Source organism: Telopea speciosissima, chromosome 5, assembly GCF_018873765.1.
Source record: "Telopea speciosissima isolate NSW1024214 ecotype Mountain lineage chromosome 5, Tspe_v1, whole genome shotgun sequence".
NCBI lineage: Eukaryota > Viridiplantae > Streptophyta > Magnoliopsida > Proteales > Proteaceae > Telopea > Telopea speciosissima.
In genome coordinates this window covers 33,780,729-33,924,907 of record NC_057920.1, presented here as the reverse complement: position 1 = coordinate 33,924,907, position 144,179 = coordinate 33,780,729, and the positions used below count along the sequence as shown (strand labels likewise).

The 144,179-nt window shown below is 41.4% G+C and overlaps 2 protein-coding genes across 2 annotated transcripts; both read right to left on the bottom strand.

The window, feature by feature from the left end:
• Positions 1-54,628: 54,628 nt before the first annotated feature.
• Positions 54,629-100,166, bottom strand: LOC122662193 (30S ribosomal protein S9, mitochondrial). The gene is made up of 6 exons (XM_043857766.1): positions 100,124-100,166; positions 99,925-100,034; positions 88,197-88,715; positions 57,952-58,392; positions 56,824-56,904; positions 54,629-55,053 (listed from the first exon to the last, which is right to left on the bottom strand). The coding sequence occupies exons 2-6, from the start codon at positions 99,998-100,000 to the stop codon at positions 54,962-54,964; spliced, it is 1,209 nt and encodes a 402-aa protein (XP_043713701.1). The 5' UTR covers positions 100,001-100,034; positions 100,124-100,166; the 3' UTR covers positions 54,629-54,961.
• A 1,181-nt stretch (positions 100,167-101,347) lies between these two features.
• On the bottom strand, positions 101,348-101,836 carry LOC122662948 (floricaula/leafy homolog 1-like). Its single transcript, XM_043858653.1, has one exon. It carries the CDS (start codon positions 101,834-101,836, stop codon positions 101,348-101,350), a length of 489 nt encoding a protein of 162 aa, XP_043714588.1.
• Between the last annotated feature and the right edge of the window lie 42,343 nt (positions 101,837-144,179).

The following is a 144,179-nucleotide window of genomic DNA, read 5'->3' as shown; positions in this document are numbered from 1 at the left end:
AATTGGTTCTAAAACACAGTTGAGGTCCTCTATTTATAGGCCAGCCCTCTACTAAGGCCTGTTTGGTTGCTTAGGTCCATTTCAAGAATGTATTTTTAGACTAATTCTTAGTCATTCTGGGCACTCAAGTTGGGTTCACAGGGGTCCAAGGGTATGAGGTGGTTCCCTAGACTCCCTTCAACCTATGGGGGTGTTCATGGCCAATATGAATGGTCCCCACACATCTGCAGATTAAAATACTGCATTTTCTCACTCTGGGCGATGTCTCTGGGTGATGTGTGCATCGCCCAGTGCTATCACCAAGAGAATTCATTTGCAGAATTGTTTGGATTGAAATGAAATTTCAATTCATTTAGAGACAATTTGTCACACCCCCATCCCAATAAAGGATAAAATACTGTAAATGGGGTATGATAGGATGCTTACCAACATCCTAACCACTACCAGGATCTCGATGCAGTGGCCAACGCACAGTCTTACACTAATATTAAATTACAATAATATTAGAACGCGAAAAGTAAAGGAATATTTCATTCTAAAAGATCAGAATTGAGCGGAAGCGTTACAAATACAAATGGTTCAAGTCTACGTGATAGATAATTTAATGTTTTACATTTCGACCCAAAAGATTTACTAAGGACTGAAACTGTAGAAATACAACCAAATATATATACAATACCCATGATAAACAAAATAACAAAAGATGTAAATAGTGCCCCAATGGCACAGACCATGAATATACGCCATGATCAAGGTCCAAAATCATGGCTCCGATCAGCCCACATCAAAAGAGAGAGGATCACCATCATTCATCACCCACATAGAGCTAAAAAGGGTTGTGCAGCGGGGGTAAGCTCCACTGAGCCCAGTGAGGGGATGGGGAGTGCACATACACACATTCACATATAGTCCATGATACATGAAATGTTAAATATATTTTCCACCTAACAAACAGTCTAAGTCATGATATATGCTACTGTGATAACTCGGGAGACACTGAGGGTCACTTATCCTATCGCCCTAGTGAAACGTGAATTATCACAAGGGACCTACGCCGGTGGAAGCCATCATGACCACCCAGTGGATCACCCCATATAGCCGTTACTACCCCTGACCTGGCCTCTCCCACCTCCACAGACATCAGGTGCTCCGACTATCCAACACCTAAACCCCTGTTGGCAAGGGTCATAGCATAAGGGACCATAAATCTTAGCCACAGATATACTACATGCAAATCCTATCATCTCTGGGTGCATCAACATCCCATTCCATCTAGTACCTGGGTACCAGCATGGTACGGTGCATACAGACTAGGATGGCAAACAATGATTTCAATAATAATAATTTTGGGATTTCGGCACCAGCATACCCGGCACCGTAACCCAATATAATAAAGTAAAACAACATATCCACAATTCATCAATTCATATCCAACATAATTTATATGCAAGAATGCAACATGTTAAGAATGAATGCAAGCATACACAATTATATGATCTATATAATTCTATATATATATATATATATAACAAGCCCAAACATCACCCAAAACCCACTCACAATTCATTTGCTCGTTGTTCGGTGTGTTTGGTAAGGTTTGATTTGGTGCACGTACTCCCATATAGATTTTAAAGTCTGAGGATGCATGAGAACAATGTTAGAAGTGTATAGGTGGGTCCCATGAAGGATCCCAATGGTTTATTTGAAGTCTGGGTCAAGACAGCAAGGGTTGGTCAAGGAACGGAGTCAATCAAGTGAGTCCGATCGTTCCCTCCTCACTATTCTTTTGAAATCTGATAAGATTTCCACCTTTAGCCTTTCGTTCATGGAACCACAAGGGTCCTAGGGTTAGAGAGGTGAGTCCACTCCCTCATTGGAGGTCCAAAATACATAGTCCTTTATAGGACTTAGAAGATTCAAGGGATTGGATCCAACTCCAAGGTTTTCTCCAAGTGTTACTATTGTTAAGTTTAACAAAATACAACACAAACTTCCTAAGTCAATCACTTTCAATCTTCACCCCTATAGGTGGTATAGCTTTTAGGACCCTAAAAGGATCACTTCAAGGTACAACAAGACCACCAAGGCCTAGTCTAAGCATTAGTCTTGGGATTCACAGGTTTGAAATCACTTTAGGATTTTTGCAATTCTAGGGTGAGGTCACAAGTACCTTAGGACAGCAAGGGATTTTTTAGGGCTTCAAGAGTCAAACTTGGCACCTCGATAGGTCAATTAATTAATATGTTTGGAGAAAATTTATGTGGTAATTAATTCCCATTAATATTTATTAAGTCTTACACAAGCAGCCACAATGCGGGTGAGGTCCTCGGATTAGAGTTATGTTCTAAAGTTGCTGTCAAAACACATCATCTAGGTTTGGATCAACTTTTGAGGGTCTTTTATTTGGATTGGGTCCATGTTTCCTTCATAATAAATGTATCCCTTCAAGTTTATTTTACAACGCAACTTGAATCGCATCGATATGATATGTATAGACAAAGTTATGGTCAAAATACTGAACAGTGGTCATGCTGTAAAATTGTGGGCGGATCCACGAACGGATTCTATTGTGTGAGTCTGCCCGTGCATCCGTTCGAACCCTGAGACACACCCGAGACACAAATAAGGGGACAGATCCACGGTAGGATGCACGATGGTGAGTTCGGTCCTTAGCCCAATCGCAGCAGGAATGGGTTTTTCAAGTCCGAACTTCATCCAAATTGATCCCCAATGGCTTCAAGGGCTTGTAGGGATGACTTCCAAGGTTCATTAGGGTCCAAATAATCCTAATGGCACAATGCATTAAGCCATCTATGGTCTATATCCAATTCCTCAACCCAAACTTGGGTTTTTTTGAGAAAAATCTAGGTTTTCATGGCTTGGGTTGAATGGCACTTCAAAAAGAGGTGCAAGGGTATGCAAAGGCATCCCAAAGGGACTACAATCATCTCCCCAACAAGAGCATTGGGTCCCAAGTGGAACCCAAGCCAAACCCAAACTCCAAAATCCAAAACCTAAACTAAAAATTAGAGAAATAGAGAGGGAGAGTTGGAAATCACTCACCTCCAATGGAGAACAAAGATCTAGGGCTAGGTGAGCCCCCTTTCTCCTTCTTCTTCTTCTTCTTCTTCTTCCTTTTTTTCTCTTCCTTTCTCCCTTCTATGGTTTCAGAAATTGGGAGAAATAAGGAAAGCTTAAGAGCTTCCTCTATTTACCCTCTTAAAGCTAAAACAAACATTAAAAGGTAAACTGCCTAAACTACCTTTGTCTTTATTCCCTTTTTCCTACAACAAGCCATGGTCCAACTATTGGGCCAAGATTAAATCCATGGTCCTTGAACCAACCCAACATCTCAAACCTAAAAAGAACCTATTGGCTATAAAATGAAATTGGCCTTAGGGCATGTTTGCCTAGGTCCTTAAAACCCAAATCCATTTTAACTTAAGTTAGGCCTTAGGGCTAGTTTGGTTTCTCCTTTCAGACCCCAAGTATTAAGATTCGTTTGGCTTTTCATTAAAACCTCAAGTGTTAGGATCTTAAGTCTTATTTGGTTTCGGTCTTTAACACTAAAACTCATTAAAATCATATTTGGGCCTTGTGGGCCCACATACAAGATCCAAAAATGCAAAAGAAAGTAAGGGTGGGGGTCCATCTGGTCCAAGGGTCTGATTATAGTGTCCATGACACGGGAATGTGGGTCCCATAGGAAAATAAATCAAAAGGACAGGTAACAGCATGGGCAGATTATCGATCGGATTCACCAGTAGTGGATCCGCTCATGACTCCGGTGCTGCTGTCAGGGCCCAAACTTCAAGGAAAGTTACAGGGCTTTGAACCGTATTTCTAGGACTTCGAGGGGACACCTATAATAAAATACTAGGTTCAAGGTCATCAATGTTGACCATTACCACCATAGCATTACCCTTTGGGTAAGGTCTAAATTACCCCAGGATATTAGGGTATATTTCGGGTGCGGGTGTAACATCCCCCCAACCTTATTAAAAATTTCATCCTCGAAATTTGACATGTCTGGGGTTCTAAATAGATGAGAATATTCCGACTGCCTTTCATCTTCACATCACCCCGACGCTCCTTGATCAAAATGTTCACTCCACGGTACCTTCATTATGAGATAGTATGGTTGTGGAGATTAAGCTTGTTGCACCCCAAGTTCTCTTCAGGTCCTCACCATAGGTCAAGATGGCAACAAGTTCAGGTCATTCCCAAATCAAAACATTAGTTGAGCCTAGGATGTACCTCCTCAGTATCAATGTATGGAATACATCATGGACTCCTGCCAATTAAAGGTAGTGCCAAACTTTATGCCTTTGGTTAATGATCTTCTTAACTCTCATTCTTACTGAACCTCATCACCCATTTGGTTGGCAATACCTAAAGTAACACATCATCTCCTATGGCAAACTCCAGGTCCTCCCTTCCCGTAGGGATATAACTCTTCATTGTCAAGTCCGCAATAAGCTAATGCAGCTCGCGAGTCAAGACAAGCATCAGGCTGGGAGTGTACTCTCTCGACATCAATACATGGAACACACCATAATTAGCTGTCAAGGATGGTGACAGTACCAATCCATACACTTTGGCTTCACTCCTACCATTTCTCTTCTCGAATACATTTGTCAACTTTAGTAACGCTGCATTAGCAGGTCAGGATTCTTTGATCCTCTCCATCAATGACGATTGTACCACTAAGGTTGTAAATGACCTAGCGGTACCTTCTGTCAACAGTCCAAAATCCTCTCTTTAATAATATCCATCCTTACACCCTTACATCGGTGGCCTGAAATTCTCCAAGTTTGATTGATCTATGTTCAACATATATAAGGATCTGGGAGGATCGACTCCAAATAATTCTCGAGAATCAACAGATCTAACTATCTCTATGTAACACATCCAATGTCTCTATTCTTAAGGTTTTGGGTTGTAAGGTATAAGTCTATACTACCCTTTTTCTTACAAGGCTTTTGCTCTGAAGACTCTCATTTCTGATTCTCCAATACCTAACTCAACTTTAGAATGAATTGGAATATTGATGGATCCCATGCTGTTCGCTCCAATTAACGGAGTAGACATTCGATGACCCATTACTCCACTCATACCTATTGTTGAGTAAAGGTTTATCAAATCCTTCAGTTCCTATTTTCAAAGCCATTCAACCATGCAAGACTACAAGACCAACTCCCGACAGAACATTCTACACCGACTTCCATCCCAAGTGCTGTTACCGACTTCTTTACCTCTGGTCTAGACTACCTCTTCTATCCATCCTTCGGTTGTGGGTGAACAATCGTATTAACTCTCCACTACATGCCTTACAGTCTTTCATCACCCCTTTAGAATACACACATCTGGGATCCTACAGGACAAGGTCCATGGACTAGGTCCGTATACCAAGTCATTCCCAGCATCTCCGGTAGGGTTATCGATAAGTCCTAGGAATGGCACTCCCAAGTGTCACGGGTGCCATAGGCTCACTCTAGAGCACTCAGAACCACTCCCTGTACTTCCAATACGGTCACTAATGAGTTCTAAGAATAGCACTCCCAAAGGGATGCATGGGGCCGATGCTCAAACTCAATCGACTCACCTAAGTGTTGCTCAAGGTCGGGTAAGATTTGAGAATCAGCTCTCCTGAGGTACACTCAGGACCAATACCAAAATCTCCATCTAACAATCTTAAGCAGTACTCGGGGTCAGGCAAGATTCAAGAATCAGCTCTCATGAGGATGCTCAGGGCCGACTCCAAGATCTCCATCTGATACTCTCGAGTGGTACTCAGGCTCAAGCAAGATCCAAGCTACTCTCCCAAGGATCTCTCAGGGCTGAGACCGAAATCTCCATCTAACACTCTCGAGTGGTACTCAGGCTCAGGCAAGATTTAAGAATCAACTCTCATGAGGTCGCTCAGGGCCGACGCCGAGATCTCCATTTGATACTCCCGAGTGGTACTTAGGCTCAGGTAAGATCCAAGCCACTCTCCCGAGGATCGCTTAGGGTTGAGACCGAAATCTCCATCTGATACTCCTAAGTGGTACTCAGGGTAGAACAAGGCCAAGGATAGGCACACCCAAGGGTATTCGGGGCCAATCTCAGCACTCAGATATCTCCCAAAGAAGCCCGGGCCAATCACTGAGGCCACGAGAAAACAAAAGAAAAGAAAGAACAACCCCCCTTCTAATTGTTAGACTATGTAATAAGTCCTTTGGTGAGTCTCTCACCGAAAGTAGGCTACGAACTAAGGGATTCCTGCAGCAACGATCGGCAACTAAAAATTGAGTTCAAAGTTCTAAACAAAAATAGAGCATATGCATGTAATAGGTATAGATATATGATACCTGACACAACGAACTTCATCTTAAAGTCATGTTAGCAATGTGAAGAAAACAATGCTTCCCAATTCCCCTATGTGTTTTACTCAACCTCATTGGGAAATTTCACCCCTTTGGGTTTAAGAAGGTTAAGTTTGATTAGTGCAAAACTATTTATTATTTTATTAATTTTTTTTATTATTATTATTTTTTTTTTGGTAATAAAAATCTCTATTTTAGTGTTGTCTGAAGTCATTTTGGGTATTCCCCAAGTTTTCATAAGCTAAAACCCAAAATCCAGCAAGAATCCCTCACTAGGCATTGCCACATTGCCCAGAGAATCGGGGCGCAGGGTTTTAAATCCGAGAGGGCCCCATTTGACTCCTATCTCATTCTAAACTTCTCTAAACACTTGGGAGAAGTCCTTGGAGAGTAAGGGGACCACTTCAACACCAAATCTCGGCATTTCCTCGGGTTATTTGCTATCCTACACGTGCTTAGGTAAGTTTTCTTGATTACTTTGTCTTTTCTCGAATTCTTTTATTCTCTTTTGCTTAGGTTAAGGTTTTTTTGTAAATTTTCTAGCCCTGACTATGGTATTTCCTTTCCTTTTTGTAGAAAATGTCTACAAGCCATCGCACCACTAGGAAATCGGTATCCCAAAAGCGGCTACGGGTTGAGCCAGAGGATTCTTCGACATCTTAGGTACCTCCTTCATCATCCACGGACGATTCTTCTTTGGAGGAACCTACTTTCGATCACTTCTTCTTTTCTAGGTACGAATATGCCAAGGAGTGGAAAAACTTGGAATCTGTAAAGATAGTGAACAGCCGGGTGGTACGGGTAGAAGACTTCCACCAATACAACCTTTATGCCCGGTTCAATGCCCTGGGTTGGGCATCGATGTTGTCTCCTACTGAGCCTTTTTAACCCAACTTGGTTCAGTACTTTTACTGTAACCTGGGGCCTTCTAGTGCCCAGGAGTTTGGAGTGCAGAGTTGGGTGAAGGGAGTGGATATCAGGCTGACCACTACCCTATTGGCAGAGATTTTGGGCTTACCAGACACAGGAGAGAGGGTTTACTATCAGCCTTGCATGGATATATCTGAGATGTTTTCTTTGGAGACTAGGAGGACAGTCTCCAAAGCTTTGACAGGTTCTCCGGACACGCCTAAGTCTGAGACCACTTACAGGCCAAGTGCTAGGGTGATTAGTAGGTGTGTGACCTACAATATTTATCCTAAAGGCGGGAATAAGAGTAGTATATCTATGATGAGGGCATATATTACCTATTGTCTTCTAGGAGCTGGGAAAGGGGGTCCAGTCATAAACCTCCCATATCTTCTTCTGCAGGTGATGCTCTACCATGCACGGAACCTAGCTGATGGGAACCTTCCTTATGGGAAGTTCCTCACTTTGGTCCCTCAGTATTTTAGGGTACCATTGGAGGGTGAGTATGTTGATAAGACCAGGTCCAGGCCCATAGACAAGACTTCCATTCTGAAGATTATGGTGCCTGGGGAGGATCCACCAGAGGATGAAGGGCAGTTGGGGATGCAACAGGGAGAGGAGCATAGAGTGGAGCATGGTGATGATGTGCACGAAGAGGAGGTGCAGGAGATGGAGCAAGGAGACATTGGAGTAGCTACCCAGGGCATACATGTAGAGGATCAGGGTATAGGTCTAGGCCACTTCGAGGGTTTTGACACTCAGTTTACTGACTTACCTGCATATGAGATAACCAGTGCCACTAGCTCTAAGGTTCCAGGACCTTCCGATTGGGCACAGATGATGACACACTTTCAGAGTCTTAGCACTCAACTTTTAGACTTGGGGACTAGGATGGACCAGGGCTTCGCTTCCTTGGGGAGCAGAGTAGGATCTGTTGAGCAGCGGTTAGATTTCTGGGATAGATTTTAGAGGGTTGATTCACGTCAGCCTCAGCCTCCTCCAGATGATGTACCTCTGACTGAGTAGCTCCAGTGCAGCTCCGGACATTTTAGGCTTCGTGGTTATGATTACTTCTTATTTTCTATGCTTGGCTTATGTACTTTTTTTTTCTTTAGGATGTTTCCATTTTTTTTTATCAGCTATGTAATTGTTAAACTCTCAGTTTAGCAATGAAACTTATCTAGTGGCTTGGCCACAATTATCTTCTATTTAATGGAAATTGTGTACCTTTTTATTTAATTACAAGTACCTCCCTTGTAGCTTTTATTTATTACATATTTTACTGTTTAAAGCTTATTAGTCCTAGTCTGCACTCCATGAATGTAAGAAAAGCCTCACGCTCTGATACCAAGCTCTGTCACACCCCAAACCACCCCTAGGAGGATTGGGTAGGTGACCCGAATTGCATAACGGCAATCCTTCAAATCCCACAGATCTACAAGCATTACCATAAGTAAGATCAGAGTGCTGCAGAACTACAATTCAAAAATAAAAGGAAGCATAGCGATACGGGAAAATGGTGATAATATATACATAAGATAGTTTGTACATTTCTCTCCACCCACAAACAGAGAAACCAAACTGATAAGAACAGAACTACATATATAGACATATACAGGGTGAGCATACTCAACCCCCAAAAAAAAAGTAAAAAGAAACTACAACTGATCCACAGTCAGACTGGGGAAAACTCCTAGCAAAACAAAAAGGAGTTCCCACAACAAAACATCAGAGCACTCCTCAATGGTCTTCATCAATGACCACCGAGAAAGTATGTAGGATCGGTATGACCTCCGTCGGGGTCCACATAAACATCATCGTAAATCATCTAAGAAAACATTGTATAACAGAGTGTGAGCCCCCACCGAGCTCGTGAACAAATCATATCATCATGCATGCACCTGCAATCACAATCCACAGTTCATATGATCCTACATGATATGCAAGTCCAATTTATTTATTAGCCACCTAGTATTACAACTAAGTCAGGTCTGTGCTACTACAATCCCCAATACATGTATCCTTGAGGCGGGCTTCTAACCCCTTTACGTGATACACCCATTGAGTTGTCAGAGAGGACCAGTCAGCTCCCGCATCAGTCACCAAGGTCAACCCGACCAGCCCTCTGTGATTAACCCGTGGGACTTTTCTCTTTTCTTTTCTTTTCTGGCTTATAACCCATATGCACCGTTCCGGTGTTCTTTCATTCATGCACCATTCCGGTATTCTATTCATTCATTTCCTCTTTTCTCATTTTCTGATGGTCGCCCCCATAGGCATCCAACACCTTAACCCCTATTGGCAAGGGTGCGTAGCACGGGTGATGAAACTTTAGCCCCATGTCTATATGGCATCGTATGAGTCAGGTGGTGTCAATCGCATCCCATACTACAGGCTACCACAAGCCTCATTTCCAAGCCGACTACGGCATCTAGTCTAACAATCACAATCATCATATAAGAATTCATAGTGTTGATCAACAGACAGTCATTATGCAGTGATTTGAGTAGTTTGAACAAAAATAAATAACACCACATATATGATTCAATTCTGATTAGCTGGCATAGTATCATAATTACACTTGCACATATGATAGTATTATTCACTCACCTGAGTTGGGTTCTAGATACTCGTTAGCAAACTCAGTTCCAACAGCATTCTGATTGTTGTCCTCAAGCGCGGGATCAATTCCTAGATGTAAATCAAAAGTTGTTATATTAGGGTTTCAGTCTATCACTAGTACTCCTAGGGTTAACCTAATCTTACTGGGTTGACCCGGTACTTGGTTGGTACTCATTTGGGATCATAGGGTTGCACTGGGCCTTAGGCTCATGTCTCGGTGCATCAATCAGTGTCAATGGCATAAAGGGTAAAATAGTCATTTTAATGGCTGTACCTGACCCTAGGTCAGATCAAGTCCATGGTGCTGTCCACAGCTTGTCTGTGTTGTAGAACTAAGCACAGCAGGGTTTCTTTTTACTTGCGGGGCCCACTTTGGGTTTCAAAGCATTCTCTAATTAAGGACAGATGTGGGGAGGGGCTTTCTAGTCATTTCCCAACCTCCCACAGTGTCACATGGCCAATGGGTGACGTTCCCATAGCCAGATCAGCATTCTAGCAGTTTTCCATTCACTGGGTGATGGCTCTGGCCGATGTCTGCATCGCCCAGAGGCAACAAATTGATGCTGGGCTGAGTTCCCAATCCTGATCCTCTACATGTTTGGGGGATCAGGTAGCCCCTAGGATGGCCTACCTATGGGTCTAGATGGATCATCCATCAGGTCCACCATCAGGCTGCCAGAGGCTGCCCAGACAGCCTAGTGAATTGTTTCACAGGGTTTTCTCTAAACTTGGAATTCGGTTCCAGCCACATGCAGGGCTAGAAATGGGTGTAAACCAGTGGTCTAAGGGTGCAACCACCTAGGGTTTGGTCTGTGCAACCATGGCTTACACTCAGGGTTCCACTAAGTCCAATAGGAGCAAGGCTGGGCAGTGCAGCTATGCACAGCCAGCTTTGGCTCACAAGAACAGCATAATAGAACAATGAAGTTCAATAAAAATTCCAGATCTTCCATGCACAAGGTCTGCATGGCAGATCTGGAGGTGCTCTGGGCAAGTTCTAGCTGTTCTGGGCTGCCCAGAGAGCAAGAACACATCATACATAGAGAAGGGATGGGGACAGCAGGCATAGGGGGGTGCTTTATACCTGAAATGGCCTGAGAGGGGGCTCGGTTTCCAGCTGGAATGGGTGGCAGCAGCTCCCTTTCCTTCTTCCTTCTTCTTTTTCTCCTTTCTTTCCTCTCTTCTCTCCCACGGATTTCAGGTTTACTAAGGGTTCTAAATGAACCCAGAACCTCCCTATTTATAGGCTCAGCCCTCACTGAGGCTTGTTTGCCTGTGAAGGTCTCTTTTAAAAAATCAATTTTTAAACTGATTCTGGGCACACTGGTGGGGTCCACAGTGAATTGAGGGTATGAGGTGGTCCCTCGGATTTCCCTCTATCAGTGGAGGCTGCCCATGTTCTTATTGGGTGGTCCCCATAATTAAAAATCAATCAAATAATACAGAAATAGCCACTGAGCGATGTCACTGGGCCTTCCTGCATCGCCCAGAGAATTTCAGCAAGCTGAAATTCAATGGGGCTTGCACAGGGGTTTGACCCTTGGTCAGGGCTTTGTCCCCACATGCCACATAGGGGATTTTACACACTTCCTCAGTGGTGGGTCCCATTGTTTGGAGAGGAGAGAGATTACTTGGGATCCAAACCATATATCAAGCTATGAGCTGCACAATTGCAGGGGTTGCTATCCATCTTCTAACAGGTGTATAGGGAAACCTGGTCAAAGTATTCTAATTGATCTCATTGAGTGGAGTGGTGCTCCACAGTGATCCTGGTTGCCTAGCCAGGGGTTCCTGCCCTTCAATCAAAAATCCAACCCATCAGGAGCAGGGTTTGACACGTAAAACTGAGATTAGATCAGTACTGTAGATTATGGACATCCGGAACTATGCTCAGATGGTCGACAAGGCGAAGACAATGGAAGATAGATTTAAAGAGAAAGTTGTGACGTCACCCAGGTTAGGCAAGAGGCCAAATAATTTCCAGACTTTCGGTTAGCCCAACAAAGCTTACCGTGGAACCAGCTCGTACCCCAATTTGACTCAATACCGTAGGCCAAACATGGGTCAGAACCCTTTCCACCCCACTTTCAATTGACCTACTCAACCGATTACGAGTCAAGCGACAACGGCAGCTACAGCAGCTCGACCAGCCACAAGTCAAGTAAGCCAAGCCTCTACACCAGCTGTTCCACCCTATAAGTGTTATGTGTGCAACAAGGAAGGACACATGGCCAAGGAATGCAGATTGCGTGGGTACAGCAACAACTCGTCGAATCTGCCCTATGCTAGACCTTTTCAACCACTGGATAATCTAACGCGAGGAAAGGTGTTCGCAATGACAAATGAGGAAGCTGAGGCAAACCCCGATGTATTGACTGGTAAGTTTGCTGAACATTACTAAATTGTAGGGAATAACTGGTTTACTTCATGTAACCTAAATTATGTACAAACCCTAGGTACCCTGAGTGTCTCAATCATACCTGCACGAGTATTATTCGACTCGGGCGCATCCCACTTTTTTGTTTCCACCACCTTTGTGAGTAGGATGAAAGATCAACCGGGAGACATCGGGCATGAATTAGTAGTCAGCACACCGACGGGTAGTGTCGTGAGTTTGAAAGAAGTCTATGACCCCTGTCAGGTAGAAGTTTGTGGGGAGAATTTAACCGCACAGCAAATAAAGCTCGATATGAAGGATTTTAACATAATATTAGGCATGGATTGGTTGTCTACCTATGGAGCAAACATCATGTGTGCGGAAAAGAAGATAGTATTCAAGTTGGAAGATGGGTCAGTTTTCACCTATCAAAGTGAATAGAAAAGGAAACCCAGAAGGACAACCTTGTCCGCCCTTCAGGCGGGAAAGTTACTGGATGAAGGATGTCAAGGCTTTTTGGCCACTGTGATAGACACAGAGGTAAAGATAAAACCCTTGGAGGAACTTAACGTCATCAGAGAATTTCCTGATGTTTTTCCAGAAGATCTGACACAGGTACCGCTTGACCGCTACATAGAGTTCACGATTGATCTAATTCCTAGTGCAGCACCAGTATCTAAGGCACCATATCGAATGGCACCTATTGAATTGAAGGAGTTGTAGGTTCAGTTGTAAGACCTGCGAAAGAAAGGTTTTATACGACCCAGTGTATCACCCTGGGGAGCACCCGTGCTATTCGTTAAGAAGAAGGATGGTAGTATGTGGCTGTGTATCGACTACTGTGAGCTAAATAAGCTGACCATCAAGTTACCGCGCATCGATGACCTATTTGACCAGCTACAAGTAGCAAGAGTTTTCTCCAAGATCAATCTTAGGTTGGGATACCATCAACTGAAAATCAAGAGCGACGACATTCACAAAACGGCGTTTAGAACTCGATATAGACATTATGAATTTCTAGTCTTATCGTTCGGGTTGACCAATGCCCCGACAACGTTCATGGACATGATGAACAGGGTATTCCATGACGTGTTGGATAAGTTTGTCATTGTGTTTATTGACGATATTCTAGTGTACTCCAAGAGTGAGGAAGAGCACGCTCAACACCTTACCTTTGTGTTATAGCGGTTGCGGGAAGACCAACTTTATGCCAAGTACAGCAAGTGTGAATTTTGGCTACATCAATTGGATTCCTAGGACACATCGTTATTGAGGATGGTATCAAATTAGACCCAGGCAAGGTGAAAGCGGTTCTTGAGTGGGAGACTCCGAAGAGTGCCACTGAGATTCGAAGTTTCTTAGGTTTGGCCAGGTATTATCGCCGATTTATTGAAAATTTCTCGCGCATCTTGGCACCCATGACAAAACTTACAAAGAAGGGTGCCAAGTTTGAGTGGAATGGAGCATGTAAGAAAAGCTTTCAGGAATTGAGAAACCGATTGGTAACGGCTCCAGTCTTGACCATCCCGGACGGCACCGGAGGAATGGTAGTATATACTGACGCATCTAGGACAGGATTGGGTGGCATCCTAATGCAGAAAGGTAAAGTGGTCGCCTACGCCTCCAGACAATTGAAGGAACACGAAAAGAACTACCCCACTCATGATTTAGAGTTGGCAGCGGTAGCCTTCGCGTTAAAGATATGGCGGTACTACCTATATGGTGAAAAGAGTGAAATCTTCAGCGATCACAAAAGTCTGAAGTATTTCTTCACCCAAAAGGAGTTAAATATAGGACAGAGGCAGTGGTTAGAACTGGTAAAGGATTATGACTGTAAAAACCAGTACCACCCCTGCAAGGCCAATGTTGTAGCAGATGCGTAAAGCAGAAAATCTCAGACTGCATCTCTCGCTTCCTTGGTTGTAAGCGAACAGTTGTATGAAGAAGCTCAAAAACTTGATCTAGAACTCGTGATCGAAGGAATGGCTATACAACTAGCAGCTATGGATTTATAGCCGTCGATATGAGAAGAAGTAATTGCGAAGCAACCATTGGACCCTGAGTTGGCCAATATCTTGACTGGGCTGCTTTGATTTTCTCTTTTATGACATCCACCTTGTCGCAGGTCGCTTGTATCATCTCAGGTCCGAGATATTTTTGCTCGCCGACTTCATCCCAATATAGCGGGGTTCGGCACTTTTGACCATAGAGTGCTTCGAATGGCGCCATGCCAATGGTAGAGTGGTAACTATTATTTTATGCAAATTCCACCAGTGGTATGTGGGCATCCCAACTATCATTCATTTCCAAAACACAGGCTCGGAGCATGTCCTCCAGAGTCTGAATAGTTCTTTCTGATTGTCCGTCCGTCTACGGATGGAAAGCTGTGCTAAGATTTAGTTGAGATCCCAATGCCTTCTGTAAACTTCTCCAAAACCTTGAGGTGAACCGAGGATCTCTGTCAGACACAATACTGACAGGCACACCATGTAAGCGGACTATGTTTTCAATATATATGCAGGCAAGCTTCTCCATTGGGTAACTTATCTTGATCGGTATGAAGTGTGCCACCTTTGTTAGTCCATCTACAATCACCCAAATTGCATTCATGCCTTTCCTGGTATTGGGCATATTTGTCACGAAATCCATAGTGATTCTTTCCCACTTCCACTCAGGTATGGGAAGTGGCTGCAACAATCCATACAGTCGATGTCTCCCTGCTTTTATCTATTGACAGGTGAGTCACTTGGACACGTATATTGCTATGGTCTCCTTCATTCCCATCCACCAGTAATACTTCTTCAAATCTTTGTACATCTTTGTACTCCCGGGGTGGATTGTGTAGGGTGAGTTGTGCGCCTCTTTAAGAATTTGGTCTTGGACATCAAAATCATCAGGCACGCTTAGTCTATCTCAAAATTTCAATGCACCATTATGGGCCAAGGAAAAATTTGGGTCCTTATGGACACCTTGTTGAACTTCCCAAATTATCTTGGCCAGCTCGGGGTCCAATGGTTGCTTCGTAATTATTTCCTCTCGTATCGACGACTATAGGTCCATAGCTGCTAATTGCATAGCCGTTCCTTCGATCAAGAGCTCCAGATAAAATTGTTAAGCTTCTTCTATTAATTGCTCACTTACAATTAAGGATGCGAGGGTTGCAGTCTGGGATTTTCTACTTAATGCATCCGCAATAGCGTTGGCCTTGTCGGGGTGGTACTGGATTTCACAATCATGGTCTTTCACCAATTCCAACCACCATCTCTGTCTCATGTTCAACTCCTTTTGGGTGAAGAAATACTTCAAACTTTTATGGTCGCTGAAGATTTCACTCTTCTCACCATACAGGTAATGCCTCCATATCTTCAATACGAAAACTACCGCCGCTAATTCTAAGTCATGTGTGGGGTAGTTCTTCTCGTGTTCCTTTAATTGTCTGGAGGCGTAGGCAACTACTTTACCTCTCTTCATCAGGACGCCACCCAATCCCGTTCTGGATGCGTCGGTGTATACCACCACCATTCCTCCGGTGCCATCCGGGATGGTTAGAACTAGAGCTGTTACCAAACAGTTCTTCAATTCTTGAAAACTTTTCTCACACGCTTCATTCCATTCAAACTTGGCTCCCTTCTTTGTGAGTTTTGTCATTGGTGCCGAAATCTATGAGAAATTTTTAATAAATCATCGGTAATATCCGGCCAATCCTAAGAAGCTTCGTATCTCAGTGGCACTCTTCGGAGTTTTGCATTCAAGAACCGCTTTCACCTTGCCTGGGTCTACTTTAATCCCATCCTTGGTGACGATGTATCCCAAGAATCCGATCTGGTGAAGCCAAAATTCACATTTACTGAATTTGGCAAAAAGTTGGTGCTCTCGCAATCGCTGCAACACGAAAGTAAGGTGTCGCGTGTGTTCTTCCTCATTCTTAGAGTACACCAGGATGTCGTCAATGAATACTATGACAAACTTATCTAGCACGTCATGGAATACTCTATTCATCATGTCCATGAATGTTGTCGGGGAGTTGGTTAACCTGAATGACAAAACCAAGAATTCATAATGCCCGTATCGAGTTTGAAACACCGTCTTATGGATATCACCGCTCTTGATCTTCAATTGATGGAATCCCGACCTAAGATCGATTTTGGAGAGAACTCATGCTCCTTGAAACTGATCGAATAGGTCATCAATACGCGGCATCGGATATCGATTCTTGATAGTCAGCTTATTCAACTCGCGGTAGTCGATACATAGCCGCATACTTCCATCTTTCTTTTTAACAAACAGCACAGGTGCTCCCCAGGGTGATACACTGGGTCGTATAAATCCTTTCTTCAGTAGGTCTTGAAGTTGAACCTGCAACTCTTTTAGTTCTATTGGCGCCATCCGGTATGGTGCCTTGGATATCGGTGCTGCACCAGGAATTAGATCGATCACAAATTCTAAGTCGCGGTCAGGCAGTAGTTACGTCAAATCTTCTGGAAAGACATCCGGAAATTCTCTGATGACGTCTAGTTCCTCCAACGATTTTATCTTTGCCTCCGTGTCTATTACTGTGGCTAAAAAGCCTTGGCATCCATCATCAAGTAACTTGCGCGCCTGGAGGGCTGACAAGGTTACTCTCCTGGGTTTCTTCCTTGGTTCACTTTGATAGGTGAGGATTGATCCATCATTCATTTTAAATACAATCTCCTTCTCTGCACACAAGACATATGCACCATAGGCGGATAACCAATCCATGCCTAGTATAACGTCAAAATCCTTTATATCCATCTTTATCAATCGTGCGGTTAGTTTCTTCCCACAAATTTCAATCTGACAAGGGTTATAGACTTTCTTCAAGCTCACAACACTTCCTATCTATGAGCTGACCACTAGCTTATGCCCGATGTCTCTCAGTTGGTCCTTCATTTTACTTGCGAAGGCGCCCGAGTCGAATAATACTCGTGCGGGTATGGTCTAGACATTCAGGGTACCTAAGGTTTGTAGGTAATTTAGGTTACATATAGTAAGCTGATGAGCACATTTATGTGTGAAATTTTAGGGCATAAATTATACATTTTACCACATTGAACAGAGTTACTCGGTGCTTTCTTGTGCTTTTCAGGGTTTAGGTGAATTCTTGTGAAAATGAAGGAGATGATGCTAAGGAGATGTTTTTAAGCTTTTTAGAAGTGTAAATGGATGCATAGCCCATCGAGTCAGCTTCGCAATGGTTCAAACGACACTTAATTCCGAGTTGAAACGAAGAAGTTATGGTCATTTTCGTAACGACGCATGAAAATGGTCTGCAGGGGTTTATTTATAATTATTGACAGTCGGATGGGGACAAAGTGAAGCGGAAGTTCGGATTTTAGGAGCCTTAATGCAATTATCAGAAGTTACTTTACTGTACCCGAAAGATTCCATTTGGAAGGCTCTGGACAGTCCAACTTCAACTTGAGATATCTTGGGCTCCCCAACTCCGAATTGGATGAAATTTGGGTCTATTTTGTGTGATTTTTCGCAAGGAACACAATGGTGAGACCTATATAAGCACCCCATGCTCCACGTTTCCTGAAGGACAGAATGGATATTTTATTTATTCTTAAAGGAATCCTAGTCATCACCCTTACTCTCTCTCTCCTCCAACTTCTCAAGGGCACTTCGGAATTCTACTTGGGATAGATTTATTTTGAAAGATATTCTCTCACCTATGGAAAGTTGAAAAGTCAAAGATGCTTTGATTTTATTGCTTGGAGAAGATATCTACAAAGAAAAGGAAGCACAAGTTAGAATTAGAAATTTACTTTTCTAAAAATAGAAGGTCTATGTAAATAATCTTCTCAACTTCTTCTTTCTATTTTTTTTCTTTTTTTCTTAGGATTCAAGGCATTGTAAAAGAGGAAGGAGAAGAGAATATTCTCTTTTCTTAGGGAATATTTCTCCTACACTTCCCCCTTCTCTCTTCTCCTCTCTTCCCCTATAAATACCCCTTGCCCTTTGGGTTGTAAGAAGTTAGTTTTTAATTCAGTTTTTAGTTCAGTTTTTAGTTCAATTTTAATTCAGTTTTTTTTGTGTAATTTTTAGTTCATTCACTTAGTGAAATTTTCTCTTCTTTTCCTATTTTTGGCTTAAGTTTTTAGTTTTGATTTCAAGTTTTTAGTTTTGATTTCATAAGTCTAGTTTAATGGTTGTACTAGTTTTAGTTTAAAGCTTCCTAGTCTAAGTTTCTATGTTGATGACAAGACATGGAGATTTAGAAGAGGAAGCCATGGTGAATTTATTCAAGTATTCAAGCACATCAAGGTATCTTATTCTCTAAACTCTCAATCTCATTCTCCCTCTCTCTATCTCTCTCTATCTTCTTCTTCTTCTCCCTCTATTTCTTTTATTTTTTTATATGGTTGTGGTATGTGGATGCACTTTTATTCCCTTATTTATTTTTATGTGATTATGAAGTGTGGCTGCGTTTTTGTTATTCTTTCCAATTTACGTTAGTTTGATAGGTTAGATGCTCATTTGTTAGGATGCCAACTTAATCCCTTAATTTTGTTAGATGCTTATGAGTTAGGATGCATTAATTTTCATTAGTTTAATTAGTTTAATTTAACACTTTAATTTGGTTCACTTTGCGTTACTTTTAAGTTAATTAAATAGAGTGGCGTATATCTCCTCGTGTTCGACCCGTAGCTACGATTGACCCGTCACGCTTGTAATTTTTAAACTCAAACAAGTTTTTGGCGCCGCTTGCGAGATTATTGACCACTTTATTTTTTATTTTTAAGTAATTCAAGTGCTTTAGTTTCTTCTCTTTCTCCTCTTTCTTTTTTAAAAAAAAAAAAATTTTGAAAACCTCCTCTTGTTTCTTTTTTGTTTCAATAGTGTGCGCCAATCTAAAGTCTATCATATGCCCAAACCCAACCAATCTTGGTGCCCCTTGATTCGTTGGGTGGTTTGGATTGGCATGTGACTTATCTTTGGAGGTGACCACTCTTGATAACAGAAAGCGACATAGTGAGAGCGTTGGAAACATAAACGTATAGTAGTCCTCCACCCTACATCAGAATCCATTTGGAGTCGCCGTAGGTGGCTCGTGAAGACTATACGGGTTCCCTTGTTGTCAACCTATATGGCAACCTTACGACTTTGGAACCATTGTTTCGATTTCCGAGGGATAGATGCACCATCTACCTTGGGCTCCTCTTATTTTTAGTATTTTTTTTTTCTAGTCTTTTATTTTTCTTTAAATTTTTTTTTATGGGAGACCTCAATTTAAGATAGGTGGTTAATTTAGAATAATGGGAGATACACTTCCAAATAAGACTTTGGGGAAAGATGGACCTATGCTAAGGCAACCATGATTTTGGAGGAAATGTTTAAACAGTTAGGGAAGCCAAAAGTAGTGAGAGAGAGAACAATTTTGCACCACCGCGATAATTTTGCTCCCCAACCCAACTATGGGCTTTGGAAAATTTTGATTGGTCACTTCCCCAAACAATCCATGTTATGGAAGGATGCCCTAATCTTTATGGGGGTAGCTATGGTGATGAGAATGTGAGTCCTCAATTTCAATACAATTCTTTTGGCACTTACAATCGGGGGTGGAGTGATCATCCCGATTTTTGTGGGATCAATGGAATAACCAAGCTGGACCACCCAATTTCCAATATCATGGTCAGTTTGGTCCTCCAATGCCCAACCCTCCATTAAATCTCAATGGGCCACCTCTCCTTGAACAATATCACCAACCCCTGGAGTTTCAGAACATGGGTGAGGAGGCCAGGACTGAATGAGCTTGAGAAATACATAGACCTTCTCACAACAAGCCAAAATACCATGGAGAAGCAACTCTCTCAACGATAACCATGGTACAAGAGGAGGAAACGGGTACATTACCTAATCAGCCTAAACTGCCCCATCCCAGTTTAATGATATTGAAAGTCCACCACCCGTTTGAGATTAATGAGAGTCATTCCCAACAAGCTGCTTTTCATGATGATTTATTTGTTGAGATTGAGTCTCCTCGGAAATTAGTAAGCGAGATTTGATGAGCTACCTGGGAAGTCCAACTTTTTCCTAAAATTTTTGATTTTAGTGAGCCTAATGTTTTTATTGATTTAGAATCGATTTTCATGATAACATAGAAACCCGGAAATTCGATCTCCCCCTCTCTCTTTGGAAAACTTAGATAATTGTCATTTTGAGGATTTCATTGTCTCACATGTTGATTTGTCCAAACCTCCTAGGTTTGACGATTTTATTGAGGAGGACAATGTTAGTCATAATGCCTTTCAAGCATATTCCCATGATCCTTATTTGTCAAACCAAGTTATGCAAATAGCCGATAGTTATATTGCTAGGATTGATTTGAGTAAACCTTCAATTTTTGATGATTATTTAGATGAGGTTATTCATAATCCTTTTATGCTTATTGTGATCCGTTCTTGGTTGATTTTTCAAAGAATGACAGTATTCTACATTGCAAATGGAAGAGAAGGGAAGGATTTATGGCCTGAGTTTTAGTGCCTTCATTTTCCACTGTCCCATGAGGACAGTTTTTCTATTGGATATTTCTCATTGTGCTTAACTTTTATATTATTTCTCATTTTACTAAAATTCATGGTCGAGTGTTTTCTGGTCAAGCTATTTCTCCATTTATTGGTCATGGATTGAGATTTTTGTTCTTGCTCCTAGCACTTTTTGTAGAGCTCATCATTCTTCATGACCCTTTTTTTTTTATATATCGTAAGCGCCTTCATCTCCTCCCTTGTCCTTATTTTTTTCTTTTATGCATGCATTGAGGACACTGCATGAATTAAGTGTGGGGGGATGTTAGGCTTAATTGGTGAATTTTGATTGTGACAATAGTTTGGTTTTGTGCATATGTCTCTTTGATTGCAAAGCGAGAGAAAGAGGGAATTAGGTGTCCTAGCATGCGAAATAATAAAAATCCCTTTTCAAGGACGGTAATTGGTTAGTATCCGATGAGAGGGATTGAATTGAAAAATATGAGCGTTATTTCATTTTATGGCTAGATTCCTCTATGTGTTTTATGGACCCTTTGATCTTTTGGCTAGTAGTTGAGACCAATTTGTTTGTGGCAAGGCAAGGCATGAAAGTGGAAGTGAATGAAAAAAAGAAAAAGAAAAAAATAAGGAACAGAAAAGAAAGTGGAATTCCTTGGGACTAGACAGGCGTGCCTCATGAAGCGGGGTGACTTGATCGAAATTCCTTGGAAGGAAACTCAAAAAAAAAAACTCTTGCATCAATGTCTCAATGTCTTATGGATATATGCAAAAAGTGAAACTACCAAGTATTTGGGTGTACGTGTATGCTCCACCATGTCATTCGGAGAACAATAGTGGAGTAGAAATAGAGTTTGTGGTTGAGAAAGAAAAAAACTTTTGCCTTAATGCCTGAAAAAAAAGTATGGTCAACATTACTCAATGCCTAAGTCTTTGGTTCCATCGATGCTATGGGGGTTTACTTGAAGGTGAGTAGTGTTCAGAAAATATGAGGAGATCCCTTGAAATTAATGCATGCTTGTTACTTGAATTGATGTGGGGTGATAAAATTCAAGTGTGGGGAACCTTTGGCTCCTTGATCTTTAGTTGAACACTTTTTGGGATTATGTGCACTGTCCTACTTATGCCATGATTAAAATTTGTAGCATTCATTTACAATTGAATTTTGGGTGTATATTCACTGCAAACACCCATGAGACAAAACTCATCCACTAGGGGTAACCTAGGGGTTTAAAGGCTTGTTGCACATGCTAAGTGCAATCGTGATTCCTACGAAAGTGAGTTAGGATTTTCTGCATTCTAGGTTAGTTGTTGTTTTTGCTTTACTTGAGGACAAGTAACGTTCAAGTGTGGGGAATCTGATGAGCACATTTATGTGTGAAATTTTAGGGCATAAATTATACATTTTACCACATTGAACGAGTTACTCGGTGCTTTCTTGTGCTTTTCGGGGTTTAGGTGAATTCTTGTGAAAATGAAGGAGATGATGCTAAGGAGATGTTTTTAAGCTTTTAGAAGTGTAAATGGATGCATAGCCCATCGAGTCAGCTTCGCAATGGTTCAAACGACACTTAATTCCGAGTTGAAACGAAGAAGTTATGGCCATTTTCGTAACGACGCATGAAAATGGTCTGCAGGGGTTTATTTATAATTATTGACAGTCGGATGGGGACAAAGTGAAGCGGAAGTTCGGATTTTAGGAGCCTTAATGCAATTATCAGAAGTTACTTTACTGTACCCGAAAGATTCCATTTGGAAGGCTCTGGACAGTCCAACTTCAACTTGAGATATCTTGGGCTCCCAACTCCGAATTGGATGAAATTTGGGTCTATTTTGTGTGATTTTTCGCAAGGAACACAATGGTGAGACCTATATAAGCACCCCATGCTCCACGTTTCCTGAAGGACAGAATGGATATTTTATTTATTCTTAAAGGAATCCTAGTCATCACCCTTACTCTCTCTCTCCTCCAACTTCTCAAGGGCACTTCTGAATTCTACTTGGGATAGATTTATTTTGAAAGATATTCTCTCACCTATGGAAAGTTGAAAAGTCAAAGATGCTTTGATTTTATTGCTTGGAGAAGATATCTACAAAGAAAAGGAAGCACAAGTTAGAATTAGAAATTTACTTTTCTAAAAATAGAAGGTCTATGTAAATAATCTTCTCAACTTCTTCTTTCTATTTTTTTCTTTTTTTCTTAGGATTCAAGGCATTGTAAAGAGGAAGGAGAAGAGAATATTCTCTTTTCTTAGGGAATATTTCTCCTACACTTCCCCCTTCTCTCTTATCCTCTCTTCCCCTATAAATACCCCTTGCCCTTTGGGTTGTAAGAAGTTAGTTTTTAATTCAGTTTTTAGTTCAGTTTTTAGTTCAATTTTAATTCAGTTTTTTTAGTGTAATTTTTAGTTCATTCACTTAGTGAAATTTTCTCTTCTTTTCCTATTTTTGGCTTAAGTTTTTAGTTTTGATTTCAAGTTTTTAGTTTTGATTTCATAAGTCTAGTTTAATGGTTGTACTAGTTTTAGTTTAAAGCTTCCTAGTCTAAGTTTCTATGTTGATGACAAGACATGGAGATTTAGAAGAGGAAGCCATGGTGAATTTATTCAAGTATTCAAGCACATCAAGGTATCTTATTCTCTAAACTCTCAATCTCATTCTCCCTCTCCTCTATCTCTCTCTATCTTCTTCTTCTTCTCCCTCTATTTCTTTTATTGTTTTTATATGGTTGTGGTATGTGGATGCACTTTTATTCCCTTATTTATTTTTATGTGATTATGAAGTGTGGCTGCGTTTTTGTTATTCTTTCCAATTTACGTTAGTTTGATAGGTTAGATGCTCATGTGTTAGGATGCCAACTTAATCCCTTAATTTTGTTAGATGCTTATGAGTTAGGATGCATTAATTTTCATTAGTTTAATTAGTTTAATTTAACACTTTAATTTGGTTCACTTTGCATTACTTTTAAGTTAATTAAATAGAGTGGCGTATATCTCCTCGTGTTCGACCCGTAGCTACGATTGACCCGTACGCTTGCGGTAATTTTTAAACTCAAACATAAGCCAATTAGTCCCTATAAGTTAGTAGTGTTCAGCAAACTTACCTGTTAATACATCGAGATTTACCTCAGCTTCTTCATTCGTCATCGCAAACACCTTTCCTCGCATCCGATTGTCCTGTGGATGGAAAGACCTAGCATAGGGCTGATTCAGCGAGTTGTTGCTGTACCCACGCGTTCTACAATCTCTGGCCATATGCCCTTCCTTGTTGCATTGGTAACACTTAAAGGGTGGAGCAGCAGGTGTTGAAGCTTGGCTCACTTGACTTGTTGCTGGTCGAGCTGGCGAAGTTGCTGTTGTCGTTTGACTCATCGCCGATTGAGCAGGTCGATTGAATGTGGGGCGAAAAGGGTTCTAACCCACATTCAGCCTACGATACGGAGTCGAGACGGAATTTGAGTTGGTTCCACAATAAACTTTATTTGGCCAAGCATAGGTCTAGAAATTGTTTGACCTTTTGCCCACGGACGATGTCACAGCTTTCTCTTTCTCTTTCTCCTTAAATCTATCTTCCATGGTTTTCGCCTTGTCGACCATCTGAGCATAATCCCTAATGTCCATGATTGACAACACCGACCCGATCTCAGTCTTAAGTCCTTTCTCAAATTTCTTCACCTTACTAACTTCCCGTTTCAGGTGCTCTGGAGCATAATGGAACAAGTCCTTGAATCGCTGTTGATCATCCAACACTGATTTGGTTCCTTGTACCAGTGCGATGAATTCTACTTCTTTTCTATCCCTGAAACTCTCTGGGAAGTAGTTCTTGAAGAAAATTTCTTTAAATTGCTCCCACATGGGGTTCGAATGAGTGGCATCCAGATTAGGTTTAGTAGCTTTCCACCAAGCTTTGGCTTCATTTTGCAACTGATAACCCGCACATATCAACTTTTGTGCATCCGTGCACTCCAGTACTTCAAATGCCTTCTCCAGTGCACTAATCCACCGTTTCGGCTGCGTCGCTTCGAAAATTATTTTGGAAAGTGCAGGAGGTGGGAGTTTCTTGAATCTTTCCATAACCTTGGTGCCACGCGTTCTCCGCTAAATGCTGAGGCACAAGTGGTGGAAATAGTACGAGCCAATTGGGTGGTGGTGGTGGTGTCGTGCGTTCGTGCATCATGGTTGCGAACTCTGTGGACATCTGACCAAGCAATTCTTGTTGTTGTTGCATGGTCCACATCATAGTGGTCATGAATGCAGTCACGTCACCAGCTGCCATATTTGGATGAGGTGTAGCAGTAGTGGCTCGAGCAGTCGCTGGTGCCTCTGATGAAGCAGCCGATGCTTCAGAATTTTGAGCCTCAATTTCGTTAGGCAGCTCAACCTCTGATACAACTCGAGGTTGCTTTCCTTTGCAACCTCCACGAGAACCTCTTCTGGTGTTAACCATTGTTGCTTCTCTAAAAAGAGAAGCATGTTCAATATTCCAATATCATCTGTATGGATCAATAGTTATTCCCTAGCTAGAGCAGGTACAAATCTAGTCCACAGTTCCAATGAGTTTCATGAGTCACACCAGTAAGGTGGATTATTAGATACATTGTCTTGGTTATTATGTGATGTGTCTTATTGAGTGCGTTATATTTCACTTTCTTATGCATGGCACTATATGAGAGATTTCAAATTTTTAAATAAAAGACTTTTACTTATTTACCTGGTCTTACAAGCAAGCATCTCCAGCTTCTTCCCTGTCACAAACTCCATCGCAAGCAAAATTCTATGTCGGCTCTTACCTCTTCAGCTAAAGTCATAAATTACTTTCGGTCTTCTGATCCACTAATGGCAGCAATGGCTAAATAAAAATCCAATCGATTTTTGGCTCGGGGCAACACTAGTCGTATCCGTCTATCTCTCTCGTAGATGTCTAATATAAATCATGATGCTAGTGTCTCCAGCCTTGGCTGAGGTAATAGGTCCTATCATAGGAAATGATTCTAAGCATCAGGTCATACTTAATTAGAAGAATTAAGTACATATCTACAGAAATTTAAATGACTAAGATTCAATATAACTAATCTTGGGTTGACTCGAGGTACCTTAACGTCTAAGTGCTTCGACTGGTTAAACAGCCCATCAGATCCTATTCTTAACTGTCCCAATCTTCGAATAGGTAAGATCTATGCTCCCTACATGTCGTAAATATGTATTTCAACATACTTACATAGCTATGTTTTGTTTTGCACAACAACAGTCCACATAGTTCGTACATCACAATTTTTTTTTTAAGCACATAGTAGTTTAATATTACATACACCAATTTTCATAAGTATGTATATATATTTTTATTTATATTAGATACTCATACTAACCATATTAACAAAAATTTCCAAGTCCCTATGTATTTTACTGAGATCCCCCAAGTGAAGGTTATATTCCTTTAATTTCATGAAAATTGTATTTGTTAAGTTCCTTCATTTAATTATTTTTTTTTATTCATATATATAAATTTTTTTTTTTTGAAACATTACTAAAATATTTATATTTATGTTCTACAAGGTTAGTGTAGGTGAAATCCAAGTTCCCATGAGGTAAAATCTAAAAACTAGCAAAATACATTCACTGGGCGATGTCTCTGGGTGTTGGACACATTGCCCAAAGAATCGGGGGCACAGTATATGAGTCTGAATGGGTCCCATTTGCATTCTAACTTTTTCTAAACTTCTCTAAACACCTAGAGAGTCTCCTTGGAAGGTACTATGACTATTCCCACACCAAATCCTGGCATTTTCTTGAGTTTTCCATGAATCTACACGTGCCTAGGTAAGGTTTCTTGATTACATTATCCTCTTAGGTTTTCTTTTTATTCTTTCTTGTCTAGGTTAGGGTTTTTACTGATTTCTTTGCCCTAACCTTAGCTTTTTCTCTTTTATTTTGTAGAAATGTCTACAAGTCACCGCACGGCTAGGAAATCAGTAGCCCAGAAGCGGCTACGAGTTGAGTCAGAGGATTCTTCGGCATCCTCAGTGCCTCCATCATCTCCTACGGACGATTCTTCTTCGGAGGAACCCAACTTTGATCGGTTTCTCTTTTCTAGGTACGAACATGCTAAGGAGTGGAAAAATTTTGAATCTCTAAAGATTGTGAATGGTCGGGTAGTCCGAGTAGAAGACTTCCACCAGTACAACTTTTACACTAGGTTCAACATCTTGGGTTGACCTCCATGTTGACACCCACCGAGCCTTGTTATCCCAACTTGGTTTGGTACTTTTACTGTAACCTAGTGCCCTCTAGTGCACAGGAGTTCGGGGTGGAGAGCAGGGTGAAGGGAGTGAATATCCGTCTGACCACTGCTTCACTAGCAGAGATCCTGAGTTTACCTGACTCAGGGGACCGGTGTTATTATCAGCCACGGATGGATATATCCGAGATGTTTTCCTTGGAGACCAGGAGGATGGTCCTCAAAGCATTGACAGGGTCATAGAGCATACCTAGGTCTAAGACTTCTTACAAGCCTAGTGCTCGTGTTATTAGTAGGTGTGTGACCTACAACATCTACCCCAAGGGCGGTAACAAGGGTAGTATATCTATGATGAGGGCCTACATCACATATTATCTTTTGGGAGCTGGTAGGGGAGGTCCAATCATAAACCTCCCATATCTTTTACTTCAATTGATGCTTTACCATGCACGAAACCCAGCTGATGGGAACCTTCCTTATGGGAAGTTCCTCACTTTAGTCTTCCATTACTTTGGGGTTCCATTGGAGGGTGAGTACGTTGAGAAGGACAGATCCAGGCTTATTGACAAGACTTCTATTCTGAAGATGAAAGTGCCTGGAGAGGATCCACCAGAGGGTGAGGAACAGATGGGGATGGAGCCGGATGTGGAGGAGCAAGGATTGGAGCGTGGTGATGATGTGCTCGATGAGGAGGTGCAGGGGTTGGAGCAAAGAGACATTGAGGGAGTCACCCAAGGCTTACATGTAGAGGAGCAGGGCATAGGTCAGGGTGACTTCGAGGGCTTTGGCACATAGTATTTTGATTTACCTGCCTATGGGGTGACGGGTGCCACTAGTTCTCAGGTTCCAGGGCCATCAGAGTGGACACAGATGATGACACACTTTAAGTGTCTCAGTACCCAGCTCTCTGATATGGCAACTCGGATGGACCAGGGCTTTGCTTCCTTGGGGAGCAGAGTGGGATCTGTTGAGCAGCGACTAGATTTCTGGGACAGATTTTACGAAGTTAACTCTCACCAGACACAGCCTCCTCCAAATGACTTACCTCCCACTAAGTAGTTCTTGATCAGTTTCCAGCAACTCATGTTACATGATTAGACTATTTTTCTTTTATTATGCTTATGTACTTTTCTTTGTTTAGGATGTTTCTAATTTAGTGTTCTTTTCTTTTCAACTTATGTAACTATGGAAGTAATGCTTTCAATCAGACTTATGTAGTGGATTGGCCACAATTATCTTTTATTTAATGGAAATTATACGTCTTTCATTTAATTGCAACTACCTCCCCTATGGTTTTTAGTTGTTACTTGTTTTGTTATTTATAACTTATTAGTCCTAGTTCTGCACTCCATGAATGTAAGAAGAGCCTCACGCTCTGATACCAAGCTCTGTCACACCCCAAACCAGCAGCCCCTGGGAAGATTAGGTAGGTGACCCGAATTGCATAACGGCAATCAACCAAATCCCACGGATCTAGAAGCAGTGCTTACATTCACGGAACCACATTCATTCACTTAACCAAGGGCAAGATCAAAGTGCAGCAGTCAAACTACAATTTCAATAATAAAAGGAAGCATAGCGATACGGGGAAATGATGATAATATATACATAAGTAAGTTTGTACATTTCCCACCAACCCACAAACATAGAAACAAAGCTGGCAAGAACAAACTACATACATAAATATATATAGGGTGAGCATACTCAACCCCAAAAAGAAAAAGAATTTACTACAATAGAACCACAGTCAGAACGGGGATAAAATCCTAGCTAAAAACAAAAAGGAGTCCCCAAGATAAAAAGCATCAGATGCGCTCCTCAACGGTCTTCTTCAATGACCACCGAGAAAGTACGCAGGATCGAAATGACCTCCGTCGGGGTTCACACCAACATCATCGTAACAACCAGGACTCTCCTCCTCGAGATGAGCCTCCATGCCACAGTGGCATCGATCTGCAAAATCCTCTAAGAAAAATATTGTATAACAGAGTGTGAGCCCCACCGAGCTTGTGAGCAAATCATATCATCATGCATGTACATGCAATCACAATCCACAATTCATATGATCCTACATGATATGCAAGTCCAATTTATTTATTAGCCACCTAGCAATACAACTAAGTCAGGTCTGTGCTACTACAATCCCCAATACATGTATCCCTGGTGCGGGCTTCTAACCCCTTCCCACGATACACCCATTGAGTTGTCGGAGAGGACCAATCAGCTCCCGCATCAGTCACCAAGGTCAGCCCGACCAGCCCTCTGTGATTAACCTGTTGAGCAATCCATTTCTTTTTCCTTTCTTTTCTTTTCTTTGGCTTACAGCCCATATTCACCATTCCGGTGTTCTTTTATTTCTTTTCATTCACGATTCCGGTGTTCTTTCATTTCTTTTCGTTTCTTTTCTCATATACCTATGGTCACCCTCAGAGGCATCCAACACCTAAACACCTGTTAGCAAGGGTGTGTAGCACGGGTGATGAAACTCTAGCCCCATGTCTATATGACATCGTATGAGTCGGGTGGTGTCAACAACATCCCATTCTACGGGCTACCACAGGCCTCATTTCCAAGCCAGCTACGGCATCTAATCTAACATTCACAATCATCATATAAGAATTCACAGTGTTGATCAACAAACAATCATTATGCAGTGGTTTAAGTAACTTTAATCAGAAGTAAGTAACACAGCATTCAGGATTAACATTCTTAATTGCCGACATAATATCATAATTACACATGCACATATGATAATATTGTTCACTCACCTGAGTTGGGTTCTAAGACCTCGATTGCAAACTCAGTTTCAAAAGTAGCCTGGTTGTTGACCTCGAGCGCGGGATCAAGTCCTAATTACAAATCAAAAAATGTTTTATTAATTTTTCAATCTATCTTTGATAGTCCTAGGGTTAACCTAAGCTTACTGGGTTGACTCGGTGTTCAGTTGGTTCACACTTGGAATTATTGGGCCTTGCACTGGGCCTTAGGTCATGTCCCGGTGCAACATCCTGTGTTAGTGGCACAAGGGTAAATTGGTCAATTTTAATAGTTGTACCTGACCCTAGGTCAGATCAGGTCCACAGTGCTATCCTCAGATTGCCTGTGCTATAGGACCAAGCACAGCAGGGTTTCCTTCACCTGTGGGGCCCACTAGGGTTCCAAAGTATTCCCCCATTAAGGACAGATGTGGGGAAGGGCTTTTTGGTCATTTCCCAACCTCCCACAGTGTCCCAAGGCCAATGGGTGAGCTTCCCAAAGCTAGATCATCATTCTAGCAATTTTCCATTCACTGCGCCCAGTGCATCGCCCAGAGGCTGCAATTGACAAATGGGCTGAGATTCCAAGGTGGCGCTTCTTGGGCAGTGTGCTCAACATCATCCCATGCATGTTAGGGTACTGTGTAGCCCCAGGGATGGTCTTCATTTTGATCCAAATGGATCCTCCATCAGACCCACCATTTGGCTGCCAGAGGCTGCTTAGATAACCTAGTGAATAGTATCACAGGGTTTTCTCTGCATTTGGAATTCGATTCTAGCCACATGCAAGGCTGGAAATGGTTGCAAAACAGTGGTTCAAGGCTGCAACCAGTTAGGGTTTGGTCTCTGCATCCATGGCTTGCATTCAGGGCTCCAAATCATAAAGCAACAAGGCATCTGGGCAGTGCAGCTGTGCACAGCCAGAATCGGCTCCAAAGAACAGCAAAACAGAATTATAAAATTAAGTAAATAACTTAGATTTACCATGCTCAAGGCTTGCATGGCAGATCAGAAGCTGTTCTGGGCAAACCCTAGCTGTTCTAGGCTACCCAGGGAGCAGAAACACATCAAACATAGAGAAGAAATGAAGGCAGTAGGTAAGAACAGTGTTGGTTATACCTGCCCAAGTGAGAGAATTTGATCCAAGCTTAGATGGGGGTGGCAGACTTCAATCCCCTTCCTTCTTCTTCTTCTTCTTTTTTCTTCTCCTTTCTCTCCTTTCTCTCCTCACGGTTCCAATAGAGCTGGGAGCTCTAAATGAGGTCAAGACCCTCCTATTTATAGGCCTAGCCCACATTGAGGCTTGTTTGGCCAATAAGTCCCTCTTTCAAAATGGGCTTTTAAACTAATTCTGACTGATTCTGGGCACACTGGTGGGGTCCACAGTGAACTAAGGGTATGAGGTGGTCCCTCAGACTCCCCTCTATTTATGGAGAGTGCCCATGTTCCTATTGGGTGGTCCCCATAATTAAAAATGCACTGTTTCACTCACTGCATCGCCCAGTGCCATCGCCCAAAGAATTCCAGCAAGCTGAAATTCAATGGGGCTGCACTGGGGTTTGACCCTTGGTCAGAGTATTGTCCCCACATGCCTTATAGGAGATTTTACACATTTTTATAGAGGTGGGTCCCACTATTTGGGGAGGAGAGAGATTACCTGGAGTCCAAGCCATACATTATGCAATGAGCTGTACATTTACGGGGGTCTGCTGTCGATCTTCTAACAGGTATATAGGATGATCCACACAGGGTTTCCTCATCAATTCAAACCACTGGAGTGATACTCCACAGTGTTTTTAGTTGCCTGATCAGGGGTTCCTGTCCTTCAATCAAAATTCCAGTCGGTCAGGAGCAGGGTTTGACAACTTCTATGGAGTTTAATGTGTTTAGGTTGGGCAAGCAGCCTGATATGGATGAAGAGGTACATATGCTTCAAGATTCCCCGATGATGTTGAGACTTTCTTTGAGACTGATTTTAATTCGGGATTTCAGGAATATATCCAGGAATTGAAAGGTGTTGATGATATCACCTTATCTGAGGTTTGGAGCATCCCACCACCATTGGAGCCCCTTGGACCCCTATCCACCTCCATTCCTAAATCCTCTATTATTGAGCCCCCCACATTAGAGTTGAAAGCATTGCCCTCCAATCTCAAGTATGCCTTCCTAGGGAAAGATCACACTCTCCCTGTAATTATTGCTTCTGATTTGACTTCTATTCAGGAAGAAGAGTTGATCAAGCTTCTAAAAGAACATAAGGAAGCCATAGATTGGACCATGTCAGACCTCAAAGGTATTAGTCCCTCCATTGTTCAACATCATATTCATCTGATGGAGAGTTCCAAACCTTCTAGGGAACCCCAAAGAAGGGCTAATCCTATGATGAAAGAGACAATTAAGAAAGAGATCCTAAAGTGCTGGGATCATGGTATAATTTATCCTATTTTTGATAGCCAATGGGTGAGTCCTATGTAGGTTGTGCCTAAGAAAGGAGGAGTCACTGTAGTTGAGAATGTAAATAATGAACTGATTCCAACCCGTATTCAAACGGGATGGAGAGTGTGCATTGACTATAGGAAGCTGAATGCGGCAACTTGGAAGGACTACTTCCCCTTGCCTTTCATTGATCAAATGTTAAAGAGACTAATTGGCCATGAATATTATTATTTTTTTTATGGATATGCAGGCTATAACCAAATCCCTATTGCTTTGGAGGACTAACACAAGACTATATTTACATGCCCTTATGGAACTTTTACTTACCAGCGTATGCCTTTTGGGCTTTGCAATGCCTCTGCTACATTCCAAAGGTGTATGATGAGTATCTTTTCTGATATGATAGAGCACTTCCTATAGGTGTTTATGGATGATTTTTCTATTCATGGCTCTACTTTTTCAAATTGCATGCACCATCTCTCCTTGGTTCTAAAGAGATGCATAGAAAATAACCTGGTCTTGAATTGGGAGAAGTGCCACTTCATGGTGAAGCAAGGCATACTTCTTGGTCACATTGTGTCCAAAGATGGGATTAAAGTTGATAGATCTAAGGTGGACCTTATTGTCAATTTACCACCACCCAAGAGTGTGAAGGATATTAGATCTTTTTTAGGTCATGCAGGTTTTTATAGAAGATTCATCAAGGACTTTAGCCAGATAGCTAGACCTCTAACTACCCTTTTCGCAAAGGACCGTACTTTTGAGTTCTCCCCTGAGTGTCATAAGAGCTTTGAGTAATTAAAAAGAGAGTTGACCTCAGTACCCATTATCCAAGCTGTAAAATGGACAGTGCCATTCGAGCTTATATGTGATGCCTCTGATTTTGCTATAGGGGCTGTTCTTGGGCAAAGGATCAATAAACTGCCCCATGTCATTTATTATGCAAGTAGGACTCTAGATAATGCACAATTTAATTATACCACTACTAAGAAAATATTTTTAGCTGTTGTATTTGCATTAGAGAAGTTCAAGCCCTACTTGATAGGCTCATATGTGATTGTGTATACTAACCATGCAGCTATCAAATATCTTATGCATAAGAAAGATGCCAAGGCTCGCCTCATTAGGTGGGTCCTCTTGTTGCAGGAATTTGATCTTAAAATTAGGGATAAAAAAGGTAGTGAAAATTTTGTTGCAGACCATCTATCCCAGCTATCTAATTCCTTGACTGTTGATTCTCCAGTCAACGAGAACTTTCCTAATGAGTATCTGATGGCAATGTTTAGTGAACCTTGGTTTGCTGACATTGTTAATTATCTGGTTACGGGGGTGACACCTGCACATTGATCCACCCAAGATAAGTATCGTTTCTTTTCTCAAGTTAAATATTTCTTTTGGGATGATCCTTATCTTTTTAAGACTTGTCCAGATCAAGTCATCCGGAGTTGTGTTCCTGATCATGAGCAACAATCTATCTTATCTTTTTGCCATGATCAGGCTTGTGGAGGCCATTTTGGACCCAATAAGACAGCGGCCAAGGTTTTACAGTGTGAATTTTATTGGCCTAGTCTTTTTAAAGACGTTTTTACTTATTGCAAGGCGTGTTCTTTATGCCAATCTTTAGGGCGTCTCTCTAGAAAAAATGTGATGCCCCTCAACCCAATTCTGGTGGTTGAAGTGTTTGATGTATGGGGAATAGATTTCATGGGGTCTTTTCCTAATTCTTTTGAAAACTCGTACATATCACTTGCTGTGGACTATGTGTCCAAATGGATTGAGACAGTTGCTTGCAAGACTAATGACCACAAGGTGGTTGTAAAATTTCTAAAGGACAATATTTTCTCCCATTTTGGTACTCCCCGTGCTATCATTAGTGATCAGGGCAAGCATTTTTATAACCATCCCTTTAAGGCCCTCATGAGAAAGTATGGTGTCATTCACAAGTTGGCCACACCCTACCATCCCCAAACCAGTGGCCAGGTTGAGGTTTCAAATTAGCAAATAAAGCAGATCCTTGAGAAAACCATCAACCCGAACTGCAAGGATTGGTCTAATCAGTTGGTAGATGCTTTGTGGGCCCATAGGATCACCTTTATGTAGGTCAAACTATGGTCCAAGGATCAAACCATGGTTCCCTAGGGCAACCAATTATAAACCAATTAGGGTATTGCACGCCCTGGGTTAAACTATGGTGCCCCATTTTAATTTTAGATTTCCCATGGTCACCCATGGGAACCCTGGTGCATCCTTAATAGGGTTTCTCCTTCCCTAATGTGTCCCACGCAATTATAGAATACATTAGGGACAGAGAAAATACATCTCTAGTCATCACATGGTAAGAGGAATCCATCCCATTCCCGAATACGCAGCGAAAATAAATCGATTCGAGATTCTTTCGCATCCCATAAATATTAAACAATTAAAACAAAAGGAATTACTCCAGAAATGCTAACCTAGTGAGCCTTAAGTGTTGCTCCTCTAATAGACAGTGGTTCTTCCTCCAAGAAGCACTCCAAGCAGACAGATCTGAACCTCCAATGGTGCTATCAAGGTTCTCCAAGCCAATCCGAACATTTCTCCAGCCAGATCTGGGTTTCTAAAACCCTAGCTCTCAAAACTAGAGAGCAAGAAGAAGAAATCACAAGAGAGAGAGAAGGAGAGCCAAAACGTGGGAGGGGGTGGCTGTGAAAAACGTGGAAGCCTGCCTCCCACCTACAGTTTGGGTTCTATTTATAGATGGGTTTTCAAAACCCAGATGAGAAGAATCCCTGTGAGAGTCTAACACTCTCTCTCCTAATTTACTCTATCTGTTTATCTCAAATAGGCTCTATCTGTTTATCTCAGATAGGCTTTCTCTATTTATCTCAGATTGGCTTTATCTGTTTATCTCAGAGTCCTTAGCTTGGTGAAGAAGCAGAATCTAATAAGGAAAGTATTAATTAATTACTTTATATAATATCTATGGATAATTACAAATAGCACCATATCCATTAATTAAATAAAGAACTAATTAAAATAGCAAATTCTAAATAACTCTCTATATGATAACAATTTATCATATACAACCCCCCCACTAATCATGTCGCACCCCAAACCACCCCCTTGGAGGATTAGGTATGTGACCCGAATTGCATAACGGCAATCCGCCAAATCCCACGGATCTAGAAGCAGTTATCACATTCACAGTCCCACATTCATCACATTACTACAGGTAAAATCAGAGTGCTACAAATAAACTACAATTACAATAACAAAGAGAAAGAGTAGCGATATGGGAAATGATGATAATATATACATTCATATGTTTGTCCTAATACATTCCACAAACTACTCACAAACTGAGAAGTAAATCTGACAAGAACAGAAGCCAAAGAAAATACATACATATATATACAGGGTGAGCTGCCTCAACCCCAAAAAGAAAGTAAGAAAAACTACAGCTAAACCACAAGCAAGACGGGGATAAACTCCTAACAAAACAAAAAGGAGTCCCCAAGATAAAAAGCATCAAGTGCACTCTTTGGTCTTCATCAATGACCACTGAGAATGCACGCGTCATAAGCACAACCTTCGTCGGGGTCCACACCAATATCATCATAATAACCAGGGCTCTCCTCCTCGTAATGAGCCTCCATGCCATAGTGGCATCGATCTACAAAATCATCTAAAGAAAACAATGTATAACAGAGTATGAGCCCCACTGAGCTCGTGAGCAAAACATATCATCATGCATGCACATGCAACCACAATCCACATGATCCTACATGATATGCAAGTCCAGATTGATTATTAGCCACCTAGCAATACAACTAAGTCAGGTCAGTGCTACTATAATCCCCAATACATGTATCCCTGGTGCGGGCTTGGTTACCCCTTCCCGTGATACACCCATTGAGTTATCGGAGAGGACCAGTCAGCTCCCGCATTCGTTCACCAAGGTCAGCCCTACCAGACCTCTGTGATTAACCTGTAGGGCAATACATTCCTTTTTTTCTTTTCTTTTCTTTTCTGGCTTATAGCCCATAATCACCATTCCGCTGCAAACACATTTCTTTTCCTTTCAATTCTTTTCTTTTCTCATATATACATATGGTTACCCTCATAGGCATCCAACACCTTAACCCCTGTTGGCAAGGGTGCGTAGCACGGGTGATGAAACTCTAACCCCATGTCTATATGGCATCGTATGAGTCAGGCGGTGTCAACCGTATCCCATACTATGGGCTACCACAGGCCTCATTTCCAAGCCGACTACGACATCTAGTCTAACATTCATAATTATCAGATAAAATTCACAGTGTTGATCAACAGATAGTCAATATGTAGTAACTTGAGTAATTGAACAAAATTAAATAACATAGCATTTATAATTTAAGATTCTTAACTGCCGGCATAGTATCACAATTACACATACATATATGATAATACTTCACTCACCTGGGTCTGGTTCTAAGTACTCGGTTGCAAATTCAGTTCCAACTGCATTCTGGTTGTAGGCCTCGAGCGCAGGATCAAATGCTAGATATAAATCAGAAATTATCATTTTAGTATTCCAATCTATCTCTGGTGGTCCTAGGGTTAACCTAAGCTCACTGGGTTGACTCAGTCTTCAGTTAGTTTTCACTTTGAATTCTCTGGGCCTTGCACTGGGCCTTAGGTCTATGTCCCAGTGCACCATCTAGAGATGGTGGCCTAGGGTAAAATGGTCATTTATAGTATTAGTGTAAAACCCCTGCCCAAAAATACAGGCTAATTGGAATTTTTGTTGAAAGCCCAGAAATCGAGGTCAAAGCTACTAGTATACTATGGTGCATTGCACCCGTGGTTGAACTTAATGAGGTAGCCCATCGGTGAGGACCTACATACCATTAAGAAGGCAAACACTAACTCATTGTGACTGTACATCTCACCACCAAATGTACAGGCTAAGGAAGGTGCCATACCTTGATTCTAGGACCCTTGGATTTAAATCCAAACATCAATTTGCATGATTGATTTGATGATGAGAACCCAATTCCATACATACATCTTAAATCCCAACATAAATGACAAATTCTACTAATTTATAGATTGACCTTCTCTTAGTTAAAGTAACATAACTCCACCACCTAAACTTCATTTGTGTTGGTTTCAATTTTTTTGGAAACTAGACTCGTAGGGCTGCATTTTATTAGAATATATCGTTATCTAGTTCTGTCTCTAAGTTAGTTAAAAGTTTAGTTCAAGTTACTATCAAAATCGGATTCTGCTGTCCTGACAGATTGACCCTTGTATAATAAAAATAACATAACTTCATCATCCAACCTTCATTGCCTTCGATTCCAATTTTTCTAGAAACTAGATTCAGAGAGATTCATTTTCTTAGAAGGAACCATGATCCAATTATGTCTCTAAATGAACTGAAATTTCATTTCAATCCAAACAATTTTGCAAATGAATTCTCTGGGCGATGGCACTGGGCGATGCACACATCACCCAAAGACATCACCCCGAGTGGGAAAATGCAATTTTTCATCAGCAGATGTGTGGGGACCACCCATATTGACCACGAACACCCTCCATAGGTTGAGGGAAATCTGAGGGACCACCTCATACCTTTGGAATCATGTGGACCCCACCTAGGTACCTAGAATGAAGGAGAATTAGCTTAAAAATGTATTTTGAGCATGGGACAGCAGCACCAAACAGGCCTTAGTGAAGCCTGGCCTATAAATAGGAGGGCCCAGCCCCAATTTCATTTTCCCTACTGTTCCTAGCATTACAGAGGAAAAAGAGAAAGAAAGAAACAGAGGGAGAAGGAAGGAGAAGAAGAAGGAGAAGGAAGAGGAAAGAAGAAGGGATTGTGAGCTTGGAGATTGGGATCGAATTCTCCACAGCTTAGGTATCTGGGTTTGAACTTAGAACAGTCCTCTCAGCCTATTTCACTTCTGTATTTTGTGTTTTACCTCTGTAACTTGATCTCTGTGGCCTTGTCTCTGTGTGCTTGCTTAGGATTTAGCATGTAGAAGCTTTGTATAGCCATGGATCATCCATGCATCTTCTTTAATCCATGTTTTGTTCATTATCTAGGCTAGATATAAATCTGTTAGACCATTATTTTAGCTTTCAGCCATGACAGATAGATGTTTCATACTCAGTATGTATGTATACCATGTAAATGGTGAGCTAGAGACTTGGATCCCTACATGCATGCTAAATTTAGGATGTTATAGCTTAGGGTAGCTGCTATAATAGGTATTATGATCTGTTCCCATATGAATTACAGCAATCCAGGTAGTTGCATGCTTAATTTCAGCCATGCTTGATTGATCTCTGTGATATCTGAACCTAAACCAACACCTAAATGATTAACCAAACCTTAAATCCTTTAATTCCATCCCATTCAGCTTTATTCAAGTGTTACAACCCACTTGAGATCATCCATGATCGATTTGGGGCCAACCCAGCAGGAAAAACCAGATTTAGAGCCTGAAAACCCATGTTCTACAGGCACTGGGAGATGCCATTGGGCGATGCATCACCCAGAGACATCACCCAGAAATTAAAGTGGACTGTTTTGTAAATCTGAGTTTGGGGACCTCCACATATGGACTATAAACAGTGTAAGGAGGTAAAAAATGACCAGAATACCCCTCCTCACATTTGACCATAATTATGTATACTTTGGGTGCATAAGTTGGCCCCACAGAGCTAGGTACACGCACCCAGACTGAGCCAAACATGAGCTGAAACCTTTGGCCTTGTTTTGCATGCTTGGTGGGGTTGTGATTAAGTTAATATTTCCCTAAAATTCATTAGAACATGGGTTCTGTATCTCTGGGTGATGCACTCAGAGTTTGACCCAAAGGCCCAGTGCAAGTCCCAGAGAATTATAACTTAATGTTTAAGTTCTCAAATCTGAATCCAATCAAACCTAGACCAACCCTAGGACATTAACCTTTTCTAAACCATGATTGACATATTTTAATGGCCCGGTTAACATAGGTTATAACCCTGAACACGTGGCACAGTGTCAGATACTGATGGGGACAGAGCCGATAGAAGAGCGAGCAGGAGCAATACAAGGTGAGTGGAATTACACCATGAGTGCAGGTGTAACATGACTAATGGGTCATGACAACAACAATAATATTTACTGTCTTTAATTATTTTAAATTGTTTTATATTCTCATTTGAATTCTAAATCTTATCTGATGAACATTGGAAATGTATGATAATGCTTGTATGTGAAATTGCTAGATTAAATGCCGTAGCCGGCTTGGAAATGAGGCCTATGGTAGCCCGTATTATGGGATACGGTTGACACCGCCTGACTCATACGATGCCATATAGACATGGGGCTAGAGTTTCATCACCCGTGCTACGCACCCTTGCCAACAGGGCTTTAGGTGTTGGATGCCTGTGGGAGCCACAATTAATGTCAGGAGCTATATGTCGGGCTTTACGCCACAATTAATGTCAGGAGCTATATGATGGGCCTTAAGCCACAATTCAGTTACGAGCTATATGTCGGGCTTCAAGCTACAATTCTGTTACGAGCTATATGCCGGGCTTTGGAACCGGAGAGATGGATTAGTGCTTTGGAAAAAGCCTTCGCTATATTAGAATGTACCGATGCCCAAAAGTTGATATGCGCCGGGTACCAGTTGAAGAATGAGGCTGAAACATGGTGGAAGTCAACACGACCAAATTTGGTGGCAACTCATCCCAACCCCACTTGGGATTAGTTCAAGGAAGTCTTCTTTAAGCATTATTTTCCTGAGAGTTTCAGAGACAAGAAGGAAGCTGAATTCTCTGCCCTTGTACAAGGATTGAAAACAGTGTTAGATTACCAACAGTAGTTTGAGGATTTGTTCCATTTCACACCGAAACATATGAAGGGGGAGGCTAGCAAAATGAAGAAATTTGAAAAGGGGCTCAAGCCTGAGATCGGGTCCATCCTGTTAGTCATGGATATTCAGACCTATGCATAGATGGTCAATAAAGCCAAGACGATAGAGGATAGATTGAACGAGGGGACCACAGTATCAATGGGGCTAGGCAAGGGGCCTAACGCCTTCCAAAATTTAGAGTGGCCCAATGAGACCTTCCGAGGATCTAGCTGAAGCCCTAGCCTGGCACAGAACCGTGGGCTTGAAATGGGTCAAGCATATCAACCCAATCACCCAACATTCGAACAGCCTACACAGTATTATCACCATGCTTCGTGCTAATCGGCACAATTTACCACTGCGCCTTGACCGTCTAAGTCGAACAATCGATGCTATGTCTGCAAGCAGCCCGGACACATGGCTAGGGATTGTCATCATCGCAGATTTCGTGCACCACAACGAGATCCACCTACTACTCGGCCTTTCCCATCCTAAACCAATGGAGTTCAAAAACAAGTATATGCCTTGGACACAAGGGAAGCTGAGACAAATTCGGAATAATAGCAGGTACTCTACCTGTATCATCCTCACCTGTTGAGTATTATTTGATTGCAGTGCATCACACTCTTTCGTTCTACTGAGTTTGCTGGTAAGAGGAAGGTGCCCTCGAAGAACTTAGAATACAAATTAGTGGTTGGCACTATTAATTAAAACATCATGAAATTAAATGAAGATTATGGACCCTATCCATTTGGAAATTCTATAGTCATATGTAAATTCTAAAAGAATGATAAAAACTGTAGACGTGTAGCTAGGTCTTGGTAAAGTGTTATACCGCAAACCAAACAAATAGAACATCTCAGGCAGGATTCAGGAAAGTGTGAAGTATACTAGGTAGTTGGAAGTAAATAACAGAGGTGAAGACTTTAAGTTGGTGACAAGGAAGGGAAAGGGTGTTAGTATAAACCAAGAACAACCAAGAACAGGAAGAAATCGGAACTAAGGATCCGACAAAACCTTGCTCAACAATAGGTATGAAGGGGGTAATGGGTCCCCGAATGTCCCCTCCATTATTGAGAGCGAACAATAGGAATTCCATCAATATCCCAATTCATCCTAAAGTTGAGACTAGGTAATGGGAAACCAGAAGTTAAAGTGTTCATAGGAAGAGCTGTGTAGGAAAGATGGTGTAGATTTATACCACACAACCCAAAGTCATAGGAGCATAGATTATTAGGCAAAGTATGTGGGGGTAGTTGGATCTGACTTTTTTTGAGGTATATGTTGGGAGTTCAAATTTCCTTAGGCCCTTAAGATCAAGCTGGACCTTGGATCAATCAAACCCGGGAGTAATTTGGATAACTTGTCGAGGATTGACTATGTTTGAGGACCAAATCTTATAGCTCAATAGAAGCAATGAGCGATGCCGATACAAGATGAAAGAGCCTGAAGTACGTCATGGGCATTCAAGTATTTCCTTGGGAATCACCAATCAAAGGGGTGGTATGGTTTGATAAGAAAAGGAAGTTGAATCCGAGAATCATGACCAGTGGCGTACTGATTGGTAGAAGTCCATGATGTATTCCATGCATTGGTGTTGAAGAAGTATCTCGCAGACTCGACTCACATCTTGACTCAGAAACCACTTGGGCTTGCTGTCGCCATGACCTGTCAAGAGAAACCCGAAGAGAATGTGGGACGTAAGGAGCATAATCTCCACAACCAGATTATCTTGTTGTAAAGGTACTGTGAAATAGTCAGCTCAATCAAGGAATGTCCGGCTAATGAGAAGATGAAAGGCGGTCAAAGTAACCTCATCTACTTTAATCTCCAGACACATTTAATTTCGAGGATGAAATTTTTATAAGGTTGGGGGAATGTAAAATCCCTGCCCAAAAATATGGGCAAATTGGAATTTTTGTTGAAAGCCCAGAATCCGAGGTCAAAGCTACCAGTATACTGTGGTGCATTGCACCCGTGGTTGAACTTAATGAAGTAGCCCATCGATGAGGACCTACATACCATTAAGAAGACAAACACCAACTTCTTATGACTGTACAGCTCACCACCAAATGTACAGGCTAAGGAAGGTGCCATACCTTGATTCTAGGACCCTTGGACTGAATCCTAGTTCTAGGCTAAACTGATGATGGCCCTCATTAGCTTCTATGTTTTAGATAAAGCATTTTTAAATCCAAACATCAATTTGCATGATTGATTTGATGATGAGAACCCAATTCCATACATACATCTTAAATCCCAACATAAATGATAAATTCTGCTAATTTACCGATTGACCTTCTCTTAGTTAAAGTGATATAACTCCACCACCCGAACCTCATTTGTGTTGGTTCCAATTTTTTTGGAAACTAGACTTATAAGGCTACATTTTATTAGAAGACAGAATTACCTAGTTCTATCTCTAAGTCAGTTAAAAGTTTAGTTCAAGTTGCTATCAAAATCGGATTCTACTGTCTTGACAGATTGACCCTTGCATAATAAAAATAACATAACTTCATCATCCAATTTTCATTTCCTTCGATTCCAATTTTTCTAGAAACTAGATTCATAGAGATTCATTTTCTTAGAAGGAACCATGATCCAATTATGTCTCTAAATGAACTGAAATTTCATTTCAATGCAAACAATTCTACAAATGAATTCTCTAGGCGATGGCACTGGGCGATGCACACATCACCCAGAGACATCACCCAGAGTGGGAAAATGTGATTTTTCATCAGCAGATGTGTGGGGACCATCCATATTGGCCACGAACACCCTCCATAGGTTGAGGGAAATCTGATGGACCACCTCATACCTTTGGAATCATGTGGACCCCACCTAGGTAGCTAGAATGAAAGAGAATTAGCTTAAAAATGTAATTTTATTTTCCCTACTGTTCCTAGCATTAGAAAGGAAAAAGAGAAAGAAAGAAAGAAAGAGAGGGAGACGGAAGGAGAAGGAGAAGGAAGAGAAGGAAGAGGAAAGAAGAAGGGATTGTGAGCTTGGAGATTGGGATCGAATTCTCCACAGCTTAGGTATCTGGGTTTGAACTTAGAACAGTCCTCTCAGCCTATTTCACTTCTGTATTTTGTGTTTTACCTCTGAAACTTGATCTTTGTGGCCTTGTCTCTGTGTGTTTGCTTAGGATTTAGCATGTAGAAGCTTTGTATAGCCATGGATCATCCATGCATCTTCTGTAATCCATGTTTTGTTCATTATCTAGGCTAGATATAAATCTGTTAGACCATTATTTTAGCTTTCAGCCATGATAGATAGATGTTTCATACTCAGTGTGTATGTATACCATGTCAATGGTAAGCTAGAGACTTGGATCCCTACATGCATGCTAAATTTAGGATGTTATAGCTTAGGGTAGCTGCTATAATAGGTATTATGATCTGTTCCCATATGAATTACAGCAATCCAGGTAGTTGCATGCTTAAATTCAACCATGCTTGATTGATCTCTATGATATCTGAACCTAAACTAACACCTAAATGGTTAACCAAACCTTATTAAATCCTTTAATTCCATCCCATTCAGCTTTATTCAAGTGTTACAACCCCCCTGAGATCATCCATGAACGATTTGGGGCCAACCCAGCAGCAAAAACCAGATTTAGAGCCTGAAAACCCGTGTTCTACAGGCACTGGGCGATGCCACTGGGCGATGCATCACCCAGAGACATCACCCAGAGAATTAAAGTGGACTGTTTTGTAAAGCTGAGTTTGGGGACCTCCACATATGGAATATAAATAGTGTAAGGAGGTGAAAAATGACAAAAATACCCCTCCTCACATCTGACCATAATTATGTATACTTTGGGTGCACAAGTAGGCCCCACAGAGCTAGGTACACGCACCCAGACTGAGCCAAACATGAGCTGAAACCTTTGGCCTTATTTTGCATGCTTGGTGGGGCTGTGATTAACTTAATATTTCCCTAAAATTCATTAGAACATGGGTTCTGTATCTCTGGGTGATGCACTTGGAGTTTGACCCAAAGGCCCAGTGCAAGTCCCAGAGAATTATAACTTAATGTTTAAGTTCTCAAATCTGAATCCAATCAAACCTAGACCAACCCTAGGACATTAACCTTTTCTAAACCATGATTGACATATTTTACTGGCCTAGTTAACATAGGTTATAACCCTGAACACATGGCGCAGTGTCAGATATCGACGGAGATCGAGCCGATAGAAGAGCTAGCAGGAGCACTACAAGGTGAGTGGAATTAAACCATGAGTGCAAGTGTAACATGACTGATGGGTCATGACAACAACAATAATATTTACTGTTTTTAATTATTTTAAATTGTTTTATATTCTCATTTGAATTCTGAATTTTATCTGATGAACATTGAAAATGTATGATAATGTTTGTATGTGAAATTGCTAGATTAGATACCGTAGCCGACTTGGAAATGAGGCCTGTGGTAGCCCGTATTATGGGATACGGTTGACACCGCCTGACTCATACGATGCCATATAGACATGGGGCTAGAGTTTCATCACCTGTGCTACGCATCCTTGCCAGCAGGGGTTAAGGTGTTGGATGCCTGTGGGAGCCATAATTAATGTCAGGAGCTATATGCCGGGCTTTACATCATAATTAATGTTAGGAGCTATATGCTGGGCCTTAAGCCACAATTCAGTTATGAGCTATATGTCGGGCTTCAAGCCACAATTCTTTTATGAGCTATATGCCGAGCTTTATGCCACAATAAAATCTAAAAGAATAAGAAAAGAAAAGAATGGAGATAAATGCCAATGGTACCTCACAAGTTAATCACAAAGGGCTGGTTGGGCTGACCTAGGAATGAATGTGGGAGTTGGCTGGTCTTCTCCGACAACTCAATGGGTGTATCGCAGGAAGGGGTAATCAAGCCCGCACCAGGGATACATGTATTGGGGATTGTAGTAGCACTAACCTGCCTTAGTTGTGATGTTAGGTGGCTAATAAATAAAATGAATTGCACCTCATATAGGACTCATTTGGTTGTGCTTGCATGTGCATGCATGGTATATATTTCATTCACGGGATCGGTGGAGCTCACACTCTTGTATATTCTCTTTTACTTGATTTTGCAGGTACGGGTTTGCTAATGGGCGGGGAAGCTGTCGATAGAATTGCGGATCTCCCTCATCTCGTTGCTTAGCGACGATTTTGTTATTATTTAAGTTTCTTTCTTTCAAGAAGTGTAATTACCGAGACAATGTACTTATTGAACATAAATGGATATGTATATGGTATAACATAGGTACTTGGGATTTTATTATTGATGATATAAATCATCTGTGGGTAGTTCAATCTTCCGTTGCACTCTGATATTCTTTTATTATCTTTTAACCTCAATGTGTGGTTTATGACGTGTAAATACTACTTCTAGATCCTTGGGGATTGGCGGATGTCGTAGGATATCCGGTCACTTACCTAAATCCTCCCAGGGGGTGGTTTGGGGTGTGACAATTAGTACCTGACCCTAGGTCATAATAGACTTACAGTGCTGTCCCCAGCTTGACAGTGCTACAAGACCAAGCACAGGTAGGGTTTCCAAGTCCTGCGGGGCCCACTTGGGTTCCCAAGCATTCCATCCTATGGACAGATGTACGGAGGGGCATTTAGGTCATTTCCCACCTTCCCACACAGTACCATGGCCAATGGGTGAGGTCCTCCAAGACAAAACATCAAAACAGCAACAATTCATTCACTGGGCGATGGCTCTGGGCATTGGGTGCATCGCCCATTGCATCGCCCAGAGTCTTCAAAACGAGATCTGGCTGAGATTCCTATGTTGCTGGCTATGGCCAGTGATCAAATCCTTCCCCTATGCATGTTAGGGTTTTAAGTGACCCCAAGGGTGATCTTCATTTTAGTCCATGTGGATTCTCCACTGGGCTCACCACTTGGCTGCCAGAGGCTGCCCAGACAGCCCAGTGAATAGTGTCATAGAGTTTTCTTCAGTTGCAGATCTGGATTTTGGCGACATGCAAGGCTGTATTTACATATGAAATGATAATCTAGGGCTGCTACCACCTAGGGCTAGGTCCCATGCAGCCAGGGCTTGCATCCAGGGCTCCAAACAGCCAAATAACAGTGCATCTAGCCATGTAACCATGCATAACAGATCAGCAATATTACTTAAAATTCTCAGATCTTCCATGCTTCATACTTATCTGGAGCAGTTCTAGGCAGTTCCGAGCTGTTCTGGGCTACCAGAGAGCAGAAATCCAACAAATAGTAGAGATTTCAAAGAGGCAGCAAGTATTTCATGAGGTTTTATACCTGTACAGGTGTGGAGCTACTCGAATCCAAGCTTTGGATGCAAAGCTGCCTCCCAATCCTTCCTTCTTTCCTTCTTCTCCTTCTTCCTCTCTTTTCCTCTCTTTTCTTTCTTCTCCCTCTCCAACAAATTGAATAGTACCAAGAGCTCTAAAATGAGCTGAGGTACATGTATTTATAGGCCCAGGCTGACTAAGGCATATTTGGTTGGTTAAGACCCCTTTTGAAAATGCATTTTTGACTGCATTCTTAGCCATTCTGGGCACACTGGTGGGGTCCACAGTGAACCAAGGGTATGAGGTGGTCCCTCAGACTCCCCTCTACCTATGGAGGGTGCCCATGTCCAGTATGAGTGGTCCCCATAATTTAAAATCAATTTAATATGCTATTTTGCACTCTGGGCGATGTCTCTGGGCCTTATCTGCATCGCCCAGAGATTTCAGCAAGACTGAATCTCAGTGGGGTTTGCACAGGGGTTTGACCCATGGTTAGGGCATTGTCCCCACATGCCAATTAGAGTTTTTTACACACTTTTCCAAGGGTGGGTCCCATAATTATGGAGAGGAGAGAGATTACCTGAAGTCCAGGCCATGCATGATGCTGTGAGCTGTGCAGTTGTAGGGGTAAGCTGTCCATCTTCTGACAGGTATGTAGGAAGACATGCACAGGGTTTCTTCGTCAATCCAAATCACTGGAGTGATACTCCATAATGTTCTTAGTTTCCTGGTCAGGGGTTCCTGTCCTTCAATCAAAATTCCAGCCAGTCAGGAGTAGGGTTTGACATTTCTCCCCACCTTACAAAAATTTCATCCTCGAAATTTGCTTACCTTGCAATTCGAAGAGTTGTGGATATTTTTCCTTCATTTCCTCTTCACGTTCCCATAAAGCACGTTCCCATGAAGCTGCTTCTATCGGGTTGTGTTCCCATCAAACCTTCACAAAGGCAACCGTGCGGTTACGGAGGTTATGCTCCTTTCTATCCAATATCTCTGTAGGTTGTTCTTCGTAGGTCATATCCACATCCAACTGTTCAGGTTCAATTGATAGTATATGTGTCGGGTTGTTAATGTACTTCTTTAGCATCGACATATGGAAAACATCGTGGACGCCATATAAAGATGGTGGCAATGCCAGTCGGTATGCTACGGGTCCCACTTTGTTAAGAATTTCATAAAGACTAATGAATCTTGGGCTCAACTTACCCTTCTTGTTGAAACGTAGCAATCCCTTAGTTGGAGACACTCGAAGGAACACTTTTTCTCCAACTTCAAATTCAATGTCCTTCCTTCGATTATCCGCATAAATTTTTTGTCTTGACTGAGCTGCCTTGATCTTCTCTCTTATAACATCCACCTTGTCGCAGGTCACTTGTATCATCTCAGACCCGAGATATTTTCGTTCACCAACTTCATCCCAATATAACGGAGTTTGACATTTCCGTCCATAAAGAGCTTCGAATGGTGCCATGCCCATGGTGGAGTGATAGCTATTATTGTATGCAAATTCCACTAGAGGTATGTATGCATCCCAACTATTGTTCATTTTCAAAACACAGGCCCGGAGCATATTCTCCAGAGTCTGAATAGTTCTTTCTGACTGTCCGTCCGTCTGCGGATGGAAAGTTGTACTAAGATTCAGTTGAGATCCCAACGACTTTTGTAAACTTTTCCAAAACCTTGAGGTAAATCGAGGATCTCTGTCAGACACAATACTGACAGGCATGCTGTGTAAGCGGACTATATATCTAAGTTCTGTTTGCATAGCAACACTCCAATCAGTTTGTACATCACAATATTCAAGCATATAGTAGTTAGGTAGTATTCACCAATCATTATACACATTTATCTATATTTATTAAATATTTATAATAAACATGTCAACAAAAGTTTTTCAAACCCTATGTGCTCTATTCAACCTTCAAATAGAAATTTCACCCCGTTGGGTTTAAGGTCATGTTTGCGTAGTACTCGATTAATTTATTGTTTTTTTTTTATATTCATTTTTTTATATATATATATATATTTTTAAGACCATTTAAGAAAGTTCATATTTTATATTTATTAGGGGTAATATGGTCAAATCTCAAATCCTTGTATGTAAATAGCCCAAAACAGCAAAATTGCACACATTGGGCGATGTCTCTGGGTGTTGCCACATCGCCCAGAGAATCGGGCGCAAGCTTTTTAAGTCCGAGAGGGGCCCATTTTGGTTCTATTCCTCTCAAAACACACCTAATCACCTAGGAACAGCTCTTGGAGGGTAGTGTGACCTATTCCACACCAATTCCTCACAATCCCCCGTGATTTTCGCGAGTCTACACTTGCCTAGGTATGCTTTCTTCACTACATTACCTAGATAGATGTTTATTTCTTTAAATCCTTCCTTGGGTTAGGGTTTTCTCTACTCTTCCTTACCCTAAACTAATTATTTTTGTTATTCCTTGCAGGAGATGTCTAGAAGTCATCGTACCGCTAGGAAATCGGTAGCCCAAAAGAGGCTATGGGTTGAATTCGAGGAATCGTCCTATTCTTCGGTACCACCTTCGTCCCCTAGAGAGAATTCATCTTTCGAGGAACCAGATTTTGACCACCATCTTTTCTCCAGGTATGAGTACGCTAAGGAGTAGAAGAATTTTGTTTCCATAAAGATAGTGAATGTTCGGGTGGTGCGAGTAGAGGACTTCCACCAATACAACCTCTTCGCCAGATTCAATGCCCTAGGTTGGGGCATCGATGTTGTCTCCTACCGAGCCTTGTTATCCCAACTTGGTTCGGTACATTTATTGTAACCTGGGGCCTTCCAGTGCCCAGGAGTTTGGAGTGGAGAGTAGGGTGAAGGGAGTGGATATCAGGCTGACCACTACCCTATTGGCAGAGACTTTGGGCTTACCTGACACAGGAGAGAGGGTTTACTATTAGCCTCGTATGGACATATCAGATATGTTCTCTTTGGAGACCAGGAGGATGGTCTTTAAAGCATTGACAGGGTTACAGAGCACACCCAAATCAGAGATTTCTTACAAATCCAGTGCCCGTGTCATTAGCAGATGTGTGACTTACAACATCTACCCTAAAGGCGATAACAAGGGTAGCATATCCATGATGAGGGCATACATTACTTACTGTCTCTTGGGAGCTGGTTAGGGGGGTCCAGTCATCAACCTTCCCTATTTATTACTTCAGGTGATGCTCTACCACGTCCAGAACCCAGCTGATGGGAACCTTCCTTATGGGAAGTTCCTCACTTTGGTCTTTTAGTATTTTAGGGTTCCATTGGAGGGTGAGTATGTTGATAAGACCAGATCCAGGCCCTTAGACAAGACTTCCATTCTGAAGATGAAGGTACCTGGGGAGGATCCACCAGAGGGTGAGGGGCAGAGGGGGCTGCAACAGGGAGAGGAGTATGGAGTGGAGCATGGTGATGATGTGCACGATGAGGAGGTGTAGGGGATGGAGCAGGGAGACATCGGAGTAGCTACCCAAAGCGTACATGTAGCGGAGCAGGGCACAGGTCAGGGTGGTTTTGAGGGCATTGACACTCAGTTTTCTGACTTACCTGCTTATGAGGCGACAGGCACTACTAGCTTCCAGGTTCCAGGACCTCTAGAGTGGGCGTAGTTGATGACACACTTCTAGAGTCTTGGCACTCAGCTCTCCAGCTTGGCGACCAGGGTGGATCAGGGCTTCACTTCTTTAGAGACGAGAGTGGGGTCTGTGGAGCAGCATCTAGACTTCTGGGACAGGTTCTATAGAGTTAACTCTTGTCAAACTCAACCTCCTCCTAGTGATCTGCCTTCGACTGAGTAGTTTCAGCAGTTCCGGAGATTCTCGCTACGTGGTTCTGATTACTTTTCTTTTCTTTTTTTTCTTTAAGCTTATGTACTTTTCTTTGTTTGAAACGAATCTGGTTTAGTGCTTGTTTGTTGTTTTTTTTTTTAGCAACCATGTAGTTATTGCATTTCAGTCCATGTAATTAAAGCTTATGTAATGGCTTAGTTGTAATTATCTTTTAGTTAATGGAATTTAGGCACTTTTTTTTTATTTACATCTACCCCCCTTATGCCTTTTAATTATTACATGTTTTACTGTTTAAAGCTTATTAGTCCTAGTCTGCAATCCATAATCGTAAGAAGAGCCTCACGCTCTGATACCAAGCTTTGTCACACCCCAAACCACCCCCTAGGAGGATTGGGTAGGTGACCCGAATTGCATAATGGCAATCCGCTAAATCCCACGGATCTAGAAGCAGTGCTTACGATCATGGAACCACAACCATCTCTTTACCATAGGTAAGATCAGAGTGTCGCAGATAACTACAATTTGATAATCAAAAGGAAGCATAGCGATATGGGGAAACAGTGATAATATATACATATAAAAGTTTTACATTTTCCATCCACCCACACACAAAGAAAACAAAGAAACAAAGCTGATAAGTACAGTACTACATACAAAAACATGTACAGGGCGAGCATACTCAACCCCAAAAAGAAAAAGATAAACACTACAACAACCAAATCAGAATGGGGATAACTCCAGATAACCCAAAAGGAGTCCCCCAGCCAAAAAGCTATCACAAACACACTTCAATGGTCTTCATCAACAACCACCGAAAATGTGTGCAGAATCGGTATGACCTCCGTCGGGGTCCACACCAACATCGTCGTAACAACCAGGACTCTCCTCCTCGAGATAGTCTGCCATGTCACAGCGGCATCCACCTGCAAAATCATCTAAGAAAAACATTGTACAACAGAGTGTGAGCCCCACTGAGCTCGTGAGCAAATAACATCAATCATGCATGCACATGCAATCACAATTCACAGTTCATATGATCCTACATGATGTGCAAGTCCAGATTATTTATTAGCCACCTAACAATACAACTAAGTCAGTTTAGTGCTACTACAATCCCCAATACATGTATTCCTGGTGCGGGCTTCTAACCCCTTCCCGTGATACACCCATTGAGTTGTCAGAGAGGACCAGTCAGCTCTCGCATCAGTCACCAAGGTCAGCCCAACCAGCCCTCTGTGATTGGCCCATGGGACAATCCATTTCTTTTCTCTTTTCTTTTCTTTTCTGGCTTATAGCCCATATGCACCATTCCGGTGTTCTTTCATTCATGCACCATTCCGGTGTTCTATTCATTTCTTTTTCTCTTTTCTTATTTTCTGATGGTCGCCCCCACAGGCATCCAACACCTTAACCCTTGTTGGCAAGGGTGCGTAGCATGGGTGATGAAACTCTAGCCCCATGTCTATATGGCATCGTATAAGTCAGGTGGTGTCAACCGTATCCCATACTAAGGGCTACCACGGGCCTCATTTCCAAGCCGACTACGGCATCTAATCTAACATTCACAATCATCATAGAAGAATTCACAGTTTTGATCAACAGACAGTCATTATGCAGCGATTTGAGTAATTGATCAGAAGTAAATAACACAGCAATTATATTCAATTCTTATTAGCCGACATCAGATCATGATTACATTTACACATATGATAGAATTATTCACTCACCTGAGTTGGGTTCTAAGACCTCAGTTGCAAACTCTGTTCCCACAACAGCTTGATAGTAGTCCTTGAGCACGGGATCAAGTCCTATATGTAAATCAAAAGTTGTCATGTTAAGTTATCAGTCTATCACTAGAAGTCCTAGGGTTACCCTAAACTTACTGGGTTGACCCAGGGTTCAGATTAGTTCTCACTTGGAATCACTGGCCTTACATTGGGCCTTAGGTCATGTCCCGGTGCATCAACCAATGGCAGTGGCTCAAAGGGTAAAATGGTCATTTCAATGGTTGTACCTGACCCTATGTCAAATCCGGTCCACAGTGCTGTCCATAGCTTGTCTGTGCTGTAGGACCAAGCACAACAGGGTTTCTTCCACCTACGGGGCCTACTAGGGTTCCAAAGCATCTCCAATTAAGGACAGATGTGGGGAAGGGATTTTTGGTAATTTTACAGTCTTCCCATAGTGTCCAGGGGTCAAAGGGTGAGATCCCCCACGTCTGTCCATCAATCCAGCCAATTTCCCTTCACTGGGCATTGGCTCTGGGCGATGTCTGCATTGCCCAGTGGCTGTAGAATCGATATGGGCTGAGTTTCTAAGGTGGGGCCTTATGGGCTGAGCTTAATCTTGATCCTCTGCATGTCAGGGGAGTTTGGTAGCTCCTGAGATGGCCCACCTATTGGTCCAATTGGATCCTCCATTAGATCCACCATTAGGCTGCCCAGACAGCCTAGTGAATAGTGTCAGGGTTTTGTCAAGCTTGGGAATCTGATTTCAGCCACAGGCAAGGCTGGAGATGGATGCTAAACAAGGTTTCATGGCTGCAACCACCCAGGGTTTGGTCTCTATAGCTATGGCTTACACTCAGGGTTCCAATCCATAGAGCTACAAGGCACCTGGGCAGTGCAGTTGTGCACAGCCAGGTTTCAACCTCAAGAACAGCATAACAGCCTTTTATTTTTCTATAAAAATCTCAGATCTTCAATGCACAAGGTCTGCATGGTTGATCTGGATTAGATCTGGGCAAACCCTAGCTAGTTTGGGCTACCCAGGAAGCATAAACATAGTGAAAGCAAAGACGGGATAGGGAACAGCAGCATATAAGGGTGTTTTATACCTGCATAGAGCCAAGAGAGGCTCAGTTCCAGCCTAGATGGAGGTGGTGGCAGCTGCCCTTCTTCTTCCTCCCTTGTTCCTTCTTCTCCTTCTTCTTCTTCTTCTCTCTCTCCTTTTCCTTTTCTTTCTCTCCTCTCGGTTTCAGCAGGAAATAAGAGCTCTAAATGAGCTCAGACCTGCCTATTTATATAGCCAGCCCCAACTAAGGCTTGTTTGGTCATTAAGTCCCTTTTTAAAAATCAATTCTTAAACTGATTCTGGGCTCTCTGGTGAGGTCCGCAATGAACTGAGGGGCATGAGGTGATTCCTCAGACTCTCCTCTATCAATGGAGGGTACCCATGTCCATATTGGGTGGTCCCCACCAATAAAATCCATTAAAATATTCAAAATCAGTCATTGGGCGATGTCTCTGGGCCTTGCTGCATCGCCCAGTGCCATCGCCCAGAGAATTTCAGCAAGCTGAAATTCAATGGGGCTTGCACAGGGTTTGACCCTAAGTTAGGGTATTGTCCCCCCACATGCCAAATAAGAGATTTTACACACTTTTCACATAGGTGGGTCCCACTGTTTGGGGAGGAGAGAGATTACCTGGGATCCAAGTCATACATCAGGCTATGAGTTGCACAATTGCAAGGGTCTGCTATCCATCTTCTGACAGGTATATAGGAAAATCTATTCAAAGTATTCTCATTGATCTCATTGAGTGATGTGATGCTCCACAGTGATCCTGGTTGCCTGGACAGGGGTTCCGGCCCTTAAATCAAGAATCCAACCAGTCAGGAGCAGGGTTTGACAGTTACACAGGAAGAACACTTCAAATTTGAGGGTAACAATAGAACCCTGCCCTTGAGAACTGATCATCTGAATAGAATCTTTGACTGGACGATGTTTAGGGTAGGAGACTTTAACTCTCGCCGAGACAAGTCAATCACCAAGACAGATCCTAAACTTTCTACCGATTTAGCAAGAACCTCTTTAGAGAAACAATCTTCAGGGATATTAAGGAGTTGAACCCAGACAGTAAGATGTTCAAATTGTTTGTGAAATAAAGGTGAATCTAGCTTCACCATTAGGAAATGGAGAAGATGCTTGTCAAACATGGAGAGGAAAAATATCTTCTCTAGCCATCCCAGATAAGAACTCCACAGTGAAATGACCCTATTCTTCAGACCAGATAGCCTTTGCACCCTTGGAGCCCCAGCTAGAAACCAAACATTTACCCAAATTGCCTTCCGATGGGGAAAGCTGGGGAAAGCTTTGAAAGTTAGGAAAATGAATTAGCTTGAGAATCTTGAGATGTTTTTGACCCTGAACTAAACATAATCTGATAATAGAACTACCTCCGCAAAAATCTGCTCTTTACCTGCAAGATTGTCATAACCTATTGTAAGAGATAAAAAAACAGGTATATTCAGATTACCTGATCAGATAGGCGATCTTCCCTGACTTAATTGAATTGCCTACTGATAGATGCAACACAATGCACAGTATTTCGGCAATACTTTAGCAAAGTGGATACCAGTTAGTTAGCTACTGTGCATTGTACCGGCCTCCATTTTAAAGAAAATCCCATGTTTACAGGCCATGAAAACAAGGCCAAAGAATGCTTGTTAAGAATGATTGCTTTAACAGAGAAATAATACAGCCAACAATATATTGCAACCACTACATTATTGGCTTCCTCAAAATATTCAGTCGTAAAATGCTCAGACATGGCCAATCTGAATTATCTTCATGGCCATGGGGCATGTGTTATAAATTAGAGTTTACATTACAAACAGAAAGGATGATTGATATCCAAACAAACTGAAGCTCAGTAGATTAAGGCAATATCTAGATCTTTCAGACAAAACTGGCAATGCTGAAAATGGGAAGGAATAAACCTCAACAATATTTTTATGGCAAAAGGAAATTGAATGAAAAAACTAAAAACCAGCTACAATGTAATAACAAAGACAATTTGCTCATCGCTTGACCCACTGGAAGCTCTTCCTTGCTTTTGCTTTTCCAGGCTTCTTCCTCTCCACCACACGAGGGTCCCTTGTTAAAAACCCTTCTGGAACAAGACCAACTGAACCGTTAGCATAAGATAGCAAACTAGGCATATAAATACAGATGCTATATATTTACTATTCCCACCAAATCACCTTGGAAGATCATCACCTCCTCAGCCCCTCTATCAACATTATTAGCATTAGGTACGCATTCTAGTGTAGTACTGAAACTAGGCACAAGGGTTCACAATAAAGTTTGGGAACCTAACATGTCTCAGTAATTTACTATTCATGTGGAAAAGTTTATGCAACCACCTTTAAACGAGAACCAATTTGAGACCTATATTAATGTTAGTAGTTCCCTCTGTGTAACAATAGTAAAGAAACCATATAGCATGTCCTTTTATCTTGTGATATTTGAGGAAGGGTTGGGCAGCATCTGAAATTGGAGTCAGAACTGAGGGGATGACAGCACCCCTCTCTAGGTGATTTAATGAGTTCAATTCTAAATTCCAGCAACCTTGATGAAGCATACAAACATAGGTACTGAAATTAGGAGCAATTCTGACCTATTTTATTCAGGATGTGAGGAATAAAAATGTATTTCGTAATATACTTTTAATCCATACATCATCCTCAAATTGTTTCCAGTCATGACATCAAGATCTGGAACCAATTGGGACTGAATAGATAGATGAACTGGAATTAATGGATTTAGTTCCATTATAAGTCCTACAACCCAGTTAAACAGTGGATGATAGTGTGAAAATTATTACAAATGGCAGTTTCGATGAAGGGTAAAAAATGGCCAGGCTGGCAGCAACTGTTATTTCTCATTTGCTTAATGGTACTCTATTCAGCAAAATTTGCATCTTGACACAAGTGGAGGCCAAAACAAAGGTGCTATGCTCCAAGTACAGTTTGGGAAAGAATTGGTATTCAAGAAGGTGCTACTGACAATGGACTGCAAGCAGATTTTGGAATTGATGAATTCAACAAGCTTTGAAGAATGGCAGTGGAAGATATTCCCCATTTTATCTGATGTTGGAGCTATTAAGGTTGTTTCGCTTACTGTTTGGAGAGATCTAGGCCTGATCAATCAAGAATTGAGGAACTTAATATGTAACATGAACATGCTGCATATCTCATAATAAACTATTTATGTTTTCATGTCAAAAATGAAATATATCTACAAAATTTGAAGCAAACTCTCAGCTATAGGTGATTGAATTCTGCTATATTGGATCATGATTTATTATCAGACGGTAGCTAACAGATTCATTGGATATTTGGAATCTGCTAGAGGTAACACAACCCATGGGCCCAAGTTCCGCCAATGATCCAATAAGTGGATCAAATAACAGGACTTCAGCTTATAAAGTTACCAATGGGGGGGGGGGGGGGAGAGAGGACCAGCAGTTTTTTGATGTCATGAGAAATTAAAATAAATACTTGAAACTAAAAAAAGAGGAGGAATCTAACATAAATAGAGCATTACATTTTAGAAGACTCTTTTATGGAATGAATTTTGGCACTTTTTCTCTAACCAAAAAAATAAAATAAATTTAACACACACAGCTGGTATACTTTTTAGAAATTCTTTGGTTACAGAGATGATGTTATGATTGATTCCATAGCCTCGCAACTTTCTCCAAAAAAAAAAAGGAAAGAAAAAGAAAATAAATAATAGAAGTCAACTCAAGATTCCGGAGAATATGAAAATAAAATCTCTTGGGGTTGGCCACAAGAATCATGTTCTGACTTCTGACATTCCACTCTTAAGGCCAAATGGAAGAATAGAGAATATGAAGATAAAATCCCTTGGGCTTTACCTGATCTTAGGTACGGACGTAAATCAGGTTCCCAATTTTCCAAGGCTCTGCTGACCCCTAGGCGAATTGCTCCAACTTGTCCTGTTTAAAAAGTAAGTTAAGAACACCAAAAATTTGAAGGACTACAATAAAGCCATGTCAAAAACATAGAAAATCAACAGGATTTCATGCTTTTGACAGAAACTACTATGTCTTAAAGGTAACAAAGGATTAAGTTGGTAATTGTCTCAGCAGTTTATGTTTCAACACACTTAATGCTTAACGGTAATGTTTTCTTAAGGAGTTAAGGGTACTAGCACACTTTAGGGAACTGCACATAATAACAACTCATAATTTATTTGCATGCATAGCATTAGATGCAGCAGGCTCAAATTCATCAAGGAACCCCACTTATTTGCAGGCAGTGCTGATGTCATCTGCAGACAACATAGAGCTAAGAGCTTAGTTGGTTTGCTAGCAGACGATAAATGAACTTGATATAGTCAAGTACAGGAAGTGCAGTCACAAAGCCAATTGTCTTGGTTCTTTCATCTGATGACGGATATTTAACAAGCTCTGATGCACATATGGCATCTCTGGCAAGGATAACAACACAAACTTCAAAGAAAGGAGGCCAAAGAAGAAATGTGGAGCAAAGTGAAGCAGAGAGGTTGACACTACAATAGGAGAGAAATTGAAACTCCATCTTACCTGCAGTTCTCTGATTCAATTTTGAACCCAATCAAATTTAAAACAAATATTGAAGCTTAAAGGCAAGCTTCTATTGTTCTTACTTCTCATACATTTGTATGTTTCAATATCTAGTTTGGAAAATTTATAATGAATTCCCTGAGAGTTGATGAGTTTTGAAACTTTTTTACTAACATCTCCCATTCTGTTTTTCAGCACTATGTATCCTCTTGCTAGTGCATGCAAAACAGAGAAAAAGAAAGTGTGTGTGTGTGTGGGAGGGGGGGGGGTGTGGGGAGGGGGGGATCGACAAAAGAATGCTTTCAACACAAAGGATTGAGCGAGAGATTATTCCATCGTATATCCCTACAGTAAAATTGATAAGTAGTATGTTATATACTATTGATACATAGTCTGCATAAGTTATTATTTTCTATGAATCGGATAGGTGATGCTAACCTGAGATGCCACCTCCTTTCACTGTGCAATTGACATCCCAAAGACCCAAGGTTTTTGTCTCAGCAAATGGCCTAAGGAGATCAGCACGATGATCAAGAAGTGGGAAGTACACATCAAAGTATTTATCATTGATAATGAATTTTCCATCACCAGGTTGAATCCAAACACGAGCAATACTGCATTTCCTTCTTCCTGTTCCATAAGCCCTTCCTTTTTCATCAACTTGCCTCACTCGTGATTTTGCAACTTCCTCTTGTTTCTTGCGCTCAATTTCAGCCCTTGTAGATTTTCTCTCATTCTTCTCCAAACGTATATCTTCTATTTCTCTCAGAGGAGGCAACCCCTCAACACCTTCAAAGTCCTTCAGGGCTATCAAACTGTCCAACATTGCTTCAGTTATCCCTGATGCTGCAATAAGGTCTCCAAATGCACGGTTTGGACCTGCAATCACATAGTTGCCAATGGTACCTTTGTTTTGTAAAAAATTGAAAGAAATGTCATTGTTAGCTAATATGGATAGATTCAACATAAGCACATCATCTTACACATCAATCTAGCAGCATATAGGAACATGAGAAGGATTTCTGGTGCAGTTGCACAAGCATGATTAGACTAGGATGACCCACTTTGGAGACCCAAGCCGAGATGCAACTGGACCAACACGGTTTTTTTGTCCAGAGGGTGCTGGTAGCTTACATAAAATGGAATTTTTTATTTTACTTGGGCAGGGTAGAGTTACAACATTGCCACTACATTTATTATTTGAGTTATTTAGAGATTGAGTAAGCCCATAGCGACCACAACCTTAGGGTTTCGATCCAAGGTTCACATCAATTTCTAGACAGGAAGTCCATACCACTTCATGGGAGAACCACTCTACTTCATCATGGGACAATGACCTAGCCAATCCAGACTGTCCCATCTCTGGATTGATCTTGCATTTGTACCTCCCCTGATCCTTCCCCCATACCCTGTATGTATTGAACTTTTCCATATATAATGACCGCCACTGAAGAATAAAAGTCACAAGTTGAAAATCAGCCTGAAAAGAGGACCAAAAAGTTCTATCCGAGTGGAACCGCAAAACTGTGGTCTCATTTGGGGCTCCACCTACGTTACCATGTCAAAGATTCTCAGGTCATCACAATTATTAAACAATCAATAACAAACTAGTCCCTGATAAGCAAATAAAACTTTACAACCTGGCCAAAGTATGGGAGCAAAAACTCATTAGATGGATAGGAAAAAACAGCAAGCATGGACAAAATCATTTTGCATATGAAAAATTCCATATTAACAGCTCTAATGATGGTAAGATCAACTGAACTTAAAACTACAAGATTGTCAAACAAATTCCTACACACTTACACAGAAATTCAAACAAGAGATTCTCAGAACTCTGTTTTCATATTCTTGAACAACAAAAGAAGTTTCTTAAAAACCAAGGGTCCATGCTAATGTTTAATAAATTGAGAGCATTGTGCTGCCTTTCTCTTTTAAGGTAAAGGGTGAACTGAGATGATGGAGAGTGATTCAAGGGCATCTCAGGTGTATGCCCAAGGCCGGAAAAGAAAAAATCTCTCTCCAAACAGAAATAACCTAAAAAAGAATAATCAAGGCATTCTACAAGCCTCAAGTAGTGAGCGAGCCTTGGCGCAATGGTTAAGTTGCACTATTGCAACCTATTGGTTGCAGGTTCAAAACTTGGAAACAGCCTCTCCAGCGAAGCAGGGGGTATGGCTGCGTACATTTGCCCCTCCAAGACGCTACAGTAGCAGGACACTCTTTTAATTCTACAAGAGGCTTTTCACGTCCTTGGATTTCCATCCAGAATAGGCAATCAAACAATGTGAACAATAGAAACCACCTAAATTGTCTATTTGTTGAACCAGATATGAGATATTTGATTCCTTCAAATCTGGCCATTAGAGTTGAAAAAGATTTTGGGAATTGATTGACTATAACAAGATTGAAACTCCGTTTAAGTTTGAAGTTAATCTGACAACTGGATTTAATTTAATTTAAAATCTCTTGTTTGCTGCAACTCAGTTTCAGATATGAAGTTTTCCTAATTACTTTCAATCTAGCCATTAGACCATTCTCATCTTTTGAAGGATATCCCTAATACTTATTTGTGATTGTTTGTCAAAATTAGACCTTCGTCTGAGAAGGTTGGCTTTCTGTTGACTTTTGCATTGACTTTCTGATTTTTCGGTTTGCTTGGGATCTTGTCCGGGAGGTTTATACTATCTACACCCCGCCCCACCAATAATATTAGTAGTTAGTGCCCCCCTCCCAAAAAAAATAATCTTAAAGCATGATCGTGTGGCAGTAGAAGTTACTTGGTTTTATGTTTGAATTCCAGAAGAGTAGTCTCCTATTTGGCATAGAAGCACCACCTTCTTTTGGATTTGTTTCCTTACTGCTACTTATTTTAGAAGCACAAACTTTAACGAATACACACACACTTATATATACAGATAGATAGATAGATAGATAGATAGATAGAAAAATGCAGATCCACGACAACCATAGTTGTCATAGTGCCAAGGAAAGCCAAAGTGATGGCCACGCAGCATCATTGGCTGGGGGTTTACTACATTAACTATAGGTCCTGGTATTGTCTGACACCAGGACAAAAGCAAAAAACAACATAGCCTTTTCCCTATTGAATGGGGTCGGCTACATGGATCCTAGCTCTCCAATCTCTAAACAACGTCATAGATTATAGAAGATACAAAGCCTAAGCCATGCAACTGTTTCCTCAACACATTTCCTAGGGTTTCTTTAGGTCCGGCCCTGGCTCTTTAATGCCTTCCATCTTAATCAAATCACTCTCTGTACTGGAGTACAGAGAGTGTCCCAGGGTCTCCGTTGAACATGGTCATGCCACCTCAAATGACTTTCTCGAAGTGTATCATGTATCGGACCTACAAACCACAGTTAGCAAATTCGGATTCCGGAATTATTCGGATGGAGAATTATTCGGAATAATTCGTTTTGTTAATTTAAGAATTCAGTCAAAAAAGCGGACATAATAAAATTCGGATTCGAGAATTATTCGTTTACAAAAAAAAAAAAGTCGGGCAAAAAATTCAGACGTTATTTTTAATATTTATAGTATCTTTTTAACATTATCTATCAATAACATAGCTATATAAGATACAAATAACATAAAAATTGGAATACATGTAATTTTTAATTCATCTAATTCCATAATCCATAAAAGCATAACAAGAATTACAATGGTCTAAAGCATCTAGTTATTTAATTCTGTGAATAATGCGGTTGAACCGAATTTTACCGAATAATACGAATAATTCTGTCTGAATCCAACTTGAAAATAAAAGTCGCGATATTTCGAACTATTTAAAAAATCGAGAATAATTTGGCCAAACCGAATAATAGCCGAATAATTCTATTGTGTTTTTTTTTTTTTTATGGGTGGGGAATAGGGAGTCGAACTCGATACCCCTTGGTGAGCATGGGCATGAAGCACCACGGCTCACCAACTGCACTAGGCAGCTGTTGGTGAATAATTCTGCTGTTAAAATTCAAATTGTATCCAAAATCAAATTACTTTTTTAGGGTTTGGGCTTGTAGGGTTCCATACTTTTACTTTTCGCCTTTACCGGTCCCAAATCGATCCCTCCTCTTTCTCCCTCTCCCTTAAAATATGGGTAAGCATGGACCACCTGAAATGATTCTTGAATATTTTATTCCAAGCTCCCATCACAACTTTATCCTATAAAGTATTAGCCATTGTTTGAAACTCAAGTACTTCACCAAACTAAGTTTTATGTATTAAGAGAAAAAAACTACATAAAGCCAAAACATGGTCTAATAGAAACATAAACAGATGATGGATACGAATCTTGGATAACATTGACAGATGGGCAAGGATTATTTTGACAAGCTGTGAGATAGACTAGATAAACTACAACTAAATGTTATGATTTTGATTTTGTTATGCTTTAGACCATTGTAATTCTTGTTATGCTTTTATGGATTATGGAATTAGATGAACTAAAAATTACATGTATTCCAATTTTTATGTTACTTGTATCTTATACAGGTATGTTAATTGATAGATAATGTTAAGCAGATACTATAAATATTAAAAATAACGTCCGAATTTTTTGCCCAACATTTTTTTTTTTTTTTGTAAACGAATAATTTTCGAATCTGATTCCGAATTTTATTATGTCCGCTTTTTTGACCGCTTTTTTTTTACTAAATTCTTGAACTAACAAACCGAATTATTCCGAATAATTCTCCATCTGAATAATTCCCGAATCCGAATTTGCCAATGTGCTAAAGCATAACAAAAAATAAAAATCATAACATTTAGTTGTAGTTTATCTAGTCTATCTCACAGCTTGTCAAAATAATCCCTACCCATCAGTCAATGTTATCCAAGATTCGTATCCATCATCTGTTTATGTTTCTATTAGACTATGTTTTGGCTTTATGAATTTTTTTTCTCTTAATACATAAAACCTAGTCTGGTGAAGTACTTGAGTTTCAAATAATGGCTAATATTTTATAGGATAAAGTTGTGATGGGAGCTTGGAATAAAATATTCAAGAATCATTTCAGGTGGTCTATGATTACTCATATCTTAAGGGAGAGAGGGAGAAACGAGGAGAAAGAGGGATCGATCTGGGACCGGTAAAGGTAAAAAGTAAAAGTATGAAACCCTACAAGCCCAAACCCCAACAACATAATTTTATTTTGGATACAATTTGGTTTTTAACATAGCAGAATTATTCACCAACACCTGCCTAGTACAGTTGGTGAGCCGTGGTGCGTTTTATGCCCATGCTCACCAGGAGGTCTCGAGTTCGAGTCCCTATTCCCCATCCCTTAAAAAAAAAAACATAGGAGAATTATTCGGATATTATTCGGTTCGGCCAAATTATTCACGATTTTTAAAATAGTTCAAAAATATCACGACTTTTTCCGACTTCTATTTTCAAGTTGGATTCGGACAGAATTATTCGTATTATTCGGTAAAATTCGGTTCGGCCAAATTATTTGCAGAATTAAATAACTAGGCTACCAACTCAGCTCTAATATGGTCATTCCTCACTTTATACCTCCTAGTTTTGCCACACATCCATCTCAACATCCTCATCTCCGCTACACTTAGTTTGTCTGTATGACGTTTCTTAATTGCCCAACATTCCACACCATATATCATAGCCAATCGTATGACAATCCTATAGAATTTTCCTTTAAGCTCTAATGGAATACGCTGATCACATAGCACTCCGGACACTCCTCTCCACTTCATCCATTTTATTTTAATTTTTTGAGCAACATCATCTTCTATATCACCTTCTTTATTTATGATTGAGCCTAAATACCTAAAATAATCACTTTGTGGGAACTCCCTCTCCTCAATATTCACCAGCTCATTAACCATCCTATTGTCACTAAAGTTACAAACCATACACTCAGTCTCTGTTCTACTTATCTTAAGACCTTTTGATTCCAAGGTTGATCTTTATAACTCCAACATGGCATTAATCCCCACTTTTGTCTAATCCACCAAGACAAATATCATCAGTGAAAAAAGCATGCACCAAGGAACCTCACTGTTGAATAATGTACACCAGACTACCGTGGGGGTATTCTAGTTTTTTTAAAGTTGTAATTTTATGTTTATGTACCTCCTAGTTAAGTTGGCTAAGCTAGGGGTATTTTAGACATTAGGCTGTGATCTCTTTTATTATAAATATAAGGCTTGTTTGATCACATTGACCAGACAAGCAACATTCTCCAATTCATATCTGCTAACATGGTATCAAAGCAGGTTTCAAACTAGGGCCCTCACTTCTCTTTCATTCTCGATTTCTCCTTCCTCTCTCTTTCATTCTCGATTTCTTCTTCCCTCCTCTCCTGTTTTGTTCTTCATTCTCCCACAAGGGCAGCACTGCTGAGGTGATCTAAAGATCCAGATGCTGCCCTCCATTACCTCATTCATGATATAAAAAAAAATTCTGCTCGATAGAAGATTGCTCCCTATCTGCGATATTCGCAGCCTTCAAGTTTTTTTTGGATTGATCCTCTCTACAGGACAAGGACTCGATTCACTTTCTAAAGTGCAAGAACTACAGAAGATTATTGCACAAGCTTCTATCCATTCTCCTTGATCGATTTTTTTCAAAATTCTAGTTTTTTCCAAAACCCAAAAAATATCGATCCTTACGTTGCTGGTCTCTGTTGAAGCTGGTTTTTGGAAGGGTGATTCTCCAATCCTACAGGCATACTCGATCTCAATTTCAGCTCTATCCATCAAGCTTTTGGCACCATTCCCCCCTATATTGATCTCACTAAAAACAAAGTTTTTTTCAAAACCCTGATAAAATCGATCTAGGGGTTTGGCTTCTCTGTTGCTGCTATTTTTGGGGACATTTATTATCACTATTACACAGGTCTCTCCAATTTCTGGCTCTTCTCTTGAAGTGCTTACTGGGTTTCTCATCACACCAGCCCTTCTCTGCGATTTGGGTTGGGTTTCTCTACTGCATTATGGGTGACTCTAAAGTCTCTACTGGCACTTCTCCTGCTGATGGGTTTGGTAGGAATGACAACCGTGACCTTCTCCCTAATCCTATCAAACTGGACGGGAGTAATTATCTGATCCGGTCTCGCTCGGCATACTTTGCCATTGCTGGTCGTGGACTTACTGGACATATTGATGGTACTACTACTATGCCAACTGCTCCTGGTCCTCTTCTGACCAGATGGATCTCCAATAATGGTATCCTCATGTCTTATTTGATTGGCTCCATGCAATCAGACCTTGCAAGTGGTTTCCTTCTCCTTGATACAGCCCATCAAATCTGGTCTGCTTGCAAGGAAACATATGGACAGCTTGGTAATGATGCACAAGTATATAAACTCCTAAAGAAGGCCAATCATACTACTCAAGGGGATTTGTATGTCTCCAAGTATTATGCTACCTCGCACAATCTGCCAGCAATTGAACCATTTTTCTGATTTCCACCCCACTACAGCTACCGATATTACTGCATATAAGAAGCATCTAGACAAAACCCGAGTTTATGATTTTTTCGCTGGTTTGAATATGGAGTATGACCAAATTCGTGTTCTAGTGTTGGGTCATTCCCCTTTCCCACACTTGAACAGTCCTATGCTTTAGTCTCCTCTGAAGAGAACCGTCGGGCTGCTATGCTCCACCCTCCTGTTACTAACAGATCAACCCTCCAGACTGCTGCCCAGGCTACTCCTGCACCTGTCGGACATGTTTCTCTTGGTGATTCTACTATAGGGATTGTTACTCGTGAGCACTATCCCAAGCCTTACCACACCAAAGAGAAATGCTGAAAGCTTCACGGGAAACCAGCTGATTTTGAGGCCAAACGAGCTGCCAAGAAAAAACAAAGAACAAGGCACATCACACTGAGACTGTTACCACAACCCCTGCTACTGACACTGGTCTATCCCAGGATGATCTACACGCATTCCTACGTGTGCTACGGTCTTCTGCTTCTGCTGCTTCTACTACATCAACTCCTGCCAATTCCTCGGCTCCTTCAGGTTCAAACTTTGGCCGGTCAGGTATTTCATTTGGTGGTCATTGTGCTTCCGTAACTTCCCATCCCTGATCATATATTCTGGAGCTACAGATTATATAACTGGTTCCTCTAGCCTTTTCCATCGCTATTCTCCCACATCTGGGAAAGACAAAGTCAAGGTAGCTGATGGTTCCCTTTCCTCCATCTCTGGTAAAGAAATCATCAACTGCACTTCTTCTCTTACTTTGTCTTCTGTTTTACACATTCCTAATTTTACTACTAACCTCCTTTCCATTAGTAGTATTACTCGTAATCTTAAGTGCAAAGTAACTTTTTTTTTCCATCCCATTGTGTTTTTGAGGATCTGGTCTCTGGGAAGACGATTGGATTGGGTAAAGTGCACGGTGGATTGTATCTGCTAGATGATGGTCGTCTTACTCCACCACCATTACCTTTTCCGCTACGCCAGAACTCTTTAGTCTCTTTTGAACTTTACCAATGGCACTCTAGATTAAATCACCCTCCATTAGGAATTTTAGCATGTTTATTTCCTACTTTGGTCAAAGAATGTAATAAGGATGATTTTTTTGTGAGGCTTGTGTTCTGGCCAAACAAATACGTTCAACTTATTCTATTTCAAAAAAAAGGAGTTCTTCACTTTTCCATTTGGTGCATTCTGATGTCTGGGGGCCTAGTCGTAAGACTTTTCTTTCTGGTAATCGTTGATTTGTTTCCTTTATTGACTGTCATTCTAAAAACACATAGGTTTATCTTATGCACACAAAAAATCAAGTTTTTCCTGTTTTCAGCACTTTCATAAAATGGTCCAAACTCTGTTCCAGGCTACTCACAAAATTTTGAGAAGTGATAATGAGACCCAGCATACAAAAAATCAATTTAAAAAATATTTGGCTGATCATTGGATTATTCACCAGACTAGTTGTGTAGATACCCCAGCCCAAAACGGTGTGGCTGAAAGGAAGAACCGCCACTTATTAGAAATAGCCACAGCATTGATGTTTGCTCGTAATGTCCCATCCCAATATTGGGGGGATGCTGTTCTTACTGCAGCCTGTCTCATTAATCAGTTGCCTTCTCGAGTTCTTGACTCCCGTAGTCTGGCAGAGATTTTACTTAGGAATTCCTCCTTTGTGGTTTCTCCCAAGGTGTTTGGCTGTGTGTGTTATGCTCGGGATACTAACTCTCCTGGAAAACTTAAACCCCGTGGATTACGATGTATTTTTTTTAGGATATTCTCCAACCCAAAAAGGTTATAAATGTTACCATCCTCCTTCCCGTCATACTCTGGTCAGTATGGATGTCATTTTTCATGAAAACCTTCCATATTATTCTTCACCATATCTTCAGGGGGAGAGTTCTAGTGAAGATGTGGTTCCTCCTCTTGAGTTTTCTCCTCTTTTATACCCTTTAGATGCTTCCCAGCCCACTTTAGATGCTGCCCAACCCACTTTGGTTGCTGCCTAGCCCCCTTTGGTTGCTGCCCAGCCTCCTTTGGCTGCTATCCCTTCATCTCAAGGGAATCCATTACAGGGGGAGATCATGGAAAATAATGGTGGTAATGTTCCTATTCAGGGGGACCCAACTTCAGTTTTGAGAACCATTAGTGAATTTCAGAAGAGAATTGACAACTCCAACATTATCACCTATAAAAAACAAATGTTCCAAAACAGGGCAGCTTCAATCCACTGTGGCATCAATACCTGTCCAATTGCCGACTCAAGATACGGATCCTCCTTCTCCTGGTAAGACTTCTTCCTCCGACCTACCTATTGCTCATCACAAAGGTACTAAAACTTGCACTCAGCATCCCATTCTCACTTTGTTTCTTAAAGTTCTCTTTCTCCATCCTTTCGTGCATTTATGTCCTCTCTTTCTTCTGTTTCCATTCCTAAAAATTGGTAGGAAGCTTATGCAGATGGAAAGTGGAAGGCAACAATGTTGGAAGAAATGAGAGCATTGAAAAAAAAAAATTAATACTTGGGATCGTGCAACTCTTCGTCCAGGGAAAAAAACAATGGGATGTAAATGGATGTTCATGGTCAAACAAAAGGTTGATGGGACTATGGATCGACTGTGGATCGATATAAGGCACGCCTGGTCACAAAAGCCTTCACTCAGACATATGGCATTGATTATCAGGAGACCTTTGCTCCTGTTGCAAAGCTGAATACGGTTTGAGTTTTGCTATCTTGTGCAGCCAATCTTGGATGGGATCTACAAAAGCTAGATGTGAAGAATGCCTTCCTTAATGGAGAACTTGGTGAGGAGATGTATATGGATATTCCACCAAGGTTTTCATGTGATAGTAATAAAGGCAAAGTGTGTAAATTGAAGCGTGCACTTTATGGGCTGAAACAGTCGCCTCGAGCGTGGTTTGGCAGATTTCACAAGGCCATAGTTTCTGTAGGCTATAAGCAAAGTAATGCTGATCACACTCTCTTTATAAAGAGGGTTGGTGGAAAATTCATTGTTCTTATAGTCTATGTTGATGACATTGTTGTTACTGGCAATGATGGTGATGAGATCAGCTGTTTGAAGACCATTCTTGGGCAAGAGTTTGAGATTAAAGATCTAGGAAAGCTACGGTACTTTCTTGGGATTGAGGTTGCCAGATCTTCTAAAGGCATCTTTCTCTCTCTAAGGAAGTATGTCCTAGATTTATTGGCTGAAACCGGTTTGTCAGGATGTCACCTTCAGATACTCCTATGGATGCTAATGTTCGTCTCAAAGAAAATGAGGATGAACCTGTTGAAAAAGCCCGGTACCAAAGACTAGTGAGGAAGTTGATTTATCTCTCATACACATGTCCTGACATTGTTGTTGTTGTGAGTACTGTGAGTCAGTCTATGCATGATCCCTACTCTTCTCATATGGAGGTTGTTCTTCGCATTCTTCACTACTTGAAGTCAGCTCTTGGAAACGGGATTCTCCTGTCTCCTCATGGTCACCTACGGATAGAGGCGTATATTGATGCTGATTGGGCTGGTTCTACAGATCGCAAGTCTATCTCTGGGTATTGTTCTTTTGTTGGTGGCAACCTTGTCACTTGGCGTAGCAAGAAGCAGAATGTGGTCGCTCGTTCTAGCATTGAAGCAGAATTCCGTGCTATGGCCCAAGGCATTTGTGAGTTACTTTAGCTAAAAGACTTCCTACAAGACCTTGGTGCTCCTATTCATCTTCCTATGATATTCTACTGTGACAACAAGGCTGCAATCAGCATTGCACACAACCCGGTACAGCATGATCGCACTAAGCATGTTGAAGTGGATAGGCATTTCATCAAGAAAAAATTAGACGAGGGGGTGATTTGTGTTCCCTTTGTGAAGTCTACTGATTAGGTTGCTGACGTTTTCACCAAAGGATTGTCTGGAAAGCTATTTTATCCAAACTTAATCAAGTTGGGCATGATTGACATATTTACTCCAACTTGAGGGGGAGTGTTGAATAATGTACACCAGAATACCGTGGGGGTATTCTGGTCTTTTTACAGTTGTAATTTTATGTTTATGTAACTCCTAGTTAAGTCGGCTAAGCTAGGGGAATTTTAGACATTAGGCTGTAATCTCTTTTATTATACATATAAGGCTTGTTTGATCGCATTCATCAGACAAGCAACATTCTCTAATTCAGACCTGCTAACACTCATCTTGTATGTCTCTAGTTAAATCATCCATATAAGCGCAAAAAATAAGGGCTTAAGGCTGATCATTCATGTAACCCAGGGGAGAGAAGAATGAAAGGGGGGGGGGGGGGGAAGTAAAATTGCCAATAAATAATCTTACCTACCTGTTTCTGTATGTGTGTGATTGTTAAGTAATTCTTTCCATATGTTATGCCATTTCTCTGCCTCTCTCTTTGACAGTTGTTTCTTCTTATACCCTTTTTTCTACTTTTTTTAGTTTTTCAATTCAAAATATGTCGACGCAGATGCCAAGCTGTTTGGCAAGAAATACACTACGGGAACTAATGGGAGAAGGGATGGTTCACTTCACCAATTGGTGGACCAACCCAATGGGCCATGGGGCCAACCAACTTTGTGTTGGGCCAGCCGGAGTTGCTAGGTAATGTAGTCCTAGATAGGTAGGAGACTACTAGGAGCCAAACAACAGGATCAAATAACAAAAGGGGCTGCAGATTCGAATGGACAGCACTAGGATTTAGGTCAATTCCTAGGGTTTGGGTTGGATATTGGGAAAGGGGTTTATAGGTTATTAATGGGCAGGTCTAGGGGGTTATTTTGGTATAAAGAAGTTAGGGTTTGGATGAGTTACGAAATTCTGCAATTTAGGGCAGAATTGGATTTAGGGTTTTGATGGACAGATTGGGCTGCAACTGAGATCGAGTGGAGAGAAGGCTGGACAGATTTTAGAGTGAGGCTAGGGTTATGGGAATCGATTAGGGTTAAGTGGAGGATTAAGAAGAGGAATGAAATTGCACCCACCCATGGGATGGCCGATTGGACCAGGGTAAGTCGGCCACTTAAAGAGGTGCCCTTCCCCATTTGGGTCTCTTCCCTCTTTATGTTTATTATTCAGAGTGGGACACTGTGATGAGGTGAGGACTGATTATATATAGAAATAATCAAGTCACCCCTAACCCCAATTGCATTCTTGCAACATTTTCTCTCTCTCAATCTTGTTCACCATGTTACTTGTCAAACCCGCCCCTGACTAGCTGGGGATTTGAAGGTAGGACAGGAAACCCTTGACATGGCATCCAAGCACACTGTGGAGTGACACTCCAGTGATTGAATTTAATGGAGAAGCCCCGAGGATGTCCTCCTACATACCTATCAAAAGATGGATTGTAGACCTTTGTAGATGTACAGCTTGAGGAAGGTACTATCCCTTGACTCTAGAATCCTTGGACTAAATCCTAGATCTAGGTTAAACTAATGATGATCTTCATCACTTTAAATATTTTAGATAAGGAATGTTTAAAGCCAAACATCAATTTTAATGATTGATTTGATGATGAGAACCCAATTCCATACATATATCTTAAATCCCAACATAAATGATAAATTCTGCTAATTTACAGATTGACCTTTTCTTAGTTAAAATGATATAACTCCACCACCCAAACTTCATTTGTGTTGGTTCCAATTTTGTTGGAAACTAAACTCATAGGGCTGCATTTTGTTAGAAGACACCATTACCTAGTTATGACTCTAAGTTAGTTAAAAATTCAGTTCAAGTTGCTGTCAAAATTGGATCCTGCTGTTTTGATAGGTTGACCTTTGCGTAATAAAAATAACATAACTCCATAATCCAATCATGATTTCCTTTGATTCTAGTTTTGCTAGAAACTAGATTCATAGAGCTTCATTTTCTTAGAAGGAACCATGATCCAATTATGTCTCTAAATGGACTGAAATTTCATTTCGATCCAAATAATTCTGCAGATGAATTCCTTGGGCGATGGCACTGGGTGATGCAGCAAGGCCCAATGACATCAACCAGAGTGGGAAATTGCTGTATTTTAATGTACAGATGTGTAGGGACCACCCATATTGGACATGGGCACTCACCATAGGTTGAGAGAAGTCTGGGGGACCACCCCATACCCCTGGTTCAGCGTGGACCCCACCAGAGGGCCCAGAACTGAATAGAATTAGTTCCAAAAATCAGTTTTTAAAAGAGGGACTGAAGGTAAACAGGCCTTAGTTGGCCTTGGCTTATAAATAGAAGGCCTTTGGCTCATTTTAGAGCCCTTGGCAGATCTGAATCCGAGAGAGAAAGGAGAGGAAAGAAAGGAGAGAAAGAAGAAGAAGGAGAAGAAGGAAGAAGGAAGGAAGAGGAAGGAGCTGCAGCAGCCCATCTCAGGCTGATCCGAGCTCACCCACAGCATCATTCAGGTAAAGAACCACCCCCATACCTGCTGTACCTGTTCTTTCTCTGCTCTTGCTGTGCTTTGCAACCCTGGCCAGCCCAGACAAGCTAGGGTTTGCCCAGTCTGGCTCCAGATCTGCCATGCATGCATAGAGCATGGGAGATCTATGATTTTTATCACATTTCATCAGGCACTTATGCTGCTGCCATGGCTGAAATCTGGCTGTGCCCACCTGCACTGCCAGATGGCCTATTGGCCAGTGTTTTTGGAACCATAGAAGCTGGCTAAGGCTGTACAGCCCTAACCCTAGATGGGTACAGCCTCAAGCCCCTTGTTTCAGGAGATTTCAGGTCTGATCAGGGCTGGAACTGAATTCCAAGCCTTGCCCAAAACCCTAAACACTATTCACCAGGGTTACTTGGGCAGCCACAGTCAACCTGACTGGAACCCTGATGGAGAAACCCTTTGGATCATGATGTAGAGCACCCCCTGGGCTGCTGGACCCCCGAAACATGCAGAGGATCCAGTGTGGGCCCAGCCCTGTAGGCCCCACCTTGGAAACTCAGCCCAAGGTTGATTCTGCAGGCACTGGGCGATGCAGCAAGGCCCAGTGCAAGACCCAGTGAATGGAATCTTGCTGTATTGAAGGGCAGATCTGTAATTTCTTGCATGCAATGATCCCTGGACACTGTGGGATGTGGGAAATGACAAAAATACCCTTTCCCCACATCTGTCCATAAATGAAGAATGATTTGGAACCCTAAGTGGGCCCCACATGTGACTGTGCACTGCTGGGTTTGATTCTTCATCACTGACTTAAAGTGGACAGCAATGTAATTATGTCATAGACTGTAGTGGGACCATGTTCTAACCTAGTGGCAGGTACTGGTATTACAAATGACCAATTTGCCCCTGTGCCCTGACACTGGCCCATGCACCGGGACATGACCTAAGACCCAGTGCAAGGCCCGGAGAATTCAAAGTGATCTCGGACTGAGCACCAAGTTAGACCTAGGAGCCTAGACTAACACTAGGTTATCCAAAATAGTTTTGAATAATTAAAATAACATATTTCTGATTTATCACTTTAGGATTTGTTTCCGTGCTCGAGGTGCACAGCCAGATACCGGCCGAAACTGAACAAACAACTGAACCGGTAGGATCAAACCAAGGTGAGTGGAATTACACCATGAGTATAGGTGTAACATGACTGATGGGTCATGACAACAACAACAATATTTACTGTCTTTAATTACTTTAAATTGTTTTATATTCTCTTTTAAATTCTGAATCTTAGCTGATGAACATTGGAAATGTATGATAATGGTTGTATGTGAAATTGCTAGATTAGATGCCGTAGCTGGCTTGGAAATGAGGCCTGTGGTAGCCCGTATTATGGGATACGGTTGACACCGCCTGACTCATACGATGCCATATAGACATGGGGCTAGAGTTTCATCACCCGTGCTACGCACCCTTGCCAACAGGAGTTAAGGTGTTGGATGCCTGTGGGAGCCACAATTAATGTTAGGAGGTATATGTCGGGCTTTACGCCACAACTAAATCATGAGCTATATGCCGGGCTTTAAGCCACAACTAAATCATGAGCTATATGTCGGGCGTTAAGCCACAACTAAATCATGAGCTATATGCCGGGCGTTAAGCCACAATTAAATCATGAGCTATATGCCGGGCTTTATGACACAATAAAATCCAAAAAATAACAGGGATAAAATTGAGCTAAATACCGACGGTTACCCCATAGGTTAATCACAGAGGGCTGGTCGGGCTGACCAAGGACTAGTGCGCTAGGGCTGACTGGTCCTCTCCGACAACTCAATGGGTGTATCGCGAGAAGGGGTAACCAAGCCCGCACCAGGGATACATGTATTGGGGATTGTAGTAGCACTGACCTGACTTAGTTGTGATGTTAGGTGGCTAATAAATAAAATGATCTGCACCTCATGTAGGACTCATTTGGTTGTACTTGCATGTGCATGCATGGTTTATATTTCATTCAATGGCTCGGTGGAGCTCACACTCTTGTATATTCTCTTTTAGTTAATTTTGCAGGAACAGGTTTGCCAATAGGCGAGGAAGCTGTCGATGGAATTGCAGATCTTCCTCATCTCGTTGCTTAACGACGATTTTGTTATTATTTAAGTTTCTTTCTTTCAAGAAATGTAATTACTAAGACAATGTACTTATTGGACATAAATGGATATGTATATGATAAAACATAGGTATTTGGGATTGTATTATCGATGATATAAATCATCTGTGGGTAGTCTGATCTTCCGTTGCACTCTGATATTCTTTTAATTATCTTTTTACCCTCATGGTGTGGTTTGTGACGTGTAAGTACTGCTTCTTGATCCTTGGGGATTGGCGGATGTCGTAGGATGTCCGGTCACCTGCCTAAATCCTCCCAGAGGGTGGTTTGGGGCGTGACATTACTAGTATTAGAAAACCACGCAGCAGAATAGCGATTTGCAGAAGAAAAAACAAAGAAAAAGCACATACACAAGACAGACACTTTTACGTGGTTCAACCCCAAGAAGGTAGGCTACATCCAAGGCAGAGCGATTGTCCCAGATCCACTATTTTTGTGAAGAAAATACAAAACTTCTTTCACAACCCTCATATCTCTCAAAGAGATGACCAATGTATAAATATGTAATATAGAGAAATCCTAACCCACGAAAGTACAAAACTGCCCCCAGAAGCTCACCTGGTTTGGTTCGGGCTCTGAACCAACATAGGGCAAAATACATATCAAATCGAAGATCTAGACGAGCTCTTCTGGTGTGTTCTGAAGGCGAAACAGCCCGCCGAAGATTCAACAGTACTTTCCGGATTAGAACTGAGATCAGGCTTCACCAATAACAACTAGTGTGTTCTCTGTGGGAAAACAGTCCAAAAGTAAGTCTAGAATAATAAACTTCTTGTTGGCCCAGTTCCCCGTCATTCTCCCCTTGTCGAAAAAGTCGTCAAGGATGTTGAAGTGGGGAAGGCCCTTCAATACATTACCAGCAATAACGGTCATCCTTATTGATCTAATGAAGCCAACAATCAATGCACGATCCAAAAAATCAGCAACATGTATACCATTTTTTATGAAGACATGATGTGGAAGCACAAATTCAATTGGTTCAAGTGGTGCAAATTCAACTAGCTATGATGTACGGGTCAGAATATTGGGAAGTTAAGAAGTGTCATATTGATAAATTATGTGTGAGATGAGGATGTTAAGATGGATGTGTGGAAAAACAAGGATAAAGTATGGAATGATCATATTAGAGCGGACCTGGGAGACGCCCCAATCAGTGACAAGCTCCGAGAGAGTCATCTAAGTGGGTATGGTCATATTCAATGGAGGCCTAGGGACACTCCAATAAGGAGACGAGGAGTGATATGATTCCGATTGAAGGAGCTAAAAGAGCTAGGGGCAGGCTAAACTGACTATAGGAGAAGTGGTGAGGAAGGACATGCATAATCTAGGCCTTGTACCAAGTATGACCTCAGATAGAGTCTATTGGTGGGCAAGGATTCATGTAACAGACCCCATTTAGCTGAGATTCTCCTGACGTGCTAGGATGTGCCTCTTTCCTCTTACTATCTTTAATCTTTCATATTGCATATTTCATTTTTTATTTATTTCCTTCTTTCATTTCTCATTTTCCATTTTTCATAGCTCTTCTCTTTCCCATCCCTCTTTTACCATCTTTCCCTTCCCTTTTTTGGTTAGAACACAGTTTTACTTACTTTGTTTTGTTTGGATCCATGTAGCCGACCCCATTAAGTTGGGATAAGGCTGAATTTATTGTTGCTGTTGTTGTTGTTGCAGTTCAACCGATTTTGTGCTCTTCTTCAGCTGGAATTTCACCTTGAAACTCTACATCATCATCTTTGGCATCTTCAACGCCACCTTTTTCTTGCTTTACTGATTCTTCTTCATGTATTAGGTCCTCTTTTCGACCTCCTTGGTATCGAGCTGCTCTCTTCAATTGTTGAATCATCTTGATGCTCTTCAATAATGGGCTCAAAAACATTATTAAGTGTTTGAGGTGGATCTGACTTGCAGATCTGCTGTGCTATACAAAATCACCTAAATTCTGTCTATTTGTTGAACCAGGTCTGAGATCAAATCTGGCCATTAGATTTGAACCAGATATTGGGAATTGATTGAGTATACCTAGATTGAAACTCAGTTTAAAGTTTGAGGTTAATCTGATTATTGAATTTGATTTAATTTTAAATCTCTTGTTTGCTGCACCTCAGTTTCAAATTTGAAGTTTTCCTAATTATCTTCAATCTAGCCATTAGATCATTCCTATCTTCTGAAGGATATACCTACTACTTATTTGTGTTTGTTTGTCAAAGTTTGGCCTTCATCTGAGAAGGTTGACTTTTCTGTTGACTTTCTGATTTTGGGTTAGCATGATCATGTGGCGGTAGAAGTCACTTGGTTTTATGTTTGAATTCTAGAAGAGTAAAGTCCTATTTGGCATAGAAGCACCCCTTTTTTGGATTTGTTCTGTTACTTCTTTTAGAAGCACAAACTTTTAATATGGAGAAAAGTTCTCAGTGGGGGAGTGTACCACCCACACCCAGACACAATGAGGGGCAAAATGACCACCCACCCCCAATGGAAGGTGGAAATCCCAACCCCATGATGCTTCCGCATGCACTCTCATTGGTCCTCATGCGAATGCAGGGGGCGCAGAGGGGCCACCACTCCTCACAGAGAACAGCCCCCTCCCCCCATATATATATAGCGAGAGAGAGAGAGATAGATAGATAGATAGATAAATGTTTTCGGGGGTATACTGTATACAACTATTTGTGGTTCTAAAACAACAAATATGCAGATCCCACCACAACCATAGTTGTCATAGTGCCAAGGAAAGCCAAAGTTATGGCCAGGCAGCACCATTGGTTGGGGGTTTTACTACATTAACTATAGGTCCTAGAACTGTCAGACACTAGGACAGAAAAAAATCAAACAACCAACAAGACAGCCTTTTCCCAACTAAATGGGGTCGGCTACATGGATCAAGCTCCATTCGACATCATGGAAGATATGAGCCCTAAGCTATGCAAGTCTTTCCTCACCACTTCTCCTAGGGTTACTTTAGGCCTGCCCTTGGCACTTTTAGTGTCTTCCATCTGAATCAAATCACTCCTCCATACTACAGCATCCCAAGATATTCATTGAACATGGTCATGCCACATCAAACGACTTTCTCGAAGTTTATCATGTATCAGAGCTACTCCCAATTCAGCTCTAATATGTTCGATCCTCACTTTATCCCGCCTAGTTTTGCCACACATCCATCTCAACATCCTTATATCCACTACACTTAGTTTGTCTGTATGATATTTCTTAAATGCACAACATTCCACACCATATCATAGCCAACCATATGACAGTCGTATAGAATTTTCCTTTAAGCTCTAACAGAATACGCTGATCACATAGCACTCTGAACGCTCCTCTCCACTTCACCCATCCTATTTTAATTCTCTAAGCAACATCATCTTCTATATCACCTTCTTTATTTATGATTGAGCCTAAATACCTAAAATAATCACTTTGTGGGATCTCCCTCTCCTCAATATTCACCACCTCAGTAACCATCCTAGTGTAACTGAAGTTCACACCATATACTCCGTCTTCGTTCTACTTATCTTAAGACCTTCTGATTCCAAGGTTGGTCTCCATAACTCCAACTTGACGTTAATCCCTGCTTTTGTCTCATCCATCAAGACAATATCATCAGCAAAAACCATACACCAAGGATCCTTATTTTGTATGTATTAGGTTAAATCATCCACATATGCGCAAACAAATAAGGGCTTAAGAATGATCCTTGATGTAACTCAGGGCAGAAAAGAATAAAAAAGGGGAGAGTGGCAAAATTGCCACTAAATAATTTTACTTGCTTGTCTCTATATCTGTGCAATTATTGAGAAATTCTTTCCATAGGTTCTCCCATCTCTCTGCCTCTCTTTAAGTTGTTTCTTCTTATACCCTTTTTTTCAACTTTTTATAGTTTTCCTATTCAAAATATGATTTTGGAGTGACTAGACTCCTTCAGCATCAAAGCATGCCTTAATGATGTAGGATTAAAGAAGAAGAAAAAGGACAACCCCAAGCAATCACACTTAGGCTTCTGGGCAACCACATGCACAGCCTTCTAGTTCTAGGCCAACCCACCTAGAAATGGAAGCATTTATACTTCCATGGGAGAAATCTCTATATGTTTTTCATAAACATTCTGAACCCTTCATCCTTCTAAAGTGACTTACAAGCCTTTATAGTTTATATATGCATAGACTTCCACAAGCCTTAGTTGCTTATGCCCCAAGTAACTAGTCAACTGTACCATAAGTAACTAGTTACTTTTGCTTCAGGCCACTAGCTACTTGTACCCAGTGAATCAAAACTCGGTCGAAACCACCAAGTTGTCTCGGTTTCGACCGGTTCCGAGATGAGTTTAGCATATACTTTAAAAAATCCCTGGTTTCGCATGGTTTCGACGTTTCCACCAGGTTTCGGTCAAAACCTGGAGGAAACCTATCGAAACCAAACTATCATTTACGTTTTGAATGGTTTTTTAATGGTTTTTCAATGGCATGTGAAGAATAATAGTACACAGACATGTTTTCGAAGAATAATAGTACATAGACACGTCTTTTCTTCTTTTTCTCTTTCAAACTATGTCTTTTTCTTGGTTTCTGCATTCAAACTCTGTCTTTCTTCTTTTTGGCTTTCAAACTGTCTTTTCTATTTTTTCGTTTTCAAATCAACTATTGTATCACATGCAACATCCGTTGAAGATGTAATTAAATTTGGTTTGCAGAGCATTCCATCACTGCTTCACTGGTGAGCTCCATCTCGCTGTCCATCCGAACCATCTTCCTCCATGCTTCTTCTCTAGCCTTCTTGTTTTATAATTCCTCTTGGACCATGATCTTGTTCACAATCTCTTGAAGAAGTAATCAAATTTGGTTTGCAGAGCATTCCACACTTGTAGCTTGCAACCAGCGGTTTCAATTCGAACGGTTCCTGCAAAAAGGAAGGTAACAATTTTACAAAAATGACCCACCAAGAAACTCCGCATGGAATTGAAGAGTGGCATTGTAATGTTTTATTTGGATTCAATGTATTATTCAGGGTTCAAGTACTTTATAATTATGTGAACTAATTATAAATTTATAATACCACTGTAGTGTACGTATCGTATCAGCGCGTACGTTAGTAAACTTGGGTCAATAACCACAAGTACTATTTTCAATGATTTTTTTGTCAATGTAATTCATGGATTATGTTTAAAATGTGAAAAATAGACAACCTGCAAAAAATCAGGCCTAAAAAACCTTGTTTTAGGGTCAAAACCTTGGTTTCCCCCCATCAATTGGAAAAAATCCCAGGTTTCGACCGAGATATGGTCAAAACCGAAACGAACTCAATTTGTGGCTGGTCGAAACCCGAGTTTTAGAACCTTGCTTGTACCACAAGTAACTAATTACCTGTACAATAAGAAACTAAAACTTACCATTCAAGTAACTAAAAAATTACCCAATAGTAAAATTATGAAAATACCTTTGATTAAAACTACAATAATACTCTTATCTAGTATTACTAGTTACAATATTAACCCATCCAAAAAATAACTAGAAGAAAAAAAAAAAACCTCAAACCCTAAGTTTGAACAATTGAAAACAGACCAAAAGTTGGTCTAAAATATCTAAACCTCTTGTTGGTCCAGTTCCCATCATTCTCCCTTGTTCGAAAAAAGTCGTCTAAGAGTATTAAAGTGGGGAAGGCCCTTCAAAATACTACCACTAACAATGGATATCTTTGTCGATCTAACGAAGCCAACTTTCAATGCACAATCCAAAAAAACAGCAACATGTATACCATTTTTAATGAAGACATGACATGGAAGCACAAATTCAATTGGTTCAAGTGTTGCAGAATCAACCGATTTTGTGCTCCTCTTCAGGTTGAATTTTATCCGGAAACTCTACATCTTCATCTTTAGTATCTTCAACGCCACCTTTTCTTGCTCAACTGATTCTTCCTTACATATTATGGTCCACTGTTCGTCCTCCTTGGCATCGAGCTGCTCTCTTCAATTGTTGGATCATCCATGGTACAAGATTTCATGATATATCGGCGAGATATCGAAATATTTCGGATATTTCGAGCCTATCGAGACGAAAAGCTCGAAATGAAAAAGTATCAAAACTCAACGATATTTCGTGAGTCCACGAAATATCGTCAAAATAATGTTTTTTGACTTAAAGTGTCACGTGACACTTGTTTTAAATGCCATATTTCACAAGTCTCAGTCGATATATCGACCAAGACCTGCTGAAAGCTCAAAGTTCTTTATTTTTTGCTCTTCTTCCTCTCTTCCAAGCATCATCCAAGCCTTGTTGAAGCTCATTTTTTACGGATTGTCGCCGGAAACACGTCGAAGCCTCATCTAAGCACATCCTCCAAGGGTTTTTCACTATTTAAGATAAATTCTTTTTCTTTAAAACTAATTTTTTTTTAAATTACTATGTTCAAGAGTTGTTGGATGATGATGAAATATTTATATGTTAGACACAGGAGGCCGATCTACAACCTCACAGTGTTGAAATTTTTTTTACATATGTATTTATATTTTATATTTTCTGGTTTTAAAAATTGATTTTCCTACAACTAAAATAGGAAAAAATTAGGGGTTCTATAACTTAGATGGGGATCAACTAAATATATGTTAGACATCAATGACTTTGTGTATTGAGTTATTGACTATTAAGTCTTTGACTATTATGGAGTTTATGAGTTATGATTTATGACTTATGTCTTATGAATTTTCATTAGTTTGTTTAAATTTCTTTTATGTCTTTTACTGCCTAATCAATGTCTATTTAACTATTTATACATTACGGTCGGCGACCGTATACTGTCAATCAAGGGTGCAAACCCAAAACACCACTTTGAGTTCTAGTTTTTTGCAATATGAAAGTTTAAATGTCTGTATTTAGCTTAACTATGGGTGTCCATGAAGTATCAGCCCTTGATATGGCCAAAAACCCATCGAGATGTACTACCGAAATATGGCAGAAAAAATGCAGTATTTCAGTGAAATTTCGGAAATTTCGGGTGTCCGTGAAGTATTAGCCCTTGATATGGCCAAAAACCCACCGAGATGGACTGCCGAAATATGGCAGAAAAAATGCAGCATTTCAGCGAAATTTCAAAAATTTCGGGATATTTCGGATATATCGGTAGGCCCGAGATGCCGATGTATCGCGAAATCTTATACTATGGCTTGATGCTCTTCAGTAATGGGCTCAAAAACACTATTGACAATTTCTTGTTTCCTTATAGCATACTTGGTGGTGGGATGATGAAGCTAAGAAATCTAGTTTTAGAACTTGGTAAAGAACTAAAAATGAGGAGGATTTGAAAAGGGATAGATCAGCTAAAAATGAATCTAAGAAGATAGTGGAAAAGCAAAGACTCAAAATGTGCGGATCTCTAAAGCAATTTGAGCACAACGGAAAGGAAAAAAGATAATTATAAACTAGCTAAAATGAGGGAAAGGAAGAGCAGAGATTTCAACCCTATTAGATGCATTAAAAGCGAAGATAACATCTTAATAAGTGATTGAGTATATCAAAGAGAGATGAAAATAACTATTTCTACAACTTACTAAATGAAAACAATACAAGTAATAATGTTTTAGAAGGTTGCATAACCATCAAGAAACCACAAGTCTTAGATATATACGAAAAATTAGGGTGTCTAAAGTAAAGGAAACTTTAAAGAATATGAAAATAGGTAATGCTATAGGTCCATATGGAATCCCAATAGAGGTGTGGAAGAGCTTAGGAGTCTATGGAATAACTTGGCTAACTAAGTTGATTAATAAGATTATTAGCACAAGAAAAATGTCAGATGAATGGAGGAGAAGCATTGCGTGGTTCTGTTTTATGTAGAGGTGATATTTAAAACTATAATAACTATAGAGGAACAAAATTGATGAGTCATACTATGAAATTATTTGAGAAATTAAAAAAACGCTTGAAGCAAGAAATTAATATTTCAGAAAACCAATTTGGTTTTATGCCAAGCAGATCAATCATAGAAGATATATACTTGCCAAGGAGAACAATGGAAAGATTTTCAAAATGTAAGAAGGATCTCCATATGGTCTTTACTGACTTAGAAACAGCCTATGCTATAGTCCCTAGAGAGTTAATTTGGCAAGAATTAGAGAAGAAAAGTGTTTCAAGTAAATATGTGCACATGTTTAAAGATATGTATAATGATGTAGTGACAAGTGTAAGAACTGTGGAGAGGCAGGGACCCAGGGTAGTGAATTCTCAATTACAATTGGATGACATTGTTTTGGTGGATAAAACAAAAGTAGGGATAGATTCAAAGTTGGAATTATGGAGATCAACCTTGGAATCAAAAGGTTTTAAGATAAGAAGAACAAAAACAGAGTATATAGTATGTAAATTTAGTAACAATAGGATTGAAAATGAGGTGGTTAAAATTAATGATAGGGAGATACCACAAAGTGAAAATTTTAGGTACCTACATTCAATCATAAATAAAGGAGGAGAAATAAAGGATGATGTTGCATAGAGAATAAAAATAGGGTCGATGAAGTGAAGTGGTGTGTCCGGTGTGTTGTGTGATCGACGTATTCCGTCAAAACTCTAAGGAAAATTCTGTAGAGATGTTGGTAAAACTAGAAAAGATAAAAATAAGGAATGAACACATCAGACCTAATTTAGGAATATCTTCGATACATGATAAGTTGCAAGAGAGTTGTTTGAGGTGACATGGACATGTGCAATGGAAGGGCCTTTGAATGCTGCAGTACGGAGGGGTGATTTGGGGTATGCCTAAAATGACTCTAGGAGAAGTGGTGAGGAAAGACATGCATAGCTTAGGACTAGTAACAAGTATAGCTTTGAATAGAACTGATTGGAGACAAATGATCCATGTAGCCAAGCCAATTTAGTTGGGATAAGGCTGAGTTGAGTTGAGTTGAGTTGTATACTTCTCTTGATATTCCTTCTTGATGTCGGCCAGCCTATCCTACAAATTTACCACCAAATTGTAGATGTACCTACGTACATCATTCATGGCAATGAGTGGGAGGTAACTAAGTTTTGCTTCCAAGTTTGACTCTGATACCAAATCTGATGCAAGATCGAAGAAGAAAAAAAAGAGGACAATCCTAAGCAATCACACATAGGCTTCTAGGCAATCACACCCAAACTTTTAGGGCATCCCACCTAGAAATGGAAGCATTTACACCCAGTGTATGAAATTTCGCTAAAACTGCCAAAATATTTCGGTTGCGCAAGAAACCGAAACAAAATGACTATGGAAAATTATATGCCAAATGTATCAAAATTTCACTGAAATATTTCGGGTTCAACAGAGCATGAAATCCCAAATTCCGAACCTTGTTTACAACCCCATGGTAAAAATCTCTATAGGTTGTAAACTTCATGAAACTTCATTCCCTCCAAAGTGACTTACAAGTCTTTATATGGGCATAGACTTCCACAAGCCTTAGTTGCTTATGCCACTTGCTTGTGGCCCCAGACAACAAGTAACTAGTTACTTTCGCTTTAAGAAAGTAGCACTCGTACCCCTTAACTAGTACAATAAGTACCTAAAACTTACCTCTCAAGTAACTAAAAAACCTATCCCTAATATTAACAATTATATTATTTCCCTTTCTGAATTATGAAAATACCATAAAAACGAAATTAAAATATTATCCCTAATAAAAAAAACAAACTCAAACCACAAGTTTGAAAAATCAGAAACAGCCCAAAAGTATGTCCAGAATAACTAAACCTCTTGTTGGCCCGGTTCCTCATCACTTACCAACCACTATAGCCTTGCAGTTCAAGCTACATTTTGCCAATATTTCTTGATTATTACAGCTGCACTTCCTTCTGCTACTGTTTGTCATACCAAAAAATTTATTAGTTGTTGTTTACTTTTCTTTCTCAATTTCCAGTTAGTCTCACAAACTATTGTTGTTTAATGTATCTTAAAATCAATTCTTGCTGTTGATCATGAGATTCTTAAGTTATTGATACAATCGACCAACCATTGATTTCACACCTGAATTCCATTATTTCTTTCAAATTCTGGTTGGATTCTTGATCTTACAACTTCCAGCAACAAAGAAATGGTCAAATCTTGATCAGATTCTGGAGTTCCCAATAACCATCAATAATTAGTTCTCCATGATCTTTTCTTTTACGATTTGATATTTTTTATTCAATCACAAGTGGGGAGCAGGATTCATAGACAGGCAAACATATGCAATCTATGGACGGGCACCTAGTTCTACCATGTAGCAGGTCAGATGTTGCTGAAATTTTGTGGACAGGTAGACCAACGTCCACTGTTGACATGTCAAGTTTCAGCCCAAACAGAACTGGCCACATGGCAAAACAAAGCATTAAATCAGGACTATAAAATCGGGTGTGTGGACATTCATGGGAAGGTAAGCCAATACATGGGAGGAAATATGATCAAATTCTTCTGCCCCATAATTCCTTTATATGCTCTTTTTCTTCTCTGCTTCTACTACTGAAACAAACCAGAATATCCCTCCCTCAGGAAATCGATAAGTTTTCTATCTCCCTCATCTAATCTACATCTCTAACTAGATCTGATTTCAAGTTCTCTTCTGTCTTATAATCAAATTCAGTTATTCTTGCTATAATTTGACCAGAATTGACATCTGGTTCAATCGTACTGGTCATTATAAGAGAGAATTCAAATATGGTTGAACCCCATGGTTCATTAAACCCAATACAGAACTCAACCAGTGTTTGGTGGATTTCTGATCAAGACTGTTGAAAGTTAAGTTTCCTCACATTAAGCCCTAAATCCGCCATCTGAAATTCCAATTTTTTTTACTTGGTTAGTTTATGTTTCCCACTTCTTTCAATTAAACAATGCCCTAGTTCCTTTATTAGGCTATTACCCGCAGGATATTTTAGATCTATGATCCCTTGCCTGCATCAACCGTTAATGTTTCCACAAATGAAATATACTAACTCAAAGAGTCAAAGAGCATAAGAGAATAAGAGAGTTAGTAATGTAGAAGGGGTTCAAGTAAAAACCATTCTACACTAGGATCGATGATAGGTTGCAGCAGAACATCAAAATAGCAACAAAATCAGAATTAACAACTTATAGAAATAAAACCAATTCAACCAACAGTTTGGATCCAGACTTGGATCGAGTGGAGGGTATGAGAGGGCCTTGTGCTCCAAATTTCAGCCTATTATGATGGCTGTTTGGAGCCCAAGTTGCTGCTAGTTTGCAAGATCACAATAAACTTTCTAATTTTGATTCCAATTCATATCTCAGCAACCAGCCATCATAGTATGCTCAAATTTGGAGCAGAAGGCCCTCTCCTCATACCCTCCACTCGATCCAAGTCTGGATCCAAACTGCTGGCTGATTTGGTTTTATTTCTCTAAGTTACTAATTCTGATTTTGTTATTTTGATGTTCTGCTGCACCCTATCATCGATCCTACTATAGAGTGGTTCTTACTTGAACCTCTTCAAAATTATTTCGTATCAGAGCCATACAATGGCCAGCATGGACAATAATGTTAGGGAGCTGAAGAAGTTCATAGGCAACATGATTGATCTTAAGCAAGAGTTCCAAGAGTTTAAAGCGGATTCTTGTCCTGGCTACCGTCCACCTCCTACGAATGCTACTATGACACTGGAAGAAATTCTACAGATGTTAGATCAACATCTCAATGGCCCTACCAAGGAAGTCCATGTCGAAGTCGTCGTCAAGGTACCTACCAGAGACGCTAAATTCAATCATTGTGGGTATGGGATCTAACCCCAATGTAACAAATTTGCGAGCCTCGATGATTATTGGTCAGTCAATCCAGCCCTTGATGGTGATAATGATGATGACCTCTTGGATTATGATACTGAAGAGACAGCCGAGCTGATTATGGTCCCCCCAACAAGAAGAACCCGTCCAGATCACCGGTGCACAGGAGTTTGAAATGGAGGAGTTCAAGCCCACAATGGAAGACAATTCGGTTGTCATGATAAGTTGGTTATAAATCTGATCACGTAGAGTTCATCCTTCCAAGTGAATTCTTCCAAGAACGAGAGCCGCGTCTACAAGATTTCATTCCAGACATCATGGAGTTGCCAGAGTTCTACAACGGCTTGAAGATGGATGTGCACCACACAACACTCTTTCCTATCCTCTTCAAAATTCGAGGTCGAATTTTTTCTAAGAGGAGGAGAGTTGATGTAGGACCACACATGAGGAAGAAGAGGCTAAAACACAGTTCACTTTAACAGTGTCACAGCCTATATTTTCCTTGTGTGGAGATATTTTTTAGAAGATTTTGTGGGTCCATCAAGTGGAGAAAGATTCTATATTATTGCTACAATAGTTTAGGTTCTATTTTCAGTTTCAAAAAGAATATTAGGTTGTTTCTAATTTCAGTTTGTTTTTATTTTTGTTCCCTTGCTTGTTTAGAAGACTGAACTATAAAGCCTAGTAGTTTCTAATTTTAGTTACCTTCTATTTTAGTTAGGATTTAGTAGTTTCTATTTTCCTAAGTTTCTATTTTAGATTAGTTCTTCTTTTGAAAAGTTTCTATTTTTATTGTGAGCATGCCTAAGCTATTAATAGGACACATATTGTAATGAAGGAAAATTTGAGAAAAGAATTTTCTAGCCAATTTAGCCATCGAATTATGGGAGATTTTCCTTATTTCAACTGCTGAAATAGTTGAGTGAGAGAGCCATTCCCCTACCCCGTTCTCTTCTTCCCCCACTCGAACTCCACATTCTCTGTTGTTTGAGACCACAATTGAATGCTGGTGTTGCATCAGTGAAGGACTAGAATACATCCCCATATTCAACTAGAAACAACTGCTGCTGCTGATCACAACCACAGAAGGATCAAGTCACCCCTGCAGATCAGTTGTCTGCCCAAAATTCTCCAGCAACTTCGAGCCTACACTTCTCTACAACCTGAGCCTTGTTTCAAAAGGGCTTTGGAAATAATGTAGAAGGGGTTCAAGTAAGAACCACTCCATAGTAGGATGACTAAGATCGATGATAAGTTGCAGCAGAACATCAAAATATCAACAAAATCACAATTAGTAACTTCGAGAAATAAAACCAAATCAACCAGCAGTTTGGATCCAGACTTGGATCGAGTGGAGGGTAGGAGGAGAGGGCCTTGTGCTCCAAATTTCAGCCTATTATGATGGTTGGTTGCTAAGATATGAACTGGAATCTAAATTAGAAAGTTTTTTAGATCTTGCAAACCAGCAGCAACTTGGACTCCAAACAGGGATCGAGTGTAGCTGTCCTTGACAGGGTTCAGCCCTCCAAGCGCTACCGAAACAAGGCTCAGGTTGCAGAGAAGTGTAGGACCGAAGTTGCTGGAGAATTTTGGGCAGAAAACTGCTCTGCAGGGGTGACTCGATCCTTCTGTGGTTGTGATCAACAACAGCAATCCTTGAAGATGATTGGGAGTTGAATCTGGTCTTCAAAGGGTATCTTCACAGTAGTTTGTGGCAATCACAAGCTAACAGCAGCAGTAGAGATCGAGTAGAGGTAGGAGAAGTAGATAGAAAATAGGAGGAGGAGGGGTAGGAGGAATGGCTCTCTCAGTCTGAGTCTCTCACCCACAGCTATCTCAGCTATTGCAGCAAAGGAGGAACTCCCATACTCGATGGCTAAATTGGCCAGAAAATTCTTTTCTCAAATTTTGTTCCTTCATTACAGTGTGTGGCCTATTAATAGCTTAGGCAAGCTCACAATAAAAATATAAACTTTCTAAAATAAGAACTAATCTAAAATAGAAAATTAGAAAAATAGAAAAATAGAAACTACTAAATCCTAACTAAAATAGAAAGTAACTAAAATTAGAAACTACTAGGCTTTATAGATCAGCCTTAAAAACAAGCAAGGAAACAAAAATAGAAACAAACTGAAATTAGAAACTAGCTAATATACTTTCTAAAACTGAAACTAGAACCTAAACTATGATAGAAATAATATAGAATCTTTCTCCACTTGATGGGCCCACAAAATCTTCTAAAAAATATCTCCACACGGAAAATATGGGTTCCAACACTGTTCACGTGAACAGCGTTTTAGCCTCTTCTTCCTCACGTGTTGTCCTACATCAGTTAGTTATTCAATTCGTGGGGACTCAGCAATGGAGCTCCACAAAGGGGGGGGGGAAAGGAAACATAAGCAAGAGTGCAAATCAAGAAAAACTAGGATTGAAACCCACACCAACATCTCTTAGGGAGCACAGAACCTTCAGCTACTGAAACCTACTTGTTCTTATACTCACAACCTCCAAAGAGCAGCAAAGTTTTCCTAATTCCACATCTGCAACACACCCATCCCCTTACAAACTCAACCCCACTCTCTTCCCAATACCAATAAAAAAAAGAGAAAATCCAAGAAAAGAAAAAAGAAACAAAAAACAGGGAGAAAAGAGAATCTAAACTTTGGAACCTAACAAGAAAGAATTTTCTCTCAAGTCTCAATAACTCCAGCCCTTCCCTTATATGACCCACAAGATGAACTTTGATATAACTAAGGAATTATAGAAAGGATCATTTTCCTACGAATGCCATAACATTGAAGACTCTACAAACGTGATTAGTTAATTTCCACATATTTACATGAAGACCCAAAATCCATTAAGATAGCTTGGGGAAAACATAAAGCATCCCACAGGGACAAAATAATGAAAAAAGATATTTTAGCTTACCTTTCAATTGCACAGAAAGTTCTTGTTCTTCCCGCTCCAGCTGCTTATCCTCCTCACTGCTTTCCGTCTCCAGCTTCTCATCTCCAATACCTGAAAGCCCCTCAACGCTCTGTTCAATGTCAAAAACCTCTTCTTTACTTTCATCAACAAAATTCCAGGGAACATAACCCTCAGCAGTTGCCCATTCATCACTTACGCCACCCTTCTTCAAACCAAACTCCTTGTCGATCTCCTCAAAAATATTACCTTTCTCAGTCGGATCTTTCAACCAAGACTCGTCGCTAGCTTCAGCTCCCCCAGCAGGGATACTCTCATCAAGGATGCCATTGCTGTATGTAATCCCAGACAGATTACCGTTACTGTCTTCATTGCCAAAGATCGAGCCCTCGTCATCTTGACCATCTGGCGAGAATCTCCAGGAACTCGAGGAAGTTGGACCTTTATTACCATCATCTCCGTCCTTCTCTCCACTGCTTGAGAAACGAGCCTGATGGAGAATGACACAACAGCTGTAGTGTCCTGCAATTAGTACAAATTTGTTACAACCATTGAAGTGGTAAAATCATATCGAACTCATAAAAAAAAAAGGGTATAAGTTTCTAGTATTTGGTGTTGACCCAGTGAAGATAATAACTACAGTGAAAATCAAATTATAAAAAGGTCACCACATCTTTTTCTTTTTGTAACCTTGCATATTTTGTACTACCTAATTATGTAAAAAAAACTATTTCATTAGATAAAAAATGCAGTAAGGTTGCTCCATTGTGACCAAGTGGTCATGGGTTCGAGTCTCTGGAAACAGCCTCTCCGCGAAACAGGGGTTAGGCTGCGTACATTATGACCCTCCCAAGACCCCACAGTGGTGGGAGCCTCGTGCACTCACCCTTTTTTGTCCTTACCTTTTCACGCATTCTTGTTATCATTTTTTTTATTTTGCCTCAAGCAAGAAACATGTGTGTGAATTTCGTCAACTTCAACTGTTACAACTATTATATAAAATTGCCTTTTCTAGGAGAACTGAAACAACTTCACCAACAACTTACACAGCTGAGTGTATTACAAGATCACCTGAGTAAAGTCTTACTACACTCTCTAATTACCCTAGCTGGTGTGATTTCAAAGTTGTCAGGTATGCATTGCCAAATAACCACTACTCGCTACCTCTCAATTTTTGTAGAACTCGTTTCCTTTTTGCACCCAAGGGTGATAGACAATTCTTCTTCCTAACAGAATTCAGAGAGATAACTTTTATTGCAAGGGAAGGTCAATAGATTCCTATGGACCTCTGAAAGATTTTAAGGCAATATTTTACCCCTGCAAAATTCCACTGACTTCTGTAGTTTCATTTATAGATCGAGTATTGAAATCAATCAAATAGCCGGTATAATCAGCATATTGTTCCTCCTGCTATTTTTTATCTACAAACACCAAATAAAAACTTTTATTCCTAACCCTCCCTTCCCCCCCCCCCCCCCCCAACACCACACAACTTAAGCCAAAAGTTTCAGCTTCTTGAATTTTTCATTAAGTTTTGGGACTATTTCGTATCAAGCTCATAATTTTGATATTGTTAAGAACAGAAGTTTCCATTGCTACTGACTCTCAACTCCACAACCCAGATACATTCAGCAAGGGTTCAACTGCAATAATGTGATTATAAGAGACAATGGTCAAAATCTACTCAACTCAATTCAACAAAGTCGTATCCCAACTAAATGGAGTCAAGTACACAAATCCCGTATCTCCACTCAACTCTATTTAAGGTTGTATTAATTGTTAACCCAAAGGTGTCCATATCTCTTTTCGTTGCTTCTCCCAAAGTGATTGTCAGCCTACATCTTGTTCTTCTAATTCCTCTAATCTGCACCTTATCACTCCTCTTTAATGATGCATTTGATGGCCTTCATTGTAGATGCCCAAACCAGTTCAAACAACTTCTCTCAACTTATCACTTCATGGAGCCACTTTTGAATTACCCCCAAAGTGTGCTTTTCTTATTTTATTGTAGCTCCGAAGCCCAGGTAAAGGAGGAGGTTTGGTGTGTCGGGTGGGCAGCTTGCATCATAAAAACCAAAGCCAAACCTTAGCATGAATCCATAAGAATTAGAATCTGAACACTAATTTGTACATGTTAAAACTTACAATTCTAGTGCTCCACTTCAGTAGACCATTTAAATAACCCTGCGTACCTTCATGAAGTTTCAGTGTAGATGATAGCTAATTCAGAATTCATAAGAAGAAACATCATCCCCATGTATCCACCTATTAACCTCATAGAGCAATGTATAAAATACCTAGAGTGCAGTTTAATCATAAAAGGAAAAAAAAATTCGTAGACAATGTATCCAACCTATTAACATCATCCCCATGTATCCAACCTATTAACCTCATAGAGCAATGTATAAGATACCTAGAGTGCAGTTCAATCATAAAAGGAAAAAAAAATAAACTTATGTTAGACAATGGCAGTGTTCTCTTAACACAGGATCAGCAGATGTTCAGGAGAAAAAATGCTGAGGAGATACCTATTAGTCATAGAAAATCAAGTGCCCATTACAAAATTGATCACAATCAATAGATTAACTCAGCCAAAATTCAGGTACCGTTACCTTACGTTTCTGGTGTTTCTTTGCTATTTGTGTTCCCAGCACAAAAACACCCAAAAGACCGTTTGATAAACCTGTTTTGTTTCATATGTTTTTGGTACCATAAATCAAAATTTATGGTCATTTATGCATCATGTAACAGATTTGTAGAAACAAGTTTTACTTGTTTTTACGATTTTTGTATCAATTGAATGAAAGTGTTTCCCGATTAAAAAAAGAAAATACAAGAGGCCATCTCTCAACCTTTCTCTATCACGCCCTTCTCTCAACCTCCTTGAAGAAACCCTGAGAAAATTCTCGCCCTTCTCTCCACCTCCTTCTTGGAAGATCTGAACAACCGTTGGCCTTCCAAAGGTCCTGAGTTATTTATGCTCCCTCATTCTCGCCGTTTCTTTTACTTGTCTGCAAAGAAAGTACTTGCACCGAAAAGCTCGTGTTTTTACGCTTCTGCCAATATCCTTGATCCTTCTAGTCATCTTCTTCAACTCCTGCAACGTTCCATCGACGCCAGATCTCCGAAACTTGTACAGTAATGCCACGGCCAAATATGCTCTTTTGGGTTCCATCAGAATCTGTTTCTTGCCACGAAACTCATCTCCGCGTATTCCATATGTGGAATTCCAGGAGATTCTCTCCTTGCCTTTGATTTGGTTTGCAAAAAGAGTGTCTTCCTTTGGAACTCATAGATTAGTGGGTACTCTAGAAACCATGTGCTCAAAGAGGCCTTCAAGCTTTTTAATCAAATATGCAGAGGGAACAAAACTAAGCCGGATGACTTCACTTTTGCTATGCTTTTGAAAATTTCTGCTGAGCTCCAAAGCCCAGAGACTGGGAAAGTGATTCACTATAAGTGTATACGAATGGGATTTGTTTCAGATACGGTTGTTGCAAATTCCCTTATGTCAATGTACAATAAATCTGAGAACCTTAGTTATGTTTGCAAAGTTTTCGATGAAATGGCTCATAGGAATTGTGCTTCTTGGAATGTTTTGATATCTGGGTATGCAAAATCTGTGGATCTTGAGTGTAATGAGGATCTGTGGAGGCTTGTAAACCAGATGCAGGGCGAGGGAGTAAGACCTGATGCATTTACCGTTTCTATTCTTTTTCCTCTTTGTGGAAGCAACACTGGAAAACGGGATTATGGAAAGGAGATTCATTGTTTTGTCATTAGAAATGAGCCAGCTTTGGATTCAGATATCCATATAGGTTGTTGTTTGATCGATATGTGCTCAAAAGGGGGCAACGTAATCATAGGTAGACGAGTTTTTGACCAGATGAATTCTAAAAATGTTGTTGCTTGGACTGCAATGATAAGTGGTTTTGTGCAGAATAGAGAACCAAAGGAAGCTTTATCACTTTTTCATGAAATGTATTTGAGATATGGAATAAACCCAATAGAGTGTCACTTGTAAGTGTCCTTCCTGCTTGTAGCTCCCTTGCTTGTTTGATGGAAGGGAAGCAAATCCATGGTTTTGCTATCAGGAAGGACATATATACAATGCAGTTTCTCTAAGAAATGCTCCAATTGATATGCCCTCTAAGTGTGGGAGCTTGGTTTTTGCAAGGCAGGTCTTTGGTGATGATTCTTGTAAAGATATAATCACCTGGAGTTCAATGATGGCTGGATATGGATTATATGGAAAGGGTCAGGAAGCCATTGTTCTGTTTAATAGGATGCTCCAGCATGGGATTGAACCAGATGATATTGTGTTAGTGGGAGTCCTCTCAGCTAGTGGTAGGTCAGGATTGGTATCCGAGGGCTTGGAAATCTACAATTCTGCAATGATTAAGTATGGGATTTCACCAACAGTGGAGATCTGTGCACGTGTGGTTGATATGTTAGGTCGATTGGGCCACCTTAATCAAGCATTAGATTTGATCAGTAAAATGCCTGTGAAACCTGGTCCTAGTGTTTTATCAAACACCTTTACGGTAATAAAAGTGTTCTGGATACGTTCCTGGAACAGGTTTATCAAATACCATTTTACAACACAGAAATATGTTTCTGCAACCAAAAACACCAAAAAGCATTTTTGGTGAGAAATAGAACAGAAACACGCATAAGGTTATCAAACAGTACCTTAGTTTCTATCGTGTGATCATGAACATGTATTTCTAACATATTCACAGAAGCAACATAAGAGAAATTAGTGTTTCTAGAATATTTTTGAACTGGTGTCCCTCGCAAAGTTGTGTTGTGGCCATGGTACAAAATTTCGCGATATATCGGCGGTATATCGTGATATTTCGGTAATTTCGGTGTAGCCGAGACAAAATGCAAGGGCGAAACCAAAAAAGTCCATATTTCGGTCGATATTTCGACCATTTCGAGATATTTCGGCCAAATACCGATATATCGGCGAAATGGTACAAACCAAGGCACGTGACTCGTTAAAACATGGGTATAAAACCCATATTTCGCCAACTAATGGTCGATATATCGATCGAGAGCTGGGCAGAAGTGATTTTGGGGCTTTTTTCATGCTTTTCTACTCTTCCAACTTGGATTCTAAGGATCTTCCTACTTGTTCTTCATCTGCTTCGAAGGATCATCGCCAAAAACACGTCGGAAACACCTCCTAGCAAGATTGTGAAGGATTTTTCACTATTTAAGGTAATTCTTTTTTCTCTAAAACTAATTTTTTTGAAAATAGTATGTTCAATACATGTTGTATTGTGATGATATTAATATATGTTAGACACCGGAGGCCGAACTACAACCTCACGGTGTCGAAATTTTTTTCCCACGTTTTTTTTTTTTTTTTTTTTTCTGGTTTAAAAAATTGATTTTCCTACAACTAAAATAGGAAAAAATTAGGGGTAATATAACTTAGATGGGGATGAATTAAATATATGTTAGACACCAATGCCCAATCTACAGCTTCACGGTGCCGAACTTATTTTTCTGCCCATAAATAATTATTTTAATTTTCGGATATTAAGAAAAATATTTAAAAAATAAAATAAATAAATAAATAAATAAGGAAAAATATGAGCATTTAGGTTTGAAAAATAATGAAAAAATATGAAAGTAATTTTTACATGTTTTGAAATGCATTAGATATATATTATGTTTAATAATTTTCAGTTTTATTGTGTTAGGTCAATATTTATATTAAAATTATATATAAAAAATTATTTTTAATTATGAAAAAAATATAAGGGTTAAGGGTAAATTATTAAATAGCTATACAAGTGTTTTAGTATTCTAAAAGTCTCAATTGAAGTGCTTCTACATTAAGTTTTTAATTATTTGTTTTACTTACATTGCAGTAAAGAAGTATAATTATGACGGATCGTAAAAGACAACGTGCAAAGGGCAAGCAAAAGGTAGGGGAAAGCACTTCTTGGATATCATCAATGCTCACTGAGAGAATCAACTTATACATCTACTGCATAAGGCTGGTAAGTAAATTTGTTTTATGTAACTAATTCATAGTATTACTATTTACTAATTACCTATGCATTTGACAATATCTCATTTCTATATGTCAAATTTCAGCATACTACTTGAACCCCAAGTATCAATATAATAATAGGCTTGGGTTGGAAACTCAACTTATTGATGCTGTAAAACAAGTAGGGAAGAAGTTGGAGTCAGATGGTCAACTACAAGCTATTTGCAACAATGAGGTGAGTCTTAGAATTCATTTGGAAACTCAACTGATTGATGCTGTAAAACAAATAGTGAAGAAATACTTACTAATTTTCCACATGGGTATAGATGAAGATATTTAGGGATGCATTAGGAAGTTTTGGAACTGATGCTGCAATACAAGGCAGAGCACACGGTGATGCTAGTAATTCTTTTAAGTTTTAAATTACCTATGTATTGAAATTTGAAAGTTGAAACAACATTTGACACATGTCTTTTTTTGTTGTAAACTTGTAATGCAGCTGAATGGTAGGTGTTGTATAGGGAATCGGCTGAGAATTTAAGAACAATAGCAATCAAAGTCTTTGCCCAAACATGTTCCGCATCTGGCTGTGAGAGGAACTGGAGTACCTTCGCGCTCATCCACTCCAAGAGGCGCAACAGATTGGGGTCTGAACGTCTATCTGACATTGTGTATGTACACTACAACTTTTGGCTGAAACTGCAACACATACGCATGGGACATGAGGGACAGAGGGGCACTATTGACCTCACCGACATCTTTCAAGTTGACTCAGACGATGAGGACCCTATTGTGGATTGGGTGAGGTAGGTGAGGGATAAAGGTGAGCCAGTGTTGGATCAGGAGGGAGGTAGGTCAGACCCCGTGATAGCTTCTGAGATTGGTGCAGATGTAGATGATTATATGGCTAACGAGGGTTAGATACATGCACGGGAAGGCTCACCCATACCATTCCAGCCTACTGGTGGCAATGTTGCTGATGATGATGACTGGTCTAGGTCCTCAGATGATGATGATGGTGGTGATGGTCATGGTGATGGTGGTGGTGGTGGTGGTGGTGGTGGTGGTGAAGATTTTAATGGAATGCGAGAGCGTTATGTGGTAGGCGCGGATACAGCGCCTGTAGAACCACTCCGATTCACTGGAGAGACACAATTTGATCATGCCATACAGGATACGGACCACGGTGCACGTGACCCCGCACCCCACCCTCAAGACACCCCATACAACCATACAGCAGGAAGTGTAGGGGTCGACAAACACAGTTACAAGCTGATTATATGGACATTGATGACTTATCTAGCTCTGTTGGCGGTTTGAGTAGGGGTGATAGGGAGGGAGGACCAACTGGGCATTGGCGTGCCCCATCTTTTGACGCACATACCACTCCATTGTCATCAGATTATAGTGCATCACAACCTCATGGTGGATATGGATATGGATATGGATCATATGGGCAGTTTAGTGGGGTAGGGGACTATGACTACCAGTCCCAATCCCAGGGACATACTGGATCATCTTTTGTAGATGACATCTTTGCATACCCTAGATACCAACCTCACCAGCCATACATGCAGCCAGTGCCAACGCCGCTTCCGCCGACATCATATCATACTGGATCATCTTCTTCACAGACTGGATCGATTGGTAAACCTAACCCATATCCTAGGATAGGTTACCTACAGTACGTTGATGACTCCATTTACATGACACTTGTGGATGACTATACTCGTTTCTTCTCCGAAACTATACCGTAGTCCACATATGTCCTTCAAATAGAGAACAATGGACGTCAACTCCGACGGGCCATGAGTGGGGTTGATCCAGGAAGGCAAAGCAACTATTATTAGCACTTGTAACTTATAAGTTGTAAGTTGTGATCTCACTGATTTGTGAACTTGTGAGTGGTGAGTTTGTGACTTTGACACTTTGTGTATTGCCTATTAATTGACTATTGAGCATTTGAGCTATAGAGTATTGAGTTATTGACTATTATGGAGTTTATGAGAATATGATTTATGAATTGTGTCTTATGAGTTTTAATTAGTTTGTTTAAATTTCTTGTCTTTCACTGCCTAATCAATGTGTATTTAACTATTTATACATTAGGGTCAGCGACCGTATACTGTCAATCAAGGGTGCACGCCCAAAACACCACTTTGAGTTCATTTTTTTGCAATTTTATGGTTTAAATGTGTTTATTTAGCTTAAATAAGGGTGTCCATGAAGTATCAGGCCTAAATATGGCCAAATACCCACCGAGATGGACCCCTGAAATATTGCAGAAAAAATGCAATATTTCGGCGAAATTTTGCCAAATTTTGGATATTTCGGGTGTCTTGGTAGGCCCGAGATACCGATATATCGCGAGATATAATGCCATGGTTGTGGCCTGGTGGGTGGGTGATGAGGTTAACTAGGATGAATAAACAAGACTAGAAAACCAAGTAGATAACCAGAATCGCAGAGTCTCAAAACTGAGAAACCTTAGTCAGAAAATGGTGAAGGTGATATCTCTCAATCTACCAACCCAATGGGTCTGAACTAGGGTCGAAGGAAGGTCCTAACAAAGGGGAATAAGTGGCTTAAATATCAACACAGTCAAATGATTGCATAGAAAATAATTAGGTGTGAACAAAAAATAGGTAGGGGAAACCTGAAATAGTGAGTGAATAGAATTTGAATAACTCTTAATCCACCGTTCTGATGGGCTCCAGATTTGGGTCAAGTGTGGTAGAGGGAATGGGGGAAGATAATATCAAAATTCCAGTCCAATCCAATTGTTGGAAAGTACTGAAATTTATAGACTAAAATAAGAATCAAATAGGGGAAAAGTCACTGTACCACACGCTGTAGTATTCTGCGAGAAAACAAATAGAACTAAGAATATTAGGAGTTGACAGCAGAATACTAGGGTTAAACAAACCTGACAGTAGCTAAATCATGTGGATGCTGATCATCCAAAATTTCCCACATAAACACAACCAATTGAAGAACTTGAGTGAAAAGCAAGGAAGAGAGGACTGATGATGTATATCTTCAGTCCATAAACAGCAGTCTTAACAACAGAACAAGAACCCCACAACAGCAAGTATTAGACAGGGAATAAGGGAGCAACGGAAGAAGATTAAGAAGATAGAATAGAGAAGAAAAAAAAAGGAAGGAAAAAGATATGACCAGGACTCACCACTTTGGGTTGCTCTTGTTTCACCACAAGGGCTGCTGCTCCATTGAAGAAGACACAATTACTTGACTGCTAAAATTGATGGGACTGAGTCCCCCCCCCCCCTCCTTTTATTTATAATAACTGATGGGTACATCAAAAATAGGAAACTCTTCTAAGTAGTAAGAGTTCCTTTACAACTTAAGCAACTCTTCAAAATAGAAAGTCTACAAAAAGGAAATTACTAAGTAGCTAACCAAATACAAATAACTACTAATTCGACCACAATCAACTACCAACACAAATTAAAAACTTGCTAAAATAAGCAAAACAGAATATTTAAGCAGCCATAAGATCTCTTCCCACAGCACTATCCACCAAAGTAGGGCCCACGCATGCTGAGAAATAGGCTGGCTAATATCCAGCCCTGTTGTCCAGACAAAATCAGAACCAATGGGGCTAGTTGGCCTGGTTCTGCCCCTTCTTCCTATGCTGGTTTTATTGGAGCTCTGCATCAGTGGGTTTCTGGATAAATGAGACATGACAAGTTATTGGCTCCCCACTTATCAATTTTAATTCATTACAATCCTCCTTTGACTATGTCATTAAGGTTCTAAAATAAATCCAGAGAACAAGTGCAAGATGACAGAGGTGAGAGGTTAAGTGTGGTAGGTATAGTGGCCTGTGCAGGAATGGTTTCTTCACTGCTGGTGAAGAAAACCCAATTTTCTGCAATGTTCAGATTATTTTACAATGTTGGACAACTTGAGAACACTTTCACCTTTTGAGCATGGCTGTCACGGTGTCTAGGCAACCTAAGGCATTGAAATGGACACCAAAACCAATCTAAAATATTAAACAATGCCCCTTTCTTTAACCAAACTTGGTTATTAGATTCAGTAATATTTCAGATCATATGACGGAAGAATCTAAATCTATGTACAGATTGTTGTGAGATATGCTCTGAGGACAACATTGAACGTAGATCCAATGCTCATCAAGAGAATGGTTCTGTATTCCTTAGATCATATGTAGAAACATTGGGTACAGGTAACAGGTGATAACAATAGAAACAAGTGATAACACAACCGATGGATCCCAATTTACAAATGGAATGGAATGGAAGGGAGCCTTTTGGCCAAAGTGAAGACTGACGAAATGGGTAAGAAGTGTAAGCTTCTCGAACTACTGCTCTCACCTCCCAATCTGTCTCTACTTTGGTTGGTACTGATGCTACTATTGTTCCCAACCTAAGTTTAAACATATGAAGCAATTAATTGAACATGATTTTTATGATTCAGCATTTTATCAAATAGTTGGTGTATTATCTAATTATATTTATGACTGCTACTTGAATTAGGATGGTTTGGTACACATGGTTTTTGTGCAAAAGTTTTAAACAAAATCAAGGGTTCACAGAATTGATTCTTATACAGAAATTTCTTTCTTTCTTTTCTTTTTCTTTTTTTTGAAATATCCTTTCTTTTAAAAAAAAAAAAAAAAAACTTGGAGTCAACAAAACTTTTCAAACCCACTCATAAAACCTCCCACTGAAGAAGGGAGAACTTACGAAGTGTTATACCATAAAATAGCCACCCAATAGTAACACAACACGTGGCATTTAGGAAGTAACCCACTCAGTGAAGTCCGATGGGTCATACCCGCATGGGTGCCCATCCCAAAGGCACGAGACCCGTACGATTCAGCCGACCAGCTAGTCAAATGAAGAAATCCACTTTGACAAAGTCAATGAGTGTGACATGCCACCACCAACAAGCATGGTTATCCAACAAGGGAACCATACCCTACGCCACTACAACATTTATGTGCATTTATAAATGCTCACCAAACAAGGTTCCCTGACAAGTGGGAGGCCTTATCAAATATGGACTCTCCATTACCTGATAATCGGGGATACTCCATCTCCTAACAACCAGGAGTGCCTCATCTCCAGTCAAATCAGAATCTTCTCGTTACCACATCACTCCACCAAACCAATCCTATAAATAGGAAAGTAATATCCCATGCAAAGGGATCACACCCTAGAAACTCTTACTGTTTCATCTGTTTGCTAAAGAGACCTTAGGCATCGGAGAGTCCCCCGCCATAACCCACCCGCACTCATCTCCCTTGTCTGTTTGTTCCTCTATGCAAGATCACTCTCCGGAGGACCCACCTGGAGGTTTCTTGACGCAACACGAAGAAACCAATAAAACCAGTCCAACTCTTCATGGCCCATTTAGAGAATAATAATAGAACTAAGAAGGGAGCTCAAAGAGACAATAAGAAATGCAATTCCAAAATATATAACCTAGACAAAGAAGCTTCACAAATCTAAATAAAATCATATGTTAAATAGAAAAAAACGCATAGTCTAAACCACAAACCAACCCAAATTCTCACAACCTATTTGAGAAAACTACACAACACCAGATAAAATTTCACAGTTTGGAACTTGGTTTGGAACTTGCATTATGTCCATGTAGGGGAATGCAAATACAAACCCCTAAAAGTTCTCATATAAGCAGGAAACTGAGGAACAAACAATAATCCCTCACCTGGAATCTTGTTAGAAACGACATTAAATCCTCCAGATTCCACTGACAAGATGGCCCTCAGGCGCGCTGAAGGCATCAACGATCCCAGACTGCCCAACTCGAATGGTAACCTATCAACCAAGTACCATCATTGAAATCAACAAAAGGAAATTGAAATATTGGAAGATCCTCAGCGACAGAAAATATCCAAGCACCTCACCTTGAAATCCCATGAATGCGTCTTGCGGAATTAGAAACAGTGAAACTCAACCGGACATAAACAGAAACAGATATACCATTTTCTGAATTCCCAAATCCCAACAACCTAGATGAATTGCAGATTCCTGAAACAAATCTCCGAGAGCTGCCTGGGCGCAAAGAATCGTTTAACTGTACACGGAGGAAGAAGAAACTGGGAAAATCAAAGAAGAGGAGAGCAGGAATAGAGAGGTGAAAAAATAAGGAATAAAGTAAAGGGCAACTTACGGTAATTGAAGAATTGTCGACGAGCTTCGAACTGAGGGAGCGTCGGGCGTACCAGTAAGAGAGTCTAGCACCATTGAAGCGCACCATTGGAGGCAAGGAATGGCGTTCAAACGGGAAAAAAATGATTCATGGAGTCCTCCATTTCAGGGTCGAACACTTTTATTTGGTAAAACCCTATTTGGAAGGAAGTTGAGGCGAGTAGAGCTTTTGGATTTGGATCATCTCCAGCTTGGGGATGTGAGGACTCTCCAATTATACATGAGCTGAAGTCTGAAGAGGATCCAATGGGTGCAATAAACAAAGGGGTCAAATGCACCCAATATTCTTCATGCCGCCCTAAGCTTCGGATAAGTCCACAGGATCTCTTGAAAATTCCACATACCATCCTTACTGTATCCCCCAAAAGCCATTAAATCCACACCAAGCATTAAATGCTAAAAAATAACCCAACTACCCTTTCTTCTATCCTCTCTAAAATTTGAAAAGACCTATTTGCTAAAATCTGAAAAGACCAAAATGTCCTCATCTTCCCCAAATCATCATCTTCTTTTATAATGTAGATACCCAATACTATCAACACCACCAACACCAACACCACCACCGCCACCGCCAGCCACCATTAACACCATCACCACCGTGAAGCTCCACCTCCAGCACCGCCTCCACCTTTACCAATTCCACCACCGAGTCCCCCTCCTTTGCCTATTCCTCCACCAACACCGCCGCCCGTACCCAATCCTCTGTTTCAAGGGCTTTCTTCACTCCCTCGATGCAATTACCCCTCTCAGCAATGGCATCTATGCGTGATAGCATGGATTGGACACGAGATTGGGTGAGATCAAGCTTCCTAACTTTACCGCTGACCTAGTCGGCGAGATTGCAGGTGGAGCGAACATTTGCGAGCATGTGATCGGAATCTGCCTTAACGATCTTGAGGACATCAGTGGATTTCTGTAGATTAAGGAGTTGTCTGTCGAGATTGGTGTGGATTTCTATAGATTGAGGAGTTGGCATCAATTCGTGTGACATTGGTAGCATCATGTGCGAGGAGGAGGTGGTGGCAACGCTGTCGAGATTCATCATCTTCGACTAAGAGGCGTCGATGCTTGGCCTTGGCGGCTGCCTTAATGCCATACCTCTCACCAATAAGGAGGTCCCACCGGAAGATCTGTGAGAGGTTGCTCATCATCTCGTCCAGCTCCTCCTCTTTCATGTTCACCAGTGTGCTCACAGTGAACCCTAGCTCCGCTATCTTTGTTGTCGTGTAGTATCGGACACCGTACGCTTGGAACAACATGTCTAGTCCTCCTATATCCCTAGGCGGCCTTGTGCTTGTGACGTACGTCGTCGGAGTTGCAGCCACCGTTTCCAGCAACCGTTGGGGTGGTGCAGTCGCCCCTCTTGGGTCCCATTTGAACAGACTCACCGAGAAGGCGTTGGGATCCATAGAGCCCACAAACCACTATCTCTAGCTCAAACACAGATGAAACGCTCTCTCTCTCTCTCTCTCTCTCTCTCTCTCTCTATATATATATATATATATATATATATATATATATATATATATATATATATATATATATATATATATATATATATTGGAGCTCAACACTGCATTCAGCAAGCTCACCTCCTACGGTTCTGCAAGTAATAAAGCCAAGACTATTTTAGAAGACTCATAAGCTCAAAATTTGCATGAATCAATATATTCAAATTCTCAGAAAATATAGAAGATTATTCCTCAAGGGCTCAACCCCTCTCTCTGCCTGAATTTCAATGGCAAGGGCGGCGGTGTTGGTGGAGGACTAGGCAATGGTGGGGGACTCGGTGGTGGAATTGGTAAAGGTGGAGGAGTTGGAGGTGGTGCTGGAGGTGGGGCTTCATGGTGGTGATGGTGTTAATGGTGGGTGGTGGTGGTGGTGGTAGTGTTGGCTATCTACATTGTAAAAGAAGATGATGATTTGGGGAAGATGAGGGTATTTTGGTCTTTTTAAATTTTAGCAAATAGGTCAAGGCAATTTGGCCTTTTCAAATTTTAGAAAAGATAGAAGAAAGGGTAGTTTGGTCATTTTTTAGCATTTAATGCCTAGTGTGGACTTAAATGGCTTTAGGGGGTAAAGTCGGGGTGGTACGTGGAATTTTCAGGGGGTGCATGTGGACTTGTCAGAACCTTAGGGGGGCATGAGGAATATTGGGTGCATTTTAGGGGGGTATGCGTATTTAACCCTAAATAAAGGGCAGGGAAGAGAACAAAACGGCAAGTATTGTTGAGTGCAGCTCAGGTTCTCATACATTCTCGTACAGCTTGAGCCATCCAATAGTGGTAGGTCCCACTCTTGGATTCCATCTGTGTGACTCAGCCTTTAAGAGAACCCTGAGCTAGCCTTAGTATTGTTATCAGATCCAAATTTTTATTTGCTCAATTTCTAACATCCTCCATTTCTGTCCATTTCCCCCTTAGATTGTCGACACATGGTAGATAAAAACCGACGGTCAGATTTGAGTCATTGTATTCACCCACTCAACCCTAACCTAACCCTAATTACCCATTCTCTCTCTCTCTCTCTCTCTCTCTCTCTCTCTCTCTCTCTCTCTCTCTCTCTGTGTGTGTGTGTGTGTGTGTGTGCTGCAACTCTCTGAGACGACAGCAACCAGCGCAAAGGGAACTCCTTCATTGCCAGCCTTTCATTGCTCCTCTCCTCTACGACGGTGACAGCGACCGCCTTTCCTCTCATTGCAATCACTTGTGCCTTCTATAAAAACCTCTGATTTGGGGGTTTTAATATGTATGGTTCCATTTTTTAGGCTGCTAACCTACAATTTGTACCCTGGTTTTGATATGTTTGGAACCATTTTTAGGCTGTGAACCTGGATATCTATGAAGTATATACAAGAGGACATTGTGTGTTAAAATCTGTACTGGTTCTAAACTTGTACTACCATCAGATTATTCATATCATCCACCGCCCTCTCAGCAGATAAATATGCGTAAAAGCAAAGAATCGATGGATCATTCTGTTCAATTTCATCACCCACAGCAAGGATATTGAAAGAAGAAAAAAAAAGTGATTAAAAGTATTGGGCATTGTTATGCAAAGAAAATTGTCGGAATCCTTTGATAACACTTCAATTTACAAATTGGAGATCCAGAGACCTCGATTGATTCCAATGGTTCTAGCCTAAACCAGCTTACAAGGAAGAAGACCAAAAAAAGGGAAAAACGAGATCTAGCTCTAGCGCAATCGAGAGAGTTTTTTAGCGGGAGCGAGAGAGTGAATGAATCCCCCTCCTCTATTCCAGCACCTTCTATTTATAGCTTGTCCACGTATCCTGGTCACCTTGCTAATTTTACAGGAATACCCCTTTAAAATCTTGATTTCCTACCCTTGGGCTTACGTGGGTCGTGCTACAGCAGATCGATATCCTTCCTAGATCTTGATCTCATGTCCCTCGAGTCATGTGGACCGGGCCACTCTAGACCATCTTTCTCAACCTCCCGGTCCACTATTTGCTTTCAGGACCCTACTGACCACGTGTCCTCACAGGATTGGACAATGAGAAATTGTTCATATCATTTGCCCCTCACTCCTTATGCTTCCAAGGGTGGACATAAGGAGTATTTGAACTTTCCCTTGGAGTCCATCTTAAAATGTCATGTCTTCATGTTCATGGTCGGAGATGTGGTTTCGATGATCGGCGTCATATGCGTACTCCACTATTGCAGGGATGTGCTTTTCCCTTTAAGCATGTTTGGAGTTTGTTTATCTCTTTTGAGATCATGTTTGGATCCCATGAATGCATCACAATTCCTCCGCTGCCGTTTGCTATTTTATTCACTGTCTTTTTCAAAAAGATCTTTTGCTCACTTTCTCCATTTGGGGATCTGTGATTTCCTTCGGAGAGCATTTGAAAAGTTTAAACTTGAACTCTTCTTCTCCAGGTTAGTTACTTGTCATTTAAGCTTTCCTTGAGTGGTTCGACACATCTTTTCATCATTTCTTTTCTCGATTTCCGTTATTCGATCCCCACCGCACATCTAAATCTGTGAAATTGATCTGGGACGTTCCTTTCCTTCATATTCCAGTATTTAGGCACTGTCTCTTTCATCTTTCCATTTTTCTTTGCTGTCTTCTAGTTCTCTGTTATTTTTCAAGTTCTCTAGGTGCCTAAGCTCTTCCCGCTCATTCGCCATCATCTAAAGATTCTTCCTTTTACTTAGCATCAACTCCTTCTTCGATTCCCAAACTTACTCGAGTAAGTCTTCCTCTCCTTTCCTTCTGTCTATTGATTACTTTGTTTTTCTTCAAGAGAATGTCTACTTCGGAGAGTTCTTCTAGGTCTAGAACAGAGGACGAAGTTGCTGCTTTGTTCAAAGAAGGAGAACGTTTATATTACCCCCTGACTAATCCTTTAGTGGATGAGGACCTTCCAAAGTATCGCCCTACGGGGCCTGTTCATCAGTCTCGAGTGCGCTCTAGTGCCGATGCCAGTTCATCCAACCCTAGTTCCTCAAAAATGAAAATGCCAATGAACCCTTCACCTCCTCCTAAACCTGCTTACAAGAGAAAACCATCCAAGTCTTCCAAGAAGAAGGTTGATGATGGTGGCAATTCACCCTTTGACCCCACGAGCAGGAAACCCCTTGTGGATATCCCTTTAGTGGTAGGGATTTCTGAAGTAGTTGATTTCCGGCGAGTTTACTCCATTCCTGACTTCATCGGTCTCAGGGCTACTGACCCTAGTGATAGGCTCAATTCTCAATTTCCTAGAGAAATAGCAATAATTGTTGACGCTTTTGCATCAAGCTTTCGTCTTCCTTTCCCCTTTTTTATCTCCCAGCTTTTGTCCCATTATGAATTGGTCCTATGTCAATTAGTCCCCAATTGTTGGAGGATGATCACAGGGTTTATACTCAAATGTATGGGACTACACAGACCTGAGTTAGTCAATCTATTCCTCCATTATTATATGCTCAGTGCTCACAAACATCATCGCAGTATTTATACCCTTCATGAGAGGACTTCCCAAATTTCGATCACTGAAACTCCAACCTCCTCAATCCGTGCCTGGAAATAGAGATTCTTCTGGGCTTCCTACATCGATCCCAATTTTCCCAGCATATGGGGTTATCCCAAGGCTAGTAAGGTGAATAAGACTGATTCCCTTGATGCCGAGGATGAAAAGACCCTCGACATGATAATGGAGACTAAGGAGACCCACCTGGTGATAAATAAGGAGATTGAAGCCTTTAATATGTTGGAGCGGGGTAGGATTTGTTCATCCTTATTTTGTGTTCCCTGCACATTGGACCATACTGATACCTCGTACCAACTTTATCTTGCCCCTCTTCTTAACTGTCTTTTGTAGTGGATCTATCAGATGCTTTGGCGTATGTCCAAACTGGAAATGTGAAGCTTTTTGGTAAGGATTTGGGGTCTTCCTCAGCTATCCATTCTAGAAAGAGAAGGGTGGAAGAAGGTTCCTCATCGCAGGGGCCCAGGGATGACCCAGCCAAGAAGAAGGGGAAGGCCCCACACGATTCTGGGGATAAGGCTGAGGAGACTGGGTCCACCACTCTGGAGATTGTGGGGGAAGATGCTCACGATGGGGCCCTTTTGGAGACTCGAGAAACCCCCCATCCTTTCCCAATTTGAGGGAAAGAGAGAAGAAACAGATCGAAGAGATAAAGAGAGAGCAAGGAGAAGGTGGGGGGACAAATCCCCCACCTGTGGACGAGCAAAGAGCCCCGTCTCGAGTGTTTGTTCCCGAGTGGAATGTTCAGGTTGACCAAGAGGTGCTGGATGACGAGGTCAACGTCGTGCATGTGATCTTGGGATGTATCCCTCCAGCTGATCGTCATCCCATTAAGGGGATGGGGAATGAGTCCTTGAAAAGGAAAGTTTGTGCTCGGACATATGAGGTATCCCCATTCCCTTTAATCATCTTTCCATGCATTCAACCTTTACCTTCCTCAGTGTATTGAGCTATTTATTCTCAGGCTGTGGCTTATGTGGCCGGTTTGGTGGAGAGGAGCAGGGAGCTGTCCCATCTTTATGCCAAAACCGAGGAGGAGAATAAGGAGCTCGTCTACAAGCACAGTGATCAGCTTCTCATGATCACAACTTTTGAAAAGGAGAGAGATCAGCTGTCCTTGAAGAAGGCTCAATTGTCCTTAGAGAAGAATATAGCAGAGGATAAAGTTAAGAGTAGTGCTCAGGATCTGGAGAAGGTCAAGTCTGAGCTGGAGGCTGCCCTGAAGAGGAATGTTGGTTTGGAGACTGACCTTTTGAAGGAGAGGGAGGAGAGCAAGAAGGAACTGAAGGCTGCACTGCAAATGGCTTTAGAAGCTAAGGAGAATGTTGTCAATGACTTTTTGGCATCCGAGGATTATAGGGATCTTTATCTTCGGACTGCAGGCACCAGCATGCTTCAGACTGCATATAACATTTGGATGGTGATGGCAAATCGTGACCCCACCCTTGACTTCTCTGGTGTTCCAGAGGTTGATCGGATGAAGGCCATGATGAAAGATGGGAGCTTCACCCCTGTCCCTTGCTTGATTTCAAGGCCTGATATTCAAAAACCTGATGCCCAGAAAACTAGGCCAGAGAAGGTTAGTCCTTCCAAATCCAAGGCTGCAACTGATTCTTCTAAGGGCGTGGATGATCAATTGAAGGCTCAATGCCCAAATCTTCTCAGGTTAGGTTCCCTCCTTCCGCCCTTTAAGGTCTCAGCTTACCTAGGGTGTCCGGTTTAGTTGGACCTCAGATCAAATAGTCTGGCCATCCTCCTGTTCATGTAGCTGGCACTTCATCCGAGCATGCCTCTAATCCTCCTTCTAACCAAAAGGGAGTCTCCAAGAAAGATCCCCCTACTTCGTCTTGACCTGTTGATGTATCTTCTCTCTTCTTTTTTTTTTTGTACACTTGTTTAACTTGATGAATGAATGAGAAAGAACTTATCCTTTCCTACTTTGATTGTGCTTCCCAAATATTAATTGTTTCCTATGGTCTCCCTTCGACTATTTATCCATAGGAGCAGCCTAACTTGGTAGGGAAAGCATCAGATCCCAGTAGCCGAGAACTTGAGCTCCAGAGCCATCTCAACGCATATAGGTAAATCTTACTCTGCCCTATCCAAGCGATGTAAACGTCTCGAGGAGAAGATTGAGTATTATAAGTCCTTGGTCGGTTGGGAACAAGATCTATCTAAGAAGCTAGGCTGTATAGAGGGTAACATCGCCAATCACATCTGGCATGAGAAGTATACTGCTGCCGATCAAACCATTGCACATATCTTGAAGTCACCTGTTTTCACACGCTTCTATGAAGATAAGGTAGTGGAGGGTGCTCGACATTTATATGATAAGATAAGAGTCGTTGCCCCCCTACTTTCCATGGGGAAAGATAAAATTGGGCTTCATTCCCAACAGCCTGTGGACTCCCCCAGTTTTAGAAGCAGCTTCGCTCTTGGCTCCACATTTTGATGGTCCGCCTAGTCAGCTTCTTCCAATTCCACCGCGTCCTGCGATTATGGATCAATAGACTTTTAATTTGGTTGCCCTCTTTGTACCTTCTGATGTATGATTTCTTCAAGTGTAATGAAAATTTTCCTTCACGATGTTGCCTTCATCCTCATCTATTTACACTTTGTTGACTTCCTGTCTCGTACCCATGCTCATCCTGTGTTCTGCACGTCTTTAGCTGCTGTCTCTCATGATTGGTGACACTTTCCTTTTCTTTATGTGTGGTCTGATTGAGATAACCTTTGGACTTCCCATTCCATAATTAATTTCCCCAATCATCAGATGCTTCGTTTGTAGCATTGTCATTGGGATTTAAATTTTGAACCAAATCGTCGCCTCTTCCCAAAAAATCTACTATCAATTACTAGCCCAACAATAACTGTTAGATGTGTGGTAATCCTTGATTTACTCAATCTTTTGATAGTTCCCCACTGTTCTTTTGAGCAATAAGACTCTACCAATAGGCCTCCCACGATTATCTACAGCTAGATTCTTTGAGACTTCATCCTTCGAGAGCCCCAACGCTTGGGAATTCTAACTCCCCTTTTTTAACCCTAATCGTATCATCCGCTATAAATAGGCCTCCCTTCTTTCCTCCCCTTTACTCTTTTCTTGCCCATTTGAGATATGGCTTTCCATATTTTCTATTTTTCTTATTTCAGCCTCTTCTGCCTTCTTCTTTTGTGGTGTTCCCTTTGTCGTGGCTTCTACCTTGCTATTCTGGAGACGATCTCAGATGCTTTGGAGGCCTTTTTAGATTTTTCTCTTTCAGCCTTGTTTTTGGGTTGACAATAGGGTTGCAGCCTTGTTTCTCAGTTGACACATAGTGTCAAACATTTCTGTGGGCTGTACATCCTCGGTTTGCTCCGTATGATCAGACCCTGATTCTGCCTCCCTTGTGTGGGAGCAAACTGCTAGAGTACCTCGAGAGGGTTGTTCCCCTTTGCTTCAAATCGCCCCAAAATTCGAGGATGCCAGGGGCTTTGGAACGGTTCTCTGGCAGGTGGCAACCCTGCCCCTGGTTCCTTTGCCTCTTCTTCCTTTACTCCTGTGTGGTTGGAGCCCCTTGCCACACTCATTCCGTCTTCAGAAGGACAGAGTTGCGTCGGCGAGGGGGTTCGCAGTTGGTGATGAACCCCTCTGAGGTATAAGGGAACTGAAGGTCACTACGGTTGGGGTAGCATCTAATGTCTGTGTTGAGTTTGATCCACTCGACATCTCCCCGGTGGTTACTCTCATGCAACAGCTTCGGTTTCCTCCTTCAGTGGTGCTCTGGTTGCCGAGCATGGCCAATCTAGTTGGTACTCTTCGAGCTTGTAGGTTAGGATGAGGTTACCTCTGCTTCTCTGCTGTGAAGGTGGGGAATCGCAAGATGCTCGAAGAAAACTAGGCCGCTCTACATTGCTACTTGAGGAACAGTCACCGTCCTTTATTCATGTTGTAGACAAAGCATCTGCCTCTGTGGAGCGTTTCATATGTACTCTAATTCTATGTTGTAAAATTTGTTCATAACATGAATAAAATTTACCTTCATACATAATCATGTGTTTATCTTTCTTCTTTTCGCAAGATCCCATTGCAATACATTGACTAAGTCACAATGTCTCTATGCCCCGAGCATTAACACTGCTGCATCGATCACTCTTCCTGCTATTGGATTTAATTGTACTAACAAGGGTCATTCCCTTTAGGAAAAATAGACAATTATCACTAACTTGAATACTCGGTGGCTTCCCTTCGTGCCATCCACGACAGGATTCTGCATGTAAGCTTCATGTATAGTTGAAGCTGGATGTGTTTGACCCTCAAAGTATCATGATCAAAAGATATACGTTCTTCACGTCAATTTTTGTTAAGTTTTGAGATCCTTGATTCTTTCCTTGTATTTGAACCTCATTCTTTATTTGCCTCATGGTCGAATGAACGTCAATCGCTGTTGAGGAGTAAACTATGATATACTCATCATAAATCCTTTGCTAGTGAGGTGCCAGTGTGATCTGAAGGCCATAATTTTAATTGGTTCCCCATGATCGGATGACCATGGATCTTCATTGGGGAAGCGCCCCTATGATCTGATGACCATGGATCTTCATTGGGCAAGCGCCCTTATGGTCTGATGACAATGATCCTTCGTTGGGAAAATGCCCCTATGGTCTGATGACCATGGATCTTCGTTGGGGGAAATGCCCTTATGGTCGGACGACCATAAATCTTCGTTGGGGAAGCGCCCCTATGGTCGGACGACCATGATCCTCCGTTTGGGAAATGCCCCTATGGTCTGATGACCATGGACTTCATTGGGCAAATGCCCCTATGGTCGGATGACCATGATCCTTCATTGCGGAAATGCCCCTATGGTCTAACGACCATGGATCTTCATTAAGAAAACGCCCCTATGGTCGGATGACCATGATCCTTCATTGGGGAAACGCCCCTATGGTCGGACGACCATGATCCTTCATTGGGGAAACGCCCCTATGGTCTGATGACCATGGATCTTCATTGGGAAAATGCCCCTATGGTCTGATGACCATGGATCTTCATTGGGGAAACACCCCTATGGTTGGACGACCATGATCCTTCGTTGGGGAAACACCCCTATGGTTTGATGACCATGGATCTTCGTTGGGGAAGCGCCCCTATGGTCAAATGACCATGAATCTTCATTGGGGAAGCACCCCTATGGTCGGACGACCAAGATTCTTCGTTGGGGAAACGCCCCTATGGTCTGATGACCATGGATCTTCATTGGGGAAATGTCCTTATGGTCGAACGACCATGATCTTTGGTTGGGGAAACGCCCCTATGGTCTGATGACTATGGATCTTCATTGGGGAAGCGCCCCTATGGTCAGATAACCATGATCCTTCGTTGGGGAAACGCCCCTATGGTCTGATGACCATGGATCTTCATTGGGAAACGCCCCTATGGTCGGGCGACCATGATCCTTCGTTGGAGAAATGCCCCTATGGTCAGACGACTATGATCCTTCATTGGGGAAACGCCGCTATGGCCTGATGACCATAGATCTTCGTTGGGGAGACGCCTCTATGGTCTGATGACCATGGATCTTCATTAGGGAAACGCCCCTATGGTCGAATGACCATGATCTTTCATTGGGGAAATGCCCCTATGGTCTGATGACCATGGATCTTCGTTGGGGAAGCACCCCTATGGTCGAACGACCATGAATCTTAGTTGGAGAAGCGTCCCTATGGTCGGACGACCATAATCCTTCGTTGGAGAAATGCCCCTATGGTCTGATGACCATGGATCTTCATTGGGGAATCATCCCTATGGTCAGACGACCATGATCCTTCGTTGGGGAAACGCCTCTATGGTCTGATGACCATGGATCTTCATTGGGGAAGGATTCCACACGTTCATAGCCATAGATAATGCTCCACACTTATCGATATCACGACCATGATGACATTGAAGACAACAAATTCTCAAGAAAAGGTGATTTCTATTGATAAAATTTCCTCAAATTTTCTGAGTTCCATGCTCTGGGTTTGGGTACCCCCTCCAAAGTCTCCAAATGGTAGGCTCCTAAAGCGACCTGTTTGGAGATTCTGTATGGTCCTTCCCAATTTGGTGCTAGTTTCCCCATGGACCTCAGATCAGATGCCTCAATCTTCCTCAATACCAGAACCCCAGGATGATAAATCCTTGTTTTCACCCTTGAGTTGAAATGTCGTGCAGTTCATTGTGGGTGAGCTGCATTCCTCACTTGGGCTGTTTCCCAAATTTCATCTAGCAAATCCAAATTTTCCCTTAATTCCTCTTCATTAGTGTCTGGATTATACATCTGTACTCTGAGGGATGTTTCCACTATCTCCACTGGAATGACTGCCTCTGTCCCATACGTCAGTTTAAAGGGTGTCTCCCTTGTTGCCAGTCTGGTGGTAGTCCGATAGGCCCAAAGTATGCTTGGTAATTCTTCTGCCCATAATCCTTTTACTGCATCTAACTTTTTCTTAATCCCATCCAGTAAAATTTTATTCATTGCTTCTATAAGACTATTGGATTATGGGTACGCCACGTAAGTTTTTCGTAGTTCAATCTCAAACTGATCACTGAATTCCTTGAACTTATGTTCGAATTGTTTTCCATTATCGATAATGAGAATTCTTGGTATGTCATACCTATAAATAACTGAGTGCAGGAATAAATTCCACACATTCGCTGCCGTGATTGTAGCCAGGGCCTTGACTTCTACCCATTTAGTGAAGTAATCTACTGCCACCACCACAATTGTCTTCCCCCAGATGCTTTTGGGAACGGTCCCAGGATGTCCATCCCCCATTGAACAAATGGTAAGGGGCTTGAAATAATTGTTAGCTCTGTCACGGCTTGGCGAGTAATAGGGGCAAAGGTTTGACACTTCGTGCACTTACATACAAAATTCATTGCCTCTTTACATAAGTGTGGCTAGAAATATCCTTGTCTAATGAACTTATGAGCCAACGCTCACCCACCTAAATGTTGTCCGCAGATCCTAGTGTGAACTTCTTTGAGGATATAGTCAGCTTTTGATGGTTGAAGACACTTCAGATAAGGCATTGAATATGCATTTTTATATAATATTCCTCCAAACATGGTGTATCGAGCTGCTCTCATTCTGACCTTTCTGGCCTCATCCTTATCTTCTGGGAGTTGCTCTTGAGACAAGTACGCCATGATAGGATCCATCCAACAAGGTTCCTGATCAATGGACATCAAATCTTCATTTTCACTGATGCTCGGTCTAGGTCTTGGAAGTCCGATGTGGCGAGGTGTGACAATTCATCTGTTGTGGTATTCTCTGATCGGGGAATTTGATGTATCTGAAAGGATGGGATTTCTGTGATCAGATGGCATACCTTTTCCAAATATCTGGCCATATATTCATCTTTGGCCTCATACTCTCCCTTAACTTGGTTGACAACTAATTGGGAATCACTATGCCCGATGAGATTTGTTATCATAAGACTCTTTGCTAATTTTAGCCCTGCTATCAAGGCTTTATACTCGGCCCCATTGTTGGTCGCTTGAAACTCAAACCTTAGCGCGCTTTGCACCATTAAACCCCTTGGACTAAAGAGCATCAGCCCCGCTCCACATCCTGCACTGCTTGATGATCCATCTACAAACAACATCCATGGATCCTCGGGTGCTCTATTTTCTTCGCTTTCGATAGGTGTGGAACTCCCCTTTAACGCTCCTTCGATCATAAAATCAGCTAAAGCTTGTGCTTTTATCGCTATACATGGTTTGTAGCGCAGATCAAATTCACCCAATTACATCGACCATGCTACCATTCGCCCAGAATGGTCGGGTTTTGCCAGTATTTTCTTCAAGGGTTGATTTGTCAGCACCTCTATGGTGTAGTCCTGAAAGTAGGGTCTTAATTTCCTGGCCGCCATCACTAGTGCAAAGGCATATTTCTCAATATCACTATACCGCGTCTCTACATCCACCAGTACCTTACTAACATAGTAAATTGGCTTTTGAATTCATCCATCCTCCTTTGTCAACACTGCGCTTACGGCTTTGGCTATGACTGCCAAATACATTTGGAGTACATCTCCTGATTCTGGCTTGGTTAACAAAGGTGGATTAGTTAGGTACCTTTTCAAATCTTCAAAAGCCTTCTGGCATTCCTCTATCCACTCAAAGGTTAGCTTGGCTCCCTTGGTCTATCACTCTCGTGCTCGGTTCTTGAGGGTTTTAAAGAATGGTAGACACCGGTCTCCAAAGGTAGAAATGAATCTTCCCAAAGCTGCTATCCTTTCTGTAAGTTCTTACACTTCTTTTACCCTTCCTTAGGATGGCTTTTATCTTAGCCGGATTTGCTTCTATGCCCCTAACTGAGACCATAAACCCCAAAAATTTTCCTGCAGTCATTCCAAAAGCACACTTCGCAGGGTTAAGCATCATTTTGGTCTTTCGCAGGACATGGAAAGCCTCTTGGAGATCAGAAATATGGTCAGATGCCTTGAGGCTCTTCACAACATATTGTCTATATAGACCTCCATATTGTGTCCAATCTGTTCGTAGAAGATGCGGTTTACAAGACGTTGATATGTAGCTCCAGCATTCTTCAAACCGAATGACATTCTTTTATAGCAATAGTTATCTCTTGCCACCATTGTTTGAGTTTAAAATAATACCACAAGCGTATGGGTCAATCATACCTACGAGTTGAACACGAGGAGGTCAACCTTGAATAAATTTTCACTTTTAATTAAGGCGAAGTGGACAACTTACCAAATATGGAAACAACCTATATATGGAAACTAGCAAATATAGAAGCAACTAAATTACTAAAGATATCAAATTAAAAATAGAAACTAGGGCAATTACTAAGGGAATGGATGAATTAAAAGCAAGAAAGTCAATTGGGAATGGGTTCCACCATGAGAATTAGGGCAGATCAATGACTAGCATATCAGGGCAAAGCATGCCTACGGCCTAGGTCTATAAGATATGCGGCACAGCTCATATACAGCTAACATATCTTGTGAAAATAGTGCTCATACAACATACAATGTAAGCAAAAAAATACATGAACATAATGGTGTCACAATGGATACGGCTAACGAACATGTATATAGTTCCCCTTGGAATGACATACAAGCTGTGGACGGTCATCCATTGTAAGTCCAATATTGATCATGTCCATTAATCACATAGACAATTCTAGCCATCAATTCTTCCTTCTCTCATGTTTTCACCCACTCCCAAGAGGAGAGGTTTAGCTAGCCATGAAAGCAATGAAGAGGGAAGGAAGGATTGATGGAGAAAAAGACATAGAAATTACTAAAACTAAAATTTATAAGAAGAAGAACTTAGCTGATTCGAATAACTCCAATGAAGATGATTCTGTCACTTGAATCCCATCACTTGAAGCCGCATCCAATATTGAAGAACAAATTAGCAAAGTATATAATAAAAATTCCACATATGATCTTAGAGATGGGGAAATAAAAATTATCCTAACAATGATTCTAAAAATTACATATGATAACCTAAATACATAAGATCTAAAAAAAACTCAAAAAAAAAGGAAGATGAGAGAATCGAGAATGAGAAGAGAGAGTTATCTAAAACTTCAATTAAAACCAACAAGTTGAAGAGAAAAATGAACTTGGAACCTTGCTGTTTATTACATGAAAGAGAAATAAGAACAAAGACCAATAGAAGAAACATAAAAATCCCAAAGAAAAAGTCCTCTGGAGAGGAGGGCGCTTGTTGTTCTTATATGCCCATCGTGCTTTATGTGGTGTCCTCTCCACCGTTCTTTCTTTACAAAGGAAGTAAACTCCCAATTGGAAACAACCACTAAAACCGTGGTTGATTCCCTTCCAATTCCAATTTCCAACTCCCTAAAATCCATGTGAGAATGAGAGAGAGATTTTTTTCTTTTTTTTTTATATTTTATTTTCTATCCCTTCATCATAAATAATTTCACTAAAAATCATTATTGGGCTATATCTTTCTATATTGAGCTCAGATGGAATCAACCCGAGAATTAAAGTTGCACCATTTTAAATTCTAGACGATATGAGCCCAATATCCAATATTTGCCGAAAGATTTCCAATTTGCCAAAATTACCCATTGGAAAGCTAACCCGACTGAATTCTTCAACCTTGTAACTTGGCGTTTGGTGGTCCAATTAGACATGTATTCTCCATTTTGACCAAAATGTCCCTAAACTTGAAAGATGACAAAAAGTACCCGAGTAGCACTGTTCAATGTGGTAAAATGAATGCTTTATACCCTATGATTTCACACATAAATGTTCTCATCAACCATGAATGACGTTTTTGGGTTATCTGGCTCATACATCTTAATTTGGTTATATCCCGAATACGCATCCATGAAACTTAACATCTTATGGCCTGCCGTTGCATCTATCAATAAATCAATATGAGACAAGGGGTAATAGTCTTTAGGGCATGTTTTATTTAAATTGGTGAAAGCTATGCACATGCGCCATTTGCCATTGCTTTTTGGCACCATTTGTCACTCCCCCATCCCAATAAGGGATAAAATATTATAAAAGGGGTATGACTAGGATGCTTTCCAACATCCTAATCACCACCTCCCGGATCACAGATGCAGTGGCTTACCTCACAGTCACACAGTCGAGAATCAGGACTAATATCAGTATAGCGGAAGACTTATAATAAAGCACATAGTGATATTACATATACAAAAGATTATCTTTGAGTACAATACTTAGCCTAAAAGTTATTACATTAAGAGATGATTTGAAATACAAAGAAAAGAAAATATTACATCAAAATGCAGCAACACATGCAGCATGAAATAAAGAAAACAAGTAAAATATCAACATTCATAATCCAACTTTCACCTCCGCATCGTCCAAGTCCTCCATCGCACCTCGATATAGTACTACCTGCATTACAATCTAAAAAGAAGGGTTCCCCAAGGGGTGAGCTTCCACTAGCCCAATGAGCAGGAAAGTTGAACCACACACACAATAAATATGAGACTACAAGTTCAACCTGATGAGCAAACATCCTTGACGTTTCATACCACCAATGATGACTCGCACATCAGATCCAATTTACAGTCATGCAACATACACAACAATATGATATGCAATATGAATAATGATGAATGATGATGATGATGATGATGATGATGATGAGATGTAATGCATGCATGAATGCTATGCTGTGTAGAGTAATGGAATTGTTTCCCTGATACCGGAACTTACCCTCGATCCCCCAACGATACAACACCATTAATCTATGACATAGTAGAGCCATATCCCTGGTACCGGAACTTACCCTCGATCCCCAACGATATAATCATAACTACGTCAGTGGAAGCCTGCCAGTCCTGGAACACACCATCGGTCTCCCAGCAAGCCTCCGATAATCTCAACCACGGTACCGGAACACACCCTCGATCCCTGGGCTGGATTACCAATAAGGCGATCATGGTGTAGGAACTTACACATCTACCACCCGTGTCCCTTTAACACAAATTACAAATCCAATATGCAAAATGCTATATGAATCTATCATATCGAGAGGTATTTAGGGTGCATCAACATCCCATTCCATCTATCACCCGGGTACCAGCACGACACGACACGACACATGACAGGCCACATATAACATATGATAAGAACATTAAACAACCACATACCATCTCATCCATTTCCAACACAATCACAACATATAACCATTAATTATCATATGCATGAACATAATCATAGGTAAATAATACAAATATGCGTTATGCATGAAGTATGACAAGTAATTTGATTTCAACAAAACATGTCATTTAAACATAGAATCACACAATGATCAAACAAAGTCCAACCCCTACTTACCAATGATTTGTGTAATGTTCAAGGTGTCTATTAGTGTTTGCTTTGGTACACGCTCTTCTGTACAAGCTCGACAGCCTAAAGGTGCGAGAGCAAGTATTAGAATACGTGTGGAGGGATCCCAATAGTTTATTTAAAGTTTGGGTCAAGACAGCAGGGGCGGATGCAAGAACGGAGCCAGCTAGGTGAGTCCGATCATGGATCCGTCTAGGCTATACCAAAAAAATATATGGAATGAACTCACGGGAGGATGTGGAACATGGATCCGCTTGTGCATCTGTCCAAACCCTGAGATTTTCCCGAGAGTGACCTGAGCTATGGGCGGATTTACCCAGTGGGTCTGCTCGTGGCTCCATCCAGGTTAAACAACCAGGTTATACTGGATGGACTAATGGGTGGATGCACAACAGTGGATCCACTCGTTAATATGTTGCCACTCTTTTGAAATCCGTGAAGATCCTCACCTCCAGCCCTTCATCCATGGAACCATAAGGGTCCTAGGGTTGGGGAGGTGAGTCCAAACCTTCCTAAGGGCATAATGTCTCATATCATTCATTGGTCTTGGAAGCTCCCATGGGTTGGTCTCTCCTTAGGATTTTTCATTTTTAGGTTGAGTTCACAAGTCCCTTAGGACAGTAAGGGAGTTGTAATAGAGGCCTCTCAAGGGTTGGGGGATTCAATAGTTCAAACATCAAGAACCCAAGGTCTAGGGTTGCTCTAAGGTGTTGAAACCCAAGGATAAAAAAGGAGGTTTTAGGAATAGGCACAATGTTGGGTGAAATTAAAGGGCAAGGCTTCAAACAAGAAGTCTCATAGTAGATTAGGTCCATACCTTTTGGTCCTAAATGAAACCTTAGGTCAAACTTCCAATTTCGAGGATTCTAATCCCTAAAACCAAAGAGGAAGAGGGGCTTAAGGCATCAAGGGTACGATAGTCCTTGGCACCAAAATAGGTCACTTAATTAACATATATTTAGGGGGCATTTTATGTGGTAATTAACCCCCAAATAAGATTTATCAAGTAACACAAGCAGCCACAATGTGGCGAAGTCACCGGATTAAAGTCATGTTCTAAAGTTGCTATCAAAACATATCAGTTAGGTTTGGGCCCATTTTTGAGGGTCTTTTATTTATATTGGGTTAACGGTTCCTTCATAAAAAATATATCCCTTTGAGTCTATTTTACAATGCAACTTGAATCACGTTGATACGATTTGTATAGACAATGTTATGGTTAAAACATTAAGCAGTGGTCATGCTATCAACTACGGGCGGATCTATGGACGGATGCACTTGTGTGAGTCCGCCCGTGCATCCGTTTGCATCCTGAGACACACCCAAGAAGGGAGAATCCATGGGAGGATGCACGATTGTGAGTACTCCATTGAGTCCGTTCACAGCAAGAATAAGTTTTTCAAGTCCGAACTTCATCCAAATTGATTCCCAAGGCCCCTAATGGCTTCAAGGGCTTGTAGGGATGGTTCCTAAAGTTAATTAAGGTCCTAATAACCCTAATGGCACAATGCATTAAGCCATCTATGGTCCATACCCAATTCCTCAATCCAAACTTAGGTTTTTGGATGAAATCCCTAGGTTTTCATGGCTTGGGTTGTATAGTACCCCATTGGGAGGATTAAGGGTGTGCAATGGCACCTAAAGGGACTAGGATCATGTCCCCAATAAGAGCATTGGATCCCAAATGGAACCCAAGCCAAATCCAAACTCCCAAAATCCAAAACCCTAAGCTAGAAATTAGAGAAATAGAGAGGGAGAGTTGGAAATATCAGAAATATCACTTATCACCAATAGGGAAACAAGATCCAAAGCTAGGCGAGCCCCCTTGACCTCATTCCTTCACTTTCTTCTTCTCCTTCTCCCTTCCTTTCCTTCCTTTTTCTTTTTTCTTTATCCGGACAGCAAGAGGGGAGGGAGGAGATGAGGTATAGGAGGGGAGGACAACAACTTCCTCTCTTCTCCGTTCCCTTCTCTTCTTCTTCTTCTTCTTCTTCTTCTCCTTCTCTATGAGTTGAGCTCTATTGAGAATGAAATGGGATTCTTTTGAGCTAAGTCCTCTTTTTATAAAATGAAATAGGCCTTAGGGCCTGTTTGCCTAGGTCCTTAAACCCCACCCCAATTTAACTTAAGTTAGGCCTTAGGGCCAGTTTGGTTTCTCCTTTAAGACCCTAAGTATTAAGGTCCATTTGATTTCTCATTTAAATCTCAAGTGCTAAGGCCTTAAGTCTTGTTTGGTTTAGGCCTTTAACACAAAACTCATTAAAATCAGATTTGGGCCTTGTGGGCCCACATACAAGGTCAAACAATGCAAAAGAGGGTAAGGGTGAGGGTCCATCATGTCCGGGGGCCTAGCCACGGTGTCTGGAGCACAAGCATGGGCCCCACACTAGAAAACCTATAAAACCAGCATGACAGCATGGATGGATTATCGAACAGATTATCGGTCGGATTCACCAGTAGTGGATCCGGTCGTGGGTCCGTTCCTGCTGCCAAGGCCAAAATCAATAATAGGGGATGGGGGCTTTGGCCCACATATCCAAGACTTCGAGGGGGGTTTGTATATCAAACATTTAGGGTTCAAAGCTTACCCATTGTGTGGTTCAATTGTCCATCAAGGTGTGAATATAATCCTTGTGTTCAAACTTTCCCTTTGACTCTTACGGTCCAAGGTCACATGTGTTGACCGTTGGCATCGTGGCGATACCTGTCAGTAAAAATTTAATTTGACCAGGGATATTAGGGTGTATTTTGGGCGCAGGTGTAACACCATTACTACATTTGACAGCCATTCAGGGTATATGGACTCCTCTATGAACCCTGCCTCCAATAGCTTGTTCGCTTCCTCTGCCATCTTCTCCTATCGCTTTGGGGCAAAATTCCTCCTCTTCTGGAAGACTGGCTTGGTGGTCGAGTTGATGTTCAACCTATGTTCGACCAACTCCCTGTCTATCCTAAGCATGTCTGTTGCTGACCATGCGAACATGTCTGCATTTGCTCTCAAGAAGCTTATCATCCTTTCCATTGGGTCACCAGACAATTTGGCCCCGATTTGTATTGTCTTACTCGGATCACCTTCACAGATCTCAACCGAGACCAATTCTTCAGCAGGCTTCGACCTTTCTTGGTCAATATTTTCTCGAGCATCCTACAAGGTGACGCTAAATGTCTGCGTAGTCTTTCCCTTAATCCACAAATATGTCTCATAACACTTTCGAGATGTTTTCTGGCTCTCCCTACATTCTCCAACGCCATTTTCGGTAGGAAACTTCATCAAGAGGTGTGGGGTGGATACTATGGCTTATAAAGCATTCAGGCCTGGTCTGCCAAGGATTCCATTATATGTCGAATTTATTTTCACCGCTAGGTAATTCATCATTACCGTGGATAGCTGGGGCTCCGTTCTTGTAGTAACCAGGAGCTCAATGGATCCTTCGACTTGTACAAGTGCTCCATTGAATCCATATAAGGGAGAATCTATTTTCTTCAACATCTCCAGAGTCAACTGCATTTTTAGAAAAGCATCATAATAGCGGATGTTCACAGAACTCCCATTATCCACCAGTATGCGAGCTATCGAGCAATTTGTAATGATCATCTTTACCACCAAGGCATCATCGTGTGGTGATTGAATTCCAACCAAGTCTTCATCGGAGAAGGTGATCTGATGCTCAGCTTTTCTCTTCTTACTCACAGTTTCAGTCAGGCCAACCATCCGTGGATGATTTTTCCTTGAATTTGAGGATTCCCCTCCTATTCATGGGCTTCCAAGGATGGTTGCTATCTCCCTGATCGGTTGGTTCTCTGAATGCCGTGATCGGATGTTCGGGCTTCCTTTACCTCGAGCTGATTCCTTCCCTTTATCCTCCCCCCTTTGTTCTCGACTTTCTTGCCTGCTGCTCTCTCCTCTTTCTCTCTTCAAAAATCTACTCAGCCTTCCTCGTTTGAATTAAGGCCTCAATTTCATCCTTCAATTGCCTGCACTCTTCAGTATCATGCTCGTGGTCTTGATGGAACCTGCAATATTTGTTCTTGTTTCGCTCGCTTGCAGGTTTGACCATCTTTGTAGGCCATCGTAAGGTCAACCGATCTTTAATTTCATTCAAGATGTAGGCTCTTCTATGTGTGAGGGGGGTGTGAGATGACTCTTACTTAGAGTCGTTCCTCGGTACCCATGCATGTTCCTCTCTCTTCCTCTTTCCCATGCTCTATTCTCTTTTCTCCGTCGTCCTGTTTCCATTGTTTGAATGCTCCTTTCTCTCTGCCCCCTTCTTCTCACTCCTTGATTCTTTTTGCTATTCTGCCGTGAGAACCTCTGCCAAATTTATATGTTTTTCACATCGAGAGTAGAGTTCAAACATATCATCCAGTTCTTCCATGATTAGAGACTCCTTTAATTTCCTATCTCTGATTCTGCTGTGGAGGGCCTGGAACTTCACGATGGGATCCAGATCTCCAACCTCCAGTGCCTCCTTATTGAATCTGGTGAGGAATTCTCTAATTGATTCTCCCTGCTACTGTTGGATAGCTAGTAAGTTTGTAGCAGTCTTCTTATGGATCCTACTGCTCACGAAATTCACCAGGACAACTCTTTCGAGATCTACAAAGCTAGTTAACGATCGAGGTTTAAGGTGTGAGAACCATTGCCTCGCTGATCCTTTCGGAGTCGACGGGAATGCTCTACATAGGATTGCATCGAAAGCTCACTGCAAGTACATCAATGACTGAAAAGTTTCCAGGTGATCTTTTGGATCCACCATTCTGTCGTATTGTTCGATCGGTGGCATCTTAAAGCCTTTTGGCAATCGCTCTAATCTGATCTGATCCGTGAAGGCCAGATCTGTAGTGAATTGTATATCCTGACTCAGCTTGGAGTTTTTCTCCAGAACTTTCTGTATCTGTTCCTACAACTCAATTACTTTCTCATTCAGAGCCTACTCTCCTTTGGTCATCTGGGATCCATGCTTTTTGTTGTCTCCTTGTGCCTCCTTTGCCAGATCGCGACCGTAATTGGCGTTGCTGTGATTCTCGCTATGATATGGAGACCCGATTCATCCTTGTTCTTGATCTTGTAGAGGAATCTTTGAGGGAATTCCTTGCATCATATTCCGCTATAAATCCATCATCTCTTCCATTTGATCTCTCCATCTTGTCTGCATCGCATCGAACTGCTCCACTATGACATATCGTGGAGGATCTCCGGTGGTTCTTTTTGGCAAATTTCCTTTCACCGGATTATTTTCTTCCGAAATGACATCGTCTTCTCGAACTCGAACGCTCCTGATCGGTAGATCTTGTGCATTTACTGTGTTCGCAGCGGCATGACTCACCTTCGTAGCTTTCGATTGATTTCCTGTGTTAGGCATTGCGGATCTTCGTGGATCTAGATCTCGTTCCCACAGATGACGCCAAAAATGTTATGCAAAGAAAATTTTCGGAATCCTTTGATAACACTTCAATTTACAAATTGGAGATCTAGAGACCTCGATTGATTCCAATGGTTCTGGCCTGAACCAGCTTACAAGGAAGAAGATGAAAAAAGGGAAAAATGAGATCTAGCTCTAGCGCAACCGAGAGAGTTTTTTAGCGGGAGCGAGAGAGTGAATGAATCCCCCTCCTCTATTCCAACACCTTCTATTTATAGTTTTTCCACGTATCCTGGTCACCTTGTTGAATTTATAGGAATACCCCTTCAGAATCTTGATTTCCTACCCTTGGGCTTACGTGGGTCATGCTATAGTAGATCGATATCCTTTCTAGATCTTGATCTCATATCCCTCAGGTCACATGGATCGGGCCACTCTAGACCATCTTTCTCAACCTCCCGGTCCACTATTCGCTTTCAGGACCCTACTGACCACGTGTCCTCACGGGATTGGACAATGAGAAATTGTTCATATCAGGCATAAAAAAGAATGGAGCACAAGAGCAGTTCAATGGACGGTAATCTTTCCAAGCCAACTATGATTACAATAGAATCCATTTTGTGTAATACAATTAAATTGTATGTTTTGATAGTACATTCGAAGGTCAAGTATTGCAATTCTTGTTTGATATGGGCTTTTGGGTACTTCAAATATGCAATGTAAGTTCGTTCAAAACACATAGATGTGCATGTGGTGCGGTGATTTTGATATTCAACGAAATTAGGGTTGTTGATCGTGTCGTTAACCGAGCAAAAATATAGCCCTAAATTAATCTAGCAAGTAGCAAATAAGGGGTCGATCTACGGGGAACTAGAAGGCTAAATTACTAAGATGATTAGATGAAAGTGATGAAAATTAAAGTGCAATAAATCTGATTTTAAACTACGAACGAAAGAAACGAATCTAAGCTAACAACAATATGCAAATATAGGAAAAGACTATCTTTAGGGTTCGAATCCCCAATGGGTTGTTATTCAATTCGGTTGCATGCTTCGGTTTGTTATAACCACAGGCCTAATAACAAAATGTAGGGTTCTTCCTAGGTATGGACTATCTTGACGAGTACTATCGTCCTTTGCTACAAGGCTTGGTATGTTTAGTTCGTTCAGCTATAATCCATCATCAGTACAACCACATAAGAACAAAATACTAATGCTTGAATGAAAAAAATATTGAATCACAGAAACGAAATTCCTCAACTAAATACATCAATTAAAATCATCCAAATAGGGATAGGGTCTCAACATCAAGCAATTAAGAATACAAACCAGAATTTTAAATAACAACTACCATAGGTTCATCTACACCTAAAGATAGAGAATACTTAGCCGCTCATGGCACTAGGAGACAGGGGGCAGCAGCGGTGATCTTCCATAGAACGTAATACACAGGTGGATTGCGATGCAACGACAATGGTGACGATGAGGCTGCTGAAATGGTAAGAGCAAGGCTGATCCGCGCACTAGTTACCAAGATAAAACATGGAGAAGAAAAGGATTGAGAAGAGAAGAATAATGGTGGGAATATGGAAGGGGGCTGCTATGTTGGATTGTGGATGTTGGAGAGTTAGTCCGAGATGGGAGAGATGAGGGTGATCAAGAAAAGATGGGGAACTGTGAGGAAGTGAAGAGATATAACAAGAGATGGGAGATAGGGATTGGGAATCATCAGGGAGATAAGATCGTGGAGGATTTTAGGAGAGATTAGGAGATAGAGCCGTGGGGAGTTGGGAGAGAGATGTGGGCAACATATGAGAGCAGAGAGATTTTAGGGAAGAGAAGAAATAGGAGAGAGAAAAGAGAATTGAGAGAAGTAGGAAAGTTAGGAACCATAGTGGGATGAGAGAGAATTTAACATAAATTCTAAATTTAATCAAAATCCTCTTTGTGAAAATAACTCTCCATCCTGGCCCCGGATGAATCCAATTCGAGAATTAAAGTTGCTCCAATTAATGTTCTGGACGATATGAGGCCAATATCAAATATCTTTTGAAAATTTGCCAATTTTCTAAAATGATTATGCCCTTGGGTCTTAAGGGAAACTTCTTCCCATCTCGCCCTTGATCACATGTGAGTCGGTCCATGGGTAAACTGGTGCCTAGATTGCATCAAATCCATCCATTCAGCATCTTTTATATGCATGACCCCCTAAAACCAAATTCGGTGGAGATAGGTGGGGGCCACGCCCTGAACTCGAAAATTCAAGAGGTCTTCATTAGGCCAGGCTTGTGTAGTATTGAACTCCTCCAAATTGGTTTTCTCAATTTAGGCTCCAAAAATGCACTTTTTCTCTAATTCTTCCAATATGCCAAAAATACCTCTATACCCTAAAAATACAGAAAAGTACCCGAATAGCCCCATTTTAAGCAGATAAAAATACAAAAATAAATGAGATAATTTCACACATAAATGTCACAGCCCAAACCACCCCCTGGGAGGATTTAAGCAAGTGACCCGGATATCCTACGACATCTGCCAATCCCCAAGGATCAAGAAGCAGTACTTATACATCATAAACCACACAATGAGGTAAAAAGATAATAAATGAATATCAGAGTGCAATGAAAAGTTGAACTACCCATACATGATCTATATCACTTATAATAAAATCCCAAATACCTATGTTATACCATATACATATCCTTTTATGTTCAACAAGTACATTATCTTGGTAATTACACTTCTTAAAAGAAAGAAACTTAAATAATAACAAAATTATCGCTAAGCAATGAGATGAGGAAGATCTTCAATTCCATTGATAGCTTCCTTGCCCATTGGCAACCAGTGCCTGCAAAATCAACTAAAAGAGAATATACAAGAGTGTGAGCTCCATCGAGCCCGTGAATGAAATATAAACCATGCATGCACATACTAGCACAACTAAATGAGTCCTACATGAGGTGCAATTCATTTTATTTATTAGCCACCTAACATCACAACTAAGGCGGGTTAGTGCTACTACAATCCCCAATACATGTATCCCTGGTGCGGGCTTCTAGCCCCTTCCCGTGATACACCCATTAAGTTGTCTTAGAAGACCAGTCGGCTCCTGCATTCATCCCTAGGTCAGCCCGACTGGCCCTCTGTGATTATCCTATGAGGTAACCATTGGCATTTAACTCAATAATTACATTTCTTTTCTTTTGGACTATATTGTGGCATAAAGCCCGGCATAAAGCTCATAATCACATTTCTTTTCTTTTGGATTATATTGTGGCATAAAGCCCAGCATAAATCTCATAATCACATTTCTTTTCTTTGGATTATATTGTGGCATAAAGCCCGGCATAAAGTTCATAGTCACATTTCTGTTCTTTTGGATTATATTATGGCATAAAGCCCGGCATATAGCTCATAATCACATTTATACGGTCACTCCCACAGACATCCAACACCTTAACCCCTGTTGGCAAGGGAGCACGGGGGATGAAACTCTAACCCCATGTCTATATGGCATCGTATGAGTCAGGCGGTGTCAACCATATCCCGTTCTACGGGCTACCACAGGCCTCATTTCCAAGCCGGTTATGGCATCTAGTCTAGCAATCACAATCAGCATGAAATATTCAAACAGAGTTGATCAATAGTTACACAGTATTGCATTGTATTTATAAGACTTGAATTAAACATGAATCATAGTATCAATATTTATGTAGATTAGATTCTGCATATTATTCATGTTACACGTACATACACGATGACATTTTACTCACCTTAGTCTGATCCTACTGGTTCAACTGTTTGTTCAGTTCTGGCTGGTATCTGGCTGTGCACCTCAAGCACTAAATCAAATCCTAAAGTGTTAGATCATACATGTGTTATTAACATTTAAAATTGTTCTAGGATGTCCTAGTGTTGATCTAGACTCACTAGTCTGACTCGGTGCTTAGTCCGAGATCACTTGGAATTCTCTGGGCCTTGCACTAGGCTTTAGGCCTATGTCCCGGTGCATCATCCGGAGAATGTGGCTTAGGGTCAATATGGTATTTTATCACTGTAGTACATGGTTCTAGGTCACAATAGCCTTACAACACATTCCCTAGGTCAACAATTCTGCAGGACCAACACAGATAGGGTTTCCAAGCCTTACGGGGCCCACTTGGGTACCCAAGGTATACATAATTATGGACAAATGTAAGGAGGGGTATTTTGGTCATTTTCCACCTCCTTACATTGTTTATAATCCATGTGTGGAGGTCCCAAACTCAGATCTGTAATATCAGCCTTTTAAATTCTCTGGGTGATGTCTCTGGGTGATGTGTGCATCGCCCAGTGCATCACCCAGTGCCTATTCAAAACATGAACAGGCCCATTTCCTTGGGTTTTGCACCATAGGCAGTGCCATGGTCGATCCCTTATGCATGTTAGGTCATTGTGGACCTCATGTGGGGTAGTTTGCAGTGGTCCACTCGGATCTTGACCTGGGCCCACCACTTGGCAGCCAGGAGTTGCCCAGACAGCCCAATGAATAGTAACCTAGCTGAGTTCCAGCTTTAGGCCATGGTTTTGGCTGCATGTAGGGGCAGATTTACATGTATAATCATGGTAGTAGGCTGTCCCTACCAAGATCCAGGCAAGGGCTAGCCTGTATGCACAGATCCAAGCCCAAACTGCCAGATCTGGGTGTAATAAGGAAGTGCAGCCATGCACAGAGACTGATCTCAGTCTCAGGAACAAAACAGCAGTAAAAACATTATTTAAAAGCTCAGATCATCCATGCAACAGGTTTGCATGTTAGATCTGAGGCAGCACAAGGCAGCCCCCAGATGTTCTGGGCTTTCCTTAGCCAGATCTACCTCCATAAAGCAGAGATCCATATGAGGAAACAGAGAACAATGGCAGCAGCATATTAGGGTAAGGATTTTTACCTGAGAATGGCTTGGGTATACTGGGATCAAGGCTGCCAAGCTGATCCTCCTTCCTTCCTCTTCTCTTCCTTCCCCTCTTCTTCCTTTCTCTCTCTTTTCCTTCTCTTTTTCTCTTCTCTAATGCTAGGAACAGTAGGGAAAACGAAATAAGGGCTGGGCCCTCCTATTTATAGACTCTTAAAGTACTAGGGTCTATTTGGCCCAAGCTGTCCCAAGGTCAAAATGCATTTTTAGGCTAATTCTCCCTCATTTTAGCCACATGGGTGGGGTCCACAGGAGTCCAGGGGTATGTGGTGGTTTCCAAGACCCCCTTCAACCTATGGAGGGTGTCTTGGCCAATATGGGTGGTCCCCACATGTTTGATGAGTAAAAAATCATATTTTCCCACTCTGGACGATGTCTCTGGGTGATGTGTGCATCGCCCAGTGCTATCGCCCAGAGAATTCATTTACAGAATTTATTTGGATTGAAATGAAATTTCAGTTCATTTAGAGACACAATTGGATCATGGTTCCTTCTAAGAAAATGAAGCTCTATGAATATAGTTTCTAGAAAAACTGAAATCAAAGAAAATAAAGATTGGATTAAGAAGTTATGTTATTTTTATTATAAAAAGGTCAATCTGTCAAGATAGCAGGATCCGAATTTGACAGCAACTTGAAATGAAGTTTTAACTAACTTAGAGACATAACTAGGTAATGGTGTCTTCTAACAAAATGCATCCCTATGAGTCTAGTTTCTAAAAAAATTGGAACCAACACAAATGGAGTTTGGGTGATGGAGTTATATCATTTTAACTAAGAGAAGGTCAATCTGCAAAGTAGCAGAATTTATCATTTATGTTGGGATTTAAGATGTATGTATGGAATTGGGTTCTCATCATCAAATCAATAATGAAAATTGATGTTCAAGTCTAAAAATGCTTTATCTAGAACATTTAAGCTGATGAGGGTCATCATTAGATTAGCCTAGAACTAGGATTAAGTCCAAGGGTCCTAGAATCAAGGAATGGTACCTTCCTCAGGCTGTACATTTGGTGGTGAGCTGTACAGTCGTAAGGAGTTGGTGCTTGCCTTCTTAATGGTATGTAAGTCCTCGCCAATGGGGCTACCTCATTAAGTTCAACCACAGGTTCAATGCACCATGGTGTACTGGTAGCTTTGACCTCGGATTCTGGACTTCCAACAAAAATTCAAATTAGCCCGTATCTTTGGGCACGGGTTTAACAATAAATGTGCTCATCAAATACCCCCACACTTAGATTTCGCTAGTCCTCGAGCAAAAAGAAAATATAGAAAACAAAAACCCAACTCACTTTTGTAGGAATCATGGTTGCATTTAGCATGTGCAACAAGCCTTTAAACCCCTAGGTTACCCCTAGTGGACGAGTTTTGTCTTGTGAGTGTTTGTGGGGAATATACACATAAAATTCATGATTCTAAAAAAAATATCGCAAATTTAAACTTTGACAAAGGGTAAGATGCAAACACCAAATCCGAAACCAAGATACTCTACTCAAGATCAAGAAGACAAAGGTACCCCCACACTTGAGCTCTTATTACCCAGTATTGACTCTAACAACAAGTTCACATCTTAATTAGAGAATCTCCTCATATCTTCCAAACACTACCTCACTTAAGGTAAGACCACTCATGACGTCAAGGGAACCAAGGACTTAGGCTTCAGAGCATTTTTGACCATACAATTGTACCAAGACAATGACATTTCTTTCTTTCTCTTTTATTTTTTTTCCTACTGAACTCCATTTGTTACTCCACTACTGTTCCTCAAATGCCATGCAGGGTCACTGCACAAGACACCCGAGTTACTTGGTAGCTTTGCTTCTTACAAATATCCACAAGGATAGTGATGCTAGAGTTCTTTTTTAGAAGTTTTATCCCAAGGAGTGTCGATCAAGTCACCTCGCTTCCTGAGGTGGATTGCCCTGTCTATCTCCAAGGAATTCAACTCTTACTTTTATTATCTTCTTGCTTTATTTTATTATTATTATTATTTTTTTAATGTCATGCCAAAACTTGGTCTCAGCTCCTAACCAAAAGCTCAAGGAATCACAAGACAGACAGGCGGTCCGTCCATTCAGACAAGATGGGGCTCTTATTATTTGAGTAAAATCCCATCTCAAGATACATACTAGCTACCGTCCTCTCAATAGGGTTTTCATTACTTCAGATTAGGGTTCCTAAGTTTCTCTCTCCCGTGCTTTGCATCAAAGTAACAAAAAGACATGTAAATATTACCAGAGCCAAAATAAAAATCTGCCAATCAAGCTCACACCTCCCACACTTAAATTATGCAGTGGCCTCAATGCATGCAAAAAATAAAGAACAAGGATAAGGAGGGAATATACCAGATAGCAGGAATCATCAAGATACGGCAGAGCAGTGCATCCAGCAAACTGGAACAACTACCTAAAAAAATAAAACACAAACAACCACAAGAAAGCTAAGGTCTAAAGAAAAATGGTGGGTTGCCTCCCACAAAGCGCTAAGTTTAGAGTCTTTAGCCAGACTTAGAATGACTCATGGAGAGTCAAGGATCACATCATGCAACTCCAACGACTCAATAAGTTGGCCATCAACAAGGCAATCCACATACGGCTTCAGTCGTTGGCCATTGACCTTAAAGGTATGTCTAGTTTGAGGGTTATGAACCTCCATAGCACCATGAGGAGAAAGATCCACTACCACAAAGGAGCCATCCCACCGAGAGCTAAGCTTTCCAGGGAATAAACGTAACTTGGAGTTAAACAACCACACTCGCTGATTAGGCTCAAAGGACTTTTGAACTGTATGTTTATCATGAAAAGCTTTAGTCCGGTCCTTATAGAGTCACGACTTGTCATAAGCATCGTTGCGCAATTCATCCAATTTAGATAACTAGAGATGACGAGTGGAGCCAGCTTCGGACATGTCAAAATTAAATGTCTTAATAGCTCAAAATGCCCGATGCTCCAACTCAACTGGGAGATGACAGGCTTTACTGAAAACTAATCGATATGGAGACATACCAATAGGAGTTTTATAAGCTATCCAGCAAGCCCATAAAGCGTCATCTAGGCGAGTAGACCAATCCTTATGGTCAGGTCTAATCGTCTTCTTCAAGATTCGCTTTATCTCTCGGTCAGAAACCTCCACTTGACCAGATGTCTATGGATGGTAGGGAGTAGCAACCTTGTGAGTGATGGAGTATTTTTTCAACAAGGCTCCAACTCTCTAGTGCTTGAAATGATAGCCACCGTCACTAATGATAGCTCTAGGGAAACCAAAGCGGCTAAAAATGTGACTTTGAACAAAAGGCATAACAACCTTATGGTCATTGGTTCTGGTTGCTTTAGCCTCGACCTATTTAGAAACATAGTCAACTGCCACTAGGATGTACTCATAACAAAACGAAGCACGAAATGGGCCCATGAAATCAATCCCCCAAACATAAAAAATCTCAATGAGTAGAATAGGATTGAGGGGCATCATGTCTCGTTGGGAAAGATTACCAACCTGTTGGCATCTAACACATGTTTTACAGAAAACATGCGCATCCTGAAATAAAGTAGGCCAATAGAAGCCACTCTGCAGCACCTTGGCTACAGTCTTGTTACCACTAAAGTGTCTCCCACAAGCAAGAGTATGACAAAAAGATACTATACTCTGGAACTCACTCGCAGGGACACAATGTCTAATGACCTGATCCGAACAGTATCAAAACAACTCAGGATCCTCCCAATAGTAGTACTTTAGCAATGAAAAGAAGCGATCCTTAACTGATTTACCCAATCAGAAGGAATCTTCCCACTAGCAAAGTAGTTCACAATGTGATCATACCAAGGAGCCAGTTTAGAAGATACAATAAATAACTGCTCATCGAGAAAGGTTTCCCAAACCAACAAAGAAGTGGAAGGATCAAGGGAAATACGGGATAAATGGTCTGCTACAACATTTTCTGACCCTTTCTTATCTTGAATTTCTAGGTCAAACTCTCGGAGGAGGAGAATCCATCGGATGAGCCTCGGCTTAGCATCACGCTTGGAGAGGAGATGCCAAAGAGCTGCATGATCCAAATAGATAATCACCTTCGAGCCCAAAAGATATGATCTAAACTTATCAAGGGCAAAAACTACTGCACGTAACTCCTTCTCAGTAGTGGTGTAATTCATCTGAGCATCAAAGAGGGTTTTACTAGTATAGTAAATCACCACAAGCTTCCCATCAATCTTTTGGCCTAAAACAGTACCAACAGCATAGTCAGACGCATCACACATGATCTCAAAGGGGAGAGACCAATCAGGTGACCTCATAATGGGTGCTTTAGCCAATAAATCACGAAGGGTGTGGAAAGTAAGAAGGCCTTTATCATCAAAGATAAAAGGGGCATCCTTTGGAAGCAGACTGCAGAAGGGCCTAGAAATCAAGCTAAAGTCTTTGATAAAATGCCTATAGAAGCCGGCATGGCCCAAGAAGGAATGGACCTGCCCAACATAAGTGGGAGGGGGTAACTTAGCAATCAAATCAACCTTGGCCGGGTCAACCTCAATGCCTCGTGCAGAAACAATGTGGCAAAGGATAATACTCTTTTTAACCATGAAATGGCTCTTCTCCCAACTACGAATGAGGTTGGTCTCCACACACTGTTTAAGAACCTGAGATAACCAGTGGAGATACTCATTGAAAGATGACCCAAAGACAGAGAAGTCATCCATGAAAACCTCTAAAGATTGGCCAACCATGTCAGAAAAGATGGCCATTATGCACCTTTGAAAGGTGGTCAGAGCATTGAACGACCCGAAGGGCATGCGTATGAATGCAAATGTACCAAAGGGGCAAGTAAAGGTTGTTTTCTCTTGGTCACTGGGACATATGGGGACTTGATTGTATCCCAAATAACCATCAAGAAAACAAAAGTAGCTCTGCCTAGCCAATTTCTCTAAAATCTGATCAATGAAGGGTAGAGGAAAGTGGTCTTTGCAAGTGATCTTGTTCAGCTTCCGATAATCAATACAAACACGCTAACCTGTAGTGGTACGAGTGGGGACAAGATCGCCTTGGACGTTGGGAACAACTGCGATGCCAAACTTCTTAGGGACAATCTAAGTGGGGCTGACCTATTAACTATCCGAGATAGGTTATATGATGCCAGCATCAAGCCACTTTACCACTTCGTTCTTCACTACTTCCCTCATATTTGGATTCAGACGACGTTATGGATCCCTAAAGGGTTTTGCTCCCTCCTCACAATAGATCTTGTGCATATAGATTAAAGGGTCAATAGCCTTAAAATCAGCCAAGGACCAACCAATGGCGGCCTTATACTCAGAAAGAACTTCCAATAGTTGAGCCTCTTGCCTGGACAAAAGATCGGATGAGATAATAACAGGCAATGTCTCTCCCTTTCCTAAAAATGCATACTTAAGGGTGGAAGGGAGGGGTTTAAGCTCCAACTTTGGAGGGGATATTAGAGAAGAAGGTTGGTGGGATGTAGCCAAAGGGGGAAGAGGCTCAAACCTAACTGTCCAAGGTGATCGTTCTGAAGAGGGTGAGGAATCTTGCAAAGTGTTCACCTCTTCAGTATATGCCTCAGATTCATCTCCAAACATTACATAGCGCTGCAAAGGGTCATCAATAAGTAGATGAGAAGTGTGATCAGCCACAACTTTGTCTAATAAATCCAATGCAAAGCACTCTTCCTCTATAATGGAACCTAAGGATGCATTGAAGATGTTGAGCCTAAGCTTCTTGTTCCCAAAAGAGATGTCCATGGCAGCCGATCTATAATTTATGCAAGCATTTGCAATAGCTAAGAAGGGGCACCCTAAAATGATAGGGGGAAGCTTGGCTGTGGTGGCTGTATTCATATCCAGGCTAAGGATGTCTATTGGAAAGTACAATTCTTCCACCTTCACTAAAACATCCTCTAACAAACCACGAGGTGTCTTGACTGAACGATCAGCCAATTGAAGGATGACCTCAGTGGGTTTCAAATCTCCTAAGCCAAATCTATCATATACTGAACTAGGCAAGATATTCACTCTAGCCCCTAAATCAAGTAGTGCCCTACTTATAATGATGCAGAAAATAACAGGAGTACCTGGATCCTTAAGCTTAGGGGGTAGGCTGCTGGAAATTACAGAGCTAACATGTTCAGTCAAATGGACAGTCTTAGGGATTTGAGTTGTCAACTAATGCTTTTGGGTGTAGAGGTCTTTTAAAAATTTAGCGTAAGAAGTAACTTTCTTTGTAGCATCCAAAAGAGGGAGATCTGACCGTCGGATTTTATCTGCCATGTGTTGACAATCTAAGGGGGAAATGGACAAAAATGGAGGATGTCAGAAATGGAGCAGATAAAAATCTTATCCACCTCACGGATTTTTATCCTCTCAATTTTGGACACCCTCAATTTCCCCAATTTCCCATTTTAAATGGTCGACACATGTCCTATCAAGATCCAACGGTCAATTTTGAACTTCCAAACTTTTGTCCCTCGGTTCTAAAATCCTCTCTCTCTCTCTCTTCTCCTCTTTCCCATACTTCTCTCTGCCTCTCTCTCTCTCTACTCCTCTCACATTCGAACCTCTCCCTCTTCTACAAAAAAAAATCTCTCCCTTACTCCTCTCGCTTCGCTGGAGTGCCCATCGTCGACGTCTCCCACTACCTCACCCTGCCATTGTGACCATCACATAATGGTCGCATGTCCTCTAGAATGACTCTCACTCCTCTCGCTTTGTCTGGTTAACCATCGGAGAAGGCAACCAGTGCCTCACTCTACCACTGTGACGGAGAGACCTAGCGAGAAAGGCAACACTCATGCCGAAAGGGGCCATCAGTTCCTCACATCGACGACTGTTACCACGATGGAATACCCATCGTTCTGTTGCTGCGCATCTCACTCCTCTCGCTTTTGCTTAAGTAACCATCGGAGGAGGCAACCACTGCCTCACCCTGCCGTTGTGACTATCACACGACAAGATCGCGCCCTTTGCAGCGCCTCTTACCCCGTCCCAAGCAGACCAGAGGAATTGGTAAACTTTCTTTTCCTTCTATGTTTTTTTCTTCAAGGGATCTTGGTAGAGAAATCATTGCATACTTTATTTTTTGTGCATTATTCCATGTCAAACCTAAAATTTTGTGCTGATTCTAACAACCTGCGATGCCCCTGTTCTTGCCTCCTTAGGCTCCAACTTTCAAGGGGTTATATCTCTACACCTAGCCTTTGATTTCATGAGATATTCTAGGGTTCCTACATCTAGCCTTTCAAGGGAGGATAACTTGTAATTTAAGATCTGTTGGTAGGACTGCTTCTTTAGGTAGGGCAATGGAATGGTATTGTACCAATATTCCAGTTCATATTATGCATCTACTCTCTCAATCTGACTACAGATCCGGTCCTTGCTATTGTAGTTTATGGATACAGTAACTAGCTGTCATGAAAATGGCTTTTGCTTTAACCACCATTTGTGTGCCAAACTATCCTATTTCTACTCTCTTAGTCTTCATGTCAATAGCTCAGGTTTTCTGTAACTTAATGCTACTAAGGAAATTTCTGGAAAGCATGCCCAGTATTTAGATTTTCTTTTGTTTGATTGCCCCTTTTGCTATCTTTAAGATATTGAGCATTAGTGTGTTTACGATCTTTATTTTTGAGCATCCACATGGTGTTTTCCTATACTCTGCCATTCTTCAGGTGGGTTATGGATAAATGTAATAGCTACACCGGATATTGACATAGGTCATAATGATGAGAGTAAGCCTAAGATCGGCATGCAGTTTAATCCTTGCTATTGAAGTTTATGGTCCATTTGCCTCCCAATCTGTTTTTTCGTCTGTACCTACAGCTTTAATGGTGGACTTAATTGTTGATATGAATCCAATCTTTTCAAACTGAAAGAAAATCTCCAAATGTTGGTATGAGTTAGGGTCATAAGATAGATAGATTTAATATAAGATATAATTCCATAACTGAGAGAGAATGTACTGTGGTGTTGTTGGTAGATTTTAATATCTCTAGAATTTGAAAGTTGAATTGTTTTTCCTCTATTTGTTCTTTACATCATTCCATGTTGTGTGATTCATTAAATTTTTTGTATAGACCTTAAGTAACATGTTCTATGGAGGTATGTGAGTCTTTAGCTCAAAAAGGAAGAGCACTTGGGTTTGTTCCCAGGAGATAATGGTTTGAGTCCATCAAGACTCGTTGAACAGTCACAATTTAGGTATAATGGTTTACCATGCAAATGGTAATGGACTGTCTTGTAATGTTTGTCAAAAAATTGGTAATTCCAGAATAGCCTTTTGCAGTTATGGATTGCTGTCCACAACCTGATACTAGAAATAATTGATTTCTATTGTTCATGATTTATCAATGAGAAGTGTTAAAGATCTATATTGATTTTTGTCTCCAAAGGGAGTAATATATATATAATCAAGCCTTAGTGATTGAGAGAAATCCAAGATAGGATACCTAAGTCAATACTGGCATTTTGTAAATAAGTCTTTGTTGTTGACTCTTTCTCTCTCTTTCTTACTGAGCATTTATGTAGGTTTGAAATGTTGTTCCAATTGTCCACTGCCACCACCTCTTAGTCTTAGTTGGTGGGGTGGTTGGTTGTCCTCTTGGCTTGTGAGAATGATCTCAATACCGTCTATTACACCCCCTCAAGTTGAAGGGCCGACTGTGGGGACCTTTAGCTTGTCTCTCATGCATTGAAAATGAGCCGTAGGCAATGGTTTTGTAAGGATATCGGCAAGTTGATCCGCAGTAGAGATGAACCGAACTTGAAGTTGACAATTAGCAACACGTTCCTGGACAAAGTGAAAATCAATCTCAATGTGTTTCGTACGGCCAAAAAACACCGGATTAGCAGATAAATAAGTGGCACCAATATTATCACACCACAAAATAGGTGAGCTCCGTAGAGGAAAACCCAATTCTTGAAATAGAGAGTCCAACCAAATGAGTTCGACGGTTGCATCGACGAGAACTTTATACTCGGATCGGTGGAAGAATGAGTAACCATCTTCTATTTACAAGATTGCCAGGATATAAGGTTTGGACCAAGAAAAATGGCATATCCACCAGTGGAACGACGATCCGAGTCACTGCCCACCCAGTCAGCATCAGAAAAGGCCTAAAGTGTGAGATTAGGAGATCTCTCAAGTAATAGACCATGGTGCTAGTATATTTGAGGTACCGCAGAATACACTTGACCAAAGCCTAGTGATGAACAGTGGGAGAGTGCATAAACTGATAGACCCGGTTGACAGCAAAAGCAACATTCGGGCTAGTTAGTATGATATACTATAGAGCCCCCACAATAGAGCTGTAAGGCTTGGGGTCATCAAATAAAGCACCCCCTGAATCCATAGCAGTGGTAGCCATAGGTGTGAGAATGGGCTTGCAATCACTCATTCCAGCCTGTTGCAATAAATCATGAACATAACGGGTTTGAGAGAGATGAAGACCCTTGGTATGTGGAGTTGCCTCAATCCCAAGAAAAAAATGAAGGGGGCCAAGATCTTTGATAGGGAACTCATTAGCCAATTGTTGGAGTAGGGCAGGAATTTGGAATGCAGTGTTACTGGTAACAATAATGTCGTCCACATAAATTAGCACATATATAACAACTGGGCCAGATCGATAGAGAAATAAAGTAGTCTTCGATGCCAAGAAGCCCAATCCAATCAAATATTGTGACAAACGTTGGAAACATGTTCTAGGGGCTTGCTTGAGACCATAGAGGGAGTGGTGGAGCTTACAAACATGCTGGGGATAATTTGGGTCCTCAAACCTGGGCGGCTGAACCATATAAACATTTTCAGATAACAGTCGGTGGAGAAAAGCCTTTTGCACATCAAGTTGGTGTAGCAGCCAATGTTGCGAAACGGCAAGAGCAAGTACCAAATAGTTATGGGTTTCACAACAGGACTAAATGTTTCAGAGTAGTCCAGACCGTCCTGTTGATGAAATCCCTTAGCCACTAATTGTGCTTTGTAACGCTCTAGGCTGCCATCGGCTTTGCGTTTGATCCTGTACACCCACTTGCAACCAACCCAATTAAAATCGGGGGAGGCGGGGAACCAAGGACCATGTGCCATTCTGTAAGAGGGCATTAAATTTAGTGGACATGGCTTGGCGCCATTCAGGGTGTTTGCTAGCTTGGGTAAAACAAATTGGTTCATCAGTGGGGGTGGGGGCAATGGTTAGAGCACTAGGAGAGGAGTTTGTGGTTGGTCTGGACCGAAGAATCGATGAAGATGCTGGGGAGGTGCTGCAACAGAGGAAGGAAGTGGGTCATCGGTAAGGGTGTAACCAGGGGTGGATGTTGGGGAGGCACAATTGGCAGAGAGTTGTACAAGTCCTAAAGAGGACAGGTCGGCCATGGCGGTGAGACAGAGGGAGACCTCGGTGGGGTTGATGTAGCTGGGTGAGGAGAGGCTAATGGTGTTGGATGTAATGGAGGTGGAGAAGCTGGTGTCGGCAATGGTAAGAGAGGAGCGACAAGGAGGAATACAAATGGAAGGGAGCCCCATGGAGCTACTATGGTGGAGGGGGTAGGAGCGAAAACTATATTGAGAGAAGTGAAGGGAAAAGTCTTTTCATTAAACCGTATATGGCGAGCTATATACATACGATCAGTGGAGAGATCCAAGAACCAATAACCAACATGAGACAGACTATAGACCAAGAAGACACAAGGAGAAGAACGAAAGTCCATTTATGACGATTGTAGGGTCTAAGGTATTAGTAACACAAGCAACCAAAAATGCATAAAAAGGAATAATCTGGAAGTTTGTGATGAAGAAGTTGAAATGGGGTGACCTTATTAGAAGCCTTTGAGGGCATAAGATTAATTAAAAAAATAGCACTCTCAAAGGCATAGTGCCAATAGCGCATGGGAACAGAAGCATGCACAAGGAGGGAGAGACTGGCTTCAACAATATGACGGTGTCATCTTTCCACAAACCCTTATTGTTCATGGGTATGTGGATAGGAGACATGATGAGAAATACCAATACGTTGAAAGTACTTTGGAAGAGACCGATACTCACCCCCCAATCAATTTGGATAGCCTTTATTTTGCAAGAAAATTGACGTTCAACAAGAGATTGAAAATTATGAAAGACAGTAAACACATAAGATTTATTGGGAAGAGGATAAAACCAAATAAAATTAGTACTGTCATCAACAAAAATCACAAAATACTTGTGTCCTTGAGGCGAAGGGTTGGGGGAAGGACCCCATACATCACTATGAATTAAATCCAATGGGAAAAGACTACAAGAATATGTTTCACATAGCGACAAACGACTTGATTTACCTAATTGACAAGCAGGACACACTAATGTCATCCGTGTGGACTGACACGGGAGACTATTTTCCTTTAAAACAAAACCCAAAAGAGACTCATGGGGATGACCAAGGCAATGATGCCATCCGTCAATGGAAGTACGTTCAGCAACATGGACATGAGGAGAAGACGCCGTTGAAGACGATAATGTATATAGCCCACCATTACTCGGTCCGGACAGTAGGATTGTTTTGGTGAGTCGATCCTCGACAAGAAAATAACCAGGGTGAAATTCAAAGAAGACAACATTATCATTACAAAATTTTTGAACAGAAAGTAAGGATTTGGAAATATCAGGAACATGTAAAATATTATTAAGATGAAAAGAATGGGTAGAGGTAAAAGAAGGAATAGTAGAATAACCAAGGTGAGAGATGGAAAGGCCCTTACCATTATCGACATGAAGCTGATCAGAACCACCATAAGTGTCATAAGAGGATAAAGACTGGAGATCAGGAGTGACATGATGTGTCGCTCCAGTGTCTGGGTACTAGGTTAATGCCGAAGATGGGGGATAGGTAGGGGGGTAAGGTGGGTTGGGTAAGAGAGGGGAGTTTGTGTAATGAGCAGATGGTGTGGAGGATGGAGGGGTTGGAAAATATTGAGAGGATGGTGGCTGGAAGGTGTAGAGGTAGGATTTCAGTAATAACAATAGGGAGCTGTTTGCGGCCCAAAACTACCTGGTTCTGGTCAGGCTGGGCCAGGGAAGAGCCAGGGCTGAGCGCTCGTTGTTGGGCCAAAAAGCATGGGAGGACGCTGGAACGTGGCTGCACCTTGTCAGTTAGGGGCTGGCCCACGTGTTAGAGGCATAGGCAACGCTGAATGTAGAACTGCGTCTTGCAAGGAACGAGAATGAGGACAAGGAAGGTGGGCCCCGCCACTGCCTTGGCAAATGGGGGCAGAACAGGTTGGTGGCGTACATGGCAGCACTTGATTGGGAGTAAGGAAACGTGGACCGAGAGGAATGGCCTTGGTGGAAGCAGTTGTGCAGACTGATAACCACTGGTGCTTATCCTATATAAGGAGGACGACAGATTGGAGGAGGGACACACAAACACACCTGACAACCAGCACTTATTTTATTCTCTTTATGTTTTACCTTCACTTGTTTCATTTTTCTGTATTCTTTATTGCTATTCCTGTCATTTTCTGAGGCTGAAGGATGTATAGTTATATACTGAGGGCAACAGGGGTGTACGAGCAGAGCTCATGCTTGTATCTGGTATGATTGATTAATACATTCATTGGTTCAGTTCATTGTTGTTTGTCTTAAATCGCTCTCTTTTATCATAGATCAATAGCATTTCGGGCTGTAGTCCATAATTGTTGGCTTAATCCAAAAGACCTTAGAGCTACTTAGGTAGGAGGGAAACTTACTAGCCTGGTAAGGAGTCAGATTAGACTGCTCTCGGCCTCGTTTGAACCTGCGCAAAGGTTTTGGCATGCCTGCACTATTCGTACCACGTGCGTATCCCCTCTTGTGAGTGTTTGGGATTTCTATCACCAACACATTTTGGCACTCCCGGTGGGACCCTCATAAGCCAACAACTGCTATGGTCAAACAAAAGAAAGGACCAGGACGTCCTCGTATGCAAAAGGAAACCATGGTGGATGAAGAAATGGAGAATCCCACAGCGGTCAAGTTCGCAAACAAAGCCGAGGATGAACCATGCAACTCACATGGCAGTAATGCCAACCATGACTCAGCACAACAACTGGCGGTTATGGTGCATGACGCTGTAGACCCCCTTACGGGCAGTATACAGCAACTTGTGGACGTCTTTAGACCTATTTCCGATGACTTACGACACATGATGGCTGCGGTTGATAAGTCCATGACCAGCCAGCAAAATCAGTTTGAGGAGTTCTGTGAAACCCTCGCTGCCTTAAGGCAGGCCACATTAGGGGCAAGACTAAACACGATGGTCACACCACTTGATGGGACTGTAGCGACGGTCGAAGGTAGAGGACTCAAGGTAGGCCGAGTAAGCTTGCCAGCTCAGGCCGCATATGGCGGCAGCTCGAGCTAAAATCCCATTGTTGGGGACCGACCTAGGGTTAGTCTGCCAACAATGACTTTCGTCAACCCCCTGTATCAGGCTGCCTTGCTCGGCGCCGTCCACCTCGTTGGGAGTTACGTGGTTAACAGCCCCCCCACAGGCGTCCCCGGGGGTACTAGTCAAGAAACCACCTTAGGGGCAGACAATGTTCCCGCACCAGCTATCCTAGTTGGACTGCAGTGGCCAGCCGCCGTAAGCACTACCCAGATAGGGGGCATCGGGCCCAGCCCGGGGTATAGTAACATGGCCGCCACAGGGGCAAATGCTGTTCCCTTAGGAGGGTACCCCCCTTTGGGGCGAGGTAATGCGACCACCGGCATGTCTGGGTACAGGCTCGCAGGGGTAAGCATCAGGGAAAGTATACCCGGATTGGAACTGAGGCCAGAGGCGTTCCCAAATGCTCAGCCCGGCCTAGCCTATCACGGTAACCCATGGCCACCCGACGCGGCAGGGTATCCTGCTGCTCAGGGGGCACCATTGGTAATTGACCGGGGAGAGCTGATTAGGATCATCCAGGACAGCATTAACCCTTTCTATAGGACGACCCCACGTCCTACGTACCAAAAGCCCTACCCCGAGTATTTTGATGTAGTGGACCTCGGGAGGAACCCTAAGATCCCAGAATTCACCAAGTTCTCAGACGAGGACAAGGTGTCCACTATTGAACATATAGCCCGCTTCATAGTGCAGTGTGGTAATTTGGGCGGATTGGAAGCGGCCAAGCTTAGGCTGTTCCCTAACTCCCTTATGGGATCGGCCTTCACTTGGTACTTCAATTTACCCACCAACTCGGTCCAGAGTTAGTAGGAAATGGAGGAGCTCTTTCACACTCAGTTCTATCGCACTGAGCCTTAGATCACCATAGGAGACTTGGCCAAAATGACCTAGGAACCGGGTGAGGCTGTCGAGGGGTTCATTACCCGTTTCAAGATAGCCAAATACAAATGCCCGACCACTCTACCTGAGGCCGAATATGCAAAGATGGCCTTGGGGGGACTCTATTTTGAGCTTCGAAAGAGGTTTGCTGGCCAATACTTCACTGACCTCGGGCAGCTGGTACTGCAGGTTGCGCCCTATGAGCAACTCCTAAAAGAGGAGGGCCAGTGGAAAGCGGCCTCTATTAGAACGTATTACAAGGATGCTGCTGGTCATGTTTACCCATTGCTGGGGAATAGTGATCAGAAATAGGTTGATTATGTAGAATTCGAGGTGGATGCTGTGGAAATCACTGAAGGAAAGCCCTATGTGTGTAAGGCCTTGGCCAGGCAGGATGATCAGGCCAAGCAGGCCAAACAATCCAAGACAGCACCCCAGAGAACCTTTGACTCGAAGGTGACCTATTCCTTTAATATTTTGAAGGCTGAGCTGATTTTTGACCAGCTACTCAAGGATAAGCAGATTAAGCTGCCACCAGGGCACTAGATACCATCCAGTCACGAGCTAAAAGACCAGAAGTACTGTAAGTGGCACAACACTCGTACCCATACTACTACTAACTGTGTGGTTTTACGAAATGCCTTACAGAAAGTAATTATGACTAGATGCTTGTAGTTCCTAGGGAAGGAAAAGGGGGTTATGATGGTTGATGAAGACCCCTTCCCAGTTAACATGGTCAGCGCCCATTTTTTGAAGATGGCCGGGCCAAGAGGGAGTACAGCGCCGGCCCTGAGTTTTGGACAGGGGATCAATCCACCTAGGCTGAACCCACCAGCACGGTCATCAAGATCCCGTTTGAATCCATGGGCCACTCCTTTCCATACCCAGGCCAACAGCGGTCGGGCAGTTAACAATTTGGAGGTTGCAATGGGTGAAACGGTGCAGGCATGCTTGGGCCCACCCGAGTGGCCCAGAGCTCCTATCATGGGCTGGTCCAGTAATGTGCCAGCTCAGGCTGAGGAACAGGTCAGAGTTCGAAGAAGGCGAAGGAGGGGCAAATGGCCCACAGTGAGTTCCCGCTATGAGTTTGATCCGCAAGGGGAAGTAGGGGTTTAGAAGAGCACAGGACTGGCACACCCAGGTTGAGTGAAGCACCAAGGCTACATCAGGAGGTCTGTCCCAATTGTAGTCAGCCAATCGAGGGATAACAGAACAGAACCGCAGCTTAGTCAGGCCGGGTGCCATCCAATCAGGGCACATGGCCTCCCCCACGAGCCAAAGAGGAGGTTAATCCAACACTCGCACGAGACAGGAGGCCGGTTCCTCATCAAGCAACCCATATTTCCAGGCCGTCCGCTAAAGATCAGCTTGGGAGGGTTTCGGTAAGGAGACGCATGACATATGAATAGCATGGGCTAGACTACTCGCGCTCAGAGCACTCCGGATGGGAAGCCCCTCAACACCAGGAGGGCCACAGGCCCAGGATGGTTGTTCCTAAGACAGATGGAGAAGAGTGGAAGGTTGCAAGGCATCTGAAGTTTCCGGCCAGCCCTGATCCAGCTCGCATGTCCAGAGCACAGAAAAGAAGGCGACAAAGGAAGAGGTTGGCCCAAAGACAGAACCAGTAGGCCCAGGTCAACGAGGGCTGTGTCAAGGCGCCCCCCAGGTCCAAGTAGAGAGAGGCATAAGCTCCGGAGAATAGAGCCAGGCGATACATGGGCCATCAGGGGCAACATACCCAAACATTACTGCTGGGGAAGAAGGAGCCCTGGAACCAAACGTGTCAGACTACAAGACCGAGGATAGTGACCCAGATGTCTTCGGGGACATAGTGATGAGTTCCAGCCCAAGAGTTGATAGTACAGGCAACAGCGGCCCCATTTACTCATCGGATATCGACTTCGACAGGCTGGTCGAGATGATGTTCGGCACGATCCTAACTCCGGTACAGATCTCAATTATGTACGTCCTGCCAAAGACATTCCAGTATCAGCCCTGCGGATAGAGCTGGTGCCCACTAAGGAACAGGCCGAGAAGAGGGTAGACTGCGATGAGCTAGACCAGCAAGACCCAAAGGACAATGTTAGGACGGTCATCACAAGGGAGATAGAGTACACCTTTGACACCCTAGTACCACGGGGAAAGATGGCCGACATATTCGAGGAGCAAACTCGCGAGATGATGAGGCCTTTGAAGCCATTGTATAATCAGTCTCACATGGATGGCAAACTAGTAGCCAGGGTTTTAGTTGACAATAGAGCAGCAGTAAATATCTTACCCTTGAGAATGATGAAATGTCTCGGCAGAGACGAGAC

What these genes read in the sequence shown, in the direction of transcription:
- LOC122662948 (XM_043858653.1), bottom strand. Translation starts at nt 101,836, where the DNA reads ATGGATCCCAACGCCTTCTCGGTGAGTCTGTTCAAATGGGACCCAAGA.
- LOC122662193 (XM_043857766.1), bottom strand. Translation starts at nt 100,000, where the DNA reads ATGCCTTCAGCGCGCCTGAGGGCCATCTTGTCAGTGGAATCTGGAGGA. An exon ending in GAAAGGAGGTGGCATCTCAG is followed by an intron (nt 56,905 to 57,951) that starts GTTAGCATCACC and finishes CTTTTTAAACAG; the next exon opens with GACAAGTTGGAGCAATTCGC. An exon ending in ACGTCCGTACCTAAGATCAG is followed by an intron (nt 55,054 to 56,823) that starts GTAAAGCCCAAG and finishes GTCTTGTTCCAG; the next exon opens with AAGGGTTTTTAACAAGGGAC.